Raw genomic sequence first — 121,896 nt, 5'->3', positions numbered from 1 at the left:
AGAGTTCAATGTTTTGAGGAATGACTGAAATATGGTTATAGCTATATAAGAGAACACTGATTCAGTTTCAGCAAAGACTTATGACCTTGCCTATAGGCTGCTGACAGCAGAAAGTGGCCTAACTTGGGAACTTTTAAATCTGCTTCATGAAAGACCTTTATCTGTTAGCCTGAGATCCTCTTACAATTTGTTTTTTCTTTTATTTTTTGGTCTAATAAACTCAATAGACACTGGCTTTTGTAATGTGGCTTTCTACTCTACTATGCGGACAAGCCCAGGCTACCTTTTAACGAGGACCATCAGAGTTAATAGGCAATCAACTTCAGAGCTGGCTGGATGGGTTCCTCAATACCCCAGCTTCCTTGTGAACCCGCAATGAACTACACTAAATTGGGAGGCATGATGACAGGAAAATTCAAGGAAGCCTGGAAGAGAGGTACCAAAGTGCATTCCAAATACAAAACAGAGTATTTTAATATTCTTCATAAATATTCACACAAATATTTACATATAATGAATAGGCCATTTTATAATATTGGCTAAAACCACGAAGAGCTGTTAAATCAGTAGGTTTATCAATATTCTGGCTTCAAATTAATGTGCAGAAATATTTTCAATTGAAGTTCAATAAATATACTAAAGTTGATTAAACAAAAAACAGTAAATTTCAATCTTGCTCTGTTTTTAGTAACAATATCTTTTATTGGTAATAATGGATTTGAACTAATCAGTAAACCATAATCTATAAAGAATTTTTATAAAAATGCATTCATTTTCTGATAATAAATACATCCAAATTCCGGTTTTTTTTTGAAGCCAAGATGGTGGAAAAGAGCAAAATGGAAAGATAATAATCCTAGGCTCAAAACCAAATGATTAAATCAAACAAGAGACATATTTTCAAATTCCTCTCAGGGAGTCATGTAATCGGCACCATTTCTTCTCAAGGTCTTTCATCGGGGCACCAGAATAATATCAACTCTAAAGCCTTCTCCTGTAATATTTCTTCTGGTTCAATTTTTGCTAATATGAAACAAGTCCTTTTTGCATGAGATGAAAAAATACAAGTATAGATTTATTCAGATGGGATTAGTTCAGGTAGGTGTTTGGTACCCTAAATAAGTCAAACTGTAATTAAGGGCTTCTTACAGCAGAAGCCCATAAAGCTTCTGAAAATTCAGCCAAGTGACACTGAAAAAGAGTAAACATTTTTTCTACTTCTATAAATATCCAAGAAATTGAAAAATTGACATCTAGAAAAAAAGCAAGGCATAAATTCATCAGCACGAAGTAGAAATGATCTTCAAAAGGAGCAGGTCTTTTATGTGTCCTGATATACTTGTGTTGAAGACTAGGTTCTAATCTCCCCTCTAGGAGAAGTCCACTGCCTACAGTTAACACTGTTAGGCAAAAGAGAAGGTAAAACTCAGGTAAAATGGAAATGATTCCATTTTACATTTTGATTTATCCAAATGTCTTTAAAGAGGGATTTCAAGGTTCTGGTACTACTTTAAACATTTTTCAGAGGAGGTATGGTTTCAGGTTAAATTGTTTTTCTTCCCTACCCCATTATTTGCTAAAGTGGAAAGTATCAAATTTACTTTTATTACAAAAGATCTTTAGCTACCATTCTAAATGTTGCACTTAGTCACAATACAACAGTTTTCATTTAAAATAAGACTCCAGCAGTAGTGAAAACTGTTCAAAGGTGGTCATACAAAATCCTGGTTGTCCTTCTTGCATATCAATTATGACTAAATTGTTGGTGGCCGGAACTCAAATCACATACAATCAACCACATTATTGGATCCATGACCTACATCTCGAATTTGGCTGGTTAAACAGGCACACACAGCTACGCCTGCTCCAGCTCTGCAGTGAGACACAGATCCAACCAGCTCCCACCTGAAAAGACAGAAGAAAAAATTTGTTATCTTAAAACAAAGCACGATTTACTTTACTCAAAATACCAACAGCCATAGCTAAAAACTCCCTGTTATTGGGACTGAAAGACAGCAAGTTTCCTCAGGGAGATAAGATATCCCTAATGTTTTATATTAATAGCTATATCTAGTAGTATTTTAGCACTCTGGAATAATCTGTTACTGGAAGATCCCATTAAAGCATACAGGAAACATGAAAATTACCTATTCAGCACTGGATCAAATGCTTCCACTGTATTTAAGTACGCGTTGCCGTTATGCCCACCAACTGCAAAGATTTTGCCCATCACTGTTGCAATCCCCACTCCACCCCTGGGAGTGGTAAGTGCTGCTACATAATCCCATTTGTTGTTCCGAGGATCATACCGCTCAACTGAACTCAGAGGAGAATTATCATCAAAACCACCTATATATATATTAAAAAAAAAAAGATTTTAAAAAATAGTACGTCACAGAAATTAACTATTAAACCTCAATCCAATAGCTTCTACAACCCAATCCTTTAAAAACATTTTAGAAAAGAGAAAATCAGGGAAAAAATTCACCCAACTCCTATTAGACATTTTTCTACAATTCAAGATAACTTAGTATTTTACCTCAATACAAAGATTAAAAATCTTAAAATAGAAAAAACCGAAGTCCCCATATCTAAGCAGATAATTTTGGAGAAGAAAAACCCCACAGACATTCATAATTTGTCCTTCACTTCCTAGAGGGATCTGAGATTCCTTCTCTGTGTGTACGTTGTGTATTATATTTTTAAATAATAAGAGGGCCTGAGAAGAGACTAAAATACCACTGAAATCATTTGACTCAAAAGTTTTCCAACTGCTTCCCCTAATACTGTAATTGTCATCATAATTAGAGATGGCTATGACTGAATTCTCACCAATTTTTGCCAAAACTACATCTTCATGCTACATAATCTAGATGATGACAGTTCTCTCTATACATCATTCTAACAATGCTACTTAATATATTCCTGAAGGTTACAGAGACTATTATTTGGACAGTGTTCTTTCCCTTAAAAATAAATGTGCCTCTTTTTAGACTCCATCTCAGTCTACATGAGTAATAACTCTCTTTAGCAACTAAGCCTATTTTCCTGAGGACAGGAAGTGTTGCTATTATGATCAGTCTATTCAGGTCAGTAAAAAAACAAAACAAAACACACAAGAGTTAACTTCTCTAATGGGTTTAATTAAATCAATTTAATTGAACTAAAATTCACCAGTTTTATGTGTATAATTTGACAAATATCAACAAATGTGTACAGTAGTATCTTCACCACAAAACACATTCTCATTATAATAAAGGGTTTAGTTCTCCTAAATAGGGAGCTGTGAGACATAACAACTGTGTATTGCAAGAACTGTGATTTCTCATAGACCCAAGTTCAAATTCCAGCTTTGTCACTGGTTTAGAAGGCATGTGATGATAAGGTAATTTATTCAGGCTGAATCTTTGCTACCTCACAGAGCTGTAAGGATCAGACAAGATCTAAAGGTAAATTATATTTCTTTTAATACACATAAGCACTGGAATATTCAGCATTACTTCTATTACTTGCAGATATTTCAGTGCTAATAACATCCCACACTCTCTTATCAAGAACTGTAAGTTATGTAATACCAAACAGTTTACATCAACCTAAGTGTGACATATGCTAGTTACAACCTCTCTGAACAATTTCTTTTTCTGTAAAGGAGGGAATTACTAATCACAATACTGCCACCCATTTTACAGGGTAACTGATGCAGTTTGAGATGCTTCATGTATATTGTCTCTATTAGAATAATTCTCCCAAAGATAATTCTCATCATTATTCCCATCTCATAGTTCTTTAAAAGCTTGCTACCGAAAGTGTGCTGAATGGACCAGAAGCAGCACTGATTATCACTTGGGAGCCTTAGAAATACAGAATCTGGGCTCCTCCCCTGAGATGAACAGTTATCTTCAGAATATTCATATGCATATTAAAGGTTGAGAAAGCACTGCCTGTGGTTCCTTCCAGTTCTGCAATTCAGTAAGTAAAAAGCAAGGTAGAGATACCAACAGCCATTATGCATATGAAATATCCATTGCTTTGCTTAAAGGAGTCAACATAATTCCCATGAAATGAAGATGAGAAACAAATTTCTTAAATCTTTAAAGATTTTAGCAAAGCACATTTGTGTCTTTACATTAAAAAATACATATCTTATTTAAATATAATCCTCTACTTTAGATATATTTGCAACTCCTAGTAAAAATATGAAGGTAGAAATTTTAAATGTGAAAGATGAAGGCGTAAACAAAAAACATAAAGGTGAACCTTAGTAATTCGAAAGCAAATCTTAGGACTATTCCATTTGAGCCTAAATCCAATATAATGTGTGTTGTCTTTGACACTATCATTGTATATACTGCAATAAATTAAACTAAACAAACTAAAACAAACACCATCCACTCACCAACAACGTACAAGCAACCATGGAGCTCACTAACTCCATTGCCTGCTCTTCGTTGACCCATTTCTTTAACTTCTATCCACTTATCCAGATGTGGATCATACCTCTCCACACTAGATAAAGAAGCTACTCCATCATTGCCACCTACTGCATAAACATGGTTCTAAATGAGGAAAGAAAAAAAAAATGTGACATTAGACTTTTAATTGAATTATATGTGGTCCTATCAGTAGACCAGAATGTGCAAGAAAGCAGTGTTTCATGAGATAATATGCTATACAATCATTATCTGCAACCTGGAGATAGGACTATAGCAGACCTTTATTAGGGCTGTCATACAATGTAATCCAGGAGCAAACTGCCACATAACTTACTATAAGAGCCACAGAGCCAACTCCTCCACGAGGACTATTCATTGGTGCCACTGTACTCCACTGATCAGATTCTATGTCATATCTTTCTACATCATTGAAGCAAGTGTTGTCATCTAACCCACCAATTGCATAAATTGGACCTCCCAAGGAGGCCAAGGCAATTCCTCGCCTGCAAAGACAATAAAACATACTTTAGCATCTGGTTTTGTTTCCAAAAAAAGGTAGTAAAAATATGCTAAAGGAAGTCATTTACTTTGTTAACTTCAATGAGGGTTTTTTCCCATTATTTTTAGATTTATCAGAGTTTCTGAATAGGTGGCTACAAGATTGCCAAATTGTATGACTGTATGTGAACAGTGCCCTCTGGAGTTTTATAACACACAGTCTACACAGGTTACTTTAAACTCAAATGAAATAAAGTGAAACCCAACAAAATAATATAAATGGAGTCCAAAACATTCAATAGTAAAACATCGCCTAATGAGAGATTAATGAATTGGCAGAAATGTTTTCTGTAGAGGTCAGAAGTCAATCTCATTTCTAAATTCAAGTCATTGCTGAGCATGTGTTTTGATGCAGGGTTTCATGGTACCACACAAAAGAACATCAATTTTTATATTACAAGCTTTACATCACATTGCTTTACTTCTGAAGGGCATTTATTTCTCTTCTTGGAAAGAGGGAGACTTAGCCCTCTTCAATGCTAATTCACTGTAATGGTGATCAGAAAAAAATTATATCAATTTCTTTAAAAACACAGCAATAAAAATTAAACTATTCTAAAACTACAAACTGCCACTAACTTGGTATGTACTTTGGACAGTGTACTTTATAAACTTCTACCATGCTTCTTCGTCTGTAACCCATTTGTGATGCAGAGATAATATAGGTAAAGCACTTAGAACAGTGACTGGCCCATATTTAGAGCTATGTATTAGCTATATTCCTGGAGAGTGCAGCTGGTCAACCGAGATTCCAAGTTTACCAAAGAGAATCCTAGGGAGGATTCTTAAGGGTAATGTTTTTACTCATTTTCAATCCCCCTAATTTCTTTTCTCTTGAGTATAGAGCAATGACATAAAATACTGTGGCTATAAAAATTTGCAGGTGTGTGAACATGTGTGTGCACTCTAGAACATACAGGTGTCCTATAATGACAGACGTGTACCTAATAAATGTCCCTCCCTCTCCCTCCCCATCACCATCCCAAACCAAAATAACGAATAATGTTATTTCCTACTCCTCAAAACCATCTTGATTTTCATGAAATCACACATTTGAATTTCCCCCTAAATCTCTGGCTGGTGCTATTCTGTTTCCTTTATCGGTGCTTTCCTCTCTACCCCATCATTAAATTATGAAGTTGCCTAAGGCCTCCTACCAATTTTACGCTCTCTCCCAAGGCAACCTCATTCTTCCCATGGATTTATGATAACTCAAATGTATATTTCCAGACATATATCCAACTTCTACCTTAAATCTGTCATGCTAGCTCTTCAACATTACTTTTTCTCAAGTAAGAGAGGTGTCGGGGTCAGGGGGGAAGAAACAGAGGATGAGGGAGAGAGAATCTTAAGCAGGCTCCCTCTTGACCCTGAGATCATGACCTGAGCTGAAATCAAGAGTGAGATGCTTAACCAATTGAGCCAGCAAGGCACCCCTCTTCGACCTTAACTTTAAGCTGAAACTCATGCCTACTTCCCTGTGATAAGCAAATTTTAAGATGTACCCCCCCACCCCCAGTATATTCACCCTCTAGTTTTACTCCCATGATCTTATTACATTATATGGCAAAAAGGAGATTACTTGAATGGTCCTAATCTAATTACACAAGCCCTATTAGAGAGGTTTCTCCAGCTGGTAGCAGAGACAACTCAAAAACTCAAAGAATGAAATGGATTCTGCATCCCACTGCTTGTCCAAAGACAGAGAGGAGCACCTGGAAAGGACTTGAAAGTGGCTTCTAGGAATTCAGAGTGACAACTGGCAACAGCCAGTAAAAATAAAAATTTAGTCCCACAATCTCAAGGAACAGAGTTCTATCAATAACCTAAATGACCTTGGAAGCAGATTCTTCCTAGAGCCTCCAGATAACAGCTTAGCCCACCCTACACCTTGATTTTGGACTTGTAAGACCCTAAATGGAAAACTCAGTCAAACCTGCCAAACTTCTTACCTATGGAACTGTGAGCTTTAATAAACAGGTACTGTTTTAAGCTGCTAAGTGTGGGGTAAATATTTCACAGCAATAGAAAGTGAATACACCCATCATAAGGGAAACAAAAATTTTATCCTGTTATCTCTTTTTTCCTAACACAGAAAATTGTACCGCTACCCATATCGAACTACTTAAGCCAAAAACTGAAGGATCATCCTTGCTTCTTGTTCTTTTCACCTTCCACATCTAATTATCATAAAATCTTGATTGTATACTTCCATATTATCTCTCAAATATGTCCTTTGTATCCCATTTTTTCCTACTTTAGTCGAAGCCACTATTATTTATTTCCTTTTTTTTTTTTTTTAAAGATTTTATTTATTTGACAGAGAGAGATTGCAAGTAGTCAGAGAGGCAGGCACAGAGAGAGAGGGGAGAAGCAGGCTTCCCGCAGAGCAGAGAGCCCAATGTGGGGCTCGATCCCAGGACCCTGAGATCGTGACCCAAGCCGAAGGCAGAGGCTTTAACCCACTGAGCCACCCAGGTGCCCCGCCACTATTATTTCTTGACTAAAATATTACAATAACCCTCTTGGTCTCCCAAACTGTTTTCACTCTGGTCCTCCTCAAATCCTTTCTCCATTTCAATCCCCTGCTATTAAAAAGTATGTGTGTGTGTGTGAGAGAGAGAGAGGAGAAAGCTCACCAGATAAACTCTTGGGGGGCGCCTGGGTGGCTCAGTGGTTAAAGCCTCTGCCTTCGGCTCTGGTCATGATCTCAGGGTCCTGGGATGGAGTCCCGCATCGGGCTCTCTGCTCAGCAGGGAGCCTGCCTCCTCCTCCTGTCTCTCTCTGCCTGCCTCTCTGCCTACTTGTGATCTGTCTGTCAAATAAATTAAAAAAAAAAATCTTAAAAAAAAAAAAACTCGTGGCAAACCTGAAAGACCCTCATCCTTTCCTATTTTTTTTTTAAGTTTTTATTTATTTATTTGACAGAGAGAGAGAGTACAAAAGAGCAAGGAGCCTGATGCGGGACTTGATCTTATGATCTTGGCTGGAATCAAGACCTGAACTGAAGGCAGCCACTTAATCAACTGAGCCACCCAGGTGTCCCTCAACCTTTCCTAATATTTCAGCCTTATTTTTCACACTATTCGCCATACTGGACTTCCTTTATATTCTCTGTTCATGTTGACCTCTAGATTTTCAGACTTCATTTCTTTCCACCCATCACCCTTCTACCCACCAACACTTACCTAGGATAAATTCTTCTACTCCTTCAGATCTTAATTTAAATGGAACTTCCTTAAGATTTTCCCCATTCTCAAGCGACCTTTACTTACCCTACACTTAGAATTATTGCCCTGGGGGCACCTAGGTGGCTTAGTCGATTAAGCATCTGCTTCAGCTCAGGTCATGATCTTGGGGCCCTGGGATTGAGTCCCCCATCAGGCTCCCTGCTCAGCAGGAGTCTGCTTCTCCCTCTCCCTCCTGTGCTCACACTTGCTTGCTCTCTCAAATAAATAAAGTCTTTAAAAAAAAATCTACAGAAGTAAACCCATGAGATCATGACCTGAGTTGAAATCAAGAATCAAACACTTAACTAACTGAGCCATCCAGGAGCCCCTGTTGCATTTCTATACACTAATAATGAAGCACCAGAAAGAGAAATTAAGAGAAAAATCTTGTTTACAACTGCACCAAAAAGAATAAAATACCTAGGAATAAACCTAACCAGAGGTGAAAAACCTATACTTTGAAAACTATAAAACAATGTTGGAAGAAATTTAAGACAACAAAAATGGAAAAATATTCCATGTTCATGGGTAAAAACAAATTGTTAAAATGTCTATCCTACTCAAAGCAATTTACAGATTTAATGCACTCTGTATCAAAATAGCAACAGCAATTTTCACAGAACTAGAACAAACAATCCTAAAATTTGTATGGAATCATGAAAGACCCTGAATAGCTAAAGCAATCTTGAAAAAGAAAACTGGAGGTGTCACAATTCCAGACCACAAGTTATATTACAAATATGTAGTAATCAGAACAGTATGGTACTGGCATAAAAAGAGAAATATAGGTCACTGGAACAGAATAGAGAGCCCAGAAATAAACCCACAATGATATGGTCAATTAATCTCTGTCAAAGGAGGAAAGAGTATGCAATGGAAAAAAACAGTCTTGTCTACAAATGGTGTTGGGAAAACCTAACAGTAGCATGCAAAAGAGTGAGACTGGCCTGCTTTCTTTCACCATACACAAAAATAAATTCAAAGTGGATTAAGAATTTATATGTGAGAACTGAAGCCATAAAAATCCTAGAAGAAAGCAAAGGCATTATTTTCTGACACTGATCATAGCAACATCTTTCTAAATATGTCTCCTAAGGCAAGGGAAACAAAGGAAAAATAAACTATAGGGACTATATCAAAATAAAAAGCTTCTGTACAGCAAAGGAGACAATAAACAAAACTCAAAGGCAACCTATTGAATGGGAGAAGATGTTTACAAATGACTTACCAATAAAGAGCTGGTATACAAAATCTATAAAGATCTTATCAAACTCAACACCCCAAACCCAAACAATGGGAGCAAGACATGAGTAGACATTTTCCCAAAGAAGACATCCAGATGGCTAACAGATAAAAAGATGCTCAACATCACTTATTATCAGGGAAATGCAAATGAAAACCACAATGAGATACTATCTCATACCTCTCAGTGGCTAAAATCAAAAACACAAGAAACAACACTATCAGCAAAGATGTGGAGAAAAAGGAACCCTTTGTGCGTTGTTGGTGGGAATGCAAACTCGTGCAGCCACTGTGGAACACAGTATGGAAGTTCCTCAAAAAATTAAAAATAGAACTACCCTAAGATCCACTACTGGGTATTCACCCAAAGAATATGAAATCACTAATTCAAAGGGATATATGCATCCCAATGTTCATTACAACATTATTTACAATAGTCAAACTATGGAAGCATCCCAGGTATTCATCAATAGATAAATGGATAAAAAAAACATGGTTAATTTTCTTTCTTTCTTTTTTTTTTTTAAAGATTTTATTTATTTATTTAACACAGAGAGAGAGATCACAAGTAGGCAGAGAGGCAGGCAGAGAGTGAGAGGGAAACAGGCTCCCCAGCTGAGCAGAGAATCCAATGCGGGGCTCGATCCCAGGACCCTGAGATCATGACCTGAGCCAAAGGCAGAGGCTTTAACTCACTGAGCCACCCAGGAGCCCTATGCTTTTGAATCTTGATTTGATCAAATATTAGCTATCTGTTCACCATAAAATATCTGAAAATTTGATATTCAAGTCATTAAAAAAATTCTAGTCAACATTTACTAAGTCATGTTATGGAAAATATTCCTCTTCTTTAGACTAATCCACTTATCAACATATATTCAATTTACTGTAGATGAAAATTATTAATATTAATGCTCATAATAAAGAATGAGTAAAAAATTAGGGCTATTTTAAAAAAGAATTTATTGGGGCGCCTGCGTGGCTCAGTGGGTTAAGCCACTGCCTTCGGCTCAGGTCATGATCTCAGGGTCGTAGGATCGAGTCCCGCATCGGGCTCTCTGCTCAGCAGGGAGCCTGCTTCCCTCTCTCTCTCTGCCTGCTTCTCTGTCTACTTGTGATCTCTCTCTGTCAAATAAATAAATAAAATATTAAAAAAAAATAAAAAAAAATAAAAAAGAATTTATTTATTTATTTGAGAGAGACTGGGAGGGAGCGAGAGAGCACAGGCAGTGGGGAGGAGCAGAAGCAGACTCTGCTGAGCATGGAGCCCGAAGGAGGACTTGATCCCGCTACCTTGGGATCAGGACCTGAGCTGAAGGCAGACCCTTAACTGAACCACCCAGGTGCCCTGAGGGGTATGTTCTTAGTATGTTAAAGTACCTACGCCTTAGTCCTAAAGCCAGTATCTCATTTAATAGGGAAACATTAGAGACATTTCCACTAAGATAAAAAATAAGACAAAATGGGGGCCTCTGGGTGGCTCAGTTGATAGCCGTCTGCTTTCGGCTCAGATCATGAGGGGTCCTGGGATCGAGCCCCACATCAGGCTCCCTACTTGGCGGGAAGCCTGCTTCTCCCTCTCCCATTCCCCCTGCTTTTGTTTTCTCTCTCACTGTCTCTGTCAAATAAATAAAATCTTTTAAAAAATAAATAAGACAAAAACATCTACCATCTCTGCTACTACTTACATTGTATTATATTAATAAGCAATATAATTAGACAAGAAAACCCAATTCAAAGCATAGGAATATATGGAAAAACTGGCAAAAGTTGAATAAGCTCTATATTAACTAATACCACTGTATTAATTTTAGTTTCCTGATAATTGTACTACGATGGTGTAAGATGTCAACATTAGGGGAGCTGGGTTAAGAGTATACAGCAGGATTTCTCTATCTCAGCACTACTAAAATTTGGGATGGGGAAAATTCTTTGCTGTGGAGGGCTTTCTTGTGCATTACAGGATTTTTAGCAACATCCATGGCCTCTCTCATCTAGATGCCAGCAGCCATTCCCCCAACGTCCCCACTCCCAAACTGTGACAACCAAAAATGCCTCCAGATATTGGCAAGTGTTCCACAGAGGAGGCAAAATCATCTTTTGTTGAGAATTACTGGTATGTAGGAACTCTGTTATTTTTGCAATTTTCCCTAAGTCTAAAATTATTTCAAAATTTAAAAAAAAATCAATGTTCAGGCTCAGGTTTAGGTGGAAACTATGTTATTTGTTACTATATTCTAAAATATAAAATACATTCTCAAGAAAGAAATTATAAAAAGTTATAACAAAGCATCACATTGGATGCTAAATTTAACAAAATGTGTTTAAGGCAGTATTTAAAGTTTCTAAAAACATAAAAAGTAGAAAATTAGCCCTTTCAATTATTGGAAGCTTTATTTTCCACCAATAAATCAAAAAAATTTCCATGCTAATTCACCTCTTTGTGTTCATTGATGCCTTCATCATCCATTTATTAGTGAAAGGATCAAACATCTCCATACTACCTAAATGTTCATTTCCATCATGTCCACCAACTGCATACACTTTACCTGTCAAACAGAGAGGCATTTTCATTTGATTCCAAGTAAGTAAATTGATAGTTATTTACGTATATAATGTATACATGAGATTAACATATAATTAGAATAGCATGATAATTTTCAACTAATATTCGTCTGTTCATCATCATGAATAATGTCACTTAGTCAAATAAAAATAATTGGTTTTTGTTTTGTTTTTAAAGATTTTATTTATTTATTTGCCAGAGAGAGAAAGCGCGTGAGCACAGGCGGGCAGAGTGGCAGCAGAAGCAGAGGGAGAAGCAGGCTCCCCGCCAAGCAAGGAGCCCAATGTGGGACTTGATCCCAGGACGCTGGGATCATGACCCGAGCCGGAGGCAGCCGCCTAACCGACTGAGCCACCCAGGCGTCCCTCAAATAAAAATTATTGTAAACTTCTATTTAATAAAATGCTGGGAACATGTGTTCTATATAAAGTTATTTTTTTTAATTTTTTTTTATTTTTTAAAGATTTATTTGTTAGAGAGAGAGAGAGAGCACGTGGGAGCACAGGCAGACAGAGTGTCAGGCAGAGGTAGAGGGAGAAGCAGGCTCCCTGCCGAGCGAGGAGCCTGATGTGGGACTCGATCCCAGGACCCTGGCATCATGACCTGAGCCGAAGGCAGCTGCTTAACCAACTGAGCCACCCAGGCGTCCCTATATGAAGTTATTTAAATGCTCAAACCTATCCCTACCTTTGGTTTCCCAATTTTTTATTACATAGATGAAATCACTAATCATGGTTTCAAAGAATGTTTGGTAAAATTAAAAATTGCTCAAGGTTATATGAAAAAATACAAAATTCAATACAGTATGATCAAGCTTTCTAAATGAAGTTATTAAAAATACACATACAATAATGCTAAAGGTTACATACAAAATTGTCAACTGTGACTATTTCTGGGTATTTGGATTACAGATGATTTTTACTTTTTATTAGAATCTTTTCATATTTTCCCCCCCAAAAAAGAATTTACACTTCTATAATCAGAAAAAAAGTTACTTTTTTAAAGTCCCCTAACAGTTTACCCATGGTTCTGTAATTATTTCATTTTCAGTAACCAGTTAAAAAAAAAACCTCATTTCAATAATAATTAGGTATAGAAAAAGCTGATATGTATGTATTATTTGAGTTCAATACTTTTTTTAGTTTGATTATTTTGCAAATATAACTTAGAAGAGTTTAACTCTTTATTTTAACTCCCTTTTCCCTACTTTCCTCTCCCAATAAACACCTACATGCAAGAGATTGTTCACTGACCATCTGTGGGCATAAGGCAAGTAAACAGTCACCACACAAATATCTTAGTGATATAGTGAAACATTTTATAATTTAGCAACTTTCTTATAGAAATTCTCAAAGTTTAAATATTTAGAAGTGTGTTATCATTATGTGCTATGACTTAAGACAATAATGGACCCACCTTCCACAGAGATTACACCCACATGTCGCCTTCGACTATTCATCTCTGGCCCAAAAAACCAACTGTTTTTGCTGATAGAATAGCATTCAATACTGCGAAAGGGGTCACCAGATCCACCTCGACCACCTACACAAAACAGCACACCTAAAGGTAAAGCCAGAAAATACAGATCAGAATTATAGCTCCCTAATTTTTTTTTTAAATTAGTGTGGAAAAAATACTTAGGAAGTCAAAACTTTGAAGAACTGCTAAAAAAAAATGAGTTATTTGGATAACTTCATGTCATTAGGTTACTAAAAACCTAATTTTCTTTTTTCACCTTATCTGAATTTCTCAAAGAACACGATACCTCAGCTATCTCTGCTAACATCCCATTGTAGTATGGTTTAGATCTTCACCCACTCTGTTAAATTGCTCTTGCTAAGGTCAAAACTACATCCAATAAACTCTTAATTTCTTTTTTTTAAAAGATTTATTTATTTGAGAGAATGAGCTAGAGCATGAGAGAGCATGAGCACGGAGAGCCCCAGAGGGAGAGGCAAGCTCCCCACTGAACAGGGAACCTGACGTGGAGCTGACGGCAGACGCCTAACCAACTGAGCCACCCAGGGGCCCCTTAAGTTAATTTCTTATTGAATACTAATGCAACTCGATATGTTGATCACCCTGCTTTTTGGAAAACTTCTTTTTTTTTTTTTAAGATTTTATTTATTTATTTGTCAGAGAGAGTGAGCACAGGCAGACAGAGTGGCAGGCAGAGGCAGAGGGAGAAGCAGGCTTCCTGCTGAGCAGGGAGCCCAATGTGGGACTTGATCCCAGGACGCTGGGATCATGACCTGAGCCAAAGGCAGTCGCTTAACCAACTGAGCCACCCAGGCGTCCCTGGAAAACTTCTTAAATTCTCTTGATTTCCATAATACTGAAGTCTCCTTTGTCTGCAATAATTTTTCTTTCCTATGTTTCCCATGTTTCATCCTTTGCCTACTTCTCACATACTTCATGTTCACACAGGAAAAGAACATTCCTTGATTTTAAATATATCTGTATCATAATTAACCTTTCAAGCAACACATCTAAGCCACATTTCCACTTGACGTCCCACAGGCACCTCAAACCCAACATACTCAAATGCTCTCTTCCTCACCTACCTGAAACCTCTTCCTTCCCTGAGGTGCCCTGCCCTCCCTCTCCCTCCCTCCCTGCCACTGCTATAGTTCAGGCCTTCATCTGCTATTACAACTACTGCAAAATCCTGTCCTTTATCACTTAGTAGTCTTTTTGCTTGCAGACCTTCAACAGAATAGATTAAAAGACTCTTTCAACAGCTTTCTATTACCTAAATCAGTAGTTTTAAAAAACTTTAGCCAATGCCACTAAATTATAGATTTAAAAATGTTTAAATGATAATTTTTAGATTATACATATTTCGCTGCAATCTTTAAAAAAAAAAAAAATTCAAAACTTCCATGTGGTTCAAGAATCACCTGGAAGGCATAAACCATAGATTGATGGTCCCGACCTCCAGAGTTTCTGAATCAATAGGCATGGGGTAGATTCAAGAATTTATTTTCTAACAAGTTCCCAAGGAAATGGGAAGGGGTCACCACTTCCTTTACATTTTGAGAACCACTGTCCTACAGGTTAAAGCCCAGCACAGCATAAAGGCCTCACACCGTCTAATCCGATCTTCTCCCTCAGTTTCTCCTAAACTTCATGTTCCTGCAACATGCATACAGTGCTCATTCTTGATATTTCAAAGCCAATTTTTGGTAACTGTCATTCACTTAACACGGTATAGAAATGATCCATTATGCTGTATCTATCTCCAGAGCCTAAGATAGGTTTAGACCGTGTGTTAAGCATTTTGTACTAATCAGGGCTAGCCCAGTGTCTGGCCCGTACTAGGCATTCAACAGATGAAAAATGAACTGAATACCCCTTTTCTTAACTGGCACCTAGAAAAACATCTGTTTATTATTCAAAACTAAGACTGAGGTTTGATTTGTCTATAAAAACTTTTCTGACCCTTCCAAGGTAAAAATAGCCACACTTTTGTGTTCCCCACTATCCTTATAAATATATCAACATCCCTTTACCACTTCATTGCATTTATTTATTCACATGTCTATTTCCCTATATTGGACTGCAAGTTCTCTCAAAATAGGGCTGGCTATATTCTATGTGTATCTGCTTTTTTTTTTTTTTTTAATCTCTTTTCAGCATAACAGTAATCATTGTTTTTGTACCACAACCAGTGCTCCATGCAATACGTGCCCTCCTTAATACATACCACCTGGCTCCCCCAACCTCTCACCCCCACCCCGCCCCTTTAAAACCCTCAGGTTGTTTTTCAGAGTCCATAGTCTCTCATGGTTCACTCCCCCTCCAATTTCCCTCAACTTTTTTTTTTTTTAAGTTGATTTTTTTTTTAAGATTTTATTTATTTATTTGACAGACAGATCACAAGTAGGCAGAGAGGCAGGCAGAGAGAGGGGGAAGCAGGCTCCCCGCCGAGCAGAGAGCCAGATGTGGGGCTCGATCCCAGGACCCTGGGACCATGACCTGAGCCGAAGGCAGAGGCTTAACCCACTGAGCCACCCAGGCGCCCTCTGTATCTGCATTTCTAATGCCTACCCAGAACCTGACATGTGGTAGGTACTAAATAAATATTTGCTGAATAATGGCATTAAAAAATGTACAAAATTGTTTGTGTCATCTTTTCCAACTAAATCAATACTTTAAATCAAAGAAATTTAAAGTTGGAAGAGGCTTTAAAGATTATGCAAATCAAAATTGTTTATAAATAAACTGAGGCCTTCAGATATTATGAAATCTGCCCCAAATTACACTATTAAATGGCACAACTGCAATTATAATCCCAGATTGTAATCTCAGTTATTGAATAGATTTTCAGTAGAAACTAGTATTTCAGTTTTACAGTTCACCTAGGAACATGGAATGGAAAGAAAGAAAGCTAAAAATGAAACAAAAAGATCAGGATACAAATCCTTTCTATACTGTTTCTCTGTGTGGCCTTGGGCACATTTTTATGCTGAGTTCTCTTCATCCATAAAATGGAATAAAACCATCTATCTCATAATAAGGACTGAATCCTACACTAAAACCTACTCATTAAGTTCTTGCAATCATGTAAGAGATCACGTACACAAGGGTCTACTATATGCCTACTATATACATATAAATCAGGCTACCAAGGTGTTGTTTAAATTTAAAACTGAATGTATTTATTTATTTTTAAAGATTTTATTTATTTATTTGACAGATCACAGAAGGCAGAGAGGCAGGCAGAGAGAGAAGAGGAGGAAGCAGGCTCCCCGCCTAGCAGAGAGCCCGATATGAGGCTCAGTCCCAGGAACCCGGGATCATGACCTGAGCCGAAGGCAGAGCCTTTAACCCACTGAGCAACCTAAGCGCCCAAAACTGAATTTAAAGAGGAATTTAATTAAATACCTTGACTTCCTGAAACAGGATTCACAACTTAAAAAAACCCTACACTTCAAAAAAATTTAATTCTTGACATCAACCTATAAAAAAAGGAGAATAAGCAGTCCTTTGCATGTTAAACTACAGCTAACACTTGGACAACCCAGGAGTAATGGATGCCAACTTCCTGTGTAGTCGAAAATCTGCATTTAACTTCTGACTCCCCCAAAACTTAACTTAATAGCCTACTGCTATTAACATGCTGTAACATGGTCAGTTAACACATATTTTATGTATATATTATATACCATATTCTTACAATAAAGTAAGCTAGAGAAAAGAAAATGTTATTAAGAAAATCATAAGAGGGGTGTCTGCGTCACTCAGTTAACCTGACCTTTGACCTCAGCTCAGGTCTTGATCTCAGGGCTGTGAGTTCAAGCCCCTCACTGGGCTCCATGCTGGGCATGGAGCCTACTTAAAATAAAAAATACAATAAGAAAAAAGAGAAAATACATTTATAGTACTGAAAAAATCCACATAGAAGTAGACCCATGCATGTAGTTCAAACCCGTATTGTTCAACGGTCAGTTTTATTTAGAAGAACTGCTTCTTTATAAGTACATATATGACATTCACATTTTTTTACATAGATAAAATCCCACTACTCATAATCAAGTACTCCCCTTTGTTGTTATTTTTAGGCTATTCCACAGATCTCTTTATTTGATAACTATATTGGGTAGCAAAACAAATGTAGATAAACTCTCTGTTCAAAGTACCACTTCCCAAATTCCTGGATTTTCATTTCCTTTCCATCATCCCTCAAATATATTTTTCATACTTGTAAAAAGTAACATAAGTGAACATGAACTATTAGGAAAATATAGTTTGAAAATTGTGGCAAATAAAGGTAAAGCTGGGGACACCTGGGTGGCTCAGTTGGTTAGGCCGCTGCCTTCAGCTCAGGTCATGATCCCAGGATCCTGGGATCGAGTCCCGCATTGGGCTCCTTGCTCAATGGGTGCCTGCTTCTCTCTCTGCCTCTGCCTCTGCCTGCAGCTCTGCCTGCTTGTGTTCTCCCGCTGGCGCCCTCTCTCTCTCTCTCTCTCTCTGACAAACAAATAAATAAATAAATAAATAAATAAGGTAAAGCTGCATGCCTACTTAAATATAAGACCTTTAGACTCTAAGAGTCTAACATAATCTATTATACAAATTTTAAATGTAATTAGTGCCTTTCAGTTTTTTAAAAAATTTTTTTGGTAATCTGCACACTCAACATGGGGCTAAATTCATGACCCCAAGATCAAGAGTCAGATTGCTCTTCCAACTGAGTCAGCCAGGGGCCCCATTTAGTGCCTTTCTTTTAATAAAACACAAAAACTAGTAATATTTAAACACAAAATATGTGTCACATTCCATCCTTGGCACTAGAAATATAAACGTGAATAAGGTATTTACCTGTCTCTGAAGAGCTCAAAACATGTCAAATAAATTTCAGTGCAACACAGTAAAATAAAACAAGTGCAAACAAAGTATTCTAAAAGTACAAATGACAGAGAAATTAACTCTGCTGAAAGTATCAAGAAAACCTTTAAAAAAGGAGGGAAAGAGAGAGCTATTTCAGCAGGCTCTTCAAAGTTCACAGGACTTAAGGCGTTTTAAAAAATTGGCTTATTGGCAAAACTACCTGAATCATGTCTAGTAAGATTCACATATGACCTTACTTGCCAATTACTACCACTTTAAGGTAATCAGATACTAATCATCTTACAATTAAGTTTGGGAATATAATCCTTCCAGTAGAGATGATAAAATGAGTAATTTAATTACCAGCAGTTCGCTTCCTTGGGGTAGTCCGAATGGAGTATTCAAAGTCAGGTACTGCTCTGCTACTCAAGTGAAGATGGTAATTTCTTGCTTCATCCAATAAATCTCTACATTTTAGATTTTGCTTGACAATCTGTTCTTTTGCCACAACACCCATAAGAAAATCAACTGGCAACAACGGCAAACGAACCTAAGATCATGAATAATTGCAAATGCAAAATTTAATTTGTAATTAGTTAGCTCACACTCTACTTTGTAGTATTTTAAGTATTTTGAGTTGTCTTTTTAAAACTCATTTACCACACAAAGCCTTTCTAACATGTGAAGAAGTTCAATGAGCCAAGTTCTAAAGTGATTTCTAGTATGGTCTAATGAAATCAGATTACATATTAAATGCATCCTTCCCCCTTTACATACAGATCTAAGTAGACTGGATAAAATAATTCACTTGAAGTTTCTCACTTCCCAAAATGGTAGTGTCATAAACACAAGGCCCCACTGCTGCTAGAGAAAAGGCACAATCAAAACAAAATTGCCATGTTTGGGGTTTTTTGGCCTTTTAAAGCCAAACTGACCAAATGGAAACGGGATTTCTTTGTTACTTGAACACAGAAACATTCATAATATGAAATCAGTGTTGTTTTCTCCAAATCAGTCACCTTGGAAGGTTATATATTAATTCAGGGATGCATCCCCACTTTAAATAGAGGCACTCACCTTTCTTCCCTTAAAGATGCACTGGTTTTCTAGTGGATTAAGGGGATGATCAAACCAGGTAATGTGATTTGGAGTTAAAAGTACATATGCATACACACCAATAAGATAGCTGCAAAATAATGAAACTTTTTGTTTCTGTGACAAACTTATTTTCAAAGTAATTTTTTTTTTTAACAGATTTTATTTATATATCTGACAGAGAGAGATCACAAGTAGGCAGAGAGGCAGGCAGAGAGAGAGGAGGAAGCAGGCTCCCTGCCAAGCAGAGAGCCCTATGCGGGGCTCGATCCCAGGACCCTGAGATCACGACCCGAGCTGAAGGCAAAGGCTCAACCCACTGAGCCACCCAGACGCTCCTCAAAGTAATTCTAAGGCCCGTTTATTATCTCCCTACCCAGGTTGCCCCGTTGACAGTAAGTAAGTAGGTAAATAAGTAAATAAGTAAGAAAAAAGCCACGTTTCTGAGGTTACAGAAGTGAAACTGTGGTGAGGAAAGAAAATGGAAAGTTATGTCTTGTGGTTCTTTCCAGATAGGAAAGTAATTCACTACAATTTAGAAACTTCATTATAAAACAATAGTTCTTTAGAGCTGTTTCCTCAGAACCTGTTTCTATCAGCATAAATAAAATATTTATTACTACAGTTTCAAAGTGCTATCTTCAACATTCAGGTTAAAAAACAAAGAATGATATTTCTAATTAAATGTAACAAATTCAGACTTATCCTTAAATAGCACAGTGAGTAAATAGTGAAGTAAAGAGAAAGCCATTTTCACATTGTATTACACAAGGATTTCTACATTCCTTTGGATAATCTACACTATTCATGATCAACCAAACACTCTAATTTGCTTCCGTATCACTTCATTTCTACACACAATCTTATTTCAGTCCCTACCTGTGCAAGTGTTTCATCCAACCATTTGGAATGATGCTGAGGATTTGCAAGAAGCCACTTGATGGCTGCACTATAGACCTGCTTTTCATTCTCAATATTTAAATCACTGGAGGACAAAAGCTTATGGAGATGTTGGGGTGACACACTTACAAAGTCTTCACACTCCACTACTTCAGTAAAATGCTCACAGGCATACTGATCCGCCATGTCCATTAAGTCTATTCGGTTGTGACTTTCAGCAAAGGCTCTCACTGCCAGGCAGTTGGAGGGATGAAAATGTAACTTCATGTATTCACAACAAGCTCTAGCCACCAGTTCAACCTGTAGAATACAGGCTGCGTATAAGAGAGGCTGGACATTGTCAACAGTCAAAGTGAGCCGTGAAGAATAGACAAATTTAACCAAGTCTTCTATTGCATCACCATCAAAATCTCTGATCTCAATCAGTGTTTGCTTGGCTTCAGCCATTTCGGAGAGAAACATGGCTCTGAAGTAGGGGATAACACAAGCCAATACTAGTTTGTGACAAGAGATGAGCTTTGAGCCAACCTGTTCAAAACAAAAAAACAAAAGGAGACTCAGTTTAATATAAAAATCAGTTTTAGATCAGCATTGAGCATGTGGTAGCAGGGACAAAACCCACACAGATTTAGTATATTTGTTGTAACAATGCAATCCTTTGGTCACTTATTTTAATGTAGGCCAGTTACAATTTTTTTCTTACAAATAAACCACTTATCATCTATATATTGTCTATTTATGTATATATACTAAAATCATAAACTATGATTTTCTATATTATCTCAAATTTCAGGAGCATTCTGTGAATGAATGAGAAGACACATCATCTAGCACTACTTGGGCACTATTCTTGTTTTTGATCTGTGTGTCCCTTTTTTAAAAAAACTTTTTCCAGTTTTATAGCTATAACTGACCATGACATTTTGTAAGTTTAAGTTGTTCAACACAGTCATTTCATACATACATACATATATATATATATATATATCATGAAATGAATACTACAACACTTAGTAACTAATACCTCACATAATTATAATTTTTTCTTTCCCTGTGATAAGAGCTTTTTAAGATCTCTTCTCTTAGGGGCACCTGGGTGGCTCAGTGAGTTGGGCACCCATCTCTTGGTTTTGGCTTAGTTCCTAATCTCCAACAGGTCATGAGAACAAGCCCTGAGTTGGGCTCCACACTCAGTGGGAAGTCTGTTTGGGATTCTCTCCCTCTACCCCACCCCCTACCTGTGCTAGGGCATGCACTCTGTTCTCACATAAATAAACAATTTCATTTTAAAAAAAGATCTCTTCTCTTAGCAACTTCTAATATACAACACAGTATTATTAATTATAGTCACCATGTCAGGTACTATTCTAAGTGCTTTTCATGTATTAACTCACTTAATGGTCCCAATGCCCCTATAAGTAGGTACTATTAAGATTCACAATTGGGGTGCCTGGGTGGCTCAGTGGGTTAAGCCTCTGCCCTCGGCTCAGGTCATGATTCCAGGGTGCTGGGATTGAGCCCCGCATCGGGCTCTCTGCTCAGCGGGGAGCCTGCTTGCCCCTCTCTCTCTGCCTGCCTCTCTGCCTACTTGTGATCTCTCTGTCCAATAAATAAATAAAATCTTTAAAAAAAAAAAGATTCACAATTTATCAGTGAGAACACCAAAGCACAGAAATAATAAACCATTATTTAGCAGTATTTATTATGAGCTTAACTAAAGTTTTTCATTTCTTAAATTATTTTGAAATAATATAATAAAAAGTGATGAAATCTTAGCACCTTATTTGATAAAAAATTACACTACTGTTAATAGTTTGCTGTTGTAAATGACACAATAAACTTTGCTGTCACTGAATCTGTTCACACTCCATTATCACCTATAGATAAATTTCTAAAAGTAGAAATGGTATTTCAAAGTTTAGGTGCAGTTTGGATACATACTGATAAATTGTCTATTTCTAATCTACCTACAATATTTGTGCCATATTTTTGCTGTAACTTATTTAAAAATATTTGTCAATTTGATGAATGAAAATATTATCCCACTGTTTCAATTTGTCTTTTACTAATACTGAATCCTTCATTAATTTTGGGCTATCTGTATCTCTTCTATGAACTTTTTTCTATCACTTTTTTCATATGTATTTTTAAGAACTCCTCATATGTTTAGAGTGTGAATCATCTGTCATATATATTTCAAGCTTTTCTCTTTTATGATGTACTTTTTTATTCACCCCCTATAGATTTTTACACAATCAAATCAATCCTTGTCTTTATGCTTTCTGCCTTAGGTGCTATGCTTAAAATTGGAATCATTCTAATATTCCATTAATATTAACTTCAGGTATTCCAGTATTTTTATGATTTTACTGTTTTATACTTACATCTTTATTTCCATCTGGGGAAGGTTTTGGTACTGAGTATCCAGTTTTCCCAGCACTTTATGTTAAATAATCATTAAGTACAAGTAATAGGATAGTGTTTTACCAATTTTCCTGTTTGCATGTAGCATTTTGACTATATAAATACACTTATAGTTGTGTCTCATTATTTAGGAATTAATTTTAAAATGAGAACTTCTAAAGAAAAAGGTCTGAGGAGTATTACAATGTATAAAGGCTTTTTTAAATAAATCTTCCTCCCTGACCTTTTTTCACTAATGTGGAGGAAAAATGAATATCCCTTCAACAAACACAAGATTATCATTTCTGTTAGTTATACTGTATTTAATTTTTTAAAAAGAATTTATAAGGCAAGATTTAGATTCTATTGAGATTCAAGGTGTAACCTAGACTAAAGCGGAAAGCTTGGCATGTTCTCAAATTTACTTCAGCCCTAAAGTGGGATCTGAAACCTGATATTAAACATTTTTAAAACGGGCTAAAAATATATATATATTTTTTAAAGAATATCTGCATATGCCATGACTGGGATTTAGTTTTTATGCAAATATTTGTAAATCTCATGTGACGTAAATCTGCTTCAACAACCTGTCATTACATAAATAGTATTCTACAATTTCCAGTTAAACATTAACACTGCTTTCTTATCCAAGCTGTATAAATCAATGGACCACAAATTATTTTCATATTGTTCATAAAGCTTTGTCCTTCAATAGCTATTTTACTTTGATTCATGTAAACTAAAACTTGAATACTTAATACACACACACACAATCACATCCCCTATATGCCCTTTTAGAATAAATACCCATCTTAATTTTGAAAAAAGGTCTTTGAGCCATGTGTATGAAATAGCAACATCAAAATATTTGGCTTTCTATGCATTAATTCTTTGACATTACAAAGTTTCATTATATTACCAGAAGTTTATTTCTATATTTTCTGTTCTGGTACATAAAAGCAAATTACCAAAAACATTTCACCAGAAATTTATTTTTTTTTAATTTTTTCTCCTCTCTTTTTAAAAAATTTTTATTTTTTTATTATGTTAGTCACCATACAGTACATCATTAGTTAGAAATTTTGAAATGAGGGATGCCTGGGTGGCTCAGTCAGTTAAACCTTTGGCTCAGGTCATGATCCCAGGGTCCTGGGATTGAGTTCTGCATCAGGCTTCTTGCTCAGTGGGGAACCTGCCTCTCCCTTGGCCTGCCACTCCCCCCGGCTTGTGTGTTCTCACTTGCTCTCTCTCTCTCTCTCTCTCTCTGACAAATAAATAAATAAAATCTTTTTAAAAACCTGAGTAATGGAAACAATGGATAATATTTTAGAGATGAATAAATAAGGATCTACAAATACAAATATTTAAATACCTCCTTTCCTGAACATGAAAAAAATCAAAATATCAGGTGCCTGGTTGGCTCAGTTGGTTATTAAGCAACTGCCTTCGGCTCAGGTCATGATCCTAGAGTCCTGGGATCGAGGCCTGCTTCGGGCTCCCAGCTCCATGGGGAGTCTACTTCTCCCTCTGACCTTCTCCCCTTTCATGCTCTCTTTCACTGTCTCTCTTTCAAATAAGTAAATAAAATCTTTTAAAAAATAAATAATCAAAATATTGGGGCGCCTGGGTGGCTCAGTGGGTTAATGCCTCTGCCTTCGGCTCAGGTCATGATCTCGGGGTCCTGAGATCGAGCCCCGCATCGGGCTCTCTGCTCGGCGGAGAGCCTGCTTCCCCCCTCTCTCTCTGCCTGCCTCTGCCTACTTGTGATTTCTGTCTGTCAAATAAATAAAAAATAAATAAATAAATCTTTAAAAAAAAAAAAAATAAATAAATAAATAATCAAAATATCAATTCATTATTTGAATGTCAGAAGGTAAAAGCCATCATTTATTACACTGATTAACATAGAATGCTTAAATGTTAAATATAAAATCAGCTCCTCCTTTTTCATTTCTCTTTATTAGATTATGTCTGCCTTCCAGTCAGGAATTATCTGTTACATTTATAAGGCTAATAATTTTATCATTTCTACCCCCTGGAAGTATGCTATTATAATATAGTTCGTATATTTTTTTTTCCCTGAAATCTTTTGGAGGACTTTGTCTAACCTGGTCACTTAGAAGTTTGATACCAAAAAATAATGACACTTAATCTTGAAAGTATTTATTAGAATCCTATAAACATTTGTTTAAAAAAAGTACAGAAACCTGTACTTTCAAAAAAAAAAAGCCAAATATTATGAATAATACATATTCAGTGGTGGCATCAACAGGTGATGTAGGGGGTTTCCTTCCTCTAATAATCTGTTAGCCTCTTTAAGTAAAATTATCTATGATCTTTACTAAGAATAATTATATTTCCTCAAACTACATAAAGCGGGAGTATAAGCATCTTTGTAAATGATACTCTTATTGATCTATAATGTATAATTTAAGCATTATGAGTGCCACGCAATACCCCTGCAAGAAAAATTTCCCCATCCTTTATCCAACCAAATTGTTGCCCTTAAGAAGCTTGCCCGCTATATAATTTTACATCTGCTAGTGGATATACAGTTTAAAATGTTTTCTCTAATAAACAAAATAATACAAAAACGAGTTTTACCTCTCCCTGGAATGACCTCAAGATAATAATTTCTTATGTGAAGGCTTTCCAATCACTTCTCAGGCATAATTTATAAATCTTCTCCTATGCTACCCAAAAAATAACACAAAAATGACAATCACTAAATTATACCCTTGTTAGCTGTGTTTGTGCCTATCTTCTGGCTAAATTTCAAATAGCTTCAAATGGGGCGCCTGGGTGGCTCAGTGGGTTAAGCCTCTGCCTTCGGCTCAGGTCATGATCTCAGGGTCCTGGGATCGAGCCCTGCACTGGGCTCTCTGCTCAGCAGGGAGCCTGCATCCCCCCCCGCCCCGGCACAACCCCTGCCCCCATTCCTCTCTCTGCCTGCCTCTCTGCCTACTTGTGATTTCTCTCTGTCAAATAAATACCTAAAATCTTCAAATGCCTTCAAAACAAGAATAGAATATTATTCAAATTCCAAGTTTACTTATACTCTCCATGTACTAGGGTAAGACCTTAGTAAATACATACTAAATAAACTTCTTTTTTTTTTACTCTTTTTAAAATTAACATACATTATTTGTTTCAGGGGTACAGGTCTTTGATTCACCAGTCTTATACAATTCACAGTACTCCCCAAAGCACATACTTTCCCCAACATAAACTTATTTATTTATAAAACGGTGCTCATTTTGGAATTTAAAAATCAGCTAATGACATTATATACAAATAGTAAAATAAATCTGGCCAACTGCCTTTTTTAAAAGATTGTATTTTTTTAAAAAATATTTTATTTATTTGAGAGAGCACGAGTGGAGTTAGGGGCAGAGGGAGAAGCAGACTCCCCACTGAGCAGGGAGTCTAATGCAGGGCTTGATCCCAACAATCCAGGATCATGTCCTAAGCTGAAGGCAGATGCTTAATCAACTGAGCCACCCAGGCGCCCCTAAAGATTTTAAGTAATCTCTATACCCAAAGTAGGGCTTAAATTACAACCCCAAGATCAAGAATCACACACTCCAATGACTTAGCCAGCTCAATAGTCTTTCTAAAATGTTTGCCCTAAAAGCAATAATGGTTGAAGGAAACATACTAATAAAAGAATGTAAATATGACTTCATATTAAATAATAATCCTCAAAGTTGTATGAATACAGAAAGTGAAGTTTATGTTGAACTGAGCATTATAAATTGTCCATAATCCCATTTGACTTAGTTGTTCTATAACAGTTAAAGAAATGTTGACTTAGAATTAAGAAACAAATCCAGGGGCGCCTGGGTGGCTCAGTGGGTTGGGGCCTCTGCCTTCCGCTCAGGTCATGATCCCAGGGTCCTGGGATCGAGCCCCACATTGGGTTCTCTGCTCAGTGGGGAGCCTGCTTCCCCCTTCCCTCTCTGCCTGCCTCTCTGCCTACTTGTGATCTCTGTCAAATAAATAAATAAATAAATCTTTAAAAAAAAAGAAAAAAAAAGAAATCCAATAACAGGCCTGTTAAAAGATTAAGTTGTAACATTTTTTTTTTAAGATTTTATTTATTTGTCACAGAGAAAAAGCAAAAGCAGGGGGAGAGATGGACAGAAGAAGAAGCAGGCTCCCTGATGAGCAGGGAGCCTGATGAGGGATTTGATCCCAGGACCCTGGGATCATAACCTGAGCCAAAGGCAGACACTTTTAACTGAGACACCCAGGCATCTCAAGTTGTAACACTTTCTAATGATAGGAACAAAATATACCATAGCAGAATTATCTGATACCCTTGGAAAAAAACAATGATAGTACACATAATGATCCAAGTAGCTGATATTTGTTATCTATTCTATACCAAGCACTGCCATAAGGACTTCACCTGTATCAATTCACTTATCCCTCACAAAAACCATCACTCTTATTGTACAGTTGAAAAAATGATAGTCCCTTTAAATTAATGAAGCATTTCTCATTCCCAAAAGATCTCTGTCATTGTTTAAAACAGTATTTTAGTTTTTAACCACTGTTTGTATGGGAGTTTTATTTCAATCTATTGCCCAAGTTACACAACAAAGTTATGAGTTTAGTTCTCACTCATCCCAAAATGGCTATATCCCTATTTTTTACTTAAGAAAGTTTGTACTATGTTGTAAAAATCATTCTAAAATTCAATCATAAAATTTATAAAATCAGTAATACTCTATTTTCCATTGATACACTGATATGCTGAATGGTAATTGAATTCAAATAGTCGACTTTACATTTCTTGTTTTTGCCAAAGCTAGTGTGGGTCCCTGAATTTCACAACAAAGGTGAAAATTAGAACAATGGTATATATAATATTAAACATACCATACAGAACAAAAAACTTAAGTGTTCCTACATTAAAACATATATATGGTTAAATTTCACACAGAACTAGAATTATATAATGGTTTTCTTCTCAATATCTTAGGGCCCAGAAATACGTAAGGACAGTAACAGTTTAAGGAAAGAAAATATATAGCTCATTTATTTGTAATGTAATAGTACACTCCCAGACATTATGGACCTGAAACTCAAAGCCTATGCTTTCAGCTTATTATAGACTTTTGTTGATTGTCCTCTGATCTGATTCTTCAAGTATGCCTTCAAGCCCTATGACTCAGCTCTAAAAACTTGTCTGATCAGGAGTGGAAAGCAAAATCTAAGAGACTCCAAAGTGGCAAAATAAAGGTGTCAAATGCTGCATGAATACGTATGAATCACCAAAAAATCTTTAATATTACAGTGACATATAAGAATAGTAAAAAATCACCTTAAACAAGTGAGGAACAATTAGAACATGGGTTCTTCCACACTGCTTTATCACTTTTCCAATTTTACTAAAATTGTCTTTTGCAACAGAATAGCATGATTCTATAGACCACAGACTTAGAATTTACTACACTTTTTTATCCAAGTCTGAATAGATTCTACTTCACTATCAGGTATAGATAATCTCACTTAAGGGACAATTGTTTTAAAGTAGAGGGTAAATTACCAGATAGGAATATATACTAAAACACTAGTGCAACAGAATAAACACCAAGACTTCCTACTTTTCTAAGTAATTTCTAAATTCATGAGTTAAAAGCTTACTGGTCTACAGCAATTTATTAATTTCACTAATAGTAACTTTAACGTTTTAAGGTTCCAGAACTCTCAGAAGTTAAATTAACTAAGAAATAATATTAACATTTATTAGTACAATAATTTTATCTTATGCTACTCTCCCTTTATGTACCTTTCCTTATGTCCTCTCACCTTCAATAAAAAAAGACTAAGACTAAAATCATCTTGACTGTAATAAGTATGGCACCAAAAATTTGCCTTGTGTGGTTCTAGAAACCCTCATTTTTCATAATGCAATAAAGAGACTGAAAAAGAAAAAAGGAGTCTCACCTTTAGTGTGACATCACAGAGTTCTCCATTTTCATAAAACCGGAGAAGGGATCCATGAAAATCTTTCCAAGCTTCATTTGCTTCAAAGATAAAGGAGTCTTCTCCATCACCATCACTAATTGAAGACCTATTCTTTATTTGCTGATGCTGCTGCCTTTTCACCTTTGTGCAGTGATTCCTAGCTTGTTTTGCATTCACAGATTCTGAAGCCATTTGCAACATTGTTCTTTTAATATAGCTCTCTTCTCAAACATCTCATTTATTCTTTTGTAAAGAGTTGAGAGAAGGCAGAATGTAGATGCTACCCGCTAACCTTTAGACATTTTTCAAAATCCACTCAAATTGACGTTGTCCAGTTTCCTGAGATTAAAAAGCAAATAAAACACATAAAAAAAAAACAGAAGAAAAAAATCATTAGTAATTATCGTTTACCAAACTACACATATAAAATGACTACATAAATTATTACTTCAAAAAGAAAAATTGACTTCATAGCTTTATGGTAAATGTCATATAAGTTACCTCAGTTATTCCAGTGAAGGAACTCCTTTAAAATCTAATTTGAAAATTCTGGGAAGATGGTGGAATAGAAGCATCAGGAATCTGTCTTCCCCACTTCGGCAACAATTGCACTGGCTGAATCTGCCTGCTATAACTATTTTGGAACTCTGTGGAGTCTGTTGAAGACTTTCAATTTCCACAGAAAAACTGACATGTTTAATTTTGGTCAATTTAAGCAGTAGCAGCAGCCCATCTCCACATCCTCAGTCAGGTTGCAAGTAATAAGCTGTGTGCATGTTCCTGAGAGCTTGCACAATTTTTAAGAGTCAGAGTGAACAAAAAGGACTCAGTTCTCCAAATATCAGGGATCTCTGCTGATTGCTGACTATTGCTTCAGATCACAGAGGTGTAGATAAAAGAGGTGGATAGCCATTGTTAATACACTTTCACCTATTGTTACAAGTCTCTCCTTCTTGACTGAAGTGACTTCCAGAGAATTTAAAAGGTCTGTGTCCTTCCTTTCCACTCAATTTTTGTTTCAGTTTTGGTTTTCCCTTTTCAGAAGCAAGACATATAAAACAAGAGTATATACAAGGAAAATCAGAAAGTGACAATGCATGCCAAGGGAAATGCTCAGAAAAGACCTAAGAAGACCTTAAATTATATCTCAGGTTGATCTTCAGCACACAGATGGCCTATAATAATAAAAAAGAGGAGGGGAAAGTAACAAAAAATAGCAGACCTTAAAGAAGAATTGGGTTAAATCTGGACACTAATTTCCAGAATTACATTATTAGATTCAAATGTCCAGTGTTCAACAAAAAAAATCACAAAACATATGATGGAACACATTGGGGTGTGGGGTGGCAGGCAGACAAACAACAAACTGTCCTAAAAAGGAACTAATGGGATTTATACTAAATGAAAATTTTAAAACAACTCTTTCAAAGATGCTCAAATAAAGGAAGATATGGAGTCAGGAAAACAACCAATACCATCAAACAAAGAAACATAAAACTAAATAGAGACCAAAAAGAGTTTCCGAAACTGAAAAGTAAATTAACTGAAATGACAAATTCACTAGAGGGACTCAGGACAGATTTGAACAGAAGAAAGAATTACCAACCTTGAAGACAACACAATGGAAATTATCAGCCCTCCAGAAAAAAATGAAGCAAGATGAGCAGAACCTAAAAGATTTGTGGAATATCACACAGACCAACATATACATTGTGGGAATCCTAGAATAGTAAGAAAGAGATAAAGGGGAAGAGGGAATATTTTTTAAAAATAATGACTGAAAACGTCCCAAATTTGATGCAAAACATGAATATAAACATTCAAGAACTTCTACATAAGAGGAACTCGAAGAAAACACACAAAGACATTATAATCAAGCTTCTAAAAGCCAAAGATTAAAAGAACACAACAGGAGAAAAGTGAATCGTCAGATGCAGGATTCCTCTATAAGAGAAGGAGCAGATTTTTTATCAGAAACTTCAGAAGCCAGAGAGGGTGGGCAGATATGTTCAAGGTAGTAAAAGACAAAAACTGTCAAAATATTATATCTGGCAGTAATGGTCTCCTAAAGTGAGGGAGGAATTAAGACATTCCAAGATAAACAAAAGCTGGGAGAGTTTGTGACCCATTAGATCTAGCCTGTAAGAAATATTCAAGAGAGTCCTGCAGGTTAAATGAAAGAATGCTAAACAGTAACTCAAAGCCATATGGAAAAATAAAGAGTTCAGAAAAAGTAAACACATGGATAATTACAAAAGCTAGTATTACTGTAGTAATGATTTGTAACCACATTTTGTTTTCTACAGATTTAAGAGACTAATACATGTAAAGAAGAAAAAGCATTTATTAATGTAAAAGCTAGCATTAGTGTAACTTTCATTTGTAACACCAAATCTTGTTTCCTATACAACTTAAGGGAAGAGAACACTTTAAAATAAATAAAAAATAAAAAATTTCAAATCGAAATTTAATAATTAGTTGTGTCCAAAGACACAAGCAAGTTAAAATGGAAAAGACTGAGAAAATATTCCATGCAAACAGTAACCAAAATAGAGCAAATACAGCTATGCTAATACCAGATAAAATAAATTTCAAGTCAAAAAAATATTATAAGAAACAAATATATATTAACAAAATATCAATATAGCAAGAAGATATAGTAATTACAAAGATTTATGCATATAATGACAAATCACGAAAATACATGAAGCAAAAGCTAATAGAAATGAAGTGACAAATAAAACAGTTCCAGAATAATAACTGGAGACTCCAGTACTCCAGTCACAATAATGGAAAGAACAACCAGACAGAAGAAATAGAGAACAACACAACACAATAAACCCACTCGGTCTAAGACATAAAAACACTTTACCCAACAACATACCCAACATATCCTTCTCCAGTGCATATGGGACATTTTCAGAACAGACCATTGTTAGGCCACAAATTAAGTCTCATAGATTTAAAAAGATAAACAGCAAAACAAGTATCTTCTCTAATACAACAGGGTGAATTTAGAGATCAATGACAAAAGAGAAATGGAAAATTGGCGGGACTGGAAAAATCATTACATTTTAAACAACCAATGATTCAAAGAAGAAATCCCAAGGGAAAAGAGGAAAATACTTAGCAAAAATTGGACAGCCACATGCCGAAGAATGAAACTGGACCATTTCCTTACACCATACAAAAAAACAGACTCAAAACAGATGAAGGACCTCAATGTGAGACAGGAATCCATCAAAATCCTTGAGGAGAACACAGGCAACAACCTCTTCAACCTTGGCTGCAGCAAATTTTTCCTAGACACAGCACCAAAGGCAAGGGAAGCGAGGGCAAAAATGAATTATTGGGGCTGCATCAAGATAAAAAGCTTTTGCACAGCAAAGGAAACAGTCAACAAAACCAAAAGACAACCGACAGAATGGGAGAAGATATGTGCAAATGACATATCAAATAAAAGGCTAGAATACAAAATCTTTAAAGAACTTATCAAACTCAACACCCAAAGAACAAATAATCCAATTAAGAAATGGGCAGAAGACATGAACAGACATTTCTGCAAAAAAGATATCCAGATGGCCAACAGACGCATGAAAAAGTGCTCAACATCACTTGGAGTCAGGGAAATACGAATCAAAACCACAATGAGATACCACCTTACACCAGTCAGAATGGCTAAAGGTAACAAGTCAGGAAGTGAGAGATGTTGGCAAGGATGCAGAGAAAGGGGAACCCTCCTACACTGTTGGTGGGAATGCAAGCTCGTGCAGCCACTCTGGAAAAAGTATGAATGTTTCTCAAAAAGTTGAAAATCGAGCTACCCTATGACGCAGCAATTGCACTACTGGGTATTTACTCCAAAGACACAAATGTAGTGATCTGAAGAGGCATGTGCACCCCAATGTTTATAGCAGTAATGTCCATAATAGCCAAACTATAGAAAGAGCCTAGATAGTCATCAACAGATGAATGGATAAAGATGTGGTGTGTGTACACACACACATGCACACACACACAATGGAATATTATGCAGCCATCAAAAATAGACTCTTGCCATTTGCAATGATGTGGATGGAGCTAGAAGGTATTATGCTAAGCAAAACAAGTGAATCAGAGTAATGAAAAGAAGGGCCATCTGTACCCCAATGTTCATAGCAGCAATGGCCACAGTCGCCAAACTGTGGAAAGAACCAAGATGCCCTTCAATGGATGAATGGATAAGATAGATGTGGTCCATATACACTATGGAGTATTATGCCTCCAACAGAAAGGATGAATACCCAACTTTTGCAGTAACATGGACGGGACTGGAAGAGATTATGCTGAGTGAAATAAGTCAAGCAGAGAGAGTCATTTATCATATGGTTTCACTTTTTTGTGGAGCATAAGAAATAACACAGAGGACATGGGGAGATGGAGAGAAGGGAGTTGGGGGAAATTGGAGGGGGAGACAAACCATGAGAGACTATGGACTCTGAAAAACAATCTGAGGGTTTTGAAGGGGCGGGGGGGTGGGAGGTTGGGGGAGCCAGGTGGTGGGTATTGTGGAGGGCACGTGTTGCATGGAGCACTGGGTGGTACATAAACAATGAATTCTGGTACAATGAAAAGAAATTTTAAAAATTAAAAATATTAAAAAAAAAACAAAAAAACAAGTCAATCAGAGAAAGACAATTATCAGATGATCTCACTGATATGTGGAATTTGAGAAAACAAGGCAAAGGATCATAGGGGAAGAGAGGAAAAAATGAAACAAGATGAAACCAGAGAGGGAGACAAACCATACGAGACTCTTAATCTTAGGAAACAAACTGAGGGTTGCTGGAGTGGAGGCGGGTGGAAGGGTTGGGGTGGCTGGGTGATGGACACTGGGGAGGGTGTGTACTAAGGGTGAGTGCTGTGAATTGCATAAGACTGATGAATCACAGACCTGTACCCCTGAAACAAATAATACATGTTAATAATAATAGTAGAAAAAAAAAGAAAATACCTAGCAAATGAAAACAAAAACACAAGATACCAAAACTGATAGTAGCCACTGTGAAAGCAGTGTTAAGGAGGAAACTGGCAAGACTAACCACAGATGGGAGGGTTTCCACAAGCACAGAGAAGGGAGAAGGGCAGACCCCACATCAAGACTTGCACTGGAAAAACAAATCCCCACAACATTTGGCTTTGAAAACCAGTAAGGATTAACTTCGTGAGTTTTTACAGTCACTGGGGCTTAACTCCAAATACTTAAAATCAGCAGGGCCTGGCGCTGGGAGAGCCGGAAGATGATAGGAAACTGAGTCCTTGCCCTGAAACACCCAGCATAAAAGCAACAATTTCAAAAGTACCTGGGGTATGCAGGAAGAAAAGTCCTTTAATCTCAGAACATACACTAGAGAGGCAGGGATCTTAAGGAGACTTCTTCAAGAATGAAAGAGCTGGCAGGTACCATTTCTCCTCCCACCCCCAGGCTTAGACTGCTGGACATTTCTGGGAATACACTCCATCTAGCTTGCTAACACCACATGCCCTGACCCTGCATTCTCTGCAGATCTCCCCCACCCAACACTGTCCCACTCGGCAAACATCCCTCCAAAGGAGCTCCTGCTGCAAAACATCCTATAAACAGCCCAAGTGGGGAACAGCACCACTCCAAAGTGAACCCTGCGCTGGGGAGAGGGGCAGATAACAACACACACCAGTGCAACTGCAGCCTCAGAAGACTTACTGGGGGCAGGCATCTGGTCCGATTGCAGGCCTGCCAACCAACAAAAGCCTCTCAGGGTCCTGAAGTTCAATGTTATCACAGCTACAGCACACAAGCTGAGGGCAGGTATCTGGTCTGACCTACTAACATCACCCAACTACAAGTCCACAGTGGCCCCAGACTAGCCACTTAACAGCACAGGGACCAAAACCCTGCAAACAGCAGATAAACTGGGCCATTCCAACCAACTGAACGTAAGGCAAACACAGCTCAGCCACAACATCCATAGGATGGTGCATGCAACATACATAGGAGATACCCCTGAAGTGCCTGGTTCTGGTGAACAGGGGATGCTGTACTATAGGACACCACCAGACCTCTTCTTCATAAAGCTACACTTTTAAGAACAGGAGATGTAACTGACTTTTCCAATACAGGAAACAAACACACAGAGTTAGATAAAATGAGGAGACAGAGGAATATGTCCCAAATGAAAGAACTGGACAAATCACAGCAAAAAAGCTAAATGAAATTATGAAGATGAACAACACACCTATAAATGATTCAAAGTAATGGTCATAAAGATACTTATAAAACTTGAGAAAATAGTAAAGGATCTCAGTGAGACTGTCACCAAAGAGATAGAAAAGATAAAAAGAACCAAAGATGAACTCAATATCTGAAATTAAAATTGTACATACTAGACGGAATCAATACCAGACTAGAAAAGGCAGAAGATGGATAAGCAAACTGAAAGAGTAATGGAAAGCAACCAAGCTGAACAGAAAAAAAGAAAGTAATAAAAATTAGAATAGGCTATGAGAACAGACTGACATTGCCAAGTATAACAACACCTAAATTATAATGATCCCAGAAGAAGAGAGAGAAAAGGGAAAAGAAAACTTATTTGAATAAAGAATAGCTGAAAACTTCCCAAATCTGGGGAAAGAAAGAGACATCCACATCTGGGAGGTAAAGAAAACTCCCCAAAATTTCACCCCCAGCAAGGCCTATACCACAACACATAACAAAGTGACAAAAAGTAGTGAAAAAGAATTTTAAAAGTAGCAAGAGGGGCGCCTGGGTGGCTCAGTGGGTTGACTTTGCCTTCAGCTCACATCATGATCTCAGGGTCCTGGGATCAAGCCCCGTATCAGGCTCTCTGCTCATCTCTGCCTGCTTCCCCTTCTCTCTCTGCCTGCCTCTCTGCCTACTTGTGATCTTTCTCTCTGTCAAATAAAGAAATAAAATCTTAAAAAAAAAAAAAAAAAACCAACCACCAAGAGAAAACAATTACTTGTATATAAGCGAAACCCCATAGAGCTGTCAGCTGAGTTTTCAGCAGAACACTGCAGGCCAAAAGGGAGTGGCATGATATGTCATGCCACTGGAAGTGCTGAAAAGAAAAAAAAAAACTGCAACCAAGAATACTCTACCCAGCAAGGCTATCATTCAGAACAGAAGAGAGATAAAGAGTTTCCCACACCAACAAAAGTTAAAGTGAATTCTTTGAATGAAAAGGAAAAACTCTAATCAAGAACAAGAAAACCAGGGAAGGAAAAAATTTCACAGGTAAATACAAATATAATGAAAGTACTAGGTCAATCAGTTATAAAACCAGTACAGAGGTTAAAGCACAAAAGTAGTAAAATCAATTATTTCTCTAAAAGTCAGTCAAGGAATTCACAAAAGTATGTAAAGTATTATATCATCCACATAAAATGTGGTGAATAAAGATTTAGTACTTTTAGAATGGGTTCAAACTAAGCAACCATCAACTTCATATAGACTAGTATATGCATAAAATGTTACATGTGAACTTAATGGTAACCACAAATCAAAAACCTGTCATTGATATGCAAAAAATAAACAAAAAGGAACCCTCAAGCATATCGCTAAAGAAAGCCATCAAACCACAAGGAAAGGAAGCAAGGGAAGGAACAGAAAAGAACTACAAAAACAACCATATAAAGTAACAAAATGGCAATAAGTCCATACTTATCAATAATTACTTTGCATATAAATGAACTAAATGCTGTGATCAAAAGACACAGGGTGACTGAATGGATAGAAAAGCAAGATCCATCAATATACTGCCTACAAAACACTCACTTCAGATCTAAAGACACACTAAGACAAAGTGAAGGGATGAAAAAACATTTATCATACAAACGGAAGTTTTTACTTTCTGTTTTTACAGAACTGGGAATGTCCACAATAGTCAAAAGATGGGAAGAGCCCAGATGTCCATCAACAGATGAATGGATAAAGATGTGATGTGTGTACACACACACACACACACACACACACACACACACACACACGGAATATTACACAGTCATCAAAAAGAATGAACTCTTGCCATTTGCAATGATGTGGATGGAACTAGAGTGTATTATGCTAAGCAAAATAAGTTAATCAGAAAAGATAATTATCAGATGATCTCACTGATATGTGAGATATTAAGAAATAAGGCAGAGGATCATAGGGGAAGAGAAGAAAAAATGAAACAAGACAAAACCAGAGAGGGAGACAACCATACGAGAGTCTTAATCTTAGGAAACAAACTAAGGGTTGCTGGAGGGGAGGTGGGTTAGGGGAGAGGGTAACTGGGTGATGGGTATTAAGGAGGGCACTTGATGGAATGAGCACTGGGTGTTTGTTATATGCAACTGATGAATCTCTAAATTCTACCTCTGAAACTAATAATATGCTATGTTAATTAAATTGAATTTAATTTTAAGATTTTTAAAAATGAAAACAAAGGTGGGTAGCAATATTTATATTGAACAAAATAAACTTTAAAACAAAGACTGTGACAAGAGACAAAGGAAACTACATTATGATAAACAGCTACAACACAACAAGAGGATGTAACAATTATATTTATACACCCGACATGAAATCATTTAAATACATAAACTATTAAAAGACATAAAGAATTTCAGTAACACATTAATAGTAGGGGACTCAAACACCCTTACTTATATTAATGGATAGATCAACCAGACAGAAAATCAACAAGGCAACAGCGGCTCTGAATGACACACTGGATCAGATAGATGTATTCAGAACATTCCATCCCCAAACATTCGGATGTATTCAGAACATTCCATACCAAAACAGTGGAATAATGAATGGGCTAATCCAGAAATCAAAGGGGAAATCACAAAATACATAGAGACAGACTAGACAGCAGCAGCTGGCATAGAGCTCCTTAGATGCCATGGCTTCAATAGCACGGTAGCTCCCACCAGTTGTGAGTGTCACCAGCCTCTCTCCCAGGAGGCCACTAGCAGTCCACTACCCCTGCTCCTCCATAACTATGTGCTTACTGAAAGTGTGTAATCAAAACTGCCAGGATGTCAGAGGAAATGCAACAGGACTCAGTGGAGTGCGCTGCTCAGACACTGAATACAGGGAAGGACACTACAACCCGCATTAAGGAGTTTAACAAGAAGTAAATCCCGCCTTGCACAGCATTTCGGGGAGAAATTTCAGTAGTTATGCAGCACATGAAACCAAACACTTCATCTTCTACTACCTAGGCCAAGTGGCCATTCTTGTCATATCTCGTTAAAAGCATGGACCACGTCACACACCCAGTGGTCCATCCAAAAACAAAAACTGCAGCCTAAATTCCAAATACCAGAGACAAATCTTCAGCCTTGCATGAGAGAACACCACAATCTCTGAGCCTCTACTGTATTGTTTTGTATAGGCTTTCTGTGTACAATTTTGTTATTGGTTATTAAATAAGCAAAGCAAAACAAAACAAAACAAAGGCAAATGAAAATAAAAACACAATGGTCCAAAACCTTTGGGATGCAACAAAAACTGTTCTAAGATGGAAGATTATAGCTGTATAGGTTTACCTCAAGAAGCAAGAAAAATCACAAATAAAAAACCTAACCTTTCACCTAAAGGAACTAGAAAAAGAAGAACAAAGCCCAAAACCATAGAAGGAAGGAAATAATAATGATTAGAGCAGAAATGAAATAGAAGCCCACCCCCCAAAATCAATAAAACCAGCAGTTGGTTCTTTGAAAAGGTCAATAAAATTTATAAACCCTTAGCCAGACTTACCAAAAAAGAAAAAAGAAGAAGCAAGTAAAATCAGAAATGAAGGAAAAATAACTAACACCACAGACATTCAAAGGATTGTAAGAGAGTATTAGGAAAAATTATATGCCAACAAATAAGAACAACCTACAAGAAACAACCTATAAGAAATGGATAAATTCCTAGAAACATAACCTTGCAAAGCTGAATCAGGGAGTATTATAAAATTTGCATAGATTGACTACTGGCAATCAAATTAAATCAGTAATCAAAAAGCTCCCTAAAAACAAAGTCCAGGACCAGATGGTTCAGAGCTGTTTTCTACCAAATATTTAAAGAAGAATTAGTACCTATTCTTCTCAAACTATTCCAAAATATAGAAGAGGAAGGAAAGCTTTCAAATTTATTCTCAACAGCCAGCATTGTCCTGACACCAAAAAAAGAGGCACTACAAGAAAAAGAGAAAGACACAACTACAGGCCAATATCTTTGATGAACATACATACACACCTATGATGAAGTTTAACGTATGTTAGACACAGTAAAAGAGTAACAACAACAAATATACATAAATACATAAACTATTAAGAGACAAAGAATTTCAGTATAACAATATAACAATATATGGTAATAAAAGTTATGTGAATGTGTCTCTCAAAGTATCTTATTGTACTATACCCACAATTCTTTGATGTGAGATGACAGAACGCCTACACAAGACGAAGTGAGATAAATGACACAGGCATTACAATATATGGTTAGGCTACAACTAACCTGATGATATGTCAGCAGGATCATCTGCTTCTGAATAGCAGGTGACCTCACAAAACTGAAATGGCAGGAAATGAAGCCATGGATAAAGAAGGGGTGGGGGGACTACCGTACTCTGAAATGTACAAACCTTGCCTGGGTTTTAATAGACCCCATTAACCAATCACCATGCCCCTATCATCCCTAAACATCTATTATGGGCAATGTGCCAGATATATCTAGTGTCAATTTCAAACTGATGTATGTAGTTCACACTGCTTATCCTGGCATTCATTGTTCTGATTCCAACTCATCTTCTAGTCTTTTCCTCCATTAATTTTGACATAAAGTAGGGGAAAGAAGGGGGAAAGGCTACTTACTAAACCATTATGTGTCACATATTTTGTCAGAAATCTTATATAAACTTTCTCATTTAAGCATCATGAATACATTATAGATGGCCTAAACATCCCAGACTTGCCCAAAGCAAGTAGAACATGGGAGCTAGGACTTCAATTCAGCTCTGATTAAGCCCATTCTTTTTCTATTAAGTCAGACATCACTATTCCATTTTTCTCAAATATATGTGCAAGTACTCAAGCTATTTCTTTTCTTTTTTAAAATTTTTTTATTCAAGCTATTTCTTCCGAGGGAATAATGTGTAGGCCCAACTTAAATGTTTCTGAATTGCATGAAGCTTTCTCTAAATTCTCCCAGGGGGTGTGATCACCTTTCTATGAGCCCACATAATACAATGTATTCCTCTAACTTCATTCCTTTTGTATTCTAGACTTGTCTACTTAATACAGTGTTAACTCTCAGAGAAATGTATCTTAATAATATCCATGTATCTCGCCCACATAAGCCTGGGTCATTTAAGTGATTAAGTCAATATGAATTTTGTGGGCTGTATATTTTTCCCCCAATATGAAAGAACTGAGTCAATTTCTTCATTATTGGTTAAGCTATTGAGTCTTCTTTCATCCAGAACTTTCATCATACCATATTTTGTGCCTTAAGAGTCTAAGTATTAGGATGGCAAGCATTACTAATATGTTACTTCTAAATTTCACTGTTTACATACATACAATTCAAAACTATCATACACATTTTCCCTTATATCAAACCAACATAGTTTGTTTAGTGAAAGGCTTTACTTATTACTGTTGCCTCAAAACTATTTCCTTCGTCAGAGGATTGTTCTATGAAAAGGGCATTATTATTCATCTTTATCAAGATATTTTTACATTGATATCAGATTTGGGCAAGACACAACAGCTCAAAAATTTCTAAACCAAATTCTCTTAAAATGGTCTGCTCAAAGAATGCAATGTCTGTCCTCAACTTTTTAAACAAATTTATCATATATAAATAAAATAGGAAGACAAGATCAAGAAAAGAATATTTATCCGGATATTTCACTCCTCTACCGAACTTCACAGATTTGGGGACTCATAAAAACTGTATTAAGTGAAAGTAAAACTCAATCTAACCCAAAATATTTTAAAAAAAATGTATCTGAGGTTCTGACCCTTAGGAGGAAAAAATAGACTACTCCCCCTTCCCCAATATATTAAGAAATTTAAAAAAAGAAAAAAAGATGATACACACAAGTCTGTTTCTATCATACCATAGTGTATTTTGACACTGAAGCAGACAGGAAGTGAGACCTTTTTTTTTTTTTTTGGTGTTCCTCTTAAGTTCTAGCAAAGTCATTCTCAATCAACAAAATAACTTCTGAAGAAAAAAATATTTCAACCAGAAGCAGATAGGTTTTACTGGTTCAGTGCAGAGAATACATAATGAAACTAATGTGTTTTTACATTTAAACACGACTTACAATGAATTTCAGAAAACAAAGTTTCCCGCAAAAGCATAACGATACTACGTTAAGACACTCTATTCTCCTTTTTCTAATTTCTTTGTACTTATAATTCGTATCATATATTACCATGTACTATCAATATATAATACCATTACATACAACATTGCTTTAACTCATACTCATTATTCTCATAGCTTAAGTCTTTGTCAGCAGAGTGGCTTTTACACTACACATTAATCAGAACGGTACTAAGTAGAAAGAGGAACTCCAAATGACACTGCTGCAGTACCTACTACAGGGCACAATGGTACTCTTAGACTCATTCTTCTTTTGTTTTGTTTTTTTTTAACCAAAGTATAGTTGGCATACATATTATAGGTGCACAATATAGTCATTCAACAGTTCTACACATTATGCAATGCTCACCACAGTAAGTGTAGTTACCGTATATCACATAAAGTTATTACATTATTGACTATATTCCCTATACTATACTTTTCATTCTTGTGATTTGTTTTATAACTGGAAATTTGTACCTATTGATTCCCTTCACCTATTTCACCAATTCCCTGCTCCCAACCTTACCTCTGGCAACCACTATCTTGTTCTCTGTATTTAAGAGTCTCTTTAGTTTTTTGTTTGTTCGTTTGTTTTTTCGATTCCCAAAATAAATGAAATCATATGGTATATGTCTTTTCCTAATTGATTTTACTTACCATTTACTTAACATAATATCTTCTAGGTCACAACATTTTGTTCTTTTTTATGGCTGAGTAATATTCTACTGTACTTATACCACATCTTTATTCACTCCTGTTGATAGACACTAGGACTGCTTCCATATTATGGTAATTGTAAATAATGCTGCAATAAACATAGTGCTCCATAGGTATTTCCATTTTTCATTTCTTATGGAACCTCCATACTGTTTCTCATAGTGGCTGTACCAATTTATATTACCAACAGTGCATAAGACTTTTCTTCATAACCTTGCAAAACCTTTTTTTTTTTTTTTAAGATTTATTTTAGAGAGAGAGCACATATGTGTACATGGGGTTGGGAGCGGGGCAGAGAGAGAAGGACAGAGAGTCCCAAACAGACTCTGTGCTCAGTATGGAGCCCGAAGTGGGGCTCAATCTCATAACGCTAAGATCACAACCTTAGCCAAAACTAAGAGTCACACACTTAACCAACTGCCTCATCCAGGAGCCCCTTATTTCTTGTCTTTTTGATAATAGCCATTCTGACAGGTATGAGGTGATACTGCATTCCAGTTTTACTTTGCATTTTTCTGATAGCTAATAATATTGAGCATCTTTTTATGAGCCCGTTGGCCATCTGTCTTCTTTGGACAAACGTCTATCCAGGTCCTCTCCCTGTTTTTCATATATGGCCTTTATCATATTAAGATATGTTCCCTCTAAACCCACCTTGTTGAGTTTTTATCATGAATGAATATTGCATTTTGTTAAATGCTCTTTCTGCATCTATTGATATAATCACATGATTTTTATCTTTCCTCTTGTTAATGTGATATATTACATTGATTGAATAGTGAATATTGAACCATTCTTGTATCCCCGGAAAAAATCTCACTTAATTGTGGTGAACAATCCCTTTAATGTAATGTTGAATTTGGTTTGCTAATATTTTATTGAGGACTTTTGCATCTATGTTCATCAGAGTTACTGGCCTATGATTTCTTTTTTTTTGTGGAGTCTCTGTCTTGGTAAAATAAATTTGGAAGTACTCCTTCCTCTTCTATTTTTCTGAATAATCTGATAAGAATAGATACTAATTCTTCTTCAAACACTGGTAGAATTCAGTTGTTTGGGAAACCACCTGGTCCTGGACTTTTGTTCATTGGGAGTTTGATAACCAAGTCAATTTTGTTACTAGTAACCAGTCTGTTCAGATTTCTATTTCTTCCTAATCCAGTCTTGGAAGATTATGCTTCTAGAAATTACCATTTCTTCAAGTTGTCCAATTTGTTTTCATAGTAGTCTATTATAGTCCTTTGTACTTCTGTGGTGTTGGTTGTAACCTCTTCTTCATTTCTGATTTTAAATACTTGAGTCCTCTTTTTTCTTTATGTTTTCAAAGAACCAGTTCTTAGTTTCATTGATCATTTCTACCATCTTTTAAGGTCTCTATTTCAGGGGCCCCTGGGTAGCTCAGTCATTAAGTGTCTGCCTTCAGCTCAGGTCAGGATCCCAGAGTCCTGGGATTGATCCCCGCATGAGGCTCCCTGCTCAGCAGGAAATCTAGTTCTTCCTCTCCCACTTCCCCTTTGTTCCCTCTTGCTGTCTCTGTCAAATAAAATCTCTAAACAATAACAACAAAAAAAGTCTTTATTTCACTTATTTCTGCTCTCATCTTTGTTATTTTTTTCTTCTACTAATTTCGGGCTTTGTTCTTCTTCTAGTTCCTTTAGGTATAAGGTCACATTGTCTGAGACTTTTCTTATTTCTTGAAATAGGCCTTCGCCACATACCAGAGAAATTGCATTGTGCTTCCATTTTCATTTGTCTCCAGGTATATTTTAATTCCCTTTTTTATTTCTTCACTGACCCACTAGTTGTTTAGTAGCAGGTTCCATATTTATGTTTTTGCAAGTGGTTTTTTTTTGTAATTAATTTCTAGTTTCATACCGTTATGGTGAGAAAAGATACTTGATGATTGCAACCTTTTTAAGTATATTGATAATTGTTTTGTAACCTAACATGATCTATCCTGGAAAATGTTCCATGTGCACTTTTAAAGAATGTGCTCTGCCCTTTTTGGATGGAATGTTGTGTGTATATATGTTAAGACCATCCGGTCTAATGTGTTGTTCAAAACCACTGTTTCCTTATGTAAATGATCTGTCTCCTGATGTGAGTAGGGTTTTAAAATCCCCTACTCTTATTGTATACTGTCAACTTCTCCTTTTATGTATGTTAATATTTGCCTTACATATTTAAGTGATCCTATATTGGATGCATAGATATTCATAATTATATCTTCTTGTTGGATTGATTTTATCATTATGTAATATCCTTCTCTGTCTCGTTACAGTCTTTGTTTTAAAGTCTATTTTGTTTGATATAAGAATTGCTACTCCTAAAAAAAAAAATGCTACTCCAGCTTTCCTACATCCATTTTCATAGAATATATATATGTGTATATACATACACACACACATATATATGTGTATATATATATTTTAAGATTAATTTATTTGAGGAGTGCCTTGATGGCCCAGCCAGTTAGGCATTCAAATCTTTGTTTCAGCTCAAATCATGGTCTCATGGTTGTGAGACTGAGCCCTACATGGGGCTCTGCACTTGTGGGGAGTCTACTTTTCGCCTTCTTCCTTTCCCCCTCCCCCTGTTTACACACTCTCTCTCTAAAATAAATAAATAAATCTTAAGGAAAAAAAAAGATTTGAGAGAAATTGAGAGGTGCCCCTATGTGGAGTATCTTTTTGCATCCCTTCACTTTCAGTCTGTATGCATCTTCACGTCTGAAGTGAGTCTCTTGTAGCATATAGATTAGTCTTGACTCATTATTCAGTCACCCTATGTATTTATGGAGCATTTAGTTCATTTGCATTTAAAACAACTACGGATAGGGGCGCCTGGGTGGCTCAGTAGGTTGAGCAGCCAACTCTTGGTTTCAGTTCAGGTCATGATCTCGGGGTCATGAGATCAAGCCCTATGTTGGGCTCTGTGCTCAGCATGGTGTCTGCCTGTCCCTCTCCCTCCCTCTGCTCCTTCCCCAATTTGCACATGAGCACTCTCATAAGTAAATAAAATCTTAAGAAAAAAAAATGACTACTGATAGATATGTACTTATTGTTGTACTTATTATGTACATTTTGTTTTTTCTGGTTGTTTTTATAATTCTTCACTGTTTCATTCTTCTCTTGCTTTCTTCCTTTGTGATTTGATGACATTCTTCAATTGTATGACTGGATTCCTTTATCTTTAGTGTATCCATTATAGGATTTTGATTCGTGGTTACCTTGAAGTTCATATTTAACATCCTGTGCATATAGTGGTCTATTTTAAGTTGACAGTTGCTTAAGTCACTTAAGACAGTCACTCTAAAACCACTATACTTTTATTCTCCCCCTTCCATGTTTTATACTTATAGTGTCATATTTCACATGTCTTAAATTTGTGTATCTCTTTACTAATTACTGTAGATATAACTAATTTTAATACTTTTATCTTATAAGCTTCATACTAGCATTATAAGTGACTGAACTACTACTATATTTACTATATTTTGACTTTATGGTAGAATTTTTTTCTTTTCATGATTTTCTTATTTCTAGTTTTGGCCTTTTTTCCACTTAAAAATTCCCTTTAAAATTTCCTGTAAGGCCATTTTAGTGGTAATGAATTCCAAATTTTGTTTGGGAAACTCTTTAACTCTTTCAGTTCTGAATTATCTTGCTGGGTAGCATATTCTTAGTTATAGGTTTTTTCTTTTAGCACTTTGAATATACCATGCTACTCTCTTATGGCCTGAAAAGTTTCTGCTAAAACATCAACCGATGGGGACGCCTGGGTGGCTCAGTTGGTTAAGCGGCTGTCTTCGGCTCAGGTCATGATCCCAGTGTCCTGGGATCGAGTCCCACATCGGGCTCCTTGCTTGGCAGGGAACCTGCTTCTCTCTCTCTCTCCCTGCCTGCCACTCTGTCTGCCTGTGCTCGTGCTCTCTCTCTCTGACAAATGAATAAATAAAATATTAAAAAAAAAAAAAATCAACGGATGGCCTCAGGTTTCCCTTGCATGTAACTAGTTGCTTTTCTCTTGCTTTTAAGACTCTCTTTATTTTTAACTTTCAATGTTTTAATTAGTATATGTCTTGGTGTGGACCTCTTTGGGTTCATCAAGTTTAGGGTCCTTTGTCCTTCCTGGACCTGAATGCCTATTTCCTTCCTCAGGTTGGAGAAGTTTTCAGCAATCATTCCTACAAATAAGTACTCTGCCACTTTCTCTCTCTCTTTGCTTTCTGGAGCCCCTATAATGCAAACGTCAGTATGCATTATATTGTCCAGAGGTCCCTTAACATTCGTTCGTTCATTCATTCAATCATTTATTTGCTGTTCAACTTGGATGATTTCCACTCCCCTACCTTCCACATCACTGACCCATTCTTCTGCATCTTCTAATCTGCTATTGATTTCCTTTAGCATCTTCTTTATTTCAGTTATTACACCCTTCAGCTTTGATTGGTTCTTTCTTATACTCTCTGTTGAAATCCTCACTCAGTTCATTTACTCTTCTCTCAAATCTGGCAAGCATGTTTATGACCATTATTTTGAATTCTGTATCAGGCAGATTGCTCACCTGTTTCACTTAGGTCTTTTTCGGAGGTTTCTCTCTCTCTCTTTTTTTTTTTAACATATTCCTCTCTCCCCTCATGTTGTCTGTGTCAAGTGGGTCAGATATGTCTTCTTGTCTTGAAAGTAGTGGACTTGTGTGGAGGGCTTCTTATGTGGCCTAGTAGAACAATCCCACCCCTGGTCACCAGAACCAGGCACTCCAGGGGTGTCACCTGTATGGGCTGCATGTGCCCTCCTATTGTTACTGGGCCATGACTGCTGCAAGTACACTGGTGGGTGGGCTGGCCCCCACCCGGATGAGTACATTGACCAGCCTCAACTACCATGGACACACTGATGAGCAAGGCTGACCCCTAGTATAGCTGGCTGAGTGGCCTGGCTGCAGCTACTATGGGCATGCTGGTGGGTGGGGTTAGCCCCTGGTACAGATGACTAGAGGCTTAGCTGCAACTGTTGTGGGAGTGCTGGTGGGCAGGAATCACTTGGGAAGAGCTGCCTGCTGGGTATGAGTGGGCAGTAATTGCTTTGGGGGAAGGGGGAAGACACTAAGGCTGCCTACTAGGTATGGCAGGGTGTAAGCTGCTTTAGAGGCACACCTGCAGATTGGAGGTGGGGGAGGTAGATCCACAAGAGAATGTTGGGCAGAGGAGCAGTACTAGCAGGGTAAGTGGATAGTATCAGAACTGACTCCCACCAGCTTTGGGCCAGTTAGGCTAGGGGCCGGGGGGGGGGGGGGGGGGGGGAAAGAAAAATGAAACCTGCCAGCACTTTCACTCTCAGAGAAAGTTCTTACAGATCTCAACCTCTCCAGCACATTCACTAAAATCAGTCAATAAATCTCCTTCACATATATGCTAGGCATTTTTCAAACTGCTGTCTCTGTGCTGGGTCTCAGAGAAAGTAATATAGGTGCTGGCCCTTTAAAAGGAGAGTCTCTGGTCCCTAAAGCCCTCCAGCTCTCCTACAGATAAGTCCTGCTGATTTTTTTTTTATTTTATTTTTTCAATGTTCCAAGAGTCATTGTTTATGCACCACACCCAGTGCTCCATGCAATATGTACCCTCCTAAATAGCCACCACCAGGCTGATTTTCAAAGCCAGATGTTATGGAGGCTCAGTTTCTCAGTACAGATCTCCGGGGTGTGGGGTACCCAGTGTGGGGCTTGATCTCTTCATTCCTCAAGGAGGACCTCCTTCTGATATCCCTTCCACTGTGCAGAGGTTTGGTTCCCAGCCACATCCCTGCCCTTCCTACCCTTCTCAATGTGATCTTTTCTTTATGTCTTAAGCTGTGGAAGAGCTGTTCTGTTAGTCCTCAGGACATTTTCAAAGGGAGTTGCACTTTATGTAGTTGCACCCTGATGTGTCCATGAGAGGGGTGTTCAGAATTCTCCTACTCTGTCATCTTCCCAACCTCCTGCTCTAGAAAGTCTAGATTCATTCTTCTTTAAAATAACTGTAGTTTGTACTTTCTATGATTCAGTTAGGTGAAGATTTTAAGATGATACAAAATATTACATTCTATACAGTATCTGATAGGTTATACTCATTATTTCATTTCTATTTACAAAAGCAAAGAATAGAGATTTTAAATTCTGAATCAAGCAGTCCAAAAGAAAATACACTGTGCCAATAACCAAAGGAGAAGGTGCTGTTTGACAAACTGGATTACAGTTACAGTAGTTCCTACTTAGTCAAGGTATATATGACTTCTAACAATTTAGTGCTGTGATTTAAAACTTGTTTTTCTTAGCATTACCATATATTAGATACAACTGTTAACAAAGTTTGCTTGTTAAATACTAGTGTCATTTCCAGAGACTATAAACATTTTCACTGCATTGAATACTTTGTAAGCTATTTCTATTTTGGAATCTGCTTTATTAATAAGGCCAACTATTAACATTTCACTACCATAATCATTTGTTTGAACTGGATTACATAATTTATAGTCATAATCACTGGGAAGTCTAGTATTAAGTAGTAAAAAAAATTTATTTTATTTTTAAAGATATATTACTTTTAGAAGAGTGGAGGGGCAGAGGAAGAAAGAATCTTTAGCAGGCTCCACACAAAGCATGGAGCCCCATGTAGGCCTTGGTCCCACAACCCTGAGGTCACAACCTAAGCCAAAACCAAGAGTTGGGACACTTAAACAACTGTACCACTTAGGCACCCCTAAGAAATAAAAAAATTTTTAAGAAGACTTGAATTTTACCTAAGTATGTGAACAACATGTATGAACTCTCTCTTAGGTAGGGACTCTATTACTTATTAGTTTTGTTTAAGAATGTCACAGGAGTCACAGGAGTGTACCTAAAGATAATAAATGGTAATTATTTGAATCAAAATTATATACCTACCAAAAAATAAATTGACCAATAAATTGTTTCTATGTGTGAAAAGGTAATTCCCATTCAATATCTGAAATGAAACAAAAAACACAAAGCTAGATAATAATTACTTACTTAGAGAAAGCTAGGCTTGTCAGGCACAGTCCCTCTTAGTAGAGCAGACTGCTAATTTTATATTGGGTTTAGGCGGAAACTGGATTTTCAGCAGCTTCAAAACATGGTTACTGGAAGGGCTACCATTGACTGGCTGGCTTGCAAAATCCTGTTCATTAAAGCAGGTTGTTGTTGATTGACTACACGGACTTAAAAACAATTCTAAAGAACTGTCATTTACTCAGTAAGTCACTCAAATCAGTTTTAAAACTGCTGTTAACATGACTACACAAAAATTAGTCTTCTCCTAGGAGTGTGGAAACTTCCTTTCATTTTCAGAAGGTAAGTACATAAACCAACACACACATACATATACATACTGTATATGTAAATCATATGGTTTTATAATCACATTTCAAGAAATTGCAATAAAAAATAGAAATATTGTCAGTGTTAAGGGGAAATACCACTTGTCTTACAATACATTCATTTAATCAGTCAGTCAACACATCTTATATACCCCAGGTTATGTTAATTCAAGAGGAATATGAACAGCAACAAACAAGTGCTTTTTTTTTTTTTTTCAAAGATTTTATTTATTCATTTCACAGATAGAGATCTCAAGTAGGCAGAGAGGCAGGCAGAGAGAGAGGAGAAAGCACGCTCCCTGCTGAGCAGAGAGCCCAAGGCAGGGCTGATCCCAGGACGCTGGGATCATGACCTGAGCCGAAAGCAGAGGCTTTAACCCACTGAGCCACCCAGGCACTTCAACAAGTGCTTTATAGCAGTGCTATTCAAAGTGAGTCTGGGCCACAATTTTTTTTTTTTAACAGGTCTGCAATGAGGTAAGTACAAAAATGGAGTGTTGAGAAACTCTTACAGGAAATTTATATTTGACAGAATAAATTGATGCCCTTTGAATCTGAAAAATTGAAGTTTATATTTTGAAAAATTGAAGTTTATATTTTGTGCATCCATTTCTTTTAATTTTTCTAGTAATTAGTTTTTGTTGTCTTTTATAAAAATTTCAGTTCACAAACTGGTCTTTCACCACAAAGAGAAGCACTAGTTCAGAAGACTCAGAAAGTTAGATATCCACAATAGATGAGGGTGTTATATTTTGCTATGAGGATACAGGCAAAAAGAATGTGTATCACAAAATATCAAGTAAGTAAATACCTGCATCAAAATTGGAAGACTGGTGACAAAACTGGAAGAATGATGACAGAACACATTTAAAGGCTGCATCATCTATCTACTAGGGGCAGTAGGAGATTATGTTGTATGAAAAAAATACAAAACAAAACAAAGCAAAAAACGAACACAAATGACTCTGAGATAAAAACTGCTTCGAAAGAATCAGATTCTAAATGTGAAGAAATTTCGGAACACCTTAACCTCTCTATTTCTACTATTTTCCTTTAAAAGAAAATGTATACACAAAAGTAATCTAATCTTTAAAAAAGGTTATCTAAGATAAGTATCCCCTAAAAAAAGATGATTAAGACATGACATAATTCCTACCATTAATGAGCCTGAATTATCCAGTTGGGACAAAACAGATAATAATAATAATGTAGTAAAGGCAATAGTAAAGAGTAATGCTGGATATTATGGGAGAACCCAAACTAGCCTGGAAGATCAAGACTCCCCACTGAATGTGAAAGCTCCCATGTACTCAAAATTCCCATACCACTCTACCCAACTATAACAAAATTTCATACATTCTACTTCCTCAATTCCTCTCATATTGTTGGCCCTGCTTCTCCAGCAATATCACTTTAGTCCCAGGCCCCATCATCTCACAGCTATGAGTATAGCCTCCCAACAGCCTGTTCTCTCACCAGGGTATCCTTCCTACTGCTGCCAGTTATCATTCCCAAATTCAAATCAGATCATAGCACCTCAATGCTTAAAAAAAAAAAAAATCCATGAATAATGTTAAAAAATTCCATGAATAATGTAAAAGTAAGGAGAAAGAAAACTGGATACAAGATCTTATGATCTCTATTTTATAAAGATGCATATGTGGCAGGTTTCCAACCACAGGATAGTTCCAACAGCAACTGCTGTTTTGGAATCAATTAATGAAATGATTCCAAAAGTCTCTATTTATTATAGAAAAATCTGTAGAGGAAAATAAGAAAACCTAAATTTAAAGTGGGTCACAGAAATTTATGGAATGGGGCATATACAGTATATTCCCAAAAGTTCTTCAAATTCTAAGAATGAAAGGGAAATGACTAAATATTTACTGTTATTACAGCTACAGTGCCTGTTTTAGCTAGGTTAAATATTCTTTTAGGTCATAAACATTTTGTAATGCTTTAATGTCCCTTATATAATGACCATAAGATATAGTTACTGATTTTATAGAACCTAAAGAGGTAGTATGGGGCACTTGGCTGGCTCAGTCTGGAAGAGCATGTGACTTGAGGTTATGAGTTCAAGCCCCATGTTCAGTGTAGAGGACGTCAATGAATAAATTAAAACTTTAAAAAACAAAAATAGGGGTGTGCCTGGGTGGCACAGTCAGTTAAATGTCCCACTCTTGATTTTGGCTGAAGTCGTGATCTCAGGGTTATGAGACAGAGCTCAGCGACAGGCTACACACTCAGCAGAGTCCGCTTGAGATTCTCTCTCCCTCTTCCTCTGCCCCTCCCACTTGTGCACTCTTTCTCTCTCTAGAATAAATCTTAAAAATAAAATAAAAATAAAAAAATAAAGAGGTAGTATGGTATACCAGATAAAACAGTGACTTAGGTATCAGGATAATTGGATTTTAACTAGCTACATTTTTGCAAAGTTACCTCATCTCTCCAAATCTGTTTCTTCATTTATAAAAGAACAGGATTGATAAGTCATGGATCAGTAATTCTTTTCTGTGAAGGGCCAAACAGTAAACTTTCTAGGCTTTGTGGGCCATATAGTCTCTTTCATGACCACTCAACTATGCCATAGTAGTATGAAACCAGCCAGAGACAATATGTAAAGAAACAAGTGTGACTGTGTTCCAATAAAACTTTATTTACAGAAGTGAAAGCAAGCTGAGTTTGGCCTATAAAACCCTAGTTTTAGGTAATCACTGTTTACTTCCAAAATATAAGAGGTTTTTTTTTTTTCCTGTTTAAAATTCCTGGGGCGCCTAGGTGGCTCAGTCGCTAAGCGTCTGCCTTCGGCTCAGGTCATGATCCCAGGGTCCTGAGATCAAGACCTGCATTGGGCTCCTGCTCAGTGGGGGCCTGCTTCTCCCTCTCTGACTCCCCCTGCTTGTATTCCCTCTCTTGCTATCTCTCTCTCGTCAAATAAATAAATAATCTTTAAAAAAATAAAATTCCTAAGCTGTTATCTTATTTTATATATATATATATATTTTTTTTTTAAGATTTATTAAGATTTTACTTATTTATTTGAGACAGAGATAGAGAATGAGCAGGTGGAGGGGCAAAGGGAGAGGGAGAAGCAGGTGTGGGGCTTGATCCCAGGACTCTGGGATCATGACCTGAGCCGAAGGCAGATGCTTAACCAACTGAGCCACCTAGGCCCCTCTAAAGATTTATTTATTTATTTATTTGAGAGAGAGACAGAGCATGCATGCATGCAGTGGGGAAGGGCAAAAGGCAGAGAGAGAGAGAATCTCAAGCAGATTCCCCACTGAGCACAGCACCCCAAGCAGGCTCCATCCCACAACCCTAAGATCATGACCTGAGGTGAAATCAAGAATTTGACACTTATCTGACTGAGCCACCCAGGCACCCTGTTTGCCTTGATTTTTAGAGAAATTTGTTAGCCATATCTAACAGGGCACATAAACTAGTGATTAACAGAAGACTTTAGGATTAGACAGCTATAGGATTCTCTATTAGCTATTAGCCTTGGACAAGTCGCTTAAAATCACTTTGAGCCTCAGCTTTCTTATAAGGTTGTTGTGAAGTTTAAATGAACTAATATTGGGGTGGGGTGCCTGGCTACCTCAGTTGAAAGAAAAATGCAACTCTTGATCTTGGGGTTGTGAGTTTGAGTCCCATGTCAAGGGTAGAGACCACTTAATTAGCAAAACTTTTTTTTTTAGAGCTTAAATGAAGTAATAATGTATAAAGTATTTAACCCTATATCTATATACAATAAACATCCAATCAATGAATTTTATTAATTTTGTAATAACTTTACATTAATATATGACATTATATTACATATAACATATTACATAATATTACATTATTACAAGTTCACTTTTTTAAATTATATGATCCTGAGTCCTTGGTTAGGAACACAGTACTCCATTTTTTCCAGCAAACAAATAAAATATGCATTATAATTATCTACATTCAGGTTTTTCACTAAAACCTGAATTTTTCACTAAAGCAAAAGATGAGGACTGGCTATAGTACCCTATCTTCCTATTGTTTTGACTTTTTTTTTTTAATGACTATAGTCAGCTTTGAGTGCATACTATCAACTTACTAGCTCTATGACCTTGGTAAAGTTATATAACCTTTCATTTTTCTTCACCTGAAGAATGTGAAAACAATAGTACCAACTTTATAGGATTGTTATAAGAATTAAATGAGTTAATAAATTGGCACATAAACCATAAAAGTAACTGCTATTATTTGAGTTAGATACTTAACATTTGTTTCTTTCAGTCCTCAGACAACCTGAACAGGTACTGTTCCTATATTTACAGCTATAGATAATGAGGTTCAGAGAAGCTAAGAAACATACCCAAGGTCACCAGTGATTAAGTGGCAATGCCCAGGACTCAACATAGGCTTGCCTGACTACAAAGCCAAAATTCTTGCCACAAGGCTAAAGATGACATTAACTATATCTCTGTATGGTATATACAAATGACTTTTAAGAACTAAAATAGGGGTATTAATAATTATCTCCCTATACAGGAAATGTTTTTTAATTTTTTAAAGTTCAAGGGTAATAAAATATACATAAAATCATAGACCTTCTGAAAATGATAGTTTTCCCATAAGTAAAATTTTTCCTGAAATGATTCCTCTTTTTAAATCATGTCTAATTGGGGCGCCTGGGTGGCTCAGTGGGTTAAAGCCTCTAACTTCAGCTCAGGTCATGATCCCAGGGTCCTAGGATTGAGCCCCGCATGGGGCTCTCTGCTCAGCAGAGAGCCTGCCTCCTCCTCTCTCTCTACCTGCTTCTCTGCCCTACTTGTGATCTCTACCTGTCAAATAAATAAATAAAATATTTTTAAAAATAAATAAATAAATAAATCATGTCCAATTAATTTAACTCAAACTTTCATTATTAAAGTATTAAGCAATCCTCAGCATTAAAGTAACTAAAGACGCAGCATAGTGATTTATCTTGTACACATAAAGTATTACTCAATGCTGGCTGGCATTCACCTCTAATTGATCTGTGAGATTTATATAGGGCTCAGACTAATTTTATAAAAAGCAAGTAAGTATTGTTTTGGAACTTGAGCTTTGAAAAGCTTTGCAGTTCAAATGAAAATATTGACCAGGGGTGCCTGGGTGGCTCAATTGGTAAGCAACTGCCTTTGGCTCAGGTCATGATCCTGGAGTCCTGGGATTGAGTCTCACATCGGGCTCCCTGCTCAGCGGGGGGGTCTGCTTCTCCCTCTGACCTCACCCTTCTCATGCATGCTCTCTCTCTCAAATAAAAAAAATAAATCTTTAAAAAGAAAAAGACAAAAAAAAAAATACTGACCAATATTAAAGGGGGAAATAAAAAATACCTCGAGAAAAAAGACCAAAAGACATTACTCCACTGCATAGATTTATTCTTTTTTTTAAGATTATTTATTTATTTGAGAGAGAGAGTGAGAGAGCAAGCATCAGAGAGGAGAGGGTCAGAGGGAGAAGCAGATTCTCTGCTGAGCAGGGAGCCTGATGCGGGACTCCATCCCAGTACTCCAGGATCATGACCTTAGCCGAAGGCAGTTCCTTAACCAACTGAGCCACCCATGCACCGCTGCGTTGGTTTATTCTTAAGTTTGTGCTGCATTACCTCATTCACCTTATACTCTTCCAGCCCTATGAATGCTACTGGTAACTGATCCAGAAGAGAAGCTGGCTTCGTACTGTAAAGCCCCAAAGCTCAACCTAATACTAATAAGAAACATAGGGTAGTTTGATGTAGCTCACTTCCAAACTCTTACAAGAATGAACCCAAACTTAGAACTCTAACCTAACTCTAAAATTCACCAAATGCAGGTAAGATTAATCTTCAATGTCCTAAAATTACAATTATAATCTAATCTTCATAAGCAGATTGTCAATTTTATTTCTGAACCAGAAATTCTGAAAGTCAAAATAACCATTAATCAAGAATAAAACATTACACTCTGTGCTATGTAGGAAGAAATATCATAAAACAACAAATACGTTACATAAATATCATTATCTAGCTTGTAAGACAAAATATTTAATTTTCTTTAGCATTTGGTGTTCTGTTGAGAAAAGAAAAAATGTTCAAATTTTAGGTTAAGGAAACCAAATTATCTTTTAGCATTTCAAAATAATATTCTAACATGCTGGATTGTATTAGGGTATCATTCCTTGCCAAGTATTCTATTGCCCATCAAGACAGGTGGGGAGGAATGGACACTATCTGCCTAAAAATAATGGTGTCAATAATCAGTGGCGTCATCTCCATATATAAGCAGTAGCACTATTGTTCATATGAACATAGGATAACATTAATATCAGCCTCTAGTTCTGGAAGAAAACAGGCACTCATGGTGGTTCAAAAAAAACCCCTAATATTAAAAATAATATGAAAAGGATGCCTGGATGGCTCAGTCTGCTAAATATCCAACTTTTGATCTCAGTTCAGGTCTTGCTCTCAGGATTGTAAGTTTGAGGGTTTTTTTTAAGTTGAACTTCACGCTGGGCGTGGAACCTACTTTAAAGATAATAATAATAATAATAATCTGCAAAATGTTTAGTAAAGAAGCCTGCCTAGATAACTTATGTTAATAGTTCTTAGAACCTTTGCTGGGGTTGTCCACGAACCCCTTCTGAACAGCTGTTGAAAGCTATGGGTCGGTCGCCTGGGTGGCTCAGTGGGTTAAGCCTCTGCTTTCGGCTCAGGTCATGATCCCAGGGTCCTGGGATCGAGTCCCACATCGGGCTCTCTGCTCAGCAGGCAGCCTGCTTCCCTCCCTCTCTCTCTGCCTGCCTCTTTGCCTACTTGTGATCTCTGTCTGTCAAATAAATAAAATCTTAAAAAAAAAAAAAAAAAGAAAAGAAAAGAAAGCTATGGGTCTTCTCCCCACAATGTACAGTTATACAGAGTTCAGATTCTTTTAAGACTATGGACACGCCCATAGGCGTGTTAAGATCTAGGTTAAGAACCAGACAGATGAAGCAGAAATTTTCTCAAGGCACCTTTGACTCTCTTTCATAATTTTACCTCTGATTCATAAGAACCAACTAAATCATTCATAACCAGACAATGAAGTCTCATGTAAAAACAGCCCTTAAAAAAAAAAAAAGTTTGATAGTATTTACTTAAGCAGTATTCACCTGAAAATATACTGGCAGCATTTTAAAACACAACATGTAACTAGTGATATCAATAAATATTACAGTGTATTACAGTTTATAGGATGATTTCACATTATTATAACAATTAATACCTTTATTTCCCTTTTATAGCTAACAAAATGGAGGTTCAGAAAATAACTTGACCTGGTCATACAGCCAACAAATGGAGACTTGGGATTCTAACTGAGTTGTCTAGTTCCAGAACTGAGCTTACTTAGTACATTACTATATCCTGATGCTTCCACAAAAAACACTCAAGAGAGAGAAAACAGATTAAAAAGAAAAAAAAAAAAAAAAAGAAAGCCTAACGGGTCATTCTATCGTAGATATATCTTGGCATCAATAAAGAAAAATTAGTGTATTTAAAATGTTTGATTTCCTTTCACTTCATTGGTTAACATAAAACATGGTTTTCAGAAAAATAAAGGGTCAAGCTAATGAGTTTTAGGACTGAAAAATAAGGACATTTTGTTATTTTATGAAGCATTCCTTCTTACTCATCTCTTCAATTCTTAATATACAAAAATAAATAACTCCTGAAAATGTAAATCTAAGAAACTGAAAGTTTAAACATCCATTTCTTAAAACACAAAAACTATTAGAAATTAATTTTTAGGATGTTCAAAATATTCCTTGTAAGACATTTTTTAAATAACAATACTCATTTCCATTCTCTACAACTCCTAAAATCTTGATTTTTTTTTAAAGTGTCATTTGTCTAAATGCATAGGATATACAGTACCCTACTGTAAACTATAAACTTTAGGTGATAATGATCTGTCAATGTAGATTCATTGATTGTAACAAATGTGCCATTTTTATGTGGGCATTTTGATGGTGGGGGAGGCTGTGCCTATGTGGAGCCAGGCAGGGGGCATATGGAGGCAGAGTAAATCTGTACCTTCCACTCAATTTTGCTGTGAACCTAAAACTGCCCTAAATATAAACTCTATTTTGCAAAAGGGCTGGGGTGGATGTGTCAAAATTCACCTCATTTTCTTAACAAATGAGGAAATAATTGTTTTCTAAAAATTACCCTGTGAATTAAGTTTCCTGCCAGAATACAGAACGTGCAATTATTACAGCATATATAATCATTTAAAAAACCATTAACAGTAATCTTATCAAATGCTAAAAGAATTAGTTTTAAATGTTAATATGAAACTAAGTGCACATGTGAGTATAGTTATCTTAAGACTCCTTTTTATATTTATGTTGTTATTTGATATTTTAAAAGGCAATGGCAATATAGCAAGGGACTAAAAGTCTAAGCGGGTCACGGGTTGACTGACAAACTAAAGGAAGTGCCTGTAGGAAGGAGGAGGAAAAGCAGGAGCCAATGAAAAAAGCCACCGCCAAGCAGAGATTCTCAGTTCCCCCAAGTCGATCCTCTGCCGGGGTCAGGATTCGAGGGAGATGCAGAAAGGGTATCCTCATAGAGTGAGCATGAAGAACAGCAAGAAATGAAACAATTATCGACTTACAATAAAGAAGAACAATGCAAATAGAAACGAAAAAGTGCAACTAGTAGATAGCATACTTGTGTCAACCCAGGTTTTTCAAGAAGCTTTCCCCAAAGTGTCTTCCAAACGTGGTAACCACCCACAGTGGTAACATTAGCATAAAGGGCCAAAAATAGTTATGCTATTACAGCAGATTAAAAGGAATACTGAGAGTGGTTCAACTTCATCAAAGTCATCTGATTCAACCCTGCCCAGCGGGAATATACGTAAAACGCTTTTCACACCCAGGTGTGCAAACGCTACGACGGTGCAAATCCAGTAAAGGACAAGCCCGGGGCTAGAAAACTGCCAACTCTGTAGACTAATAGCCCTGCCTGAAGAAACCAGCAAATTAACTCAGCCCATAACTGAGTGGAAGGAAGAAACAGCGGGTTCTGGGGCAGTAGAACAAACTCCGTGGAGCAGCTGCGCCTTCTGAAAGGGGCTGCAGTTGCTGGTGTCACACCAGGAGGCACTCTTGGACAAGGTCTCCACCACCACGGAAGGGACACCTGGCTCGGGCAGCAAACCCCCGACAACAGCAATTCCGACCAGCAGCGAGCCCCACGGAGAGGCAAGTCCCCGACAGGCAGCGAGCCCCTCCGGCCGGCCAGTCCCCGACCCGCGACAAGCCCCCTGGGCAGGCCCGCCCCCGGCGGGAGGCGAGTCCCCGTGCCGCAGGTCCAGGAGACAGCCCACCTGCCGCGCGCCCACAGGACGGCCGCGGCCGCCCGGCTCCTGCTGATTCCTTCCACCCCACCAAACATCTGCCTGTCCTTCTCCTCTTCGAAGGACCGAGAGCAGAGAGCCAAAGGGGCCACCGATGCGGCTGACAGAGCCAGAGGCGGGGGATTTCCTCCGGGAAATGCAACCCCGTCCCCCGTTCCCCACCCCCCGCAACCGGAGCGACGGAAAACGTACAGCGGTTTAATGGGCCCCAAACCCTCTCAGCTGTGGAGTTTTAGTTACTGCTCGTAGGGCTGGAGTTTCCGCGAGCCGGGGGCGCAAGCCCGGGTGCCGTTAGGGTTTCGGACTGGGGTAAGGGAGGGCTCGGCGTGAACGGACAGCATCGCACAAAGGGAAGAGAGGAGCGACGGAGAATGAGCGCAGTTACCTCGGTCCCCGGCTCGTCCCTCCGCTCGGTTCCTGCCGGCCTCGCCAAGGCTGCGGCTGCCCTGCCAGGTTCCCGCAGCCCAGCGCCTTCCCGCAGCACCCAGCGGCGCCGCACTAGCCCCGCGCGAGCACCAGATGGACGCGCGCTCTGCTGCGCGGCCCCGTAGAGCCCCGGCCGGCGACCGGCGTCCTCACGGCTCAGCCTCCAGAGCGGCGGCCTCTGGGGCTGCGAGCGGAGCGCGCGCCGGAGCCTGCGCACTGCACTCTGGGAGGTGTGGTTTCTGGTTACCTCCTCCGGGGGCCCGCCCCCACGTCCTCACCGGCCCCGTTCGCTCGTGGGCGTCGGGAGTGCTCAGGCGACTTGCGGTGCAGTGCTGCTGGGGGAAGGTAGACCAGGGCCTGGGGGACGTCTTCAAAAACAGTTCTGGGTGGGATACCGCATCAGTATCTCTGAAGTTCTCCGTTTCTGCACTTCAGTGGCCATACAGAATTTAGTTTCGTTTTATATCCATCAATTACCCCTCCCGCGCGCTGAGTGTTCCTTGGGATTATATCTCTTTTTTGAAATGGTGGGGGAGGGGGAAGAGTTCCGTTTTTATTCCTCTGTCACTTTGCCCACATGCTCTGCAGAGGATATAAACAGCCCCTCGTGTTTATAAATACAGACGCACAGTTTACAAACCTAAGGAAGCAGTTAATTGACCTAAGCAGACACTGCCAAAAACCATTGCTAGTAAAAATGTTGAAATATAACAACTTTTCAATAAAGTCAGTGGAATGTGGAGGTGGGAGATTAAGAGAGAGCAAAGAAAAATTTTTTAAAATCTTCTCCTAATGTGTCTTTTGTTAGAACAATCTCAAGCTTTTACAACCCCAGCAATCTTCAGAATAAATCCAACCCTAGGTACATTTATGAATGTTAAACATAGGTTTGTTTTTATTTTACTAGAAAAAGAGGTTTTTTAAAAATGGCAGCATCTGGGGCGCCTGGGTGGCTCCGTGGGTTAAGCATCTGCCTTCCTTTCAGGTCATGATCTCAGGGTTGCAATGGGCTCTCTGCTCAGCGGGGAGCCTGCTTCCCTCTCTCTCTCTCTCTCTCTCTCTGCTTGCCTCTCTGCCTGCTTGTGATCTCTGTCAAATAAATAAATAAAATCTTAAAAAAAAAAAAAATGGTAGCATCTTAGAATGCCTGGGTGACTCAGTGTTAAGCCTCTGCCTTCAGCTCAGGTCATGATCCCAGGTCTTGGGATCCAGTCCCTCCTCCTGCTCCTTGCTCTGCAGAGAGCCTGCTTTTCCCCTCTGTCTGCCACTCTCCTTTCTAATGCTTTCACATTCTCTCTCTCTGACAAATAAATAAGATCTCTTAAAAAAAATAAAATAAAAATAATATCATCTTACGTAAAACTCCCAAAATGACTACTTAATTAGAAATTTCATTTCTTAAAAAAATCACCTTTTTTACATAATAAATTGAAATAATCCTTAATATTTGGAAATACTTCTCTTCAGAGCATTGTATTTTGCAAATTTAATGTCAATGCCCTTAGAAAAATAGAGCAAGACCAGTTTTAAAGTATATACACACACACACACTCTCATAAAATTTGTCTGGAAGCATGATGCAATACAATATATGTTAAAAAAACAATGTTCTAATAGAATTTTTTATTAACATATAATGTATTATTAACCACAGGCGTATAGGTCTGTGAATCACCAGGTTTATACACTTCACAGCACTCACCATAGTACATATCCTCCCCAATGCCCATAACCCCACCACCCTCTCCCTACCCCCCTCCCCTGCAACCTTCAGTTTATTTTGTGAGATTAAAAGTCTCTTATGGTTTGTCTCCCTCCCAATCCCATCTTGTTTCATTTATTCTTTTCCTACCCCCAAACCCCCCATGTTGCATCTCCCCTTCCTCATATCTGGGAGATCATATGATAGTTGTCTTTCTCCAATTGACTTATTTCGCTAAGCATGATACCCTCTAGTTCCATCTATGTCGTCACAAATGGCAAGATTTCATCTAATAGAATTTTTTATATAATATGAACTTTTCTTTTTAATCAGGTGTACTGTGTCTCCTAAAAAGTGCTGTATAGGGGTGCCTGGGTGGCTCAGTTGGTAGAGCACGTGAGTCTTGATCCCAGGGTCATGAGTTCAAGCACCATGTTGGGCCTAGAGTTTACTTTAAAAAAATTAAAATGAAATAAAAAATGCTTATAGTGCAGAGTGGCTTTTTATCTTATTACTGACATATACAAAGCAATTGGTTACTTGTAATTACCAACTACATCAAAGAAATACAAACAAAACTTTAATACTCTTACCATTTATTTATTCAAGAATATTTACTGAACATTTAACTATGAGCTAGACACTGAGTTGGGAAATGGGAAATAACACAGTGAACAAAACTAATAGTCCCAGCACTCTAGTGAGGGGGCAGAAAACTAACAAATGAAAAGGTATGCATAGAGTGGTAAGGGAAATGGGGAGCATACAAGGTACACCAATCTAGAACTTTTTGTTGGGAGAGAAGAATCACGCCCCCCCCCCAAAAAATCTGAAAATTAAATGAAATTTTCAAAACAAATGTCAATAAACTAGGGATAGGGGAAAAGAGTCCTTCTCCAGAAAGTAATATATACCCCAAAATGCTCTCAATTATTTAAAAAAAAATGTATCTCACAAAACAAGATATACCTTTTATGGGGTTCAGGACATGCTACCCCCTATATATAGCATGTTGGTGTATTGAATAAAGCTGAAGGAATTTGAAAAAAATGGCAGAAGGAGGAAGGTCTCTCTGCAGCTCACCCTCTCACCTTTCTTACCTGAAACATTCACAAGACGGCCATATAAGGACGCCTTCTCCCTCTGCCTATTTCTATTTCTATTATAGAAATTTCTATTTCTCCCCCTGCTTGTGTGCTCTATCTCTGACAAATAAAATCTAAGAAAACAAAATAAAACAAAACAAAAAAGAAACTGCCATGTAAATAGAGCCCTCCCTGCACCAGGAGAAAGAAGACATCTATCTTTCTTTCTTTCTTTCTTTCTTTCTTTCTTTTTTTAAGATTTTATTTATTTATTTGACACAGATCACAACTAGGCAGAGAAGCGGGGGAGGGGGAGAAAGGGGGGAAGCAGGCACCCCACTGAGCAGACAGCCAGATGTGGGGCTCGATCCCAGGACCCTGGGATCACGACCTGAGCCTGAGCCGAAGGCAGAGGTTTTAACCCACTGAGCCACCAAGATGCCCCAAAGGAAGACATTTTCATCACCAGGAATGGAATTTAAGGCCAAGAAGCCTATATAAACAAACCTTGTTAAACTTACCCTTATCTTCCTATTTACTTCACTATTTAGTACCCCCAGCCCAAATCCCTTTGTCTTGTCAATTTGTCAGAAATGTATTACTTCTTTGTCTAAAAGGTACAAAGCTTCCTGCTCTGGTCACTTCTTCAGGTCAGTTTCATCTTCAGACCCAGCCAGGGATCCTAGGAGGGGCAAGGAAAATTTTTTCCTCCCTAACCTCAACTGAAAGAAAAGGACACATATTTCCTACATCTGACAACAAATATTTTCTTAGCTTTTAGGGATTCCTCTCTAGCTCCTTTTGAGAATAAACAGCACTTGCCTTAATAAGTGAAGAGTTCCCTTCCCTAAATCCCACAAAGTCCCATAAATTAAAACTGGAAAAGGTCTGATATCTGTTGACTCATTGTCTGATGTACTTTGGTCTGAATCAATCTTAGTATTTTAACTTTAATGGACATTTGCATTTTAAGCTAAAATAGAAGGCATCTTTATCTCTAATCCTGAAATAAAAGGCTTTATAATCTCCAAAAGAATTTCAGCTGGGGCGTACAGAGGGATTTGGGAAGATTAATGAAGAGGACAATTTTTATCTTCATTTGCAATGGAGGCACAGCTTTGCAACCAAAGGGCAGGTTCCTAGAGACAGCCAGAACATGAAAACATCCTTAAAGACCCTGAGCACTACTAGCAAGACCACTTCTCCTAGTCCAAGTCAGAGAGAGTCCCTGGCTTGTCCTGCAACTCCTCGACCCATATCTTATCACCCTCTTCCATGACCCAAATTTATGTAGTGCTGCAGCTTCCCTTTCACAACCATCACTTCCTGCCTTCTGCCCCACAACACACCAGATGCCTGCATTTTCTGGCCTTTGTCCAGTGGCCCAGCTTATAACTATTTTAGTTAATTTAAGAACATTCTAACATCCATTACTCTTGCCAATAATCTGATGTAACTATCTCTAAACCTTTGCTAACCTTTTTACATTGTGGGCTCTGAAATACTTGCATTTCCTTAATTTTCTCTGGGCCTTTATATTTGCTGTGCTTGCTCCCTCTTTGCCTCACTACCACCCGATCATCATTCAATATTAACTTAGATACTATTTTCATAAGGAAGTCTTCCCTGGTTATGGTGCCCTCTCCTCAATTCTGGGTTAGTTCCTTACAGTTATGCTCACACTCTAACCTATTTTTGCCCCAAATGTAACACTTATCAGTGAGCATTTTAATTAGTTATCTACCTCTTTCATTTATCTGAAAGACTTTTTTTTTTTTTAAGATTTTACTTATTTATTTGACAGAGAGAGAGAGATCACAAGTAGGCAGAGAGGCAGGCAGAGAGAGGGGGAAACAGGCTCCCCGCTGAGCAGAGATCCCAATGTGGGGCTCGATCGCAGGACCCTGGGATCATGACCTGAGCCGAAGGCAGAGGCATAACCCACTGAACCACCCAGGCACCCCTATCTGAAAGACTCTTAAATAGAAAGTAGGAGCCTAGTACCTGATATATAATAACTGTTTAATAAGCACTCAGGCAATAAATGAATATATATAAACTTTGTGCAATAAAGAACAAATATTTTCTGTAAAGGGCTAACTAGTAAATATTTATAGCTTGTAGGCTCTAAGATCCTGTCACAACTATACAATTCTGCTTCCTGAAGGACAGTAGCTAATTCCCACTGGTGGCTTCAGAATATCTCTAAAAGACAGAATTTGACATAAGAAAAAAAAATGAGTAGAAGGAGTGTGGGTGCAGCTCTGGGCTACAGAACATTACTTGAGGATATATTTACACAGTTGATATACAGTTCTTGTTTAGAGTGATAAGTATTCGGGGTGGTTTGGGGGCATGTCAGTGGACGGAGCTAAAACAGAAAGCATCCTTGGTATGACCACTGCTAGTTCAATTTGTGCATTAAGTTCAAATTACTTATGTTTGTGAGTTTTTACAATTTATAATTTAACCTGGGTTTTCCCCATTTCTAACATTTCACTTTTGCTACTCAATCCTGCCCAGGTCAAATCACTTTCCGTTTCCTGTGAACTTGCCTACACACAGTTGAACTCTCAAGCTGCATATGTGGGGAGCTGTGGAATTCTCTCCAGAGCAAAAAGGGAAAGGTCAGAATGAGAGCAATTTGCCTCCATCCCTACCTGACTCTATAAGTATTGTGACTTTAGTCATCAGAAAATACATTTAGAGAAACTCTCTCTTCCAACATCTATGTTTGAAATACTTGCAATACACTTCTGAGCAAAATTGTATCCATATACATGGTAGAAACTGACACAGTGAAACAAATATGAAAAGCACTTGTTTTGGGGCACCTGCCTGGCTCAAACAGAAGAATGTGCAACTCTTGATCTTGGTTGGGGTCATGAGTTCAAGCCCCATGTTGGATGTAGAGATTACTAAAAAGATAAATAAAAAAATAAATTTAGGGGTGCCCAGTGGTTTAATTGGTTAAGCATCTGCCTTTGGCTCAGGCCATGATCCTGCTTAGGTCAGGATCCTGAGGTCCTGGGATTGAGCTCCGCATTGGGTTCTTTGCTCAGTAGGGAGCCTGTTTCTCCCTTCCTGCTGCTCCCCTGCTTGTGTTCTCTCTCTCTGTGTCAAATAAATAAACATTTTTTTAAAAGATAAATTTTAAAAAAAGAGAAGTACTTGTTTCATTAAAGATACAGATCTACATTACATTAGATTTCTGATAACCTCTTCAGTGTCATAATGGAGTCTATCTCTTAAAAGTTTATTTTTTGAAATATTAGTTTATTTAAATTAAAACAAATGCAGCATGGCATATACTGTTAGGTGCTTAAACTGTATCTTCTTGCCTTCTTTGTGAATAAGAGAACCCCAGGTTTTTTGAGGGATGGCTATGTACCTAGCTAACAAATATCTTTCAGCCTCTCTGACAAAGTAAGTTCTATTCATTAGAGTGTTGCATGGAATTTGGGGGATGGCTGCTTAAAGGGAGAGTTGATTCAGCTGGGAGGATCCTCTCATCCTTCTCTCTTCCTGGAAGTAATGGCTTGAGTTTTAGCAGCCATCTTGGACCAAGAGGTTATTTGAGTCATGTATAAGATGGTAAAAAAAGAACAGAGGCGCCCGGGTGGCTCAGTGGGTTAAGGCCTCTGCCTTCGACTCAGGTTGTGATCCCGGGGTCCTGGGATCGAGCCCCGAATCGGGCTCTCTGCTCAGCAGGGAGCGTGCTTCCTCCTCTCTCTCTGTCTGCCTCTCTGGCCACTTGTGATCTCTGCCTCTCAAATAAATAAATAAAATCTTAAAAAGAAAGAAGAAAGAAAGAAAGAAAAAAGAACAGAAGGAGCCTGAGTGCCTGATGACCATCAAACCACCAAAACAATCTCACTACAGGCCTTGAGGGATGAGAATTTCCAGTTGTAAAAGGAATAATATCTCTCTCTGATAAACAAAACGGGGCTGCTTCCAAATTTTGGAACTGGCATAGTGGCCTGCCCAGGCCTGCAGGTTTTCTTTCCTTATTAATTAGCAACTTAGAACTGCTTTTTCACTGGGTCAGCAGAGAAAAATCGTACAATAGTCAGGAGCCAAGAAGAGATCAGCAGATGGAAACCACTGATTAAAAATGATAAACCAAGGTTGAGTAATCAGAGTATGTGAATTTACTTCACTAGGCCTTGACCATTTTTCATAGAAACTTTAAGTCCACACTCTGAGATTATCTCATTGCAACCTTTTGAAGATGTTGTAACTCTTTCCCCGAAGGACTTGCTGGCTGTGGTGTAGCCATCATCTAGAACTCATGCACCCATTATCCTTACACAGATGATACAAAAGGTAGCTCAAATTTCAGATGCTCTTTTTTTTTTTAAATTTTTTATTAACATATAATGTTTTATTAGCCCCAGGGGTACAGGTCTGTGAATTGCCAGGTTTACACTTCACAGCACTCAACATAGCACATACCTTTCCCGATGCCCATAACCCCACCACCCTCTCCCTACTGCCCCCGCCCCCGCCCCTGCCCAGCAAGCCTCAGTTTGTTTTGTGAGATTGTCTCTTATGGCTTGTCTCTCTCCCGATCCCATCTTGTTTCATTTATTCTTTTCCTACCCCCCCAGCCCCCCCCCCATGTTGACAGATCCTCTTTGTAGTTGATTCTCTTGGGAGTTTATAAGTCAACACTGAACAAGAAAAATTGTTATAAGTTCATTTATTTTTTAAGGAAGCAGAATCAGAAGTGAAAGTTTCAGCCAATTTCCTCAGAGGCAATCTGGATTACTTAGAATAGAATAGCCTGTTGTTCAGCCTATTTGGAAGGTTTCAGCTGCTACTTTTATCATCAGCTGAAGCTTGGATCATAGAAGAGCAGAGGGTAATTGGATGTGTACCTACCTGGCTGAGATACCCACAGAAAGAGTTCCTTTATGCTCACAACTGTTGAGCAAAAAACAAAAAGAGGCCAAAGAGGGCTCAGAATAGAGAACATGTGACTCGTGCTCATTGGCAAGCAGCCATTTACACGTCAGTCAAGAATGTTTACACTTCACTCAGAATATTGTCCTCAAATCTGTAGTGTCATTTTTCTTTGGAAAACAAATTAAAAAGAAAATGTCTGTCTTACCTGCCTCTACTTCACGACATGAACTCTTTCCTCAAACTCTGCCAAATATTTCACTCTTCTCTCAAGGGAGCCCCTTTCCATCCTTTTAATTAGATGACAGAAAACCCGCAGTACATTTGAGGAACAATTTGAGAATTTAATAAAGGTATAGATAGGTTCTAGGAAAACCTCCTAGGAACAGTGCTATATTCCTGAGCTAGTAGGAGAGTAGTTAGTAGGGGCGCCTGGGTAGCTGGGTGGGTTAAAGCCTCTGCCTTCAGCTCGGGTCGTGATCCCGGGGTCCTGGGATTGAGCTCTCTGCTCTGCGGGGAACCTGCTTCCTCCTCTCTCTGCCTGCCTCTCTGCCTACTTGTGATCTCTGTCAAATAAATAAATAAAATCTTAAAAAAAAAACACACACACACAAACTTATAAAAAAAAAAGAGAGAGAGAGAGAGAGTTACTAGAAGGTGGAGAGGAGAGAAAGCTATGTGTAGAGAGTCTCCTGATTATAATAAAGACTTTCCAAAGGAAAGCAGCTAACTCACGGTGACCCTGAGAGAAGGAGGTTGAGATAGAACTTTTCTCCAACCTTTCTATCCTTCTCTCTGACCTCAAGTAAAAGCCCCTGCCAAAGGCAGCTGCTGAAGCCAGAGGACAAGGAAATCTGTTAATTTTGTTCATAAACGTCAGCTTTTCTGGCACAAAGCAGGAATAGAGATAACTAGCAGATATTCAGCACACCTGCTATTACATTTTTGTTCATGCTGCGCTTATCACCTAGAGTGCTGTCACTCTCAATTGTAATATAATCCTCTGGTCTGGGCTATGTCAGTGTATGACCCACTTTTAAATATGGAAATTCTTCTCTCCTCAGCATGTTATCTGTATCACTGGCACAGACACTGAACTATATACATCCTTTATTATCACTTTAAAGTTTCACATGTATATACATATTCCATTTTATTGTAAGTTCTGTGGACCAGAATTTAGAAATTATACTTATTTTCTGTTTCCACAGCATCTAACACAGTGTTCGGCAAAGAGCGGCTGACACAAACTGCAATCTTCTTAATCCTCTCCCTCTTTTTATCATCACACCCTACTTACACCTTCATGTTTTATCTTCGTATTGCTATGTGGACATTCAGTGGTTGGGGGTGGGGGTGGTCATTCAGTCAGTATTAGAAAGGATAAGACCTCTAGATGTTGGGATTTTTACACAAGTGCATCAGTAGGGGTGTTTCCTGAAGTTGGGCAGTGAACATGCAGCTAGAACCTAGGCTTCTAGGTGTGGACTTCTTGGTCTGCCTGGTTTACCCGCAGGCAGGGGAGGCTAGCCATGCTAGGGAGTTAGCTGTCTTCCCTTTCTCTTACAAGTAGCTCTCAAACAGTGACTGAGGGAGTTGGTAACTAAAATCACAGCAAACTCACCTACATGATGAGGGGCCATTCTGAGGTACCTTCTACACAGTTTCCCAGAATTCCTCTGGGGATTGAACCCAGTTGCACATAGCGGTATTCTGCATGATAAGGCACATTTAATAGCTTCCTTCTCTTTTCTTTCTCATTCCGCCTTTCTGCTGCCCAAGCTTCTTGGAGTCATCTCCCAAATGAAAGAAGTCTGACTTAAATTCTGATCTTCAGGTTCATTTCTAGGGTAGAATGATAAGATATACCAAAGATAGTCAACTCATTTACAGCAGGAATATACAAAGGATGTGCGTTGTTTGATATAAATTCTCTACCCTGATATTTTCCTTTTCCTTCGCTTTCATGGTATCTAAACATGTTTCTGAACTACTAGAGGAAAATTACAAACACATTTTTAAAAACTAAATGTTAGTGTTATCTTATAAGAGCAACATATGCTTATTGTTGAAAATTTGAAAATAATACTACTCTTCTAAAATAGTAACTGTTAATGTCTTTCCGTGTATCCTTCGAATCATTTTCTTTACATGAATTAATAGCTTTTTTTATTGTTTTTTTTTCTCACTTGAGAATATATACTGAATAACTTGTCAGAAAGGACTTATAGGGGTGCCTGTGTGGCTCAGTCAGTTAACCGTCTGCCTTCGGCTCAGGCCATGATCCTGGGGTCCTGGGATCGAGCTCCTGCTCAGCAGGGAGCTTGCTTCTCCTTCTCCCTTTGCCTGCCACTCCCGCTGCTTGTGTACTCTCTCTTTCTCTCTGTCAAGTAAATATCTTTTTTAAAAAAGTATTTATATTTAACAACATTGAAAAATTACTATAGACTGTTTCACTATATGGATTTACTATTACTATCCTTTTATTTAAAATTTTTTTTTTAAATTTACTTATTTGAGAGAGAGAGAACGTGAATGAGCACACAAGCTGGTTTTGGGGGGGAGAGTTGGGCCAGAGGGAGAAGCAGACTCCCCACTGAGTACAGAGCCCAAATGTAGGGCTCTGTCGCACAACCCTGAGAGCATGACCTGCACGGAAATCAAGAGTCTGACCCTTTTTTTTTTTTAAAGATTTTATTTATTGATTTGACAGAGAGAGATCACAAGTAGACAGAGAGGCAGGCAGAGAGAGAGAGAGAGAGAGAGAGAGAGAAGCAGGCTTCCTGCTGAGCAGAGAGCCCAATGCAGGACTCAATCCCAGGACCCTGAGATCATGACCTGAGCCGAAGGCAGTGGCTTAACCCACTGAGCCACCCAGGCGCCCCAAGAGTCTGACCCTTAACCAATGAGCCACCCAGGTGCCCCTCTTACTATCCCTTTAACCAAACTTTCATTTTTTTATTGTTCTGAGTTTTTTGGTTTTCAAAAAAGATGATTAGATTGTATAACTTATAGCTAAATCATCAAAATATTTCCCAAAATGTAGGAAATCAGAGGGCATACAAAGTCAAAAGATTTGTGATATCTTAATCTAAGTGGGCCCTAGGAAGGTTTACCAGCAATGATGAGATTGTTTATTTCCTGACAACTTTATCAATTCTATTTTCTTGGTATAGTCCTTGCAAATATTTAATTTTATTTCTTTGATTAATAATAAGGACAAACCAGGCGCCTGGGTGGCTCAATCAGTTAAGCATCTGCCTTCGGCTTAGGTCATGATCCAGGGGTCCTGGGATTAAGCCCTGAGTTGGGCTCCCTGGTCAGTGGAGAGTCGTCTTCTCCCTCTGCCCACCCCCTGCCCCTGCTCATGCAGTCTCCCAAATAAATAAATAAATAAATAATCTTTAAAAATATAATGACAAACTTTTAATGTTCCCGTTGGTCAGTCTTTTCCTTTTTTAATGACCTGCCTTATTTCATAAGGATAGTTATAGGAAGACGTTGCTGTAGTACCAACTGAAGGTCATGCTATAATGCTCTGTTGCTCAGCTGTTCTTCTAAGAGCAGACCTGTCTAATAGAGGCCTCTGATATCTCCTTGCCTCAGGTATCTAATGCACGTTGAAGTTTAACCTTATGCTCTGTACCAATGACCCCTTACATGAGTCTTTTTTTTTTTTTAAGTAAGCTCTATGCCCAATGTGGAGCTCAAACCCACACCCTCAAGATCGTAAGTCTCATGATCTACTGACTGAGCCAGTCAGGTGCCCCTCATATGAGTCTTTCTATAACCTATTGAATCTCTCCAACCTATTGATGGCTCTCCTATCAAAATATTGAATATTTGCATGTTGAGCCCTGACTTTCAATCAGTTACTATTCCCAACTTTCTCAGTGACAACCAAATTCTCTTGGCCTCCAAAATTTGAAATAGGGGATCTGCTATTTAATCTTTTTTCTTTTTTGTACTCAAATCCAATCAAACATGATTATGCAGTTTCTTTGTTCACAAGATCTCATTTTCTCCTAACACATTATCTCTACAACCATTATTCTAATTTAAACCTATCACATTCTGTCAGAATGACTTATCTGAATTCAGAGTTAACAAACCTTTAAATATACAATTTTAAAAAAGATTTTATTTATTTCTTTGTCAGAGAGACAGAAAGAGAGAGAGTGCGCCTGTATACGCGTAAGGCTAGCTGCAAGCAGAGAGAGAGGGAGAATTGGGCTCCCTGCTGAGCAAGGAGCTAGACGGGGACTGGATCCCAGGACCCTGGGATCATGACCTAAGCCAAAGGCAGACGCTTAACAGACTGAGCCACCCAGCCTCAGTGATTTTTATAAATGCAATTTTTTTTTTATCATCATAGCCAGCCTGTAGAAGATACTCAGTATTTTACCATTGTTTATTATTTCATTTGTTTTTTTAAGTAGTTTCTACACCCAGTGTGGAGCCCAATGTGGGGCTCAAACTCAGGACCCTGAGATCAAGACCTGAGCTGAGATCAAGTGTCAGATGCTTAACCAACTGAGCCACCCAGCTGCTCCTGATTTATTAAATACATATATTTTTAAATGTTTATTTCAAACTAAATGCATCTTTTAGAAGCATTCCATAATGCATTCTTTGTCATTGTTTAAGCAATGTCATTTGTTTGACATTGCTTAACTACCAAAATCACAAGCTAGACAATTTACTGCATTCAACATTCAACTCTTGAATGGATCAGTACATTTAGAGTGGGATGAGTTTTCGGTCCATATTGTAGATATAAAGCTATTTTTAAGGATTTGACCTACTAAATGAAAAAAATGTAAAAATATTCTTGTCTATTTACAACAGCCAAATTATGGAAGCAACCCAAGTGTCCATCAATAGATGAATGGACAAAGAAAATGTTTTATACACACACACAGGAATATTACTCATCATAAAAAACAGGAATATTACTCAGCCATAAAAAATAATGAGATCTTGTCATTTGCAACAACATGGATGGATCTGGAGGGTATAATGCTAAGTGAAATAAGTCAGTACAAGAAAGACAAATACCATATAATTTCATTCATATGTGGGATTTAAGAAACAAAACAAACAAAGGGAAAAAAAAGGGGGACAAACCAAAAACCCAGACTCTTTTTTTTTTTTAAAGATTTTATTTATTTATTTATTTGTCAGAGAGAGAGAGAGATCGAGTGCAAGGGAGAACATAAGCAGGCAGAGGCAGAGAAAGAAGCAGCTTCCCCACTGAGCAAGGAGCCTGATGAGGGACTCCATCCCAGGACTCTGGGATCATGACCCGAGCCGAAGGCAGCAGCTTAACCAACAGAGCCACCCAGGCATCCCAAAAACCCAGACTCTTAAATACAGAGAACAAACTGCTGGTTATCAGAGGAGTGGTGGGTGGGGGATGGGTGAAATAGGAAAAGGTAATTAAGAATACATTTATTGTGAACACTGAGTAATGTATGGAATTGAATCACTATATTGTATACCTGAAAGTAATATAACAGTGTGTATATTCTGGAATTTTAAAAAAGTAATAAATACATAAATAGAAAGGTAGACATAAGAGCATAGAGTATAATCCCTACCTTATTTTTTTAATAAAGATTTTATTTATTTATTTGACAGACAGAGATCACAAGCAGGCAGAGAGGCAGGCAGAGAGAGAGGGGGAAGCCGGCTCCATGCTGAGCAGAGAGCCCAACGCGGGGCTTGATCCCAGGACCCTGAGTTCATGACCTGAGTCAAAGGCAGAGGCTTTAATCCACGAAGCCACCCAGGTGCCCCTAATCCCTACCTTATAAAAACAAACACGTTTGTCTATGCATAGAAATTCTGGTTATAAGGCATACTGAACAGCGGTTAGACCTAGTGATGAGATTGTGAAGCAGAAAGCACGTTGTCATTAAAAAGTACTGTTTTACCAGGAAAAAAAAATTCGTGTATGTGTCATCCTTTGATATGAATTGGACAAGCTGAATCTTTGCGGGGGGTTGTGGAGGAAGCACGGTTGTTATCATTTAATCACGATCTATCATGATCTCTAACTTTAGCAAACCCAAGCATTAAAAATTATGTTCTAGGGCGCCTAGGTGGCTCAGTGGGTTAAGCCTCTGCCTTTGGCTCAGGTCATGAGCTCAGGGTCCTGGGATCGAGCCCCGCATTGGGCTCTCTGCTCAGCAGGGAGCCTGCTTTCCCCCCTTCTCTCTGCCTGACTCTCTGCCTACTTGTGACCTCTCTCTCTCTGTCAAATAAATAAATAAAATCTTAAAAAAAATTATGTTCTGTACTTCATAATGAATATTTAAATATGACCTTAATTGAATATGGAGATGAATGATGTAATACAGTCTTTCTCTTCAAATTGTTCACACCTATCAGCTTCTAATGTACCCCTAGGGAAAAGTCAGAGACCCATTCAATGACTGGGCACCAGAATTAGGCCAAAATTTGTCTCTGGGATAGGTGGAGAGGGAGGTAGAAGGCTCCATTAACAGTTGTAAAGCAGTTGGAGCTCCCTCTGCTGGAGTATATTCGTAAAGGAGCAGTAGCGGAGGAAGCCCTCCACCTTCAGGGTGAAAGGAATGGAAACAAAAAGAAACAAATGGCTCTCTCAGAGTTAGCTTTGATACTAGGGTCAAGGAAAAGTTTAAAACAACAGCAGTCTCTCCTCTAGGGTTTTTGGTAAAATTTGTCACTTTTCCTTCTACTTTAGGAATATTTACCTTATACTAGGAAAAAACATGAACTTGATTTGCTAATAGATACCTTATGGGAGGTAGCCTCAGAGAAGGGCGTAGCATCATTTTAGCAGGCTGATGACAGAAAATTTATCCTACATAAATTTAAGTACAATTTAAAATTTAAATGAAAGCTAAGACTTTTTTGGGTAACTTGTGGGAATTGACTTAAATTCTCTGTACCATGTCTCCCCAATTTTAAAGTGAAAATAACAATATCAATCCCAACCACTTTGATAATGGGAGAGCAAATGAGAAGGCAACAGACGCAAAACGAACTTCTGAGGTGCCACATATTCTCATGGCTAAAATCCCAGCACTGGCTGGTAGCCATGTTCCCAGATGAATAGTGTTGAGTCCCAGGCACTGCGTCAGGCCCTGGTGATGAATAAAGCATGTTCAACAACCTCCCAGAATTCACAGTCTTACAGTCTACCGGAGAAGACACTGTAACACAAATAACAACACTAACACATGGCAAATCCTATAAAGTAAGACAGAATTGGAAAATTATGGGAACACGTAATTTTCTGGAAGATCAGGAAAGGCTTCAAAGAAAAGTTGTATTTTCACTGGGACTTGAGGGATGAAGTACTTGTCAGTACATTTTTCTTTCTTAAAGCTGTTTATTTAGCTGTTCTCAGGAGAAACTGTCTTCCAAAAATGTTTTTTTAAAAACATAATTAGAAGAACAGAAAGTTAGTTTAGCTCTAGTTTCTTTCGTTGGCAGGCCTAACAAACAACCCAGAGATGTAACCATCGGTTAAATAAACAAACTCTTAAACCGAGGTAGATATATCTGCACCGACATCAAGAATAACACTGGCTGATTGATAGGGTGAAACTAATAGAGTAATAGATTGTATTGTTTATATCCTACTTCTGAAAATAATGTCAGGTTTGATAGCTTTTGGTTAGTATACTGAAGATAATAATACAAAGTTAACATTGATAATAGAAATGAGTTCTGCTTTTGCTCCTCTTGCGGAAACACAAATCCGTGTCGTTAATAATACCTCTTAGAGCCTCAGATGCTAAGCATTACATCTTATATTCCATGCATTTAGCACTGAATGATTTTTCAACAAGCTTGTTTTTAGGGCAGGAAAAAAAATGTATAACTGCAATTGCCTATATTGGAAGAAGAAAAAAGAGCTTAAATCAGTGACCTAACTGAATACATTAAAGAACTAGAAAACAAAGAAAAAATCAAACTGAAAGTAAGTAGAGGAAAGGAAAAAAATAAGAGGGCGGAAATATATGAGCTAGAGTATATAAAAACAAAAGAGAAAAATCAAAGAAACCTAAAGGTTTTTTTAAAAAGTACTAACAAGTGACAAAGATTTAACAAGACTGACTAAGATAAAAAGAAGGAAGACTAAAATTGCTAAAATCACAAGTGAAAGCAGGGTGATTGCTACCAAACTTACAGAAATAAAAAGGATTACAAAGACATACTATAAACAATTAAATGTTAATTATAGATCTAGATAACCTACATGAATGAACAGATTCCTATAGTTATCCCAATTTCCCAATTCATTTTATAAGGTATCACTCCAGTACCAACAAAGACAACACAAAGAAGAAAACTATAGATCAATATCTCTTATGAATACAGATACAAAAATCCTCAACAAAATACTGGTGAGCTGAATTCAGCATCATTTTTAAAAGATCATACACCAGGGTATGACTGGGGTATGAGCGGGTAGCTCAGTCACTTAAGCATCCCACTCTTGGTTTTGACTCAGGTCACAGTCTCAGCGTCATTAGATCAAGCCCCATGTCATGCTCTCTCTCTAAAATAAGATAAATAAATAAAATCTTTTTAAAAAAAGATTGTACACCATGACTTAGTGGGATTTATCTCAGGAATGCAAGGATAATTCAATATATGAAAACCAATCAATTTAATATATTGAACATGAACATTTCAAGACATGTAGAAAAAGACACTTGAGAGAACCTAATAACATTTTATAATAAAAGATACACAACAAACTGGAAATAGAGGAGAACTTTCTCATCTTGAAGAGGGGTATCTATGAAAAACCCACAGCTAACATCATGCTTTAAAAAAAAAAAATTTGTTTATTTATTTGAGAGACACAGTGAGTAGGGGAAGGGCAGAGGGAGAAGGAGAGAATCTCAAGCAGATCCCCGGCTGAGCATGGAGCCTGACACAGGGCTGGATCCCATGACCCTGAGATCACAACCAGAACTAAAACCAATAGTGAGACACTCAACCAACTGAGCCACCCAGGCACCCCTAATATCATACTTAATAATGAAAGACTAAAAGCTGTCTCCTAAGAGCATGAACAAGACAAGGATGCTCCCTCCTTCTACTTCTATTCAACATTGTACTAGAGGTTTACCCAGGGTAATTAACGAAGAAAAAGAGGTAAAATGCATTGGAAATGCATTTTAGAAAGAAGTAAAAGTTACCCTTTTCATGAATAACATAATTTTATACATAGAAAATCCTAAGGAATCCACATACACACACAAAACTATTAGAGCTAATAAATGAGTTCAATATGTTTACAGGGTACAAGATTAATATACAAAAATTAGTTGTATTTCTATACACTAGCAATGATCAATCTGAAAATGAAATTAAGAAAACAATTCCATTTATAGTAACATCAAAAGAAATATAAGATGTGTACACTGAGAACTATAAAACATTGCTAAATAAGATGAAAAAAGACCTAAATAAATAGAATAATCTTATGTTCATAGTTTGGGAGATTTACTGTCAATACCATTAAGATGTCAATACTTCCCAAATTGATCCAGAAATTCAATATAATCCCAACTACTGTTTTTGGAGAAATTAACAAGCTGATCCTAAAATTCTTATGGAAGTGCAAGGCACACAGAGTAGCAAAAACAATCTTAAAAAGAATGAAGTTGGAGGTTTCACACTTCCCAATTTCAAACCTACTCTAAAGTTATGGTAATCAAGACAGTGTAGTACTGGTAGATGGATAGACATACTATCCAGAATGCCAAAGAATGAATTTGGATCCCTGTCTCATACCATACACAAAAATTAACTCAAAATGGATCACATACCTAAATGTAGAAGCTAAAACTATAAATAAAACACTTAGAAGAAAACCTAGGCATAAATTTTTGTGGCTTTGGATGAGGCAATGGTTTCTAGGCATGATATAAAAAGCATAAATGATAAAAGACAAAATGAAAATTTTTTAAATGGGCTTCCTCAACAATAAAGACTTCTGTGCTTTCAAGGACACTATCAAGAAAGTGAAATAACAGTTCATAGAATGGGGAAAAATATATGCAAGTTATATACTTGATTACAGACTTATAACCAGAATGTATAAAGAATATTTACATCCCAATTTTAAAACCGGCAAAGGACTTGAATAAACATTTCACAAAATATAAACAAATGGCTAATAAGCATATGAAAAGATGCTTAATGCCATTGGTCATTAACAAAATTGCAAATCAAAACCACAGTGAGATACCATTTCATACCTACTAGGATGACTATAATCAAAAAGACAAACAATAATGAGTGTTGATGAGAATGTGGAGAAATTGGAAACCTCATATACTGCTAGTGGGACTATAGAATGGTGTGATCATCTTAGAAAACAGTTTGGAGGCTCCTCAAAAAAGTTAAAAATAAAGTTATCAAATGACACAGCAATTCTACTCCTAAGTATTTACCCAAGAGAACTGAAAACTTACTTCCACACAAAAACTTATATATGAATATCCATAACAGCATTATTCATAATAGCCCCAAAGTGGAAACAATGTAAATATCTATCAACCGACAAATGGATAAACAAAATGTGGTATGTCCATACAATGGAGTATTATTTGGCCATAAAAAGAAATGAACATGGATGAACCTTGAAAATACTATGGTAATAAGTGAAAGAATTGGACACATTAGGGCCATGCATTCTATGATTCCATTTATACAGAATGTCCATAACAGGCAGGTCCATAGAGACCAAAGGTAAATGAGTGACTGCAGAGGGTGGGGAGTGGCTGGTAACACGTAGAAATCTCTCTGTGCAGTGATGAAAATGTTCTGGAATTACAACATGGCGATGGTTGTATGGCTTGGTATATATTCCAAAAATCACTGAATTATGTACTTAAAAAAATTAAACTCAAAAAGAAAAAATTATAGCCTCAAAAATATTTTAAAACTTTGAAGGCAGTGAATAACAATATTTGATATTGTTATTGCTAACTGTAGTAGCAACACTTGATATATAATATTTGATATATATAATACTTGATAATGTGATATATATAATACTTGATAACTGTTAATTCTTGATAGCACTATTGTTAGTGTTCAAAATCCATTAGAGAGATTAACTCCGTTTTGTCCTCATTACAAACCTATGATATATTCCCATTACTATCTCCAGTTTTTAGAGGAGAAAATCTGAACTCAAAGAGATTAAGTGTCTTGCCTAAGGTCACACAATTAAGAAAGACACAGAGTTGGGATTCAAACCCAAGCAGTCTGACATGAAAGTCCCTTCAGTAAGTACATTTGTTTGGCTTGTCAATGTGATTATGCCACAGAGTTCCTAAGGAACTGGTAAACAGGAAATAATTTTATAAAAAATAATTCATGGTGACAAAAATTACTGTGCCTTCTAGAGGATATTGGGAAATTGAATCTTTTTAAAATTTTAAAAATTTTTTTAATTTTTCAAAAGATTTTATTTATTTATTTGACAGAGAGAGACATAGCGAGAGAGGCACAGCAGAGGGAGTGGGAGAGGGAGAAGCAGGCTTCCTACGGAGCAGGGAGCCTGAGGCAGGACTCTGGGATCCTGATTTGAGCCGAAGGCAGACGCTCAATGACGGAGCCACCCAGGCGCTCCAGGAAATGTAACCTTTTTAAAGAGAAGAATAAAACAATTTCTTATTAATTCGCCGGGTATAGGAAAGACCCTTTCCTGACGCTTACATTTCAGATGTGATTGGCAGCATGCAAATCCAAAAGCTTCCATATTCATTCTCTTTGAGAGGTGTGTTTTATTAACTCCTTGAGAATTAGAAATATTCCTTTTTTCTCAAAGTGGAGGCTGGAAAAAACAGGATGGGGCATTTAGCCCTCATAATTAACAAGGGCCGAGTTTCTTTTAATGTTGCCAACTCAAGCAGACTCAGTGAGGCTTGTGCTACAAGCTGCTGTGAACAGTGGGGTTCAGTTCATGCTGGCGAGTCTGGCCGAGGTCCACTTTGTCTCTGCACAGAGGGGAGCACTTCAGAGCCAGCGAGGGCTGGTTCTCGGCCATGCCAAGGTTCATCTGCTGTATGTTCACTCATGTTCGTTATCGAGAATCCTGAAAAGAAAGTCATCTCTTAATCCCAAAGAGAGCTGTTTGGTAGGAAATGTCCACATCCAGTGTAGTTGCTGATAATCTCGAAAACAGGAAAATCTTCATGCTGAGTCATGCATGAAGTCATGGCTGAGGGACACAAGATTAAGAGCAGTGTCTAAATGCCGGAGATGGCAATGATTCTCCTGGTTCCACTTTTGCCCCCATGATCCACTGTCCACACGGTAGCTAGAAGGAGGCTAGATAAAATCGAGATCACATTTTACTTTCCTAGTGGCCTTCCACAGCACTGAAAACCCCAAGTTCTCACCATGGCCCATGAATCCCTTTGTATGCTTATGAATCCGAGCCCGTCTCCTATTCTGGTTTCCTCAACAACAGACTGCAAAGAAAGTGTTGAAGGGAGAACCATAAGTTTCAAGAAACTCAAGAGACCTAGGAGCCACATGTAAAGTGTGAATTCTGATTGGATTCTGAATCGAACAAAACAACTATAAAAGAATTATGAGGCCAAAGGAGTAACTTGAACATGGATTGGATATTTGGATTAAGAATTATTGTTCATTTTTTTTAAGATTTTTATTTATTTGACAGACAGATCACAAGCAGGCAGAGAGGCAGGCAGAGAGAGAGGAGGAGGAAGCAGGCTCCCCACTGAGCAGAGAGTCCGATTCGAGGGGATCATGACTTGACCCGAAGGCAGAGGCTTTAACCACTGAGCCACCCAGGTGCCCCTTATTGTTCATTTTTAAAGTGTCATAATGGTATTGTGATTATGGGTTCTTCTTGCTGTTGTTGTTTTAACAACAGCCCCTGCTTTTAGAGATACATCCTAAAATCCAGGTGAAACAACATGGTATATGGACCTTGCTTAAAAATAATCTAATGAGTGAGGGGAGGAGTGAGCAGGTATAAATAAAATGAGGTTGGCTACAAGGAGATAATTACTGACGATGGACGATGAGTACTTGGCAATTTATTATACGGTTCCTAAATATCTCTGTAGCTCTGAGAAGGGGCACAAACATACTTTATAAGTTTGAAAAACAGGAGACAGCAAGACATCTTGGAAAGAGTATAATCTTTGAAGTGAGATATCTGCAATCCTGAACTCGTTTTTTCCTACCAGCATCACCTTGAGTGACCTGAGTATCTGTTTCCTTTTCTATAAAACTAGGGATTATAAAATCTCTGAAGCACAACAGTGGGAACCAAATGAAATCCTGTAGGTCTGTGGCCTACCACAATGGCCAGCACACAGAAAATACTTAAAAAACGGTGTAAGAAACAGTAATAGAAATACAGCACCTTACTCCTGATGAGTTGCTCAGTTCTTATTTCTCTGTAGTGTTACTGAACTTTTCCTACCTGTGCACTGTTTCTTGCAGACCAGAATGGAAACTGCCTAAGAAAGCTTTAGTTTTTTTATTTTTTTTTAAGATTTTTTATTTTTATTTATTTGACAGAGAGAGAGAGATCACAAGTAGGCAGAGAGGCAGGCAGAGAGAGCAGGGGAAGCAGGTTAACCACCCAGCAGAGAGCCCGGTGTGGGGCTCCATCCCAGGACCCTAAGATCATGACTTGAGCCGAAGTCAGAGGCCCAACCCACTGAGCCACCTAGCGCCCCTAGTTTTTTTTTTTTTTTTTTAAGATTTTATTTATTTATTTGACAGAGAGAGAGATCACAAGTAGGCAGAGAGGCAGGCAGAGAGAGGGGCGGGGGAAGCAGGCTCCCTGCTGAACAGAGATCCCAATGCGGGGCTTGATCCCAGGACCCTGAGACCATGACCCGAGCCAAAGGCAGAGGCTTAATCCACTGAGCCACCCAGACGCCCCAGAAGCTTTTTTTTTTTTTAAATTCTTTATGTGCCTAGAATGGTAATGGGTATAATAAATGACTCTTGATTGAACAAAGCAAAACAAGATATTTGGCCTCTGGGTTTGGACATCAGGAACTAATATTGAATTGCTGACATGAACAATGTCTGCGGAATGTCAGCAGGTGTCTGGTTTTCTACCAGAGTTATGAAACCCGTGTTTATCTGTACCACGCTCTGTTCGAGGCACAAAAGAGTTCTGAAAGTTGGAAAGAAGAAAATTTTCAAATACTGGTGAGCATTTGAGATTAATCGTATATATATTTTTTCCTATTATTTTTGTTAGAGTAAGTAGGAGCGCTTTCTTGCATTTGCTGCGGTTCTGTCATGTGTTGTATCGAGACCAATTTACTTGACATCGTATGTGCTTGGCATTAAAAACAGGGTAAGAATTCTATTTTCAAAAGGGGCATAGTTAACTGTTAGCCTCTGCCAAAGCAATTTCCCCCTCCCTTCCTTTAACCTCCCAAGGAGACAATTGGTGGCATTCTAAGCAGATGCCTGCTCAGAGAGTGGGCAGCAAGCCGTGGGCAGCCTGCTCGCTTAATTTTAAGCAAGATCTTTGTGTTGTTTTATTATATTAATTAGTGTATTGGCAAGGTCCAATGGACTTTTTAAAGCAGCAGGGGTTTTGCTGATCCCTTAATTTGCAGTTTGTGATGGCTCTTTTGTTTTTGTTTTCGTTTAATTCTTCCACCCATTAAACCCTTCAATCTAGCATTAGCTGTAACTCCCTGTAATGCTAGAGCTTCAGGGAGTGATGCATGAAGATGGATGGTGGCCGTAGGAAGGGGGGTGCAGACTGCACTTTTTCTTTGGTCCTGGTTTGAAAGGGGGTGGCTACCTTCATTTTATCCATGTGAGCGTTTTTACCAGAGGAATGAATGCTGAGAAAAATGATGCCACATTCAGTGTGCTTTTTAGGGATGTGTAGAGAAATGCTTCAACCTTTCATGTGAACTTTAGGTTATGCAAGTAAAAACACCTGATTTAGACATCTTGGGCCAGTGAAGAGAAGACTGGAGGAAAGGCATCAGAAAAGGGTGTATTTGTGGATTTGTGTAAATGAATGTTGAGGGAGATTTTCCTGTTGCCCTTGATGAACTATTTGTCTTCTCACCACTGTTTGAGGGCAAAGATGCTTCCTTGCCTCAACGAATCCCTGCCAGACCCATTTTAGTTAATAATACTCAGTTCAGGCTGCCTGGGTGGTTCAATTGGCTAAGCGACTGCCTTTAGCTCAGGTCGTGATCCTGGAGTCCCAGATCAAATCCTGTATCAGGCTCCCTGCTTGGGGGAGGTGGTGGGGAGGTCTGCTTCTCCCTCTGACCTCTTGCCTCTTATGCTCTCTCTCTCTCTCTCTCTCTCATTCTCTCAAATAAATAAACAAAATCTTAAAAAAAATAATACTCAGTTCAATTCAGCTTAATGTGCTTCATTCTTTCTCTACCCTCTGTGCAGGCTTGACCCATGGCTTTGAGGGGAAAACTACATGGTCAGCACTTACATCCCTCTGTCTATAGGCAGAAAGAGTCAGGGGACCCCAGAAAAAGAAAGATGACACATAGCTTTCTGACATAAGAAAAGTCATTTGAGCCCCCATCCCCCCATCTTGTGATCTATGTCTGACCGGCACTCCTTGCCCCAAGCGCATTTCTTGCAGAACTTCCTGGGACAGGCTGAAATTGCAGAACAGACCTGCAATGATTCAGTAGTCAATGATTCTAAAAGAACAAGAGAAGGTGAGAACAAACAGCCGCTATCAGGCCAGGAGATAATCTAATCATATCAGGGACAATAAATCAAGAGTAAAACTCTCAGTGCTGGTTCAAAGGTAGAGACCGAGCTGACACACATTCTTGAGTTAATTTTTCAGGACTGCACCTCCTGTAAGCGCTCAGATACCAGACCAGCGGGAGCCAGAGAGTTGATGATGCCCCAATTCCATGCTGACTTCCCCCTTGCTCAAGCTCCTTCATGTATATGTATGCACCCTTAGCTCAACACTTACCCAGTTTTGTTGTTCAAGGAGACGCTGTTTAGGAAATACCCAGTGTTCTCCTTTGCATGTTGCAAGTATACCCTTCCCTTTCCTGTTCTTCAGCTTGCTTGTGACTTTTGGCTTGACTGCAGGAGAGGAATGCAGTTTCCGGTAACATGCCCAACACCTAAAAATGGAGGAAATTCTTTATTACTTAAAAATGTATTTTGTTGAATATTCAAAATTTTTAAAAAAATGAGGCCATGGTTGGAGTAGGGGAGAAACACAAAGGAGTTATTCTTGAGGAAAATTTGAGAATTAAGGATTGCTGACTTAATAAATAGATACCTTATGGTTAATGTGAAATATAATAAAACATCCCATTTTAAATCAGGTGTGTTGTTTTTCTTTTTTATTTTCCTGAGTGTATTTTGATAAATTCCTAATGGAACAGGTAAAGTTTGTGTTAAAAGTTCATAACCAAACTCTTCCAAAACGAATGGAGCTTTTACTTTTCAAAAGTTACCACTCATTTTGGGGGAAGGGAGAGAGAAGGGGGGGAAAGTAACTTGTAACTGAAGAGGAAAAAAATGAAATAGCAACCCTTGTCTCCCCCACATCCCTCCACAACGAGACAAAGATAATTACTTGGGAACACTGGGATCCTGAGAAAAAAAATAATAATAAGTAAAATAACTTAGAAAAAGAAAGACATAAATATAGAAAATCATTTAAATTATTTACAATGAAATAGGCAAATTATAAACAGACATGTAGATGGCCTCCAAACTATAAGTTATTCAATCCATCTTGAAAAAAACATCAGGGATAGTGTTTAAAATCCATTTAACATACACTCTTTCCTTTGGCTTTCTCTTTTTATCTCTTTTCAAGGACATTATGCTTGAAAGGGTATAGGGCCTATTTCCTGAAGTGTTCTCTTCATTCACTGATAATGGGAAATAGAGAAAAGCAGAGACAATGAAAACAGTGTAGTATTGAACACCCACGGGGGCCATTGAACACTGTGGAAACAGTCTAGATTCTGAAAAATTATTTTGGAAAATTCAGAACTGTTAAGTGTGTTGAGGAGGACTCATGTCAGGGGCTTGTAAAGTGTACGTCTTTTCTGAGAAATGCTCTGGAAGAGGTAAGAAACATTAGTGACAATTACACCTTTGAAGGGATGCTGCATTACAGTTTGATTTTAAAACTTCCATTTAAATTTTGTTTTCTAGTATTTATTTATCAGTGGTTAGTCACTGTGTAGCTTACCATTTTTCAGGGGAAGAATTTTATTTGTAAAGCAGCACCTGGCTTCTGTTGTTCCCCAAGCTCTTTCTTTGACTGTTCTTGTAAGGAAATAACCCATCGTGGAAAATGACACAGAATGACATAGGCTGTGGACAAAACAATGATCTTCAGATTCGGAGAAATTTGGCTTCAAGTCCATGCTCTACATCTATTGGCTCTGCCCCTTTGAACAAGTTACTTAACCTCTTTGTGTGTGTGTGTGTGTGTGTGTTCCCCCAAATATTTCATTTATGGATACTGAAATTTCAGTATCCTATCATTTTCACATGTCACAAAATAATATCCTTTTCATTTTTTCTCAGTCATTAAAACATGTGAAAACCACTCAGGTGGGCCAGGTCTTAGTTTGTCCACCAATCTAAAGAGTCTACTCTCCAAGCTAATACTCTCCTCCATCTTTTAGTAGCACAGAAGCTCTTCAGAAGTCGCAGTCTGCTAATACTCTCCTCCAAGCTAATACTCTCCTCCATCTTTCCATTTGGAAAGATTGTCCCAGACCAGGCTAAAACAGACCAGGCCCTGGGGTAGGAAATGGGGAGTTCCCACTCAGCCCTTTGTCTTAGGAAGAGGCTCTTGTCAAACGCTCACAATGTTACTTGTATAATTTAGAACCACAGACAGATGAAGAACAGAAAGTCAGTTTGTTGTTCCTCCTTTCAGATATACGGTGGAGGCTTTAGGAATCCTGGGAGCCAGACTTAGGGTTCAAGCTCTCAACTCTTCCCTTACAGCTCAAAAGCACTGGGACCCAAAGAAGGAAAGCGATTTGCCCATGTGAGTGGTTCATGCCTCCTCTGGTCCAAGGACTCCTCACTTCCAAATGTAGTGTCTGTAAAGTCAAGACTTAAGGCTGAGGGTCCTAAATTCCTGCTGGGAGTACATGAGCAGGGCCCTTCTTAAACTCCATACTGATTACACACCTGCCCTTCCAGGCTGTGCTCCAAACCCAGGGGATCCCGGACCCCTCTGCTGGTCCCTGCCATCTGTGGGTGAAAACGAAGGCTGCAGACTGCGACTTCTGAAGAGCTTCTGTGCCTTTATAACCACCTCCTGTGGAAAGAAGGACCCAGAGAACGGCGTTCATTTCCTAAACTAAAAAGCTGAGGCCCAACGACAGCAAAGTGAGGTATTGGCGGAAATAGGACTTCAACCCAGGTCCCTGAACTCCCTCCAGGCTCTTTCTCATGCCTGAACTGCAGGGGGAGGCAGGGGTCCTCGTGATCTGCCTCTCCCTACCCAGCACAATGCTGCCACAGCTCCCCAAGTTCCTGGGAGATGGCATCAGGAACTCTAGGTTGCCCCTACCCAGCCTGCACCACCGCCCTAGAGCCTTACTTAACCTCTTTAACCTTAGTTTTCTAATATATAAAATGGACATTATAATGGTACTTACCTCCTAGAGCTGGGTGGTGCTCGGGAGAAATTGCTCATAGATGTGCTTAGCACATAGCCTGGTTCATATTAACACCAGAGCTGAGAGAGTATAACTTTTTATTTTATTTTTTTTTTAAGATTTTCTTTATTGGGCACCTGGATAGCTCAGTTGGTTGATCCTCTGACACTTGGTTTCAGCTCAGGTCATGATCTCAGGGTTGTGGGATCCGGCTAGGGTCAGGCTCAAGCAGACTCCGTGCTCAGCGTGGAGCCAAATGGATGGCTCAACCCCAGGACCCTGACATCAGACCTGAGCTAAAACCAAGAGTCCACAGCTCAACCGACTCTACCACCCAGGCACCCCAATTATAACTATTTCTTCAAAGACTGTCAGTTTATAAAAATTATCCCCTCTTTCTTCAAGAAACAAAGGCACATTTATGTCCTATGTAGAATGTGATCTCACCCAAAGTTCACGGACCATTGAACTGAATGAAAATCATAGATCTGCCATCAGGTACAAGTTCTTATACAGGGGTAAAGATGATAATGTTTTCCAAGTTTCAGCAAAACAAACAAGTCAGTGGGAGGGATCAGAAAAGTAAAATAAAAACACAGCAAACTAAACCTTGGGTGGAAACAATCACATGTCATAGTCCGGGGACAAACAGCACAGACTCTGTGAAGAGTCTACCTGGGTTCAAATTTTAGCTTTGCTACTTACTTGTTATGTGATACCGGGCAAGTTACTTAACCTTGCTATGCCTCAATTTCTACATCTATAAAGAGAGATAAATACAAAAACCTGAAAGAATTGTTGATATGATTCCCTGAGTGAAAATTCACAAAGTGCTCAGGACAGTGTCTGGCACGGTGTAGGTGTTTGTTCAAAAAACAAATATGGGGGACGCCTGGGTGGCTCAGTTGGTTAAGCAGCTGCCTTCGGCTCAGGTCATGATCCCAGCGTCCTGGGATCGAGTCCCACATCGGGCTCCTTGCTCTGCAGGGAGCCTGCTTCTCCCTCTGCCTCTGCCTGCCATTCTGTCTGCCTGTGCTCACTCTCTCTCTCTCATAAATAAATAAAATCTTAAAAAAAATTTATAAAAAAAAAACAACAACAACAAATATGGGTGCCTGGATGGCTCCGATGGTCAAGTGTCTGCCTTCAGCTCAGGTCATGATCCCGGGGTCTTAGGAGTCCTGCATCCGGCTCTCTGCTGGGCGGGGAGTCTGCTTCTCCCTCTCCCTCTACTGCTCTCCCCTGCTTGTGCTCTTTCACTCTCTTCCTCTTTCAAATAAGTAAATAAAATCTTAAAAACAAAAAACAAAAACAAATATGGCCATTTTCTTATTACCTTAAAACAAGTCCAGATTTAGTTTGCTAGGGTAATTTGGTATGAAGAGACTCTCAGAAGAAACACCTGTAACACATGCAAGGCCCATGTTTGTCCTTTCCCCGTCTCTTCTTTTCCTCTTCTTTTTCTCAAAAAAGAGAGATGTTCATTTTTATCCATTTAATTGTGGAGGGAGGAGAGCTATGGTTTAACCATTTATCTTTTTCAACCTTTTTTTGGGCGCATGAGCTTGGTTTGTTGGGCACATAGTTTGTTGTTTACCCTTAATGCTTTCACAACTGGCATTTTTGGACCTGACCATAAGGGCATAGGAGAATAACGGAAGAATTGGTTTTGAGATGTTTTTGTTTAATCATCTAGTTCAGATGATAAGAGGGACCAATACAAAGAGAGTATGCTTATTTCAAGGTTGGTAGTGAGCCCCCATTCCCCAAAGCACTGGCAGCCTCTAAAGAATTGGAAGCTATCATTTTTGATGAGGCGTAACAGATTTTTATTTTGAAGCAGAAAGCTTTTATTCTGGATAAAGTTCTGCTTGTTGCTCATTTTGCGTCATTACCACTGTCTCTGAAGTAATGTTTAGGGAAAAGCATATCCTCAGTGTTCCTTCTGGGAGTAGTTTAGTAGATCTTAAAGCACTTCAAACTTTTAAAAAGATTTTTTAAAATTATTTTTTTAAAGATATTTATTTATTTTTAGATAGAGAGAGACAGAGAGAGCACACATGAATAGGGGGAGGGGCAGAGGGAGAGAATCTCAAGCCAACTCCCCACTGAGCATGGAGCCCAATGTAGGACTCCGTCTCATGACCAGGAGGTCGTGACCTGAGCTGGATGCTTAACAGACTGAGCCACCCAGGCGCGCCCTTGGGATTACTTTTTTTTTTTAATTTTTCATTTTTTTATTAACATACAATGTATTATTTGCCCCAGGAGTACAGGTCTGTGAATCATCAGGTTTACACACTTCCCAGCACTCACCATAGCACATACCTTCCCCTGTGTCCATAACCCAGCCACCCTCTCTCTATCCCCCTCCACCTGGCAACCCTCAGTTTGTTTTTGATATCGAGTCTCTTATGGTTTGTCTTCCTCCTGATCCCATCTTGTTTCATTTATTCCTTTCCTACCCTTGGGATTACTGCTAATTAAAAAATAATTTTACTACTAAAACTCAATTTGTTTTCCTAACATCCAAGTTTTTCTTTGTTTATTAATTACAGAGTTACTACACCCAAAACAATTTCAAACTTGGATTGACTGATAAGAACTTATCATTAACTGATAAGGAACCTTCTTAAACAGGCAATCCTCCCTTTGCACACTACTATGCAACCATAAAAATAATTATGCAGACCGAAATCATGCCAAGCATTCTTTTTTTTTTTTTAAATATTTTATTTTATTTATTTATTTGACAGATAGAGATCACAAGTAGTCAGAGAGGCAGGCAGAGAGAGAGGAAGGGAAGCAGGCTCCCTGCTGAGCAGAGAGCCTGATGTGGGGCTTGATCCCAGGACCCTGGGATCAGGGCCTGAGCCGAAGGCAGAGGCTTTAACCCACTGAGCCACCCAGGCGCCCCCATGCCAAGCATTCTTAATAATCAATGGGAAGAATTACAACTGTTCTGTGACCTTTTGTGAAAACATTAAAAATTGTCTCACTGTTGGTTATAAATGTATATAGAAATGAAAAAGAACAGTAAAACTAATATTTATTTAGTCCACTATAATTTAAAGCCTTAGGTTGAGTATTAGGAGATTTATAAAAAACTTATCACAGGGATTTTGACTAGCACTTGCCTTCTCCTCATTGTATAATTTATGATGTGAACGACCGTCTTTTCTCCACTTCGGCTAATTCCCATACTCTTTCTGAAGTTGGGATCCACATATTAACCTTCGTGCTTTCAGTGTTGTAAATTAGCTCTGAGAATTGCATTAACGTAAAAGATTTTTTTTTTTCTGTTGTCATTTCCCCTGGGACATCTTTTTCCTTTCCGTCAAAACGACTTTCTTCATTTACGCTACAAGTTTGCTGTTGCTCCTTTCCTCTAGCTGCATACGTAATGTCACCAGGCCCGTGGTCAGCTATTTCTTTAGAGATCCCCTTCTGCTCCATTTGAGTTTGGCATCGAAGGTTACCACTTTTTGTTTCTTGGCTGGTACTTTCATCTTTCTTGGCCAATTCCCTCTTTCAATGATCTGTTTTTATATCATACCAAGTATCACATGGGTTTATTACCGGGAGACGAGAAGCTTCCACAACTTTCCTGGCTGCACGTGACCCGCATTACAGATGAGCAGTGACCGATCACTGACAGACTTTGAAGACAGTGATGTGACGGGTCAGTGATCGTCATGGGCATCTGTGACTTACACAGAGATCTGTGGACTAAAGAACAAGCACGGAGTTGATACCTTATATAATCAGGCGGTAACTAGACCCTGCTGCCAGAGCATTGGCGAATGATGCTGCTGAGCTTAAACCCATGGTAACTGAATTTTGTGCATATCAGAACCATGGAAAGTGAAGACTGTCTAGAACATGTGTGTCTTCTGTGGTATAATTTGAGGGATGTTAAAACAATGGCTCTCAACATACTGTTAGGGCCATCATTCTACAAGGCTTATTCAACTGCATTATTCTTCTGCTAAACATCCTTGAGTGACTTTCTATCAAGAGAGTGAAAATGACTACAATCCTTCACTCCTCTCTGTGCCTCAACCCTTGTCAATATGACTTTTTATCTCCTCCTGTGAAGAGGTGAAGTCTCTTTCCCCACTTCTTGAATCTTGGTTGACCTTGTGACTTGATGGTATTCTAGTGCTTAGCATACTTCGTCTTGCTCTGCTGGGACCTTCCTCTCTGCTGCGGGAAGCTAGCCAGCTCCAGGATCAACGTCAGAGCAGACAATGTCCCAGTTCCCAACTGACCCAGCAGTTGACTGAACTTAGCCAAGATCAGGAGAATTGTCCAACTAACTTAGCTCAAAGCGCTGACCCCCAGATTTAAATTAGTTTTGTTTTAAGCCAGTACACTCTGGAGTGGTTTGTTTTGTAGCAATACCTAACTGATACTCTTCCCAGTGCTCACAGGACCAATTCTGACCAAAGGGGCTTTCCAGCCATAGCTTAGAGACACCCCTAGCAACACAGAATCCCCACCCTTAATAATAATCTTCTCTACTTTTGTGTAATATGAGATTAAAAACAAAACAAAACCCCCAAATGTGGCTCTGATCATTATAGTTATCAAATCTCTAAATAGTGATGAGTATATTTGAAACTTATTTCTTTATAACCACTGAAATCTATTCCCCTGTAGTTTCTATTCATTGGACCTAGTTCTACTTTTTTTTTTTTTTTAAGATTTATTTATTTATTTGAGAGAGAGAGAGAGTGAGGGGAGCATAGAGGGAGAGAATCTTCAAGCAACTTCCCCTGAGCACAGAGACTGACATGGAGCTCGATGGCATGACCCATGAGATCATGACCTGAGCTGAAACCCAGAGCGGGGCACTCAGCCGACGGAGCCTCCCAGGTGCTCTGGACCTAGTTCTACTTCTTCTTCTTCTTTAAAAACAAAACAAAACAAAACAAAACAAAAAACCCACATTTTATTTATTTATTTGACAGAGAGAGATCACAAGTAGGCAGAGAGGCAGGCAGAGAGAGAGGAAGAAGCAGGCTCCCTGCTGAGCAGAAAGCCCGATGAGGGGCTCGATCCCAGGACCCCGGGATCATGACCTGAGCCGAATGCAGAGGCTTTAACTCACTGAGCCACCCAGGCGCCCCCAACCCCCCCAGTTCTACTTCTTAGGGAGAAATAAAATAATCTGAGTCTCTCTTCCACATGGATGTTTTTCAAATACTTGAAGACAGCCACTGTGTGCTTCCCTGAGACTCTGCTCCTTCACGCTGTATATTTCCAATCCTGAGTGACATATAACGTTCTCCAGAAAGTGTTGTCATTTCCACTTCAGCAACAAATTCCTCCCTGTTGGTCAGAGTTTGCCACAGAGTAGCAATTCCCCTAGTCACTCCCTTTACATGATAAAACTGTCAGGCAAGTTAGGACATTTTCAGATCACTGCTCTTTAGCTGATTGAATTTTGTAATCTACATTATGAAGGCAACTTCCTTCTTCTCCTCTCTTCTTTTTCTTTTTCTTTTTTTTTCTTTTCTTTTTCCATCTGGCCTGCCATAGCAAGGACTGTTTGGAAACGATCCTGAGACTATTTCAAGGATAGAAAAATATCAGAGAGGCTGGGATTCAAGCAAAACACTTGCCAGGCACAAGTTGGGACTATTTTAGAGTATTTTGTATCCTGCATTTTTGTTTTAGGTATATTCCTCAGATTTTTATGTTTTCAGGTGTTGGAACCTTGGAGAAAGACTCTTTATACCTTACATATTGCTAATGTTTATTGAACGTTGTTATTTGGGCCTTTAAGGCCATAAATATTGATTTTCATCTGGATGCCCTCTCTTTATGGCTTGGGTCCAGGAGCAAGAGTAGGGAATCCTTACCTAAGACAGTAATTGTGCTCCCGCCAGAGATCTGTACAAAGGAAGCAATATTCTGGTGCTAGGACAGAGTGCCAGAGGAGAGACCAGAAGTAAGGACATGTTCTCTTTGCTGAATATGTAGAGAGAGCCAAGAATCAAATCTGCAAGGCGTGGGGTTTCTTAGGTGAAGGACTTATATATGGGAACACCATTTATTGGTTACACAGGCCTTGCACATGGATGTGCAATTATCTACCAGGGACGAGGGTCAGCAAGGGGGACTGAGTCACCTCTATATTACTTCTGAATCTGAAATGGTGTGCCATTTCACCTTGGGTGGGGCAGGGAAAGAGATCCTTGGAACTTGATCTTTACAATAATGTTTTACTTAAATCACTATGAGAGCAATGTCTTTCAACTGGTCCTGTTTTCCAAATTATGCTCCCTACCATCTCTCACAGCAAAAGTCCTTTGAATATTGACACGTATGTAGAGACCTTTCCAAATTCCCATTAGTGCATAGCTTCCAGACTGGCATACGAGTTGTAGCAATTTTCTCTCAAACTCTAGCAAGCATTCTGTCACCAGTAGAAATGTGTAGCTGCCTTTGAGTCCCTGCCAGTTCCCAGTGCTGGACCCGGCCCATTTTATATTATGGCCATTTTTTCCTTTATGTCAGTGGCATGCTCTGCTTAGAACTCCAAAGCCTTCTGTCCTATCCTTGTTTTCTTCCAAATTGTCTTTAGTAACTGGAGCCTAGACCAGGGTTCCCTATATGTGCCTGATCACCAGCTCCACAGAAGCCAATCAGTCTTTTGAAAATCCTTTTTAGGTAGGTAAAGTAGGATAAGGGCTAGAGGGGATAGCAACACCCAGCCTCCGAGGTCATCAAGAGTTTCTTGGACCTTGGGATTCCAGGAAGCTCATAGCACACTGGGTATGGCTGGCCTTCTTGTCTGAAATATTCTCTCTTAAACTGCACCTTTCACTTCCCTATCCCAGTCTCCCAGTAGTAATCACTACCTCAGCAGTCTCCTTAATTTCCCTGCGACACAGGTTGAATTCTGAAGCTCTTACAGCTCATGCCCCCTCTTCGTCCTCTAGGCGTCTCCCAGTTTGGCAGTAACTGTGAGGGGCGTACCTGGTTCTAAAATGATGCTTTCGTCTGAGATCAAACTGGGGGATTCACCTTCGTTCAAAGCAGCCTCGCTAAACTGAAAAGCAAAAGCACAAAATAAAACTGTGAAAGGTGAAGTGAAATGGTGGCACTCATGTCAAGGAGCCATTAAGAAGTGAGCCTTACTCATGGCCTGAGCAGACGGAGCCATGAACTACTGAACTGGTCCAAGTTGCAGAGATCCCAAAGACGGCACGAGCACCTGTGATTTGCTGCTTTGCTTCGTGACAGCCTTAGCAACCCATTATGTTCGGCCAAGGTTAGTTGTCTGCCCCAACCCCAAACAAAATTATTTGTCAACAACTCATAGAAGCACTCTCTCTGGTCTTTTAAAACCCCTGCTTTTTGTTCCCTAGGGGCACACAATTTGAGTTGCTACACATGTCCGTGCTCCCTGAATGGCAATTCTGAGACCCCCAAATAAATACTTTTGTTTTATTTCTGCTCTGCTTCTTTTCTCAGTTGACAAACAAATAATGTGTTACCTATATATCATTTGGGCACCTGGCCCCTCAAAGAGTTGGCTAAGCTTGGTTCAAACCCCAATATCATGGTCTGCGAGGGTCCGATGTCCTCTCGACTCCTCATGCTTTCCTCTGCCTTCGGCATTCCATTCCCTTCAGGTGCATCTCTGATCAGCCCCCACGGGATCCTGGACGGGCGATCTGTCCCTTCACCACTTTCAACTCACTCACCTCAAGCCTTTCATGATTTTTTCCAGTAGATCTGCCTGAAGAGTGGTGGCGGTAGTCTTAAAGAGATGTCACCTCATGGGCTTTTGTTATCCTCCACCTACCCCCTCTCTGTCTCCCTCTCTTCCTTTTCTGAATCTACCACAAGACCCATCTCCCTGTCCTACACAGGGCATTTTACCCGCATGCAGACGCTCTCCATTTCTGAGCTTCCAACATACACAGGTTCCACAGGCTTGTCTTCTGTACAAATACAGCACCCTCCCCGAAGGGAATTCTGATGAATTCGACTTTTCCACTCCAATGCACTAGAAAAACACATTGGGAAAGGTCATGCTATGGCCAGAACTACTTAGTGCTGTATTTTGGGAGGAGGTAATTTTTCATCTTAACTTTTTTGTTTGTTTGTTTGTTTGTTTGTATTTTAGTTGGTTTTGCCAAATAGTTTCAAATAGCCCTAGGTGGAATAATTTTTAAGGGCTCCCTCGACAGAGAACTACTTCACCTTTAACCCAAATAGTGTTGATTTGGTAATGCTTTCTCTTTGCCTCTCCTCTCCTGAAGACTCTAATTTGATGTAGAATCTCTCCCAGGGTAATGAAAGAATTTCTCTTTACTGTTGTGAAAAGCATAGCTGGGATACTCCCTGCGCTCATTGCTCGAATTCTCCTTATTCTGCTTATCCACTTGGCCCTATTTAAACAGATTGTTTGAGGGCGCCTGGGTGGCTCAGTTGGTTGGGCAACTGCCTTCAGCTCAGGTCATGATCCTGAGTCCCGGGATTGAGTCCCACATTGGGCTCCCTGCTTGGTGGGGAGTCTGACCCTCTGCCCTCTCACACTCTCTCTTACTCACTCTCTCTCTTTAGTAAATAAATAAAATCTTAAAAAATAAAAAAACCCAACCAACTAGATTGTTTGAAAAGAAGGAGAAAGCGTAAGAGGAAGAACAAAAGGAAGGAGGGAGGAGAGGGGCTACTCAATCACCGTTGCTGTTTTCCCTTATGTGCTATAAAGCTAGTCTCCAGTCCATTTGATATCCATTATTAAGCATGGTTAGTATGTGAAGGGGAGGACAAACTATTAATGGGTACATGACCAAGAATGGATTATAGTGAAATGCATTTTTTTCATCTTTATTGTATCATTAATCATTGAGGGGAGGATAGGAGGTTTTGTCCTTTTATTTATTCCACTCTTTTTCTTTCTTGGAGAATCTCTGTGTTTTACTTATTTAGCTACACTTTACATGAAAGAACTTAAAGAATACTTTTTTATTTTAAATGCTTGGGAATTTACAGAGTTATGTTCCTAGATTGGTATTATATCCATCTCAGATGAGACTTCAGAGTCATTTGCCCAAGGTTGATATAATAATAAAAATTGCCAAGTTATAAAATTTTCTCTAGTGCACTTGTGCTCTCTCTCTCTCCGTTTTCCAGTTGTATCCCCTGTTTTTAATGCTTTACAAATACTTAACATTTTTCCTCTTACATCTTCAGACACTGAGAATTTTATACCACTTTCTTTTTAGGAAGTAAGGAGAATATGAGTCTAATCTTGCTGCAAAATGACTCAGGGTTCCCTTTTTAAAATTTTTTTTTCTTTTTTAGATATTTAATTTATTCTTTTGAGAGAGAGAGAGAGAGCACCAATAGGGGGAGAGGCAGAGGGAGAGGGAGAAGCAGACTCTCTGCTGAGCAGAGAGCCCGATGCAGGACATGATCCCAGGACCCTGAGACCATGACCTGAGCTGAAGGCAGATGCTTAACCATCTGAGCCACCCAGGTGTCCCTCAGGGTTCCCTTTCAAACATGACTTCTATGAAAAATGAGAGATGGTGAGCAGAAGGCAGATCAGAACCTTGTGCTTATTTAATGATCTGTTGTTGACCCACTGTCTAAATTGCTTTAGGTCTTTCCTGATTTAATTTTTTTTAAACTATTGGGGTACCTGGGTGGCTCAGTCAGTTAAGCATCTGACTCTTGATCTCAGCTCAGGTCTTGATCATAGGGTTGTGAGTTTAAGCCCTGCACTGGGCTCCACACTGGGCATGGAGCCTATTTAAAAATAAATAAATAAAAATAAATAAAACTTTTTTTTTTTACTGTTGAATTATAGTTGACAGACAATGTTACATTAGGTTTAGGAACACAATGTAGCGATTCAACAATTCTGCACATTATGAAATGTTCACACGATAAGTATAGTTACCTGATTTCTCTTTATTCTAGGGTAATGGACCAAGACTTATTTTCATGGATGACTTATTCCTCTGCTCTTTCTTCAAATTCAGTGAGTACCTGAACTAGCCAGAAGAGTGCACTTTTTAAAAATTTGTTAAATAGATTTATCAAGTAATCATTTTTCTATTTTATTATATACTGTTTGACAACTGTTTCAAGTAGCATCAATTTTAACTATATTTTTATAATTTAAAATTTTGTATTTTATTTTTTAAAAAATATTTTTATTTATTTATTTGACAGAGAGAGATCACAAGATCACAAGGCAAAGAGGCATGCAGAGAGATAGGAAGGGAAGCAGGCTCCCTGCCAAGGACCCTGAGATCATGACCTGAGCCAACGGCAGAGGATTAACCCACAGAACCACCCAGGTGCCCTATAATTTAAATTTTTATCGGAGAAAGACATGTACTCAGATTTTAACAAGACCTGTAATGAAAAGCAGTACCCTCTGCTCCACTCATTTACTTATTTAAAAAAAATTTAAACAATGTATTACTCACAATGTTTTGCACAAAACTAAAATTTTTCTAGACATATCAAGAAGTAGTAAAGAGTGAACACAAAATCAAGAAAAACAGGAATTAATAGATACTGACTTCAAGATCTGTCAGCTGGAATTAGCAGAAAAACTAAAAAAAAAAAAAAAGGCATAAGTCCTCCTCTTCTCCCACCCTCACCACCACAATCATCCCCACTGATCAGTATCTATCTCTGAGGGTTTTTTGGGTTTTGTTTTTTTCTTTTCTTTTGTTTTTTTCTTTTTAAATTCCAGTATGGTTACCATACGATGTTATATTAGTTTCAGGTGTATAATATAGTGATTCGAAAATTCTATACATTACTCAGTGCTCATCCTAATAAGTGTACTCTTAATCCTCTTCACCTATTTCTCCCATCCCCCATCACCTCCCCTCAGGTAACCACCTGTTCTCTATAGTCAAGAGTCTGTTTTTTATCTGTCCCCCCCCCCCGTTCATTCGTTGTTTCCTAAATTCCACAAATGAGTGAGATCATATGATATTTGTCTTTCTCTGACTGACTTACTTCCCTTAGCATTATATTCTCTAGCTCCACCCACGTTGTTGCAAATGGCAACATTTCATTCCTTTTTTCTGGCTGAATAATATTCCATTGTCTATATATACCACATCTTCTTTATTCATTCATCTATCGATGGACACGTGGGCTGCTTCCATAATTTGGCTATTGTAAATAACACTACAATAAACACAGGAGTGTATGTACCCCTTTGAATTAGTGTTTTTGTATTTTTTGAGTAAATACCCAGTGGAGTGATTACTGAACCTTAGGATAGTTTTATTTTTAATTTTTTGAGGAACCTCCGTACTGTTTTCCAGTTTGCATTCCCACCAACAGTGCAAGAAGATTCATTTTTCTTCGCATCCTCACCAGCACTTGTTTCTTGTGTTTTTTATTTTAGCTTTTCTGAGAGCTATGAGGTGACATCTCATTGTTGATTTACGTTTCCCTGATAATGAGTGATGCTGAGTAGTTTTTCATATGTCTGTTGGCCATCTGTATGTCTTCTTTGGAGAAATGTCTGTTCACATCTTCTGCCCATTTTTAAATTGGATTATCTGAGTTTCATAGTGTCGAGTTGTACAAGTTCTCTATGTTAATATCCAACATCCCCTATATTGGATATTAGCCCTTCATTGGATATGTCATTTGCAAATATCTTCTCCAATTCAGTAGGTTGTCTTTTAGATTTGTTGACTATTTCCTTTGCTGTACAGAAGCTTTTTATTTTGATGTAGTCCCAATAAAGAAGAGGCAAGAATATGCAAAGGGAAAAAGACAGTCCTTCAACAAATGGTGTTGGGAAAACTGGACAGCTACAGAGAGAATGAAACTGGGCCACTTTCTTACACCACACACAAAAATAAACTCAAAATGGGGACACCTGGTTTGCTCAGTTGGTTAAGTGTCTGCCTTTGGCTCAGGTCATGATCTCAAGATTGTAGGATTGAGTCCTGCATCGGGCTCCTTGCTCAGTGGGGACCCTGCTTCTCCCTCTGCCTGCTGCTACCCCTGCTCGGGCTCTCTCTCTCTCTCTTAATCTTTGATAAATAAATACATAAAATCTTAAAAAAAAAACAAAACTCAAGATGGATTAAGGACCTAAATGTGAGACCTGAAACCATGAAAATCCTAGAAGAGAGCACAGACAATAATGTCTTTGACACTGGCCATAGCAAAATTTTTCTAGGCATGTCCCCTGAGGGAAGGGAAACAAGAGCAAAAAAAAAAAAAAAAATCTACTCAATTTTAATGGGACTGACAGTTATTTATTTCTTGATAAATAACAGGTTCACTCTACTATTTTTTCTCCAATTTTACACATGCGCATGAAGGACGGGAAGAGCAGAAAGAGAGAGAATCTCAAGCAGGTTCCATGCTCACCATAGAGCCCAACAGGGGGCTCCATCTCATGACCTGGAGATCATGACCCGAGGGGAAACCACAAGTCAGACGCCCAACTGACTAAGCAACCCGGGTGCCCCATATTGTTATTTATTTTCAACCAATTAGTTATCTTACACCTCCAAAAAACTGCCTTTTTTGTTTTTAGTGTATTCTCGTTTTATCCATCCATCCTTTACTCATTCATTCATAATGCTTGATAGCAGGGTAAATGTCCTCTTAAGTTATACATGTGAATCAGGTAAACCCCGCTCTCTCGCTCTCACTCTTTCTGCAAATAGCCACCCCTGGAGCTCCTTGGCCTTCTGTTCCAGTTGGGATTGGTTGCTCTCTAGGTCTGATGCGCAACTATCATCCTGGAACTTCCTTTGCCTTTCTTGTGTGGGATTCCCTGTTCCCTAGATCCTACGTCTTTTTAAGTTAACTTTCCATAGTGTGGAGAACCTCTTCTAAGTAGCTTCCAAATAAAAGCTACATGATAAATAAAGTTTAGAAAACTTGGAATGTTTGAAGATGACTATATTCTACCCTCACGTTGATTTGGCTGGGAACTTAATTTTCAGTAGAAAATAATTTCTTCTGAGATTACGAAGATACTGTTCCATTGTCCTCTAGTTCCTGTGTGTATGTTGAGAAGCCTGTTTTTTCCATTCACAAGATTTTGTATATAAACTTTTTTCTCTTTCTGAAAGATTTAGGGATATTATCATTATCCTGGTGTTCTGAAAATTCATGTTGATGTGCTTTACTGCCAATATTTTAAAATTTATTTGCTATAATATTCAGAGGACTCTTTCTATCTGAAGAGTTATAACCTTCATTTCTGAGTAAGCTCCGGAAGATCAGGAATTTTACTGCCTTACTCTTTACTGCTGTGTCCCCCAGGTTCTGGCACATCAGAGGTACTCACTAAATATGAACAAGTGAATTCACGACTAAATGAATAGGGGAATTTTTTGGTAATACTTTTTTGTTAATTTCCTTCCTCCCTTTCTTTTATTATTTGGAACTTTTCTGGTTCTCTTGTTTTCTTATCTGTTCTTTCTTTTATTTTAGATCTCTTTGTCTCTGTTTTAATTTCTGTGGAATTTCCTTGGCTTTACCTTCTAAACATGTGTGTGTGTGTGTGTGTGTGTGTGTGTGTGTGTGTGTGTGTTTAAGATTTTATTTATTTATTTGAGATAGAGAGCAAGCCAGCAAATGAGGAAGTGAGAACACAAGTTGGGGGAAGGACAAGCAGACTCCCTGCAGAGCACCACATCTGACTGGGGCTAAAACGCAGGACCCCAAGATCACAAACTGAGCCGAAGTCAGATGCGTAACCAACTGAGCCACCTAGGTACGCCTCAAAATGTTCCTTTTATAAATTAGTACATTTTTCTTGTTCTAAGAATATCTTATGTCCTATACATATCTTAAAACTTGAGGATATCACACTTGTTTACTTGTTTTACTTTAATTTACTCAAAAGTTAGGTGAAAAAATTAGTCTGCTTCTTTTGCTTTACCCTCTGGGGTTTTAAGTTTCAGATTTTTTCTGTTCTACTAAGTTACTTAGCACACATCCATCTGCTTTCTACATTCTCTTCTCTGTTGTAGTCTTTTTTCTTTTTTTTTTAAATTCTGTCCTTTATAGTTTTTTTTTAATTTAAAGATTTTATTTATTTATTTATTTGACAGAGAGAGATCACAAGTAGGCAGAGAGGCAGGCAGAGAGAGAGGGGGAGACAGGCCTCCCACTGAGCAGAGAGCCTGATGCGAGGCTCGATCCCAGGACCCTGAGACCATGACCAGAGGCGAAGGCAGAGGCTTATTAGCCCACTGAACCACCCAGGCGCCCCATGGGTAAGTTTTTTTATGAAGACTTGAACACAGCATGGAAAAATAATCTTGGTCATGAAGATGGTGAATGAGTTATTATTGTTTTTAGGTAATAAAATATAATGTTTTAATAAGTGGTCATAGCATATAAAACATTTTGTATAAGTGTGAAAAGTTACTCTCCTGGATTTTATTTGAAAGTTTTAGTGAGGATTTATACCACTTTTGATGGCCTTTGCAGAAATTCTAAGGCAAAGTAATACTAAGCACTTGTCTACCCAAAATAGGGAGGAGAGAAGGGGAAAAAATAACATCTCTAAAAACTATTGTTTCACACATATTAAACACAGAAACAACTCAAGGACAATGCAAATAGTGCTTTCATTTCAGCATAGGCCCTTCGATGGCAGATAACTTCGCTCCCTCTTGGTGGCGCTATCTGCAAGGAGTTTAATGAAAGAGCCTGAACCACTAACCCCCAAAAGAAAGTGCAAGGAGTCTTTGCAGGGACTGATCATCTCCCAGAAGTACAGTTGATAAAATCGAGATAAAAACTCGGTTTCCCTCAATAATCTAAAGCAAGCAATGTCTACCGTAGTGGTCTGTCATTTTATTTATTTATTTATTTTTTAGATTTTATTTATTGATTTGACAGAGAGAGATCACAAGTAGACAGAGAGGCAGGCAGAGAGAGAGAGAGGGAAGCAGGCTCCCCGCTGAGCAGAGAGCCCGATGCGGGACTCGATCCCAGGACCCTGAGATCATGACCTGAGCTGAAGGCAGCGGCTTAACCCACTGAGCCACCCAGGCACCCGTGGTCTGTCATTTTAAAGACAATTTACTTACAAAGTTAATACATACACACATTAAAAAGTCGAGTCATACTGAAGACTTCTAAAAATGTATGCCCCTTTATCACTTCTTTTAGTTTTTTCTTTTTCTTTTTTTTAGCTTTTTCTTTTGACAGTTACATGCATATTCTAGGAAAATAAGGTATATACAGCCATCTTTTGATTAACTTTTGGTATTATTAACTGACTTCTGGGTTAGTCTAGACCCTCCAAGAGGCAGACACAAAAGTGGGAAATTGATTAGGACAATGCCTCTAAGGACAAAGGGAGAGGGAACAAAGGGAAAATTGAAATGCTGTCAGACGGTTCTGCAGGCCTTCCTAAGTCAGAGAGAGGGAAAGGGGGAAGATTGGGCAGAATCACTTTATAGTGCAGAGCAATTCGAAGGAAAAGTCAGCAAGGCCCTTGGGGACTCTCTGAATCATGGTCACCCATTGGAGAAATCCCCTCTCTCCCAGAAACCAGTTCACCTTAATATCCCTTTCTCTCTCAGTCACTGCTGGGAGCAGCCGCTGGGAAGGACAGACTCGGTATAAAGGTAGTGATGGATTTCAAAGCGCAGCGACTGGGCCCATTGGATGGATATGTGTGTGTTCCCCGCAGTTAGAAATCTGAGAACCAAGATGCCCTTCAATGGATGAATGGATAAGGAAGATGTGGTCCATATACACTATGGAGTTATTATGCCTCCATCAGAAAGGATGAATACCCAACTTTTGTAGCAACATGGACGGGACTGGAAGAGATTATGCTGAGTGAAGTAAGTCAAGCAGAGTCAATTTTCGCATGGTTTCACTTATTTGTGGAGCATAACATAACATGGAGAACAAGGGGAGATGGAGAGAAGGGCGTTGAGGGAAATTGGAAGGGGAGGTGAACCATGAGAGACTATGGACTCTGAAAAACAATCTGAGGGTTTCGAAGGGGCGGGGCGTGGGAGGTTGGGGGAACCAGGTGGTGGGTATTGGGGAGGCACGGATTGCATGGAGCACTGGGTGTGGTGCAAAAACAATGAATACTGTTACTCTGAGAAGAAATAAAAAATTAAAAAAAAAAAAAAAAAGAAATCTGAGAAGGGACGTTCTCATGCCAGTATGATAGGTGAAGATTTCAGCTCCCTTTCACAGACCGTTTCCCCTCTTTTCTTCTCTCCAGTATAATGATACTCCAATTTTGATTACATCCATATTCAGGGTTGTCATTATTACATTTCCATAAAATTTGCTCATAGCTGAGCCAGAGATGGTATTATACTATTTTCACTGTGTACTTTTTGTATTTTCTGGAGATAGTAACTACCTCATTTTTCCCACCACTTGCTTAGTTTTGAAATTACCACTAAAGTTTCCCACATTCCCAATAGATTTGTAAAATACTTCTTACTATAAATTTCCACATAGTAAACATAACAGCAAATCTGCTAAGTTCCGGAGAGGGCTGGTAAATGATTAACAACTAGCTGACCTGGGGTGGAGGGGGGGTAGGGGCAACTGAACTCTGAAGTTTAGCTTTTCCCCTTTCATTGTGTAAATACAGATTCACACAGGACCTACTTCAAGCTACCAGTTGTGATGTCACTGACTGCAGGGTTGGAAAGAGAAGGACACAGTGTCTTCTTGTGAGCCTGTACAAGTTGGCTCTGGCACATCATGGAATTGGTCCTCCTGGAACTCTTCTGCCTCGTGTTCCAATCTGCTCTTGTCACTCTGTAGGTTTGCTGTAACCTCACCTCTCTTGTATTTCCCTGTTTTTCTTCTAATTCCTGAAGTAGGTATTTAAAAAAATTTTTTTTAATATTTTATTTATTTATTTGACACAGAGAGAGAGAGAGTGAGAGAGGGAACATAGGCAGGAGGAGTGGGAGAGGGAGAAGCAGGCTTCCCACTGAGCAGGGAGCCAGATTTGGGGCTCGATTCCAGGACCCTGGGATCATGACCTGAGTCGAAGGCAGACGCTTAACAACTGAGCCACCCAGGTACCCCAGAAGTAGGTATTAATTTATCCTGTCATTTCGATGAAGCGTATCTTCTCGTTATTTCCTGAGAAAGGCCATATAGCAGGTTGACAAGCTTTCAATTCTGTTTGCATCTACATTTTCAAACTTGCCTGAGAATGTCTCCCTCTACCCAATAGTTCCCTGATAATTTTCTTCTAGAGCTCTAGTTTTAAAACTAGGTCTCCTCAGAAATTTATAGGCATCGCTCCCTAGTCTTTTAGCTCCCTAATGTTGCTGTTGAGAAGTGTGATACCATTATCTCCTCAAATGTTCTTTTAAAGGTTTTATTAATTTTTTTATTTGAGAGAGAGAGAGAAAGAGAGAAGGACAGCAGACTCTACAACTGAATACAGAGCCCTGTGTGGGGATCAGTCCTACCACCCTGAGATCAAGACCTGAGCTTAAACCAAGAGTGAGTTGCTTAACTGACTGAGCCACCTGGGCACCCTATTTCCTCAGACTTCTATTTTTTACTTATTTTTATTTATTTATTTTAAATTTTATTTGTCAGTGAGAAAGAAAGCGAGCACAAGCAGGGAGAGGAGCAAGCAGAGGGAGAAGCAAGCTCCTGGCTGAGCAGGGAGCCTGATGTGGGACTTGATCCCAGGATCCCGGCTGGGATCATGACCCAAGCCAAAGGCAGATGCCTCACCATCTGAGCCACCGAGGAATTCCTCATCAAACTTTTAAATGCAAAGTGATTTTCTCTCCATGAGTGTTTAGAATCATCTCTGTCCTTAGTGGTTTGCAATCTTGCATTTTTTTTTTTTTAGATTTTAAAAATCATGCACCTTTTTTTTTTTTTTAGATTTTAAAAATTAACATATAATGTATTATTAGCCCCAGGGGTACAGGTCTGTGAATCGCCAGGCTTACACACTTCACAGCACTCACCATAGCACATACCCTCCCCAATGTCCATAACCCCACCACCCTCTCCCTACCCTCTCCCCCCAGCAACCCTCAGTTTGTTTCATGAGATTAAGAGTCTCTTATGGTTTGTCTCCCTCCTGATCCCATCTTGCTCCATTTATTCTTTTCCTATCCCCAACCCCCCCATGTTGCCTCTCAACTTCCTTATATCAGGGAGATCATATAATAATTGTCTTTCTCTGATTTACATATTTTGCTAAGCATAATACCCTCTAGTTCCATCCATGTCATTGCACATGGCAAGATTTCATTTCTTTTGATGGCTGCATAGTATTCCATTGTATATATATACGACATCTTCTTTATCCATTCATCTGTTGATGGACATCTAGGTTCTTTCCATAGTTTGGCTATTGTGGACATTGCTGCTATAAACATTCAGATGCACGTGCCCCTTCGGATCACTACATTTGTATCTTTAGGGTGATCATGCACTTTTTTATAAATATTTTCTCATTCCGTGTTAGTAGCAATCTTTCAATCTGTACACTCACATATAAGTTGTCCATTCAGTTTGGACAATTATTTCCATCAATTCTAGTTACCTTTCTTCTTTGGTTTTATTGAAATTTCCTCCCTTTCTTATTTTTAAGTATATCTTTATTTTCTTCCTATTAGACAGATATTGAGCGTGCTGGATAGACTAAAAACAAAAGCAACAACAAAAAAACCTTTTCCTTTTCTTTTTTTTTTCTCTTTTTGTTCTTTCTAGCCATTTTCTCAATTTCACCTGCCAAAGTTTTCACAGAATTTTTTTATGCCTGTCATCTAATCTGTGATTGTTAAGAACTCTATTTTATTCTCTGCTACTTCCTTTTAATAATATCCTCTTTGTTTCTTGTATGCAGTATCTTTTCATATCTCTCTGAGGATATCAATTAAAGTTAAAGTTTTTATTTTCATCTCTTTATTGTTTATTTTCAGTCTTTAAAAAGTTGTTTATGGTCTTTATCTAACATATAGGAGGCATATTTTTCAAATGCCTGGCAATCCTGTGTCCCCAGTTCTAAAAAATCAAATAGAAATTCTGGAGACATCGGCTGGTTCACTGTGGTTTTTTCAGAGGACCATCAGATTTTTCCATTTTGGACCGCCACATGTCAGAATCAATAGAACTTTCCTCTTGTGTGGTTCAGTTTCTTAAAGAAATAGCTACCAATCTCTTGCCCGGGGGATGGCCGGCCGTCTGGAGGAGGATGTGGGAAGCGTTCCTCTCTCAAGGTCATTTCAACAGTCTTTTTTTTTTTTTTTTTTAAGATTTTATTTATTTATTTGAGAGAGAGAGACAGTGAGAGAGAGCATGAGCGAGGAGAAGGTCAGAGAGAGAAGCAGACTCCCCGCAGAGCCAGGAGCCCGATGCGGGACTCAATCCCGGGACTCCAGGATCATGACCTGAGCCGAAGGCAGTCGTCCAACCAACTGAGCCACCCAGGCGTCCCTTTTTTTTTTTTTTTAAAGATTTTATTTATTTATTTGAGAGAGAGACAGTGAGAGAGAGCATGAGCGCATTTCAACAGTCTTGTTATAGAATCTCATTTAAACATGAATTGAGGCCTTCCTGTGTATAGGCATCATGGAAGAGCTGGAAATCTGAAGAAGAAAGGACGAGGTTCCTACACTCAGGGAACTTGATCCAGTGGGGAAGCAGGAGAGCAACAGACAGTTGTAATCCAGTGTAGAAAGGTTATAAGAAGACGTGACTTCGTCCAGAAGTGATTAAACACTATCCCATCTCCAACTCAGGCACAAGCCATACAGGCACCCACCACCTGTCCCGTTTCCCATTTCCCACCACTCTTGCCTGCCCGACTCTTAGCTTCATTTCTCTTTTCCTCTGGTGTCCTTAGTTTTCTGGGATTAATTATTTGGTTTCTTCCCCCCAAAATCATCATGTAGATGCAGTATTTAAGGTTAAATTATAATACTGTTTGCCTGAGGAGGAAGACATGTGTTATAAATGGAGAAACTGATTTTGTAGAGATTGTTCTATAGACAGACAGTCATAGAGAAGACAAAGGCAATATGATGTCATTAAGGACACCCAAGAAAAATATCCTGACCATAGCTTATTAGAAAAAAAAGTGATGTTTTAACTTACAATTGCCATAAGTGTTTAGTAAAAGTTAACTTTATAATTTTATTTTCCCTTAAATTTATGGCAATTCTGTTATAAATGAATGCATTTTACATAAACAATTTATCTTTAGTTTTTTTTGTGTTTGACCTTGTTACTGTCTTTGGGAACATCAGGACAAGAGCAGACACTTTAGTGTTTCTGTGACTGACTTGATTCATTCTTTAATCAATGACCGCTTCACATTTTTTAAAAACATTAATTCATCTTATTATTACCAACCAATGATTTTTCAATGTCAGAATACAATTCGCAACTGAAATATAAAAGTTTGCTTCATTATTAAGAAAGTGTCTGGGGGTGCCAGTTGGTTCAGCCTTGATCTTGGGTTCCGATTGTGATCTCAGGAACTTAGGATCTAGCCCTGCATTAGACTCCCTGCTGAGAAGGGGGCTCTGCCTTCTGCTCCCCCTGCATGTACTGTCTCTCTCCCTCTCTGTCAAATAAATAAATAAAATCTTTAAAAAAATTAAAAAAGCAAGTGATGATGGAAAAATTTTTTTAAAGTAAGCTTTACGCCCAACTCATGGCGTAACTTCAACTCATGGCCTCACGAGCAAGAATTACATGCTTACCAACTGAGCCAGCCAGTTGCCGCTCAACTCAGACATTTTGAACAGGCTTCAAACTTACAGATTTTGAATGAAGCAGCCATATAATTGAGAGCCAGCCAAAATAAAACAAGAGGAGGTAATGTATGTCACCTCTAGCCTACAAAAGCTTTCACTGGTGACTCACCAGCCTCTTATTCCCTCTGCTGACCAAATGTGGAGGACAGGAAAGCCCAGTAGGAGAACAGAAACACACACACAAAATAGCTTGCTCTCCTGAATGGATTTCATTTAAATGGTGAATAAACTATTCTACAAGCCACGGGGATATGTGGATTTATCTGTTACAGTGGTTACTATTACCTTAATGGATACACCTCTTCATGAAACTATCCTGCAACTCCATTTGTTTTATTTTTTTTTTCAGGCTCATTCATTCCTTTATTTATTTTAAGTAATCTTTACACCAAGTGTGGGGCTTGAACTCATAACCCCAAGATCAAGAGTCACAAGCTCCACCACGGACCGAGCCAGCCCAACGTCCCTCACACGCTCATTAATTTAAGAAATATTTAACAACAAGTAAAGAGCAGCCGCTGTATCAAGCCATTGGGATGTAGTAGTAAGTAAGACTGGTAAGGTGCTAGCTCTCTTGGAGCTTATATTCTCATGGAAGGGAGACAGCCATTAAATGAGTAAGCAAAGAAATAGTAACCAGGGTCAGATAGGAGGAGGTGCTAGGAAAGAAATAAGACAGAGTGAAGACCAGCAGGATGTAGAGGCTGGTGTAGATGGGGCGCTCATGGAAGGACACTGTGACGATATGACATTTGGGCGGAGGCTTGAACGATGCCTCAGCTACATTTCTTTGGAAAAGAAGCATTTTCCAAAATGAAAACTTCCTTTCTAATATCCTTTCAAAATAAGCCTTTCTGCTCTGAATCAGAGTACATGCCAATGAATCCTCAGAAATGTCTCCCTAACATAAGATAGCTGATTCCACAGCTAGAGCAGTAGCAACCGAACCACGATCACCTGACTTGACCAAAGTACTTTTTGACAATCCCAGAGCCCTTGATTACCTAACTGCTGAACAAGGGGGCATTTGTACGATCACAAATCCACCTGTTGCACATGGATAAATGCCTCTGAAGGCGTAGAAATTCAATTACACGAGATCAGGGAACAAGCCCGTTGGTTATAACAAATTTCACCTATTGACCACCACCCCCCTCAATCTTTCGACCTACTTAGCACGTTACCTTCAGGTTTGTCTCCTGGTTTAGAACCATCATAAAAACTAGATTTGTCATGTTACTTTTGATTCTGCTTTGCATAATTATTTTTAAGTCTTGTGCCTGCTGCTTGGCAAATCTTCGTAGAAATAAATTCTGTAGGGTGACACCAGTTCAGTGCTTTGATATGCTCTCTGACATTTATGACCTTGACAAGATACAGACTTCGAATAAGAACTGCCTGAGAGTTCTCTCTCCTAACCAACCTTGTTTTTTTGTTTTGTGTGTGTGTGTGTGTGTGTGTTTGCCCAGGGGTGAGTGCAAACAAGTCCTGCACTACCACAAATTATGCAGTTGAGTTTCCCACATTTGGGGACATCTCAGGGGTCAGCACATCTGGAATACAAAGGATGAGCCTCATCCTCAGAAAACAGCCTACATGATCATGTTATCTCCCCTGCCATGTTAGTATCGTAACCTCCCTTGAGACCAATTATGGCCTTAAATGGTTTCCAACTGCTATGCACTTGCCTTCTGATGTGGGACATAACAACCGGAATAGGTCCTTCCTGGCACCAAAGGACAAAAACCACTAAATGCAGAAAACCAAACTCTTGACCAGTGTTACTTTGGAGAAAATCTGGATCAAAAAGGGGAAATGTGAAACTGAATAAAAGAAACCTCATTTAAAATGGAGTAAGGAGGCCAGAGGGAAACCTTGTACACCCTACCACTTGTCATCAATTGTAGAACCAACAGAAAGAGACATACCTTGCCTCCTTGCCCAGCAACAACCTCAATCAATTTAAAAGAAAAACAAAAACCCACAACCCAGCCAATGAGAAGCCATCAATACCCTGATCTCTTGCTTTCCTCCAAACGACTTTAATTCAAAGCAGTCCCTCACAGTTTCCTCCTTTTCTCTATAAAGGTTTCTGTCCCTTCATCTCCACACTTGCTTATGGTTTGCCATAGTTTGAATATCTTGACTGGCAATTCCTTTGCTATTTCTGAAAAAAACTATTTTGCTGGGAAAGAGCTGGCTGTCAGGGTCAAAAACCTTGAGCAGAATCAGTCTTGTATTTTTTTTAAAAGATTTTCTTTATTTATTTGACGGATAGAGATCACAAGTAGACAGAGAGGCAGGCAGGGAGAAAGAGGAGGAAGCAGGCTCCCTGCTGAGCAGGGAGTCTGATGTGGGGCTCGATCCCAGGACCCTGGGATCATGACCTGAGCCAAAGGCAGAGGCTTTGACTCACCAATCCACCCAGGCACCCCCAGTCTTGTATTTTAAAAGATGACTTTGGCTGCTCGGGAATATTGTAGGATGTCCAGGTAGAAGCCAGGAGAAACTTAGGAGGCTGTTGCAATAATCCAGGCAAAGTGAGACAATGAATTGGACCAGGGTGGCAGCAGAAGACACATGGTGAGGAGGGGCTGAATTACAGATGTAGTTTGAGTGAAGAGTGGACAGGATTTGCTGATGATTTAGATATAAAGAAAGAAAATGACAATCAATGACAACTCCAGGGATTTTAGCCTGAGACTCAGAAGGATGAGGTTGCCATCTGCTGTGATAGAAAAGACCCCATGAAGAGCTGGTTTAAGAATGAATATTGAGAGCTTGGTTTGGGAGATGTTAAACTTGACATGTTTATTAGACACTGTATGCCTCATCTTATTAATTGCCAAAATAATTCTGAAAGTAGGTATTATTGTCAATTTCATCTTACAGATGAGAAAAACCAGAGTTGAGGGAAGTTAACTAAGTTGCCCATCCTCACACACTAGTAAATGGAAGAGGCAGATTAGAACCTGAGTCTTTTGGAATCCAAAATCAGGGTTCATCCCAGCACCAATCTGTCCTACCTTCTTCTACAGACTGTTTTTCACCTTACTCTCTATGACCTAGAATTTTTCCACCTTGCTTTCAATACAAACTGTTCTTAGGAAGTCTCTATCTCTGGTACCTGGTTACTACCTAAACTCTGATGATTAAGCATAGGATTTTTACGTGATGACCATGCATGGCAGAGATTGCTATAATCAAATCTCCCCTAAGTTCCAAATGTGTCCATGACTGCCTAGGTAGACACTAAATTCTCAGCTCCCCTTACAGCTACGTGTAACAATACAACTAAATTATGGCTGAGCCATAGGAATGAAGTGGCATTTGTGACTTCCAGACCATATACTTAGAAGGAAGCTGCTTTCCTTTCTCTTCCTCTTTCCCATTTCCTTTGGTCTAGAACCAGGACATGCTGGAGCACAAGGGATATACCTTCAGGGAAGGTGGGGCAAAAGAAAGAGTCTGGGTCCCTAAATGACATTGTAGAGCAGAGCTGGCTTCTTCTCCTGACCATCCAACACCTTAGACTACTTTTAAAATAAGAGAAATTAAACCTTCTCTATTCTGTAAGCCAGTATTAGGAGCAGCTGAACTACTGGCTTAGCCATATATAGCACTGATCAGTCAATATACCACAGCTTCCAGAAGGTAGTACCATATAGTGGTCAAGAATACAGGATCTACCGGACAGTGGGTCCGGTCCTGTCTATGCTCTTCAGTAGCTGTGCATCCTGGCCTGCCTACAGAATCTCTCTGTGCCTCAGGTCCTGTATTTTATTTTACTTTTTGCAGATTCCATTTATTTACTTATTTATTTAGAGCCCAAGTCGGGGGAGGAGCAGAGGAAGGAGGAGTGAGAGAATCTTCAGCAGACTCTGCGCAGAGCATTGATCCCAATGTGGTGCTCGATCTCATGACCCTGAGATCACGAACTGAGCCGAAATCAAGAGTTGAACACTGAACCGACTGAGCCACCCAGGCGCCTCTCAGCTCCTGTACTTTAAGAATAACAAGAGTATCTACCTCATAAAGACTTTACTGTGGTTAAATAATTTGTTTATTTATTTATTTTATTTTTCAAAAATATTTTATTTATTTGACACAAAGAGAGATCACAAGTAGGCAGAGAGGCTGACAGAGAGAGGCAGGGTAAGCAGGCTCCCTGCCGAGCAGAGAGCCGGATGAGGAACTTGATCCCAGGACTCTGAGACCATGACCTGAGCTGAAGGCAGAGGCTTAACTCACTGAGCCACCCAGGTGCCCCTGGTTAAATAATTTAATACGTGCAGGCCATTTCGAGCACTGGCCGGAGCATGGTGAGGGCTCGATAAATATTAGCTACAGAGGCAATATTTTAAAAGGTGAGAACAAACTATTCATACTGAGATCAAATCATGACCCAGAAAACATCGTATTTGAATTGGGATGAGTGAGGATCAGGCAGGGATCATTTTTGAAAAAGAAATACTTGAGTGCTTTGCCCCTTTCCCTTCCTGGTGACGGCAGAAAAGGCTAGCTGTCCACCCAAACATTGTGCTTCCTCTAACAGCATGCTGTCTCACTCACTATCCAGCCAGGGGCTCTTTGTCCCGAGGCTTTCTAAACTAGTTCCTGGTTGAAGGCTTTAGTATTAGTATTATTGTGATAAAATATACATAATATAAAATTTACTGTTTTAACAATTTTTAAATGGTTCAGCTACAGTCCAGTGTTGGTTAGTACGTTCACATTGTTGTACAGTTATCACCACCGTCTCTAGACCTTTTTCATCATCCCAAACTAAAGCTTTATTCAGTTTATATATATATATATTTATATATTATATATATTTATTATTTTTAAGCTTTTAAAAAAATTTAATTTTAATTCTAGTACACCTAACACACAGGATTATATTAATTTCAGGTGTACAATATACTGATTCAACAATTCTTTACATTATCAGTGCTCATAATGATAAATGTGTTCTTTAATCCCCATTACCTATTTTACCCAGCCGCCCCCCACACCCTTTCTCCGGTAACCATCAGTTTGTTGTCTGTAATCAGTTTCTTGGTTTGTCTCTCTCTCTCTCTTTTTTTCCTCCCTTTGTTCATTTGTTTTCTTTCTTTCTTTCTTTCTTTTTTTTAAGATTTATTGGACAGACAGAGATCACAAGTAGGCAGCGAGGCAGGCAGAGAGAGTCGAGGAAGCAGGCTCCCTGCTGAGCAGAGAGCCTGATGCGGGGGCTCGATCCCAGGACGGTGGGATCGTGACCTGAGCCAAAGGCAGAGGCTTTAAGCCACTGAGCCACCTAGACACTCCTCTTTTTTTTTTTTTTTTAAGATTTTATTTATTTATTTGACAGAGAGAGAGATCACAAGTAGGCAGAGAGGCAGGCAGAGAGAGAGGAAGGGAAGCAGGCTCCCTGCTGAGCAGAGAGCCCCATGAGGAACTTGATCCCAGGACCCTGAGACCATGACCTGAGCTGAAGGCAGAGGCTTTAACCCACTGAGCCACCCAGTTGCCCCCATTTGTTTTGTTTAACTTCTACGTATGAATGAGATCATACGGTATTTGTCTTTCTTGGACTTATTTCGCTTAGCATTATACTCTCTAGCTCCATCCGCGTCTTTGCAAGCGGCAAGATTTCACTCTTTCTTATGGATGAGGAATATTCCATTGTATATCTATATACCATTTCTCCTTCTTCTTCTTCTTCTTTTTTAAGAGAGAGAGAGAGTGAGCATGAGATGGGGGGAGGGGCAGAGTGAGAGGGAAAGAGAATCTTAAGCAAGCTCTGCACCCACTGCAGAGCCCCAAATGGGGCCAGATCTCATGACCCTGAAATCATGAGCTGAGCCGAAATCAAGAGTCTGACGCTTAACCAACTGAGCCACCCAGGCACGCCTCCCTTTAAAAAAGAGGTTTATTTATTTTTATTTTAGAGAGAGAAAGAGAGAAAGAGACAGCATGCATGTGAGTTGGAGAGCAGAGGGTGGGAGGAGCAGTGGGAAAGGGAGAGAGAGAGAGAGAATCTCAAGCAGACTTGGTGTTCAGTATGGAGCCCAAAGGGGGGCTCAATCCCACCACCCTAAGCCAAAACCAAGAGTCTAATGCCCAACTAATGAGCCATCTAGGGCCCCTATACCACACCTTTATCCATTCATCTGTTGATGGACACATGAGTTGCTTTCATAATTTGGCTACTATAAATAATGCTGCAATACACATAGGGGGCATATACCCCTTTGAATTAGTGTTTTTATATTCTTGGGGTAAATACCCGGGAGTGTGATAACTGAATTTTAGGGTACTTCTATTTTTAACTTTTTGAGGAACCTCCATACTGTCCTCCAGAGTGGCTGTACCACTTTGTATTCCCACCAACGGTGCGTGAGGGTTCCTTTTTCTCAACATCCTTCCCAAAAGTTATTGTTTCTTGTGTTATTAAATTAAATTAAAAAAATTTTTTTTAAGGTTTTATTTATTTATTTGACAGACAGAGAGTACAAGTAGGCAGAGAGGAAGGCAGAGTGAGAGGGAGAAGCAGGCTCCCTGTTGAGCAGAGATCCTGATGTGGGGTTCCATCCCAGGACCCTGGGATCATGATCCGAGCCGAAGGCAGAGGTTTAACCCACTGAGCCACCCAGGTGCCCCGTGTTTTTTAATTTTAACCATTCTGACAGGTATAAGGTGATATCTCATTGTGGTTTTGATTTGCATTTCCCTGATGATGAATGATGTTGAAACTCCATATGTTTTAAGCAATAACTCCTCATTCCTTCCTCCCACCAGTTCCTGGCCACCCCTGTTCTACTTTCTGTCTACACACATTTGGTCTTTTTGTTCTGTTTTGTTTTTTAAAGATTTGGTTTATTGCAGAGAGAGACAGGGAGAGAGACTCTGAAGCAGATTCCACTGAGTGAAGAGCTTGTCATGGGCCTCAATCCCATGATCATGAGATCATGACCTGAGTTGAAACCAAGAGTATGATGCTCAATAGACTGAGCCACCAAGGTGTCCCTGTCTACACATATTTGACTAGTCTAGGCACCTAATATAACTGGAATTATAATATTTGTCCTTTTTCCTCTGGCTTACTTCACTTAATAGGATATCTTCAAAGTTCACCCATGTTGTGGTATGTGTCAGAATTTCCTTCCTTTTAAAGGTGGAATATTCCATTGTGTGCATCTATCACATTTGGTTTTGCCACTCATCTGTTGATAGATATTCGCATGGGCTACAGGATTTTTAGAAGTGGATGAGGTTTCTCCAGTTCTCTCTTATACCATCTGATTTAGAAAGCCCTGAGATCTTGGAAAACAGACAAACTTCAAGAAGGAAGGGAATTGTACCCTGAAACAACCAAAAACTGCCCTCTGACCAGGCATACCTGCTTGGGTCCTTTATAAGAGTAAGAAACACATTTTCACGGCATTAATTAACCACTGGAAATGTGGAGTTTATTTGTTACAACATCTTGTGTTACTGCACGGTACTCATACAAAATACTTTTGGTCACTGAACCACAAAAATAATATTTTCCCCCTCTCTCTACTATCACAATGCCTCTGCCTCTAGAAAACCACAGTCCTGGGGCTTCTGGGTGGCTCAGTTGGTTAAGTGTCTGACTTTGGCTCAGGTCATGATCTCAGGGTTCTGGGATCGAGCCCCTTGTTGAGCTCCCTGCTCAGCAGGGAGTCTGCTTGTCTTTCTCCCTCTGCCCCTCTCCCCACTTTTTCTATCTCTCTCTCTCAAATAAATAAATACTTAAAAAAAATAGAAAAGCACAGTCCCTTAATAAAAAAGCAAGCAATATTGAAGGAGGTCTTTGTGCTTTTCCCCCATCAGTAAGGGTAAGAATTTTGACTTATTTTCCAGAACCTACTGAAGATTAGTGCATCTCTTACCTTGACTGAACTAAGATATTCCTCTGTGCAATCTTGGGTCATGTTTCAGTTCAAATAATGCATTTTCTTTAATGAAACTGCACAAAGTCCTTCAGACCAAAATCATCAGGCCTTCACTTGGCAGACGTCCTGGCAAATCAAGAGCAACTTCTGCCATTTGTGTTGGCACTACCCCCAGATGTGTTTGTTTAAGCTCCTTCAGCCAAAATGTATAATGCTTACCTTTCTCATATTTAGCAAGGTTTTGAAAAAAGAGGGCAGCTCCTTCTGTGAAGCACGTACAGACTGATCTTAACCCCATCTGGTGACGGTTACGTAAGAGTGAATAAAACACATTAACAGTTTCCATGCTGACAAGAGTGACTACAGTCAGACTGGCTTACCCAGAATTCCAAGATTCCAGGAGCCTCCAGGTGTCTGGTTTACCTCGTCTCCCTCAGATTCCTCTTTAGGTCATTTCGAAGAGCAACTTGTCTTCCAACACATCTTTTTACTGAAAGGTAGATTTTCCTGGCATTCAGTCTGGAAAAATTAGAAAGCTGGAGATACAAATTTTAAATGTGTGTTGGAAAAGTCAAGGGACAGTAATTGACTCCATCTCTGCAGTGTCGAAAGGACCTGAGAGCACAGTCACATGAGGAGTGCAGTGCTGGCATTAGCGGAAATGCTAAGCCTGATTGTCTCTTGCCATGCTGGCTCCCAGGGTACCAGCTCTTGACAATCTCACCCTGAACGGGGTGTGGGGGTGGGAGAGGATTCAAGAGAAAGGAAAGGGAGAGAGAGGGGTGGGAATGTGAAGCATCAGAAATGGAAGACAGAAGGCAGAATGAAGGAGGAAGAATTGGTAAGGTGGTGGGTGAATCAGAAGGGGAAGAAATGGAAGGAGAAAAGGAGAATAAAGCAAGGAAGAGGGAAAGGGGAAAGAAAAATGTGAAGGAGTGAGGGAAAGGGATGGAAATTAACATTCACCAAGTACATTTTAGATAAATGATAATAGTCTTAAGACTGGAATCTTACTTTTCAATTTGTTGGGACAGGGGCTGGGGGCTGGGCTTTAGCCACTGAGAGCCATGATGTCTACAGAATCTTGTCCTGGATGACAGCTGATTGATAGTTGGAGGCCTTCAGCCAGGAGCAGACCCACAAATTGCAGGGCCCTGCACAAAATGAAAACAGGGGATCTCCTGTTTTAAAATTACTATGAGTTTCAAGATGGTGACAGCAGAGTATGAAAGCAATTGTGGGGCCCTCCCGAGCACGGGGCCTTCAGCAGCTCCACAGATTTCATTTCCATAAAGCTCATCTTGTCCTCAACATATTGGCATGACTAGAAAGCTAGAAAAGGAACTTACATTCAGGTAGTGTCTATATGATAGAAAACCATCTGGTTGACCAAAATTGCATCTTGGGCACCATTTAAGTGAAATGGTCGCTTAGAATTTTTCTTAGACCATCTATTTGCCTTATGTTATATCAACTTAGCTCAGTTTTCTTTTGTACCTGGCTCTCCCGCCTAGGGCTTTAAGATAAGACTTGTGCTTGCTTAGTTAGGACAATAACTACTATGAAATTAATAGCTACTCGTAGTTTTAAATATCAGGCTCAAAGATGGTATTAATTGCACAAGAAAGGGTCAGGCATTAGCTCAAATTTATCAAACATAAGGAGACCTTGTGATAAGCTCATGCAGACACAGAGGAAGAAAGCATAGAGAAGAAATTCATAAAAATGTAATAATGTACAATTATTAAGAAAACAAGTAAAGTTTATTTAACTTGTATATTTTCCTTTATGCTAATGATAAGTGACTCTAAATCCCCTTTGTCCTGTGTTCTGGGTGGCTCTAAGTTTCATATTTAGTTCATCTTTTTTTTTTTTTTAAAGATTTTATTTATTATTTGAGAGAGAATGAGAGAGAGAGAAAGAGAAAGAGAGAGAGAGAGAACAAGTAGGAGGAGGGGCAGAGAGAAAAGCAGACCCCATGTGGAGCAGGAGCCTGATGTGGGACCCAATCTCTGGGATCCTGGGATCATGCTGAGCCAAAGGCAGATGCTTAATGACTGAGCCACCCAGGTACCCTAGTTTGTCTTTTTGCAGATGCAAATTCCATTTTTGTTTGTTTGTTTAAAGGATTTTATTTCTTTATTTGAGGGGAGTGGGCATGAGGAAGAAGGGGCAGAGGGAGAGGGAGAAGCAGACTCTCCACTGAGCAGGGAGCTCCACACTGGGGTTCAATCCCAGGACCTAGAGATCATGACCTGAGCTGAAGGCAGATGCTAGGCACCCTGAAAAAAATTCTATTTTATATAAAAAGTCAAAGATTAAGGGCTTTGTGGGTGTCTCTGTTTGGTTATTGGCACTTGGCCCTCCTTTACACATCAGAAAGGTGGCTGGGTCTCTGGGCAGGAAGATCTCAGCAAGCTCCCTGATATTTACTCAAATGTAGAATGACCAAGACCATCATCCTTTTAGCCTGACCTTCTCACAGCGTTCATTTCTCGATCTCTAACTCATCAAGCTTGGAATTTTAAAAGGGAAAATCCAAGTTTTACTCAGATGTCAACTACTTAGAGAGAAACTAGCACTCACTTCGAAATAGTTTCAGATTTACGTAATTGTGATAAACATAGTACAAGTATAACCTTCAACCAGTTTCTCCAAATGTTAATATCTTACATAAACCATAGTACAATGATTAAGACTGGGAAACTTATTAAAATTTTGCCAGTTATCTCACTGATATTAAAATGTTCAAACTATATGAGCTCAGTCAGTGGAGTGTGTGACTCTTGTTCTCGGGGTTGTGAGTTCTGGTCCCACGTTGGGTGTAGAGATTACTTAAAAATACAATCTTAAAAAATAAAATAAAACATTCAAACTACATAGAAAACAACCTGGTGGTTTCTAGAGGGGAGAAGGGGGGGGTGGGTGGAATAGAAGTGGTTTAAGAGCACACTTACCATGATGAGCACTGAATAATATATAGAATTGTTGAATCATTACATTGTACACCTGAAACTAATATGACACTGTACATTAATTATACTTGAATAAAAAATTAAAAATGTCAGAATTGAGTTTTAATAAGATATAGCTGATAACATACAGTTTTTTGATTTAAGAATTTTTCTCTAAAACGTGTTTACCATTTGGGTTGTTTATAGTCTTTTGTAGTCTTGGGGCAAACTTTGATACTGGTGAAAATCTAAAGTTATCATGTTAAGGCAATCTCTCTATATATTATCCAGTTTTAGTGCTTGAATGGGATATTTGTTTTGTCCTAACTCTGGAAACATAAATTGGTGAGCTTCAATATCAATTTGATTTTAAATAATCTCTACACTCAACGTGGGGCTCAAAGTCACAACCCTGAGATCAAGAGTTACATGCTCTTTCAATTGAGTAGCCAGGCTCCCCTTGGATCCCCACTTTTTTTTTTTAAAGATTTTATTTATTTATTTGAGAGAGAGACAGTGAGAGAGAGCATGAGCGAGGAGAAGGTCAGAGGGAGAAGCAGACTCCCCGTGGAGCTGGGAGCCCGATGCGGGACTTGATTCCGGGACTCCGGGATCATGACCTGAACCAACCAACTGAGCCACCCAGGCATCCCCCCACTTTTTTTCCCCCACTTTTTTTTTTAAAGATTTATTTACTTATTTGTCGGAGAGAGGGAGCACAAGCAGGGGGAGCAGCAGGCAGAGGGAGAAGCAGACTCCCTGCTGGGCTAGGACCCCCCCCCCCCATGCAGGGCTTGATCCCAGGATGCTGGGATCATGACCTGAGCTGAAGGTGAACGCTTAACCGACTAAGCTACCAAGATGCCCCAGTGTTAGGTGGTTTTTAAAATCATATATTCAAAAAATAATAGGGCATCTGGGTGGCTCAGTTGTTAAGTGTCTGCCTTTGACTCAGGTCATGATCCTAGGGTCCTGGGATCGAGCCCCGCATTGCCCTGCTTGGTGGGAAGTTTGCTTCTCCCTTTCCCACTGTCCCTTCTTATGTTCCTGCTCTCACTCTCTCTCTGTCAAATAAATAAAATAAAATCTTCAAAAAAAATAATAATAGAAGAGGTGAAAGTGGGTGGAAATACAGATCAAACAAATTGGCAAGAGCTGAGAACTTGGAGAGGCTGCCTGATGGGAAAAGAGATTCATTATACTATTTTTACGTGTATTTTATAAATCTATATAATCAAAAGCCAAGAAAAAAATACAAAGGTCTTTAACTCCTGGATAATATTTTCTTTATATAATTTCTTTTTCTAATTCCCCCTATGTATGTATGTATGTATGTATTTAGAGGCAGGGTGAGGGCAGGGGGTGAGGGAAAGAGACAACCTCAGACAGGCTCCACACTCATAAGGAGCCTGTGGTACTCATCATGGGACTTAGTCTTTCGACCCCAAAATCATGACCTGAGCTGAAATTGAGAGTTGGATGGTTAACTGACTGAGCCACCCAGGTGCCCATTCTGGCACAATTTCTAATCACAGAGCACTCCCGATCCAAAATGAAAAAATTTTCTTGTGAAAATTTTATATTTTAAATGTTAATTGTCAAAATGAAAGAGGAAAAAAAGTCCTAACCCAGACAGACAGACAAATAGAAGTCTGGAAAGACCTTGAAAATAGAGATGACAATAGAAAAAAATTAAAAATCATCTCAAATCCTACCATCCACTGGAAGTATTTCAGTGTATATCTTTCCAGAATTTAAAAAAAAATTTTTTTTAAAAATCATTTGTTGAGGCACTTGGGTGGCTCAGTGGGTTAAGCCTCTGCCTTCAGCTCAGGTCATGGTCTCAGGGTCCTGGGATCAAGCCCCTCATCTCTGCCTACTTGTGATCTCTATATGTAAGGATCACAAATTCAACATATATATCTCACGAACTCTATATTTAAGAGTTTCGGGTTTTTTGGTTTGTCTTTTTATTTTTTTTATTTTTATTTTTTTCTTTTTATTCATTTGTTTTTGTTCTTAAATTCCACATATAACTGAAATCATATGGTATTTGTCTCTCTCTGATTGATTTATTATTTCACTCAGCATAACGCCCTCAGATACATTCATGTTGTTGCAAATAGCAAGATTTCTTTTTTTCTGGCTGAGTAGTATTCCATAAATCCATATGGATTTATAAATCCATAAATAAATATATATTCCATATATATTCATATATAAGGAATATTATATATAATAGACATATATATTTTTCAATAAATATAATTAAATAAATATCTATCTATCTATGTATCTATATATATCACACCATGGCTTCTTTAACCATTTATCTATCAATGGACATTTGGGCTGCCTCCATATCTTGGCTACTATAAAGAATGTTGCAGGAAACATAGGTCTTCTTTAATTAGCGTTTTTAGTATTGAAATAGTATTTTCTTTGGGTAAATACAGAGTAGTGGGATTACGGTGTCATATGGTATCTCTATTTTTAACTTTCTGAGGAACCTCCATGCTGTTTTTTACAGTGGCTGCACCAGTTTACATTCCCACCAACAGTGCACAAGGGTTCCTTTCTCCACATCCTCACCAACACCTGTTGTTTCTTTTCTTTTTGATTTTAGCCATTCTGACAGGTGTGAGGTGAGAGCTCACTGTGGCTTTTATTTGCATTCCCCTCATGATAAGTGAGGTTGAGCATGTTTTCATGCATCTGTTGGTGATCTGCATGTCTTCTTTGGAAAAATGTCTTCTTGCGTTTTTTGCCCATTTTTTCATTGGATTATTTGTGGGTTTTTTGGTTCTAAGTTATATCAGTTCTTTATATGTTTCGGGTATTACCCCTTATTGGATGTATCATTTGCAAATATCTGCTCTCATTTGGTAAGTTGCCTTTTTGTTTTGTTGATGATTTCCTTCACTGTACAAAAATTTTTATTTTAGTGTAATTTAATTTTGCCTTTGTTTTCCTTGCCTCAGGGGATATGCATAGAAAAATATTTCTATGACCAATGTCAAAGAGATTATTGTCTATGTTTCCTTCTAGGAGTTTTGTGGTTTCAGATCTTTATTTGAATTTATTTTTGTGTATAGTCTATGAAAATGGTCCAATTTCATTCTTTTGCATGAAGCTTATCCAGTTTTCCAAACACCTTTTGTTGAAGAGACTGTCTTTTCCCATTGCATATTCTTGCCTCCTTTGTTGTAGATTAATTGACCACGTAAGTGTGGGTTTATTTCTGGGCTCTTTATTGTGTTCTACTGACCTGTGCATCTATTTTTGTGCTAATACCATACTGTTTTTGATTACTACAGCTTTGTACCATATTTTTAAACCTGGGATTGTGTTGCCTCCAGCTTTGTTCTTCTTTTTCAAGATTGCTTTGTCTATTTAGGTCTTCTGTGGTTCCGTACACATTTTAGGGTTATTTGTTCTAGTTTTATGAAAAATGCTGTTGGTATTTTGATAAAATTTGAAGGTCTGAAGATTAAATCTGAAGATTGCTTTGGGTAGTATGGACATTTAAACAATATTGGTTCTTCCAATCCATGAGCATGGAATATTTGTTTGGGTCATCTTCAATTTCTTTCATCAAAGCTTTATAGTTTTCAAAGCGTAGGTCTTTCACCTCTTGCTTAAATTTCTTTCTAGGTGTTTTATTCTTTTTGGTGCCATTGTAAATAAGATTGCTTTCTTAATTTCTTAATTAGTATTAATTATTAATTAATTTCTTAATTTCTTAATTGCTTTCTTAATTTCTTTCTGCTATTTCATTTTTAGTGCATAGAAATGCCATAGATTTCTGTATATTAATTTTATATCCGGTGACTTTACTGAATTTTTTTCAGTTCTAGTTTTTTTTTTTAAGATTTTATTTATTTATTTGACAGAGAGAGAGAGAGAGAGAGATCACAAGTAGGCAGAGAAGCAGGCAGAGAGAGAGGGGGGGGAAGTAGGCTCCCTGCTGAGCAGAGAGCCCGATGCGGGGCTCCATCCCAGGACCCTGGGATCATGACCTGGGCCAAAGGCAGAGGTTTAACACACTGAGCCACCCAGGCGCCCCAGTTCTAGTAGTTTCTTGATGGAATCTTTAAACTTCTCTATAAATAGTATGTCATCTGCAAATAGTGATAGTTTAACTTCTTCCTTACTAATTGGGATACACTTATTTCCTTTTTCTTGCTTGACTGCTGCACCTAGGACTTTTAGTACCATTTTGAATAAAAGTGGTGAGAGTGGACATCCTTGTTTTGTTCCTGATCTTCGAAGTAAGGCTCTCAGTTTTTCACCATTGATTATAATGTTAGCTATAGGTTTAAATATTCAACATTTATTATGTTGAGGTATATTCCCTCTAGCCCCATTTTATTGAGAGGTTTTTTTTTTTATCTTGAATACATATTGAATCTAGTCAAATGCTTTTTCTGCATCTATTGAAATGATCATAGGTTTTTTATCTTTTCTTTTGTTAATGAGATGTATCACATTGGTGAATATTGAAACACCCTCTGAATCCTGAGAATATATCCTACTTGATCATGCTGATTTTTTAAAATGTATTGTTATTTTTAGTTTGCTAATATTTTGTTGAGGATTTTTGCATCTATGTTCATCAGAGATATTGGACTGTAGTTTTCTTTCTTTTTTCCTTTTTTTTTGTAGTGTCTTTTTTTGGTTTTGGTATCAGGGCAATCTTGGCTTTGTAGAATAAATTTGGAAGCTTTTATTCCTCTTCTGTTTTTTTGGAATAATTTGAGAATAGATATTAACTCTTCTTTAAATATTTGATAGTTTCACTTGTGAGTCCATCTGGTCCTGGACTTTTGTTGTTGGGAG

At 38.6% G+C, this 121,896-nt stretch overlaps 1 protein-coding gene, 1 non-coding gene and 1 pseudogene across 2 annotated transcripts; all 3 read right to left on the bottom strand.

The window, feature by feature from the left end:
• Positions 1-202: 202 nt before the first annotated feature.
• On the bottom strand, positions 203-59,225 carry KLHL8 (kelch like family member 8). Its single transcript, XM_032861983.1, has 10 exons — positions 59,019-59,225; positions 28,716-29,075; positions 20,337-20,885; positions 18,726-18,912; positions 13,446-13,589; positions 11,901-12,012; positions 4,768-4,936; positions 4,397-4,556; positions 2,148-2,349; positions 203-1,905 (listed from the first exon to the last, which is right to left on the bottom strand). The coding sequence occupies exons 2-10, from the start codon at positions 28,935-28,937 to the stop codon at positions 1,782-1,784; spliced, it is 1,869 nt and encodes a 622-aa protein (XP_032717874.1). The 5' UTR covers positions 28,938-29,075; positions 59,019-59,225; the 3' UTR covers positions 203-1,781.
• Positions 59,226-78,429: 19,204 nt separating this feature from the next.
• On the bottom strand, positions 78,430-93,039 carry LOC116868415 (annotated as a pseudogene).
• Positions 93,040-107,664: 14,625 nt separating this feature from the next.
• Positions 107,665-107,828, bottom strand: LOC116871910. The gene has a single exon (XR_004383560.1). It is a non-coding gene; the product is annotated as a U1 spliceosomal RNA (small nuclear RNA).
• Between the last annotated feature and the right edge of the window lie 14,068 nt (positions 107,829-121,896).

Source organism: Lontra canadensis, unplaced genomic scaffold, assembly GCF_010015895.1.
Source record: "Lontra canadensis isolate GAN:19392208 unplaced genomic scaffold, GSC_riverotter_1.0 scaffold1, whole genome shotgun sequence".
Classification (NCBI taxonomy): domain Eukaryota; kingdom Metazoa; phylum Chordata; class Mammalia; order Carnivora; family Mustelidae; genus Lontra; species Lontra canadensis.
The sequence above is the reverse complement of the archived record's forward strand: the minus strand, read 5'-3'. Positions and strand labels throughout refer to the sequence as shown.

Bases quoted from the DNA above. Each gene is read 5' to 3' on its own strand.
- KLHL8 (XM_032861983.1), bottom strand. From the start codon at position 28,937: ATGTTGCAAATGGCTTCAGAATCTGTGAATGCAAAACAAGCTAGGAAT. The intron at 4,557-4,767 runs GTAAGTTATGTG...TTCCTCATTTAG, and splicing joins TTGGCTCTGTGGCTCTTATA to AACCATGTTTATGCAGTAGG. The intron at 1,906-2,147 runs GTAATTTTCATG...CTGTCTTTTCAG, and splicing joins TTTGATCCAGTGCTGAATAG to GTGGGAGCTGGTTGGATCTG.